Here is a 144,179-nt window from a genome sequence, read left to right as displayed (position 1 = left end):
TGTTACAGTCCTCCCTGATCTACAGTACTGTACAGTCAATGATTTAAATTCTGGTAAAGTTAACAACATAGTTAAACTGGCATGCAATACAAATATAGTGATAGTAAACATGGCAGAAACAGCAGAAAAGCAAGTCTAAAAAGACTTGGATAAAAATCAAGTATTTGGCAGATGCCTTGTAAATACAATTTAACACAAACCCACACAGGAAGGAGGATCACACATTACACATGTCACATGGGTGATTCTGAGCTGCAGGAAGTCATCCATAAAAGAATGTGGGGAAGCAGTACAAACAGTAAAAATGTTATAATGCTTCAGTATAAAATCTAGAAGATTGCATAGAATTTAAATCAAGAAGTGGTTATGTACATGTTAAGAGTAAATATGCATCTGCTGATATACTTGGGATCAGTGCATGTGTTATTAATTGTGTGACATTGGCTCTTCCCACATATCTCATTCTGTATATCATTTGTCTTGTCACATGTCTTTCCTCATCTATATTGTTAAATATATAATTGTACATTCTGGGATATTTGAAGGGCACAATATACATTCTTGAAGAAAGCCAGGGTATCAGCTTCAACAACATAGCTGGGAAGCTGCTGTAGGTCTTTTTCAGCTCTACTGCCTCTTCAAGCTCAGCATTTCCCATTTTCTTTTATAGTTTTGCTTTTGCTACTTGAACATAATTTGCAGCACTTGTCTACATTATACAGTATGTGACCTAATAATAATAATTCCTTACAGTTTTCTGGACACTACATTCAAAGCTCTTTACAGTTAATGGGGACTTCCCTCCACTATCACCAATACGCAGCATCCATCTGGATGATGTGACGGAAGCCATACACTAGTGCACCAGAACGCTCACCACACACCAGCTCTCAGTGTGAAGGAGAGCAGAGTGATCAGGCCAATTCATAGAAGGGGATTATTAGGAGACCATGATTTGTGAAGGCCAATTGGAAATTGGAAAGAGAAGTTTGGCTAGGATGCTGGGGTAACGTCCAACACTGTTCGAGAAATGCCCGCAGAATTTTAATAACCACAGATAGTCAGGACCTCAGTTTTACAGTTTTACATCTGAAGGATGGAGCCTTTTTACAGTGTAGTGTCTCTGTTACTTTACCGGGGCATTAGGACCCACACAGACCGCAGGGTGAGCCCCATTGACACCTCTTCCAACAGCAACCTTAGCTTTCTCAGGAGGTCTCCCAACCAGGTACTGGCAAAGGTCACAACCACTTAGCTTCAGTGGGTTGCCATTTGTGAGTTGCAGGGTGATATAGATCTTCCAGGTGTTTGCCCACTCTCACATTATATTTAAGGCTTTGTTAATTTAATTTGCTACTTCTACAGTGTCTCGTAAACCTTATCCTCCTATCACCTGAAAACCTGATTAGTTTACTAACTATACAATAATCTAGTTGATAGACAGAAATTAGGAAGAACAGTAGTCCAACTACAGATTCCTGTTGTTTCCCATTAATCACAGACCCTAAAGTGGAGAATTCATTCCTTTTCTGTATTATTTTCAATTTTCTCAATCCAAACACACACATTTTTCCCCATTATATCACCTGTAATTTAAGAACCAAACTTTAAGAGGAATTTGTATGTTCAATGTGTTACTGTTGTTTGTTATTTAAAGAAATCTAACAAGTTGCTAAGGAAGACATGCATTCTTTAACTTTACCTGCCCCATTCTTTCAATAACCTTCTATGTAAATAAAATGACCTTTTGGTCTACAATTGCCTCAGTAAGTTTTGTTACCATTCTTATATTCATTCATACATTCTACACACTCTGCTCTGGGAGAACACCAAACTGACTTTAGAGAAAATGCCATTGTACACATCATAGAAAGAAACTGGAGCTGGGAAAAAATAGTTATAAGATTTAAAAATGTTCCTCAAAACAAAAAAATATGGCTAAAATAATCATAACCTTTGAATAAAACTCTTGGAAATGTATCTTCTTCAATAATGTATCTTATTTAGGCAAATCAGATGAAAAAGCTTTAAAAATAGTATATAATTCAGAGTGTACAACTTTACATCTGACTCAGTTTTGGAATAGAACTACTGAAAAAAAGATCCAAATAAGAGCAACTTACAGTATCTAAGCTTATCACTTATCCTAAGTTTCACTTAACACCTAAAATCCAGTACTGATCTTGAAAAATGTTTAAGTAGTGTGTTAATGCCAACCCTAGCTGGGGTGTTAACAGAGCAATTCTGCAATGTGTCTCTGAAGCCCACCAGTCATCAGATTTAAAAATGTTCCTTAAACCAAAAAAATAAGTTAAAAACAATCAAAACCAATGAACAAAGCTCTTGGAAATGTATCTTCATCAATAATGTAGCTTATTTAGGCAATTTTTCAATCAGCTGAAAAATGCTGTAAAAATGGCATTTAAGTGAGAGTGCACTTCAGGTGAGTATAGGTCTGGTTACAAGAACCATGATTAAATATGGACTCCAGGTTTATAAATACATTTATTTGCACATTAAATAACAAAATTAAAACAGTTTGCCAAGTAAAACCATTTTTCCTCCAACTTTTCATCTGACTGTTTTGAAATATACCATCAGGATCGCGCTGAGAGGGTGAATGGATCCTGTGCAGGACTTAGGAGAGAGAGAAAACACCAAGGTCTGTACACGGGAGAGACAACTAGAGGGCAACAATCCAAAATGTAAGTCGAAAACGAGGAGCAGGCTAGAAGATCAAATACCGAGGTTTAAGCGAGAAGAGAATAACGCGCACTTGGGAGCCCTATGAGTATCTGCAATAATGAGCAGGGAAGTGAGGAAAGAGGAGAGCTAAAATAGTGACTGGAGTAAACGGTGATAGGTGTATTATTTGTGGCGTGAGCATTTGTTAAAGGGTGCGCATGTGGGAATGCAAGATAGGACAGAGACGCGAGTGGAATGCGTAACATATACAGTACCTTGTATTAGGCAAACAAAAAAAAGTATCTCCTTTTTGGAGTCTCAGCTAACAACCAATTAATTGACATTTAATTCATGCTGTTCTTAATCGCCTTACTTTATCAGACCCAAATCATCTCCAAGTTTGACATACTGTATGGGACCATTTTGTTCCCAATCTACTCTACATCCTCCTATTCAGTTTCTTTCTCTTGCTGTCCCTGCACACATAAACCCTGGGAGCACCTGGTGTGATAATGCACTCCTGGCCCCAATTGTTTGTCTCCTCAGCAGCCATTCTGGCTCAGTGCTGAATTTGTTTTCCTTGTTGGTATCTTTCAGTAGGTTTATTCTGTGATAAGATTAAAGTCATTAGCCATCATGAAATTGAGTCATAATGAGTGAAGCGCAATGAACAAAAGGAGATGGTGTAGCTGCAGATGACTGTGCAGCTTGTCATCATCTCGAAAAGAGTAGGGGTGTACCCCGGCGTCCTGGCCAAATTTCCCATCGGCCTTTGTCAATCATGGCCTCCTAACAATCCCCCTCTATAAATTGGCCTAATTACTCTGCTCTCCTCCCCACTGATCGCTGATGTGTGGTGAGCCTTCTGGCGCACTATGGCTGCCGTCGCATCATCCAGGTGGATGCTGCACATTGGTGGTGGTGGAGGGGAGTCCCCATTGCCTGTAAAGCGCTTTGAGTGGAGTGTCCAGAAAAGCGCTATATAAATGTAAGCAATTATTATTATTATTATTATTAATCATGCTCCAGGACCTGGGACTGAACACCTCCCTTTGTAATTGGATCCTGTACTTCTTGACGGAACGTCCACTGGTGGTGAGGGTGGGCACCAACATATTCTCTACTCTGACTCTAAACATTGGAGCCCCCCAAGGCTGTGTGCTTAGCCCTGTCCTGTACTCCTCATTTACCCATGATTGTGTTGAAGTGGGACATGTATATATCTTACTTATCCAGCATCATAGTATTACCACTTAAGCACATTGTGAGAGGTTTTGAAGGGGTCTGTTAATTTAGCCTCAAACAAAAGTTAAACTAAGATGCCATAAAGCTGACTTGCTATAGCAGCCCCAGTGGCTTAACGCTACATAATACAAGACAGGAACAACACCCACAAACAGGATAAAGCAGACCAATGTCTGCTGCATATCAAAGGACAGAACCTAGAGCAAGACAGAGTAGGACAAGAAGTTATTACATACCAAAGAACAGGACAAGCACTCAAATTGTGAAACAAACTTTCTTCTGACTGTATATAAGAGCTGGGAAACCTTTGTAGTGTCGCCAGGCATAACTCAAATTCCGTCATTAAGTTTGTGGATGATACAAGAGTAATCCGCCTGATCACAGATGGTGAAGAGACTGAGTACAGGGAAGAGGCTGAAACCTGTGGGAATTAACATCAGAGAGGACAGGGTGGAGTGGTGGCCCTGTGGCTAAGGATCTGTGCCTGTGACTGGAAGGTTGCTGGTTCAAATCACGCAGCTGGCAGAGGAATCCTACTCTGTTGGGCCCCTGAGCAAGGCCCTTAACCCCATCTGCTCCAGGGGCGCTGTACAATGACTGACCCTGCGCTCTGACCCCAAGCTTCTCTCCCTGTCTGTGTCTCATGGAGAGCAAGCTGGGGTATGTGAAAAGACAAATTCCTAATGCAAGAAATTGTATATGGCTTATAAAGCAACATTATCATTACATTATTACCTGGAACACCCATACCAACATTGTGGTCACAATAGCACAGCAGCGCCTATTCTTTCTCCACAGGCTAAAGAGGTTTGGCATGCCATCACATATCCAGGCCAACTTCTACAGGTACACTATTGAGAGCATCCTGACTGGTTGCATCACTGCCTGGTATGGGAACTGCTTGCAAAATACTGCAGATAGTGGTGAAGTCAGCGCAGCTCATTACCAGCTGTGAACTACCAAACATCCAAGATATCTACTCAGCTAGATGTCTTAAGAAGTCCTGTATTGTTGTGCATTTGATAAATAAGCTTTGATTGATTGAGTTAGTAATTCAGGACTAAACTAAATGAGTTATTCCCATACTGAATGATCTAAGAACTATAAAATAGTCTCAAGGTGCAAATTAGAAAACCTCAGCGACAATAAAATCTAGCTGAAACTTTCTGTGTTTGATACACAGACTAAATTGAACCACCAACCAATGCCAATGCCAATGAGAGATAAAAGTACTAACTAAAAAAACTAATTAAAAATACATTTTTTAATCAGTCCTTTGATCAGTCATTTGTTGAAACCTATATAAAATTATTAAGTTGAAAGCATTAAAGTTTTAGTAGAGAGTTCACATTTTTAAATTACACAAAAGTATAATTTCAAATTATTATAAAACTCAACAAATATGTACCTACAGAATGTTATCACTGCTAGGACTTTTAATTGAAACTATGGAAGTGAATTTCAGCTTAGATTCTGTATTTGCAAATATGCAGATTACTTATTATTTATTAAAATGTATTCTTATTTTCTTTAAAATAAACAAAAGAAGGAAACAGTATGATTTCCTCCTATAACTTTAATACCCATGTATTACTTTTCAATTGAATTACTAAATCAATTGAAAAAGCTGCTGGTTCTTACAGATTTAATCTATTGCTAATTCAAAATTATACAGTAACTCCAGGTGCAGTCTGAATGGGTGAATATTGAGGAATAGATAATAAAGTGGTCAAAGGCTTTCCTGTCATGATGTCCTATGATTGCAGACTCCATCTCATAGAGGCATGGAGAGTAAAGTAGGTACACAGATTGCAAGCAGAAAATAAATGGAGAGAAGATGGGGGACAGAAGATAAGGCCTAAAAGACCAATTTAAAAAGCAACAGGTAAGAACTGGCCTTCAACCAGTACCTGATTAGTTTTTTTGTTAAGATAGAGGCAGTCTTTTATTTAATAAAAAACACTTCAAGAAACATGTTTCTTTTTAGTCTTCAGCTATGTTATGAAAGATAATTTTTTCAGGAAATGTTTGGTGTAGTAAAATAATGCTATCATTGTACGGAAAGCTACATAAAAGACAACTCTTGAGATATTCTAGTAAATGTTTTGTACACAGACAAAAATGAAAAACCTTCACTTTCAAAAATGACTGACAGAGTGGAGAGCACTTCAGTTGCAGTCTGTTTTATATAGTTCAAAAGGTTCGGTCTTTGTTACCAATTGTGTTTATTCCTATCAGATAAATTAATGAGTAAAAAGAATATTTAAAACATACATTTAGTGAATTACTGGTTGTAGTAATGCATAGGAGTAAGACTTTTAAACAATCAAATGGGAATATGTTTTGATTGCAAAGTTGCCAAAAACAATCTTTTCAAAGCAGAGAAGTATCTGAAGCTTATTATGCTAAATTACTTTTAAATCTGACATACAGTACACATAACATCTTGACTATGTTTCAACAACTCTTACAAGTACAAATCTTGTTTTGTACTATATGTAAGGAGCCACTTTAGATCATTGAATTAATCTTTGAGCAGTGTCAGAGGATTTTATGACTACCTAACTGATCTATTCTTTGACCTGATATATTAATTGGACTAGTTTAACATTTATCAGAGGTCATTAGCTCTTTGAAATCTGATAGATTCTATCCCTCTGCAATTCTGAACTCATGAGTTACGACACTGTTTTTAAAAAGCTTTTATTTAACCTGAAAGGTCAACTGTAAATAAATTCTCATTTACAATGATAACCAGGAGAGAACAGGGCATTTAATAGAGCAATTTGAGTGAAGTACCTTGCTCAAAGGTACAACAGTAGCTTCACACCCAGGATTAACACCAGGAATGGATACTGCACCTGAAAGGATGGTGTGTCGGCAGGATTTCATTCAAACGGAGCTTTTAATGACCTACTGTACATTAGTTCATAACACGTTACACCATTACAGTACAGCCCGTTACTTTGATTTTCCAGTGGCCAACTATTGTCCATTGAGTTTGATTTCTGTCCTCATGCAAATCATTTCTGATTTAGGTTGAGGTAAAAAGCACTGATATTGATGATAATAATTCCTTACACTTATGTACAGTAGCGCTTTTCTGGACAGTCCACTCAAAGCACAGGTAACGGAAACTCCCCTCTACCACCATCAATGTGCAGCATCCAACTACAGTAGATGCAACAGCAGCTATAGTACACCAGTACACACACCACATACCAGTGCGGAGGAGAACAGGGTGATGCAGCCAATTTACAGATGTGCATTATTAGGAGGCCATGGTAAAGGCCAATGCTAAATTTGGCCAGGATGGCAGGGTAACGCCCCTACTCTTTTCAAGATATGCCCTGGGATTTTTAATAACTACAGAGAGTCAGGACCTGAGTTTTACGTCCCATCTGAAAAACGGTGCCTTTTTATAGTATAGTGTCCCCGTCACCATAATAGGGCATAAGGACCCACACAGACTGCAGGGTGAGCGCCCCCTGCTGTCCCCACTAACACCTTCTCCAGCAGCAACCTCAGTTTTTCCCAGGAGGTCTCCCATCCAGGTATTGACCAGACTGACTGTTTTTGAAAAGCTGCTAAGCATTAAGTTGTTAATGAAGAAGATGCTATAAAAGCACACAATTTATATGCAGTGTCTTACTAATTTAATAGAGTTGTGCACAATAATGTATACTGCATGCTGTAATTGCAAAAGTGTGGATGAAACTCTCAGAACAGGCATTATTTATGTGCTAAATGATGTTGTAAAGCTGACAAGCAGAACGTGAAACTGGCAAGATGAATTGAGAGCAGAAAGGTAATATATTTTTGTACATGACTCAAGAAAACACATGCAAAGCTGACCATATCATTTTAGATTTTTGTGACAATATTAACTACTGTATGTCTTTCTCCTTGAAGATTTGAATTTTTTAGGAAAAACACTGTGGAAGAAACCTAATACATTAAAGATATACATACTGTACAGTACACAGTCTTAAACTAGCACACACAAACACACAAATGCATTATCTAGTAGGTTATACTTTTATGGTTATCCCTTGCAAATGTGGACCAAGCATAAAATAAATAAAAACAGTAAGGAATGAGTTACTCATTGACTTCTGTATTGGGAGTTCATTTTATTAATTTTGCGATTGAGAGAGTTTTTGGCAGTAGCCTAATAATCAGTTTAAACATCACACATCTGTCCTTTGACTTAACTGAAGTTGCCTGCCAGCACAGCAATAGATAATAGATGCATTTCATTCTGCTTACATGTGATCGTATAAATAAAAAAAATGTTAATACTTGAGAACATGGTCATAACCAGAAGATACAGAAGATACCAGAAGATAATACATTTTCTCACAACAGGGTTTATGGATACTGCTTAAAAAATGACCTTATTTTCTGAGTCAGCAAACTATAATGTCATTATTAACTAGGGCATGACTATGAGCACAGAAAAGGAAACAGGCACCAGGCCTTAAGTGGTTCTCTGCTGGTGCCACTGTCCTACTGTTATGACTGGAACTGTGATCTGCCTTGAGGCAAAATGTATGCATGAAATAATCTTTTCATTTCCCTATCACTGTCTAAGCTACCACATTGGACAAAAGTCAGAAAGTACATGTGGAAAGCAGGAAAGATTTCTGATCCAAGATGATGTAAGTTTTCAAATTTCATGCAGCTAATTTTAAAAGAAAACTCTGTGGTGCTTCATACACTGTGGTTATTTATAGAGCTCCAGAGAATTAACGATGCATACAAAAGCCCCATGTTATCATTGTCTGCCAAATTATGCCTTGATTAAAAAATTTATTATTGCTTTATTCTGTTCACATGAACTGTCACAAGATATAACTTATAATTAAACTCTGTGTGCTACAAAGTTGTGTTTGCAAAATGATAAGGGACATACAGTACAGTATTTCTATAAATTTAAATTAATAACAATGTTAAGATGATGGTTAATTATTCTTATTCCAGTAATATAATGTGAATTGATTATGGCTTCATAATGAAAAGCCCCACTACACTTTTTTACATGTTTGCTATGTTTTAGAAAAGTGAGTTTGAGTGTGCTTTAGTGGATTAGGGGGTCTCTAGTTTTTTGGCACAACTATGATTCCCGAGATCTACCAGTTACTGTACCTTGCATTTAAATCAGTGAGCGGCATGCTAATTGTTCAATTGGTGCTAACAGATGGGTGTGTTAGAGGAGTGTGTCTGCAGGCCATCATTTGTCCTTTTGTCCCATGCAGTACAAGGACTGTAGCCACAAAACCAAATAATTCCAAATGAGGTGGTATGAGGAAGTCTACATTCCAGTGTGGAATATGAAGCTGAGGGGTCCTTGGGAGGCTTCTGTAGAAAGCAGCCATTTTGGCTCATCCGGGAATCAAGGGGAATGGCTGAGCCAAAATGGTGATGGGCAGCCCAGCAGTGATTACAGCAGCAGTCAGGGATAATTAGCCCCAGCTACTTTATAAACCTAGTGGTACAGTGCTGGAGTGTCTCTTTGTGGGGGAGGGGGGTGAACACCAGGTCTTTTTTTTCAATACTTTATTATACTGTATACAGTAATAAAATGCATTAACAAAGCCATGGTTTAATATCTCATCCAAAGCACAGTGTCCCTGGTGACAGAATTGGTGTTGTAAGATCTGTTGAAGAGTAAAAGCTGACACTTACTGGTCTACTAACACCACTTACCGCAGTATCCTGGTTTTCCCTTGAGGTCTTCCACTCTAAAACTGTCAAGGCCCAGCCATGCTGAACTTCCTGATACTGGTAAGGGGGTAAAAGGTGGTAGCACTGCGGTCTCCTTATTATTCTTTATTGTCTCACAAGGGAGATTACACATTTCTGAAGTATTTTTTTAGTGTATAGTGAAATAGAGAAAAAGGATTGTTTATTGTTTTGGGTGAAGATAAAAATGTTGTGCATAACTGCTTGAGACTGATACCTGTCAGAAAAGTCATCTGACCTTGTCTTGGGCAGGATGAAGTAAGACTTTCCAGGGTTTGGATGTTTTTAAATCATCAAAAATAAGCTCCAGAAAATGGTAAAGCAAGAAAGCAGCACAAATCTTAATACCAATAAGGAAACAGAATGCTTGGTGTTAACAGTTCAGTTTGGAATAATTTCTGTATTTATGAAACACTCTATCACAATTGATACATCTATTATTAATAAAGAAAGAAGAATAGTAAGCAAAATTATGTTTTTCCACTGTACCTCTTGTTTTATTCATAATGTCCTAGTTAGTTTCCTGATGGGTGTTACCTATGAAATACAGGGATGTTACTATATATCATAGACCCATGGAAATATAGCTTTACACTGCACATCATTGAACTTTGCAGCCTTTTCGACAACAATATGAAGGTGTTTTTCCATGTTTATCTGTAGGTGTTTAGCATCCAGAATCAATAGCTTCTAGCGTTGCAATGAGAATATAGCCTACAATGACACTTGTAAGTGTATTGTAGATTATATTGCATGTACTGTATAAATGTCCTACTCCAATAGAATTTAAAAAAATACATTTTCAGAGAGTAATTGTAATAGTCAGCTCGTCAGAATTTGGTAAGGTTCTGTTTAGTGTGTTTACAAGATATTTGTTTTTTGAAGCAACATAACAGTATTTTGTTTAACAGTTAATGATCAACATTTCATCTGAATGAGATAATAAAGTTAATTAACATGATAATTTCACAGATCTTCACTGGGTTGCATTTACCATACCACTGCAGTTACAGAGCAAACTTTAAACTTAAACATTACCTTGGATTATAATACGGGATTTAATTAAAAAAAATATTGCAAAATATTTTTAAAATGAGGATCTCTCTTTTCAAATTTGAAAGGGGAAACTTGTGAAAACTTATCCGAGCTTTGATCATTCATATTACATTAAACATTGATGAAAAATGCCTTTTAAAGTTTGTCTTTGCTCGACAGTGTCAAATTAATTAGTGGTTTTATTGCAGAATATATCTTTATTCTGTTTTGATCTAACGTCTTTGGTGTTAATTCAAACAAGACTGTTCTGACAGTAATTGAGAATTTAAAGATTACTGTCTGGATAGAATTACATCCTGACTGGCAACTGCACACATAAAAGCTAATATCACCATAATAAAACATATTGCTTATGTACGTGTTATGTAAATCCAGCTTCTTGCAAGGTAACTGACAATCATTATTTCTGTATTGAGATTAAAAATGTCAGATGATTTAAGCAAGCACAGCAGATCTTTGTCCTTTTCAGTTCAATCTGGAAGAAAATAAAAAAATGCATAATTCTGGATCAATTGCTATGATATTGTTTGCTGAATTAAAATTATGCAGTTTGAAGGAAGGAGAAAAATAAATATACAACAATTCATATTTTATAATATGTTTTAAATTCTAAAAAAATCATCCATGGAAAAACTGATCCAGAGAAAGAATGTTTCAGTGAACATTTAAACCCCAAAACATTTAAGCTCTGCTAAATATATAAAATATATATAAATCTTGTTTATGAGGACTTCATGTTTTGTAATGTGTCAAAACAGTCCAGAGTACTAATGTATTAGTTTAATAGCTTATAAACACATTGTATTGTTTTAATTAAGTACAGTTTAGTTTACTGATTAGTAAAATGTAATGACCTTCAATCTGAATGCAGCATACTTCAATCAGTATCATACTGTATAACTGTTTGATAAATTAAACCACATTATTGGTTTAAAATGACACCATTATGTTTTCACTTGGAGTTTCTAAGCATAACATATAAAAAAAAGTTATGATGCCACATTCAATTTGTTCTCAAATATACCTGGCAGCTTGCCACACTAAAAGAGTTTGTAATTGTATCTTTATTATTGTCTCAAAATAAGGACATTCAATAGTAATTTGCATTCGTTTTAATAACTGGATTGCTATACTTCATATATAATGGAAGGAGCATTAGAAATAGTAAACAATCACACTACAAGCTATGATTTTATGAACAGCTGCATGTACCCACCCAGAGGGGCTAGTGTAATTCTGTTTCATTGGAAGAAAATTGCTGGGTGATATAGATTTCCCTAGACATGCTAGCTTGTTCTGCTCCACCACACAAAGTAACTTTATTATTCTAAAATAAGTTTTGGGAAATTCGATTGTAATGTTCTGCTCCCTCGCCCTTGACCCTGCCTGCTTCTGCTTCCTCTGCATCACCCTCATCATCATCCCCTTTCCTCTGCCCTGCACCTACTCAGCCACTAATCACTAGCACGTCCACTGTACTAGGAAAGGACAATAAACCCCCTTTTGGTGGAACTGAATTCCTGTCTCCAGCCTATTCTGTGCTGCTGTCCAGGTACTGACTTGGAGCTGCTCAGTGCCATATACTACTTACTGAAGAAAGTTTTTTTTTAGATCACTGTGCTTTTTACATCTGAGGTATAGTTGTGATTGCTGATTCGTAAGAAAAATACAAACACAAAATTAAAATGCCTCCATCTGTCCTTAAATTAACAGAAATATTTAAAATAAAATTCATTGCGAGAGTACAGCCCCAGCATGGACCAGATTCCTCTGGGCAAAGTGTTGCTGCTCTGTCACCTGACCAGTTGCAGGAAGCCCACTGGTCTGCTGACTGTTTATAAAACAGGAAGAAGATGCTTCCAGGTTCAGTCTGTGGGAGCAGAAGGCAGCTGGCTGACGGGCTGAGGGACTGAGAACAGAACCCCTGCATGGACCACTCACCAGTGGGAGAAGGACTAACCAGTGACTGAAGACATTGAAACTTGTGAATCTTGGAAATTTTGAGATGAGTCTCAAGGAAGATGTGTGTAGAAGTTTAGAAGGTGTGAGCCTGGTCAGTACCTGGATACGAGACTTACTGGGAAAGCTAAGGTTGCTGCTGGAAGACGTGTTAGTGGGGCCAGCAGGGGCTGCTCACCCTGCAGTCTATGTGGGTCATAATGCCCCAGTATAGTGAAAGGGACACTATACTGCAAAAAGGTACTATCCTTTGGATGAGAAATAAACCTGAGGTCCTGACTCCTGAAAAGAGTAGGGGTGTTACCCCGGAGTCCTGGCCAAATTTCCCATTTACCTTTACCAATCTTGGCCTCCTAATAATCCCTATCTGTGAATTGGCTTCATTACTCTGTTCTCCTACTCACTGATAGCTTGTGTGTCGTGAGTGAACTGGAGCACTATGGCTGCCATCACATCATCCAGGTGGGTGCTGCACATTGGTGCTGGTGGAGAGGAGTCCACATTAACAGTAAAGTGCTTTGAGTAGAGTATCCAGAAAAGTGCCATCTACAGTAAGTGTAAGGAATTATTATTATTGCTGTTGTTTTTTCTAGACCAGTAAGTAGTTTAGCGGCTTTTCTGTGTTAGTGACTTAGAGAGGAAGTTAAGTTAGTAGCTCGAAGAATACCATAGATTTTTGTTTTGGATATTACACACACACTGTGACAGAAATTTCACTGGTTATTTTTTAACCTTACAGCTGTGTGTTTGGTGTGTCTGTCGGCCTGGATCCGCCTATTTTAAAGATCCTGTTATGACATGCCGCATGGGTATGTCACATCATATGCAATTCTTTCTCTGTTTTTGTCTTTGTAATTAATTGTAAAAGATGTGGGGGAATAAACATGAAACTTGCCAAAAGATGAAAAAAAACAAGGAATCATAAAAAGCACTTTAAAACAGATGTGTAAGAAATAATTAAGTACATTGACAATAGTATTCATGGCTATAAATAATTGTTCGTTATTGCTTATTAAGGCCTCATCATGTTACATACTGAAGGCGTCTACAAGGTCCCTCTATTTCCTCCTGTCCAGGGCTACTTTGAATACTTCCTTATTATGTTGTGAGAAGAAATAAACGGGAGCCTAACTTTCTATTCTAAAATGCACCTGCTAGTAGGACAGGCAGTATTAAGCTGAGGGATTCTTAACTCAGGGACTCAAAGTTCCCTAAAAGCTACAGAATAACACTTTTTTTTAGCAGGATTCAAATAATTCCAATTGGGTTATTTTCGGATGATCATAAAGTAGGGGCTCTTGCCTGGCTCATGCTAAAAGTTCCAACTCCCCCGATTCATCTCTTTCTTGTGGTCTGACCTTCTTCTTTTTCCTTTCTCTCCTTTTCCCCCCTTCCTTCTCCTGATTTGATCTTACATGGTGTGTTTCTGGACTATTGATTGACACTTAATCATTTACTGAGAGCTTAGTTAACTTTATGATTGCTTTGATCACAGACTCTGGACCCCCTACATCTCAGCAAACATCCCCTCTGCTTTGAAGCTGGAAATGTTTAAACTGCCAGGTGTTACACACTTTATCTAGTCTCAGACACCTCCATTTTCACCTACCTCAGCCTGTAACAATACATACACTCAGGAAAATGTGTACTGTTTTGGATATACCCTTATTATTTCACAAATCTTTGGTAATGTAATTCTAGCAGCATATTTTCATTATCTTTGTATGATACTTTTTGTTCTGTTAACCTCAACATTTACAGTGATTAGCCTTTGAATTGTAGACCAGTTTCAGCAGATTTTAATGCTGACTTTTGAACACTGTTTCCATGACCCAGCAATTGCTTCTCGATTTGCTTCATACAGACAGGGCATTGCTGAGGATTCTTAGAGCAGATAATTAAAACTCTCTAGTCGGGCATCGCACCATTTTTCACTTCTTGTGGCAGAAATAAAGAAAGAAATTAAATTTCCTTAAAAGTGTTTCAAGTCTCCTTGTGGTCACAGGAAAATGAAAATCTTTTGAGCTGTTATTTTTATAAAGTCTGTAAAAATAAACAAAATCTGCTTAAAAGATTGATTTCATATCTAAATAATGTACAGAAACGTCTGAACTGCAACTACATTTAATGAGGTAGACTGAAAAAGAAGGCAGTTGATGGTTTTGCTGATACCTTCACAGTCATAAGTATCAGTAGAAAATTCATTGTGCTCGGCAAAATAACTTTCTTTCTCTTAGAAAACTTACAACAATAATATTTTAAGAGGATAATCCCAGGATAAAAAATAACAGCTAAATCAGACTACTACAGTATATGGCTGAGGTATAGGTAAAGAGGGGACAAATGAAATGGAAATGTGGGAGACAAATTCTAGGGGGAAGTGTGCATGTATAAGTGAGACTAACAAGAGAGTAATCAATCTTTGAATGCTGGTATGGTACAGTATGTGCCCAACCCTTTTTTCTCCCAGTTCTTCTCTTTCATTCATATTCCTGCTGACTCCCTTATTCCTCCAAAAACCCAAAGAAAGCTCCTCATGCAAAATTTTGTTTTAATGAATAAAACCCTCCTTGTTCCTCGCAGCTCACATGCTGACACATTTCACTTGTCTAAAATCTTCAATAACACTTTTGGTCAATAACAGCATTAATGTTTTGAAGAGGAGGACTTTACCCTTTCAGTCATTATAATGTTGTAATTATGGATACAGTTGACCAGTGATATGACCACAGTATGAACCTGGGATCTTAGAACTCAACCTGCCTATGGAAAGCACCTTTACCAGTTGAGCCGATTGGAAAGCCCCACTTTAGTCTAACCTTGATCAAGAGCTTATTGATCTGAGAACCTCATTTAACAATTTCTTGAAAGAAGCCAAGGTATTGGCTTTGATAAAATTGCCTGTTAGCTTGTTCTACATTCCCTTAATCCTTTTTAAAGTAATAATCTTTGTGTTCCCAGTTTTAAATGCATTTCCAATGTGCCCTCTGATTTTTGTTCACTGTTCATTCTGGTATGTGTTTTATTGAATTTATAAATGCCTTTGAGGATTTTGAAAGGTTGTACCAATTCCCCATCGCTGTTCAAGACAGCAAGAAGTTTCAGTTCTTTCAACCTGTCAGTTCCTGTCCTTTAACTCCCAGAATGTATATGGTTGCTCTTCTCAGAACTGATTCCATAATAGCAATGTCTTTTTGTATGCAATTTACCAAATGAGATCTTACTGGTGTATTATACAATTTTAGAATAACATCCATAATTTTTGGAAAGAATACGGTTCATAGAATTATAGGTGCTGGGCTAAGACTTTGTAAATTAATGGGAAGGTCAGTGGAAAATACAGGTGAGAATAAAGTACAATATAAAACACATTTGGAATGAGCACAATTAGAGCTGTCTACTGTTTATCTGAGTTTGATGTTTATTGACTAATCATAAATAAATAGTGATAGAACAATTGGTGATAGGATTATGTTGTCACAATAAAAAAAACACTATTCACATCTTGCATTTATGGCAGTAGTATTTAAATTACTGGTGTGAACAGTAAAGACTCAGCATAATATGGTTTCATAACATTTGACACAATTGTCAATATTTTCTGTGTAATGAGGTTGCAGAGTACAAACTACCAAATCTCTCAGGGACTGCTGTGAAAATGACCAGTCATGCTTTGTACATTTCGGGATTCATATTGAGAATGTGTGCTACTGGTCATGTGTTTGAAAGGCTTTCCTGACAAGAACTGTATGTGACAGCAGCTCAGCAAGACCTCAACATTTGCTTTAGGCACTTCCATAACAGGTTCCTTGGCTGCCAATCAGACTTCAGGGTATCCTGGCAATAACAAGGAGAAACATCTCATCAGTGACACTGTGTCATGTTGCCAGCTCTAGTTTTGCCTTGACAAACTTTGGTGTTTTGGTTCACTGATGAAAGCCAAACCAGCATAACATAAGCAGCAATCTGCATTTAGAACAAAATATTGTATCGTTTTTCATTTTGATCAGTAGGTTTACGTTTTTGGATTTTTTGACAATACATACACTTCTGTCAGAAAAGCACAACAGAGGCTTTGATGAAGGAGCTTGAAAAATGCCCCAAGAAAATCCATACCAAGAAGTGTTTTGAGCAGCACAGTCATGAATAGAAGCCTTCATCTGCAGGCAGCTCCTATACTGATTCAGTGACTCCACATGCTGAATAGATAATCATGTTTAGCTGCAATCATCCAATATGCTTTGGTATTTTAAGCACTGGCAAATGTGTATGTATTTATTGAAAAGGGAATTTTATTTGTGCATTGCTTACATAAGAACACAATCACACAAAGAGTAAAGATTGCATTTTGAATCAGTGAAATTTTAAAATGTGGAACCAAAAATCTTTCTTTCTCTGAAGACTTCTAAAAGGTAAACGTGAGGCAAGGCAAGGCAAATGTATTTCTATAGCACATTTTCAAAAACACACAGGTAATTCAAAGTGATTTTTAAAGTAATTCAAAGTGCAAACCAAAAGAAAAACAGAAAATAAAATAAAAATGAATTAAAAGAATATTATAAAAGAAATAATTAAAAACACAATACAACTAGGCAAAAGCAGAGGAATATAAAACAGTTTTTAACTTAGATTTAAAAATGGCTAAGGTTGGGACACATCTAAGATCCTTCTGGAGCTGGTTTAGTTTCAACTCCAGGCACCACAAGCTGACCAGTCCTTAAAGATCTAAGATACCTACCAGGTTTATATTCCTCAAATATTTCGGAAATATATTTTGGGCCTAAGCCATTGAGTGATTTACTGTATACACAAGGAGCAATACTTTGAAGTCAATTATATAACTATCTGGAAGACAATATAAGGATCTAAGAATTGGAGTAATATGTTCAGTTTTCTTGGTTCTTGTTAGAATTCTAGCAGTGGCATTTTGAATGAGTTGCAACTGTCTAATGCTCTTTTTCAAAAGAGTGTTACAATAGTCCACTCTACTGGAGATAAAAGCATGAATTAATTTCTCCAAGTCTTGCTTAGACATAAAACTCTAATTGTAGCTATATTTTTAAGATGATAAAAGACTGATTTAGTTATTTATATGGCCACTTGAATATGGCCACTGAAACTAAGATCCTCATCCATTAATACACCAAGATTTCTGACTTGGGTCTTAGTCTTTAGAACCCTAGAGTCAAGGTAAGCACTAAGGCTAAGCCTTCCCTCTGTTCCCAAAGAGAGTTATCTCAGACTTGTTTTTGTTCAAATGAAGAAAATTCTGTTACATCCAGTTATTTATTTTCTCTAGCCATTTACAGAGTAAATCTATAGATCTATATAGATCTGAGAGTCATCTGCATAAGTATGATAAGCAACCTTATTATCTTGCAAAATTTGACCTAGTGGAAGCATGTAAAGATTGAATAAGAGAGGCCCAAGAATTGAACCTTGGGGAACACCACACTTCATGGTGGTGCAGTCAGATTTATAATTGACAATAGTGACAAAATAACCCCTACCTTCTTAATACGTCCTGAACCAACTAAGAACCGCTCCAGATAGTCCAACCCAATTTTCCAATCTATGCAGAAGTATTTTATGGTCGACAGTATCAAAAGCTGCGCTAAGATGCAGTAAAACAGGACTGACTGACACAATATGCAAAATGAGATCTTGCTACTGCATTATACTGAATAACTTTACCGTGACACTCATTGATTTAAATTCTTTGGTTTTAACCTTGCTCAGAGGATTCCAGTAGCTGAGAGGGGTTCGGAGGATGGGTCTGAAGGGGGGACCTGACCTCAGCAGATTTCTCCATTGGCCTGGTCCTGAGGACGCCTGGGAATCCAGTTCTGTCCATTTCCAGGCCCTTTCCAGACTATGATGACAGCACAATCCTGGCCTGGTAGACGCCCCCGAAGGCATGTGCCTTGAATCAGCTCGGCTTCTGGTGCTCTCCAGAGGGACTGCTCTGATTCGGAGCATCCTAAGAGGTCGGAAACCCCCTGAAAGTGTTCTGAAATGTACAAAAACATATGGTCTGCCCAACTGATCGAGCAGCATCTCACTCTGCACCAAGACAATAATCAATTTAACCAAAGAGTTCATCAGGATGAAGAAATGAAAACATACTCGTATTGAGAATGCATTTTACTTCTTGAAAAGGAAACTAAAGTAAAAAAACCCACAAATAAGCAACAACTGAAAGTTGCTGCAATTAAGGTTTGGTAAAGCATCTCAAAGCAATACTGTATATCAGGAGTCTGGTGGTGTTCATAGATTTCAGACTTGAAGCAATCATTGCATGTAAGGGGTATATTAACAGATACAAACTTCACACTAGTTTAATTTACCTTAAGTTAATTTGTTCCAATACTTTCTATGAGCTAAAACTGGGGAAATTGAACACAAAAACATCTTTGGTCTAAAATGTTTTAACACATACGTATAAAACTATTGTTAAATATAAGGGTGTGGAAAATAGAAAACTGAGTGAGATAATAAAATAATTAAATAATTTGATGTACTTGATTTCTGTTTTTTTATTCTCTGGCCCAGCTCTGGCAGTGACAAGGCAGTAACAAGGAGGAACAATAATATAATTATATTATAATATTTATTAAATATTTATGGATGAGACAATGACACAAAACTAAATGATGCACAAACCTTTACATACTGTACAGTACATTCTACATTAAATATAAAGGTTTATACAAACCAAGACATCTCAGAAGTCCTGAAATCCTCCATAATGCCTATACAGGCCAAATATTTTTCGTAAATAAACAGAATACACCCCAGTGCTAAAGATCCCTTCAGATAAATCCAGAGGCCCAATAGTGAAAGGGAATCTATCTCCCAATTCTAAAGATGCACCACCATGTTGGCTGTTCCATAGTATCTGATATCCATCTATGTGAACCTCTAATTTCAAATTCTTTAAATTTCAAATTAAATTCTGATATTGAGGTGTAATATGTAATAGAAGTCAGACTCATTGGTCTGTTATTATTTGGTTCAGTGTTATCACTCCTCTTATACTGTAGATGGGTACTATGTTAGGAATTTACTAGTATATACAGTACTACTGTAGTCAATCTACTCATCCATTTTCTAACCTCTTTATCCAGTACAGTCTCGGGAGAGCCAGAGCCTATCCCAGCAAGCAATTTCCAATCCTGGAAAGGACACCAGTTCATCACACACACCAGACAAATTTTCCTATAAGCTAGTTAACCTACCAGAATGTTTTTGGACTGTGGGAGGAATCCTGAGCAAACACAGGGACAAGATACAGAGAGCACCCCAGATTCAGGAGTGAACCCAGGGCCCCTGTGCTGTGATGTACAATGCTATCCATTGTGCCACCATTCCTCCCCTTGTGGGAATATTAATATGTTAATTGTTCAGTAAAGCTGAACTAATAAAAGTTGCTAATAAATAAAAGGTATTTCCTAAAAAATGTTTTGATGTTTAAGATCTAAAGCCGATGAATGCATGGTGTGAGAATTTATAGTAGATCAAGTTTAATAGCATTAGACAGGACACAGGGAAGAATCAAATCACCTCAATTTACAACTTAAAATGTAATCAGGGGCAAACCAGCATGCTCCACAAATTAGTGCTATTTAATTGAAATCCTTGCAGTGTGCAATTACACAGAGACTTTTGATTAGTGTACTATCAGGTTAGCTCAATGAAAAGCAAATTAACGTCATTAGGATAAGAATGACTGAGAAGGGAGGTTAAAGTGCTTTATATTGCATTCACTAGACTTTTACAGGAAAGAATCCTACAATGAAACTGTCACTGCTGTGTACATATTACTGCAGCTGCCCAGTTCAAGGGAACCACTTCATGAGACATGTTTCCATTAAACACAACATATTATAAAAAATCAGTCTTGGGTCATATGGTGATAAGCTATATGGCTTTAAAACAGCATGATGTATATGGAAAATGCAAATATTTGCCTTTTTGTAATTATTTTTCATAGACTGAAATAGAACATTACTATAACTCCTCTCGAGACAGTCTGTAGGTGCTACTGACATGGTGTCTCATACTGATATTAAGAAACTTTATTTGTTTTACGTTGTCATGTATAACAACTGCAACAGTGGTGATGCCCTGTCAATTTATTTTGAAAACCTTACTTTGTTGACTTGTGTGTGGAAAATATGACTGGAGTATTTGGATGTTTTAGAGGAAGTCCACGAGTTTGTGCCTGAAAAATCACATCACATACAGTATCTCAGGAACCATCTAATCATTAAAATCATTAAAAAGAGACTATTGTTTTAAAATAATATGATTTCCCCTGTATTATTTAACACAATGAGTACACCTCAAACTGTTTTACCTGTTTTACTGAATGTCCCGGTCATCACAAATGTGTCACCAATGTATCACCAAATTGGTGTTCCTCAGTTGTGCACTATCAAAAGGCTGAATTATCGGTGCATTAGCTCTGTGGTTATGGATCAGTGGCTGGAAGGTTGCCGGTTCGTATCCTGCAGCCAGCGGAGGAATCGTACTCCGTTGGGCCCCTGAGAAAGGCCCTTAACCCCAACTGCTCCAGGAGTGCTGTATAAATGGATGACCCTGTGCTCTGCCCCCAAGCTTCTCTCCTTGTCTGTGTGTCTCATGAAGAGTTGGGGTATGTGAAAAGACAAATTCCAAATACAAGAAATTGTATATGGCCAATAAAGTGATCTTATCTTATAAATTACATATTCTGCAATGTATGCAACAAATGCCTCTTGCCTAATTTCTAATACATAAGGATTTCTAACAAAAACGATGTACTTAATTAAGACATTCCTATCCACATATATTTTTTTAATGTGGTAAAATTTTTTATCCAAAAACCAGTTCAAGGGGAAATGCAGGGGTTAGTAAAGTAGAGAAAAGAGCACCCAGACCGCATGGGGGGACCCAGGTGGCCTACTGGGTTGGCTGATTCAGCAGCTTCCGAGGCATGAAAACATGAACACCCCTGACTCGTGGAGTGTCGCTTGAGAGGCACTGCCTCACGACTGGGAGCTGGGCCCTCAGGGGTAGAGGAAGGAAGAGGAACACTCCCCTGACTCGCTGAGAGTCGCATGAGAGACACTGTCTCACGACTGGGAACAAATCCCTCAAGAGGGAACAGGAAAAACCCCTGACTGGAGGAATCACTTTAAGAGGTGCTACTCGAGGGGTTGAAAATGAGGAGAAAGCTGCTTGAGAAGGAAGCGAAAGAAGTCCCCTGACTTGCTGAGAGTTACTTTGAGCCGCTGCCTCGCAACTGGGATAAACTATCCTTAATATGGAAACACTATTACACTATCTGCAGCAATGCAATTTTTTGCAACTTACAGTATGTTGACAGGTGACATTTACAATATGCTAGCATTTAAGTGAAGAGAATGCAACATCAAATCAAATTACATCAAATACGCAGTCAGGAGCAACATAAACGCAGAAAATTGCAATTGTTTGGTATACTGTATGATATGCACCTAGACCATGGTAGTTGTACAGTACACGCATTGAAATAGTACAGTGGTGGTATTTTCTGTGCTATTGTTGTGGGTAAGGGGCTGCAGCTTTTTTGGTTAGTGGTGAAAATGTTAGCATTTCAGTATGTGAACTGTAGCTTTTCAATGTTTTGGTATGGAACAACTACAACAGTGGCAGATATGTTGGTGCACTAATTTGGGAAGTTTTATGTTGACATCACACTATTGCTGCAAACGTCAAAGTTTTACTGCTTGCAGAAAAAGTCTGGATCCCACCACACAAAAAATGCTAATATACTGCTTCAATGCATCTACAGTTACAATATATGGTATAGAAATAAACTAGGAAAGATTCCCTTCATAGATGACATGGTAGAACAGTGGTTAGCATGGTTACCTTGCAACACTGAAGCCCTCTGTTCAATTCCTAGGGTGCTATCCATGTTTCTATGTTCTCTCCTTGTTCACATGGATTTCCTCTGGGTGTTCTGGTTTGCACTGTTGTAGTGGAGTTAGAAATTGGAATGGTTAATTGCAAGAATACAGGTGACAACTTTCAGGAATCAATCAAACATAATAATTTATGGTCTCACATGCAGAGTCTACTGTAAATATACAATATTATTGATACAACACCAGAAACATGCATAACAAACCATAAATGTAATAGAATATATTTGAGAAATTATCTGTAATATGAAAGGGCTTTATGAGTTTGAAATTCTTGCTGAGAAGATGGAGCTGGGCTGGGTTGGTCCACGGTCTGACTTGGCAGCTGTGTGCTCTGTGCTGGGAGCGTCTCAGAGCAGTGAGAAGACAGAGTGAGAGAGAGAGAGACTCTGTATTGGATAAAGTAGAAAATTGATAATTCCCTATATGAATTACTAGTGTTCTTGTGTGCAATAAAGCAAATACACAACTGCAAAGTGCAAATCTAAAAGGACATTTCAGGATTTATAGGATCTTGTAACTTTAATCTTAAGCTTTAACCTTAAAGGGTTCCAAACCATTTTTACAAGTTAAAAATGGACTCACTTTATCAACCACTGCAGTGCAGCATCCTCAAGAGTGGCATACAGCAACTGTTTTGCATGAGAAAATCACAATGATTTAGATCAAAATTGTAAAGAAGTGGCACCCCAGGAATTAAGCTATTAGGCACAAAAGTATAAATTTAAGATTGAATTGCTTCCTTAAAATATGAATTCCATATCATCATACTAGATCATATGTTTTGAATATTTAATCCAGTCGGGACAACATTACCTTCTGGTCCACCTGAAGCAACCCTGTTTTTCCTTAAATGTTATTTAAACACTCATCAGACATGAAAACACAAACAGTACAAAGACAGTTATCTTTTCTTTTGACAATTTAATGCATCTTCTTGTAATGTTACATTTTATATACAGTAGTTAGATTTTCTTGGATGGAGACGTATGATGGAGTAAAGCACCAAAATAAAATTTCAACCCATTTTCAATGAATTACAAAAACAACCAAAAACAAACTTATGAAGTAGTCCTATACATTTTAAGCTCTGATAGACTCACCATGAGTGTGACACATTTGAATTATAATGTAGGTGCAACGCAAGAAAGTTTTCTTGTCACATAAGGTTAGTCTTTAAATTTCAGAATTGTTTCAATTCTTGCTATGAAATTTAATTTCTTCTTGTTGGTAGAACTCAATAACGTCTGTCTCTAAACCCAGTTAGCATTATGACTACAAAAACAAATCTCTAACTGAATGTTAGAGATACCCTAGAGTCTGAGTGAAGCATAAAAGCAGATGTCAAAACCAATATGAAACAGTTTATTTTAAAAACAAGACTTATAAATATTTAATATAAATGCAATTCATATTGCATTTTAGATCCCAAAGTAAATTACGTCTCTGAGGGGACCATCTTCATCAACTACTGAAGTACACCACACACCAGGTACTTTCTAAATTAAGGTTGTTTATTCTTATTATTCTTATTATTATTATGCATCACTTTACATTGGCCGCAAAAGAACAAGAAGAGAAGAAACACAACATTTCAGCTTCTGAACCTTCTTCGGGTGTGAGTCACTCACCTTCATTATTAGTATGTGAATTTGAGGTAAACCTGTGGTAGTTCCAGGGGATCTCCAGGGGAATTTAAGTCAGGATTTTAATTAGAAGGATTCACAAAAATGACGAGATTGCTTAGTAAATTATTTCTCAAGGCTCAACTCAACCCAGCAAGAACAAACTCCAAGAAATACTGATTAGCGAAACGTCTGAGCCTTGTCACCGACTCGCTCAACTGGGCAGGGCAATGTTATGTTTTGGCCCAGGCATAGTCAGGGTCTGTAACAACAGATGGAAGACAGAATGGACGACAAGACAATGTGATCACATAAGATAATACTAAGAAGACAGATGACATAGCAGAAGCAATGCAATAAACAGTGTTGATGATCCAGAATGTCATTATGCGGGTGAGTTTAAACGTGTATAAACAACACCTTCACACCTTCACAGCGGTATCTGGCTCAGAGGGAAGAGCAGATATTTTACCTTAGACATCTTACGTTTCCAAATTAATCAAGTCCAGACCTTAGTTTCTAAGCCTCACAGTTACAGTCAGGTTGCCTTTTCCTTTAGCAATGTGAGTTATCCCTCCAAAAAATAAAACTTTGAATATGTTATCATATTAAAAGTCATCACCACATTGATTAGGATTTGACTTACTAAAGCTATGAAATATGTTTATGCATACTAATTAGCTCTTGGTGTTGGCTCATCAGTGTGCCACTGCTAAGTTTATGTATGTATGTAAGGTTTAAGTTGTTCCTTTAGTGGGGGGTAATCTGGCATCCCATCTGCTACTCATGCTCTCTTGTCCACTTAAAGCCATGGAAACCAGGATAAGTTCTGGTCTGATGGGCTGTGTGGCTTAGATATGGAAATTATAGTATCTACATATATTATATACTAATTAAAAACATGCATTAATTGAGTAACTATGGGTTTAAACCTCAAATGAAGCCTGTCTTATAAAATAATATCAGCTCTGTAGAAGAAAATAGAATATACTTACAATTTCTCAGTATTTGTTGATAGACATTGCTTGAGGGAATCTGGGAAACAAAACATTACAGAACTCCAGTGAAGTGACAAATTCCTAAGTGAACATTTTTCATTTTGTCCTGTGTAATTTTTATTTTACAGCATAAGAAATAATGAGGGTCACAATGTCAGATTCTTTCCAAATTAATAATATAAAAATTGTATTTCTACTGTAGGTAAAACGTCTATATATGAAAAGATTCCAGGTAAATCTTTGTAAAAACTTACTGTAAGCAACCACAGAAACTGGCATCCATAAAACGGGAAGAAGAATGTGAAGAAAGAACATGATCATCATCATCACCAGACGTGTGTTGTGTAAAAAGAGCTTCTTTCTACAGACTTGAAACCAAATTTTGCCCAGTTAAATCTGAACACTGAAATAGTACCAGACCCTGAACTCTGAGAGGTCTTGCCGTGTTATTCATTCTGGACTATTCTAATTTACAGTTTTTGTATAATTGTAGGCTAAATAAATCTCTCCTGTTTAATGTTTTGAATAGAATAAGGAAAAGGTTGCCCATTCATTTTAGGACATCTTTTTGGAGAGGGTGATTTATTCCAATATAGAATTATTTTTATTCACTGTGACACAGGTTCCCTGTTTAACCTATTACAGTGTTGTTTCTAGAGTGAAGAGGTAGAATTCTGTCTAGGATTTTTCATGTTTGTAGAAAATATGGTGCTGAAACTCACAGTATTGTACATCTTGCTTTACAATTTAACCTGTGTGTGTTGATGTTTTTATTGTTAATCAATATTTATCTAACTTTGGGACTGGTTATTACTTTACTGTCAAGCTGTGCTGGACAACAAAAGATACATGTGACACTTTGTAAACCCTGACCTTAAGGAGTGGAATTATTAATATTTAGTATTTATACACTTACCAAGTGGATGCTAAGACCTGGTTCTAATTTAATTTATATGTGATTGTGTAACTTTCTTTTTAGTATAACACCCTTAGGGTGTTACAATACATGTACCTGTAACTATTACACCACCACTGTGGTGCCAAAATAGGCAAGTGAAAAAGAAAACATCAATTCTAACAAAGGTGAGAGTGCAGTAATACATCAGTGCAAAAAATATTTATTTTAGTGCACTATACAGTGAAACAAATAACAGAAAAAAAGGACACTTGGCATCACAACCTTCTATGTTGCTGATCAACTTCTCTCTCTCTCTCATCAAAACAAAAGTATATCTCTATCTCCTCCCCCTAGCAGCAAACCACTGAGAGGGGTGTAACTCACAATAAGTCGGAAAAATGGCCATTTTGCAATTTCCTTTCATTTCAAACACGCTATATTTTAAACATATATACAATATTTTACCCAATATGAACTGTAGTTTTAATTTATGTTTACTAGGAATCAATTAGTTTCCCCCAGCTCAGAACATTTTCACCCGTGGCAAATAAAGACACCTACAGTATTTTGAATTGGTTCTTGTTCTCTTGGTCCTTCAAGCATATAAGTATTACTGCATCGGTTATATTGTATGAGTATCTGTAATGATTTTAGAGACCTTAGGAACCTTGATTCTTTAATGTTGTGTTTTATAAAAACCCATGTGTGCACTCACAAGGCAATAGAGCTACAAAGCAAGTACAGTACAACCTCTCATTTGTTTGTGCAGTATCGTTCACACTGCAGAGTATTAACCTACACTGGGGGGTTGGCTTGTTCTTGTTCTGCAGGAAGTGTTTTTTCTGATAACGTTCTCTGAGCATATTTGAAATTAAGAATCAGTCAGGATGTTCCCTTAATCCCACTGGTATTCTCTGAACTATTTGACTCAACATGCATTGTTGGAGTTCATACCCTGCGTGTCTTCCACAATGCCACTGTTTAAACACACAGTGGGAATGAAATGTGGGAATGAATGGGTTATCATTGGGACACCTAAAAATAGAACAACAACAATAACACAAATACCATAGTAAGTAAATCATTTTGAGGCTTTAAAGAACATAGAAGATTGACATTTAGTTTTAGTCAATGTTATTCTTGTGTAATCCTTGTGGGCCTCAAACATTGTATGAAGAGGGACACTAAGTGCTGGCAAAAGGCCCTGGAAGAGTAACTGATATGACATACATTATAAATGTACCAGAAGTATACTTGTACCACAAGAAAATAAAATAATTTAGCCCTTTTGAATGCTGGATGACGATCTCATGCTTTTCATATGTGTTTTGAAATTTAGTAAAGTTTCATCAGTAGTAATTATTTTTCTTAATACCCACTTAATTTCTAGGCATTCATTTTCATCATGCCAGGTCCTTCTGGTGAAAGTCATTATTACTCAGATCCAGTGATAACCAAAATGAAACTTTAACAGTAGCGGGATAAATCCCATTGCCATTCACCTGTCCACCAGTAATAATATGTGACCATTATGATATACACATTACAGTTATTTGATTATGCACTTTTTTATATTGCTACTTGCAGTACAGCATGTTATGGAGACAGATTGTCTGGTGAGGTGCTAATTATTTTCTGTAATATCATTCTTTTTTAGGAGTCTTGGAAATCTGTAATTAGCTGTAAAATCTATATATTCTTTGCTGCAGCTCAGGAGGACAATGTTTAAGACTAGACTCTCCATGTCATTGCTGTTTGCATTTACATTTTAGTGCTATTTTAGGTTAAATTTGTTGTTTAATGTTCTTGAACATCTGAATACTTGGTTGTATTTCTACAGAAATGTAGAAACAATTAACTAATGTTACTGGTTTTAGGAAGGCTGGACATGTTTCTTCTAGAAAGTTTTAGCATTGCATACCCCATTGTATGGAAATGCCCATGCGTATTGCATCTACAGCATGATTTAATGCCAACCATATGTTTTTATATATTTTTCTCTAAGTCTGTGTGTTTCTCTATGTTTTTTAGACATATATACTTAATAGGTACAAGCAATAGGTTTATTTCATGCTGAAAAGAGAAGAAAGAAAACACAAAGTTTTGGCTGTGGAGCCTTCTTTGGGTGTGAGGGCTCCACAGCCGAAACATTGTGTTTTCTTTCTTCTCTTTTCAGCATGAAATAAACCTATTGTTTGTTCCTTTGCAGCCTACGCATGCTGACGGAGCTACCCATCTGAACTACAGTACCTATATACTAAATGTGTGTTTAATGTGTTGGTTTTCATATGATATCCCAGCATGCACACACAGGACCAACAATACTGGCCCATAACTGGCAGCCAGTTTGTGCCCCACATGGATTTTCCCATTAGGGCCATTCTGGTCCCATGTAAATGGTCTAATGAAGGAAAGCATACTGCCCCAAGTCACTGGCTCTATGTCAGAGCGTAGGGAGTTTGGCCCCCATGTACTCTAGTTGCACAACAGTGAAGTCATTTGCCCAATGATTTGAGGCTTAAACTTAAAAACAATGCTTGCTGCCTATAACACAATGCCAGTCCTATGGTTGAAAAAGGCGGTGAATTTTTTATGGTTTGTGTCCATATACTAAGAAACATCTGCATGATTTGCACATATTTTTTATTTACAATAGCTGCAGGCTGCTTTGCTGCCATCTTGCTACTGATTTAATCCAGCCTTCTTCTCTGAATTTCATATACAAATACTTTATTCGATGACATTTATTTCCAACACACATAAAACAGTACTTAGTATACTTTCATCCATCCATTTTCTAAGCACTTTATCCAATAGAGGGTTGTGTGTGAGCTGGAGCCTAGTCCGACAAGCTACAGCCAGAAGGTGGGATACAATGGGATGTCGGTCAATCGCAGGGCAGACAGAAACACAGACGCTCACACTCCAGGGCCAATTTTCCCAGAAACCAATTAAACTACCAGTATGTCTTGTGACTATGGGAGGAAACCAGAGCACCCAGGAAAAACCCATGCAAACGCAGGGAGAATATACTGTACAAACTCACACAGACAGGGCTCAAAGTCCAGAATTGAACCCAGGACCCCAGTGCTGCGAGGGAGCAATGCTATCAAAGCTATCATGTCACCCTACTTTACTTTTAATGAGGAGTTTATAATAAATTCCAAATTATTTGAATTCCAAAAGCATGCAAGTGACATTAGAAAATTAGATTACCTCGGACAAAAAACAAGCCAGGATCCACTTATATAGTGTGGACCTGGTCACAGTGATACTGCACTTTACTGCAACGGCAATTTACAGCAACTTCTCCTGTGTGCTTTTTTGTGGCACAGTGTTTAGCTGTTGTCTAAAAAAACTAATCCCCTTAACCAGATAAATCCACACATGGATATTGAATTTCTCACAATTCTGAAAGATTTCTTCTGAAGGAAAACAAAAACAGCTGGTGTTCATTGTTATGTGCAGTACAGTTAAATGAAATGTATTTTATTGTTGTTTCTTTTTGAAAAGTTAATGTTCTCTGTGGAGTACAAGATATGAAAATACAGAAAAAAGCAAATACAAATGTTCTTTGTACCACTTCGCATTCTGTTTTTAAATAATTGTTTGCATACTGCACATGCATATCAGTTACATAAAATGTGACTAATTTCTCTTCATAACAGCTTTTCTTTTAAGTTACCTTAAAATGTTTTCAGCCTGCTTGCGCATTTCCTCTGTATTTCCCAAAGGTTTGACTGTATTTATACAAGCACAAAAAGAAAGAAAATGCAATGATTATGTTTATATACTTAATGGGAACTAAGCATACTGCATACATTCCACATTCCAATTAAAAAATCCACATTTATTCATTTACAGTATTTACAGAAACCCTGTTTAAGGATTTAAATGTCTTTTTTTTTGCCGTTTAGTTTCCCACAGGGCAGCATAGTGGTGCTTATTGCTACTGCCTTCCAGCTCTGAGGTCCTGGGCCTGTGGTGTGGAATCTGTATGTTCTCTCCAGGTGGGTATCTCTGGACTTTCCTTGTGTTTGTGTGCCCTGCGATGGACTAGTGTCCCATTACAGGTGTAGTGTTGAACTGCAATTTCTGAATTTGGCTCAGTCTTTGGTTTGCCATGATTCTTAGGGTGAATAAATGGCTCTTGGATAATGGATAGATGTGCGGTGATATAACAACTTGCACTCAATTCACAGAAACTTAACAGAAGATAATGCATCATACAATTTTACATCTGAAGATTTTTAATTAAGCAAGTACAGTACATATTAAAAAGTAAAATAATAGAAAAATAATGTAACAATCATTGATACGTATAACTTTGTTTGGTAGTGCTGTACTGTTATTCATTGAAGTGATACAAAATATATCAGTACCAATGATCAAATATTTTACAACGGTATTGTAGTGTATGTATGCACTGTAGTACAGTGATGATTGCTTTGTAACAGTCTCATTTCACATCATTAACAGACATTCTATCTTCTGATAAAGATCAGTAATACTTCAGACAATTTGTACTTTTGTATCTTAATATACTGTATGACTTAAGCAAAATATATTTTGTAAGTAGCTTTAAAACATGGTTTACATTTAAAGGGGACTTATTAAAAAAAGCTTTGCACCAGATTATTTTTCAATATTCGAGCTGAAATTGATCTCTAGCTACTTTTAACCCCCTCAAAAATAATTCAAAGTTGTATAAAACATTTCCCACACCTACCTCTTACTGAATTTCCAGTTCAAAACTTGCACATGTACAAAACGTTTTGATTATCTCCCTGATTATGAACTTCATTTTGTTTCAGTCAATAAAATTATTAAAAAACAGATTCATTTCTGAGTCTTTAGAATTAAAACAGCTTTTATCAATATGTAGCATTCTCTATATCCATGTGAGTGTCCCCACTGCTGTCAGGACTGATTGTGCTGTTACGTTTGACTATATAGGTAGTAACGTCTACTGTACCTATATAAGTGCTCTATATGAAAGTGAAATTTTCATTTTAGACACTAATGCTAAAATGTTTTTTTCATGTATACATAAACTCAAAGAGTATTCATATTCTATTGTTGGTCCATTTTGCTAGGTGCTGAATCTAAAAAAGGATGGTTTGAGTATTTATGTTGCATTGCACAAGATAAATCTAGTTCTATATTTTAAAGCTGGAAATCATCACTTTGGTATAAATGTTAAAGCATAAATGTTAGTAGGATTACAGTGCCAGATGGAAAAAATCCAGCTTTATGTATGAATTGAAGCAGAATAAAAATTGCCTAAATTTATGTACAGTATGTCCTGTACTATAAACCATACATTTTAGTCTGACATACTACTAGTCCAATGTACAATGTTTTCTCTTCCCATATGTTTGGTTGTACAGAGTCAATTTAACATTTCACTCGAAGGTGTCATGTTATTAATAATCCACAAGTTCAAGTTTAGTCATATCCCATGCAACTATCAGTAGCCAATATTTTTAATAAGTGAGTCATAGTTTAAATATGCATTTTATCTTCCAAGCTTGCATAAACATTACCAAAAATATATTAAGAAAATAACAGCTATTTACATTTTTGAGAATCTTGATTCAGAGGACTTTTAAATGGTGCATAGAACATACAGACTGATATTTACATATGTAATGAAGCTGTGGGCTGTAATTGCATTTATTTAAATTCGATTTTCTATTTATTTTGGTGTCATGTTTGAGGAAACTCCATAAAGATTTACAACTATCAATTTTTTAAGGTTTTGTTTTCAAATTATCTTGCCCTACAGGGCAAGGTGGTTACCTCACAGTACTCCTTTATTCATTTGGTCATAACCCACAATGTTACAGTAGGTGCTGTTAATGATTTTTCTTTCTTTTTCAATGTCAAGTGAGCCACTGAAATACATTCAAGAAATTAGTGTCAATCCCTGCTTTGTAAGCAATTTCCCCTAGCTTTGTTTGAGACTTTTTTTCCACAAGGTTTTATATCAGTGTCAAAAAGTACTGTGTCATCCGGTGGTTAAGTTGTGCAAAGACATTGTTATATTGTAGGATGCGGATTTAAAATGAGCTATGTGCTTACAGACTGTCTGGTGTTTAGTTTGGGGCACTAGTCATGCTTATATAACATTGCTTCATGCTTGAAGAGCAGTATTCTGATTTGCCAGCAGTGACGACAAGATTTATTCTCAGCTTCAAACAATATCAGAAACAGAGCAGAAAATGAGGATCGAGTCATTTTCCCACAGGACTATACTTTTCCTCTTGGTCCAGAATAATCTATTGTCACATTCAGAAATTCAGAGCAGGTTTTCACAACCGAGAGCTTTACACATTTTATTAGCATTTATAAGACCTCATTACATACTGAAAATGCAAATGGTCTTCTTTGAATGTAAAAGATTGGAACTGATGAGTACAACATTTTTTCTAATTGTTTGTTTGACTATCAGAAAAAAAAATAGGAACACTCAATGGCTACAGGACTAGAATAAACTTCTGGCAAACTGGTACAAAAATATGAGTAAAGAAATAGAACTGAGAAAAATGTAAGGCTTTTTGAAATGTATGATACACTAAAAATGATTTAGCATTTGCCTTTGTCTGTATTTTTGAAGGCAGCAGCAACAAATTAATTAATCCTTCTAGACTATCCCCTGAACACACAGTAGACTATGTACACAAATGGTTTGAGTTAGACCAATTCAAGTCTAAATACAGCTATCCTTAAAATGTTGCATCCCTTAAGACTTCCACCCAAATGAGGGGTTTTTAACAATCAATTTTTAGCATTAATAACAAATAACACAACTGTATTAAAGGGAATTAAGCAATAAAATGTTTTATATTGTGCCTGTATTGCAGCATTACAGTCCAAAGTTTGGCAAAAACTGGTTATATTCCTATGCTCGATTTCCTAATATCATTGAAGGCAAAAGAGGACTTAAATTAATTTGCACAAAATTATATAATAAACACACCACTTTATTGCTGTTTCCCTAAACAGTGTAAAATAGTCAGTGCTGTACAATTGCAGGGGTTGCAAACTATAGGATATAATCCAAAATTGCAGAGTAATAAACAGTACTTTATGATGAGAGGGCTGCACTCAGAGGAAGCCCAGCAACACTGTTCCTAATTCTGAAAAATGTTATTGTTTTATTGTTGCATTTGCTGTTGTCTTTTTTAATGTTATACACCTCAAAATCATTATTTTACTCCATAGGTTTGTATTCAATGCAGTTTTTGTGCTGGTAGCTTTCTTTTATTGGACATTGGATCTCTTATGCACTTTTTCCCATTTGGTGTGAACATTGTGATCTTATTATGTTTCTTATGCTTGTCCCAGTTATTTGAACTGCATTTTGAAGAAATATTCATCAGGCCAATGATGAATGATAACCTGTTTCAGTTTTTGAAGTTCAGCATCATCTCCTGCTTGGAATATTGCACAAGGTATACAAAGCCTTCCTATTTTTTAAAATATAATTACTTTGAAAAAATTGAATGGAAGAAGAAAATAACACTCTAAAGCCACAGAAATCTGAAAGAAAAACTGTGCAATTAAAAATATTCTGAGAAATAAAAACTTCTAATAAACCAATACCGTATGCATCGCCATAGAATATTTTCTGCTCTGCATATTTGGAAAAAATAAAATAAACATTTATTTTACAATATTAAAATGGATAAACAGGGACTATTAAATTCGATTTTGAAAAAGCTTAGAGCAAATCAAAAACGTCCTTGCGTTGTTTGCTTTATATGACAAACTGGTGCTTAAGTTTGTTAATGACCACAGCTTATGGCCCCATGTGTGCTGATGGAAGTTGTTAGAATATTAGTAAGGATACAAAAAACAGATCCATTGATCCTACTGGCAGGCCTGATGGTTGAAGGGAAAAAGTTAATCTCTTCTGTGAAGCTTGCTGGGGATGATGAGTCCATGTTTTGTTGCCAACTGATGATTTTGCAGTTTACCTAACTGCTCATCCAGGGGTACAGAGGTCGCTTTGATATCCTTTGAGGTTTCCATCTATAGTTTCAGTCTTGTCATCCCATTAAAACCTGCACTTTCAAGTGGAGGAGCTAAAAAAACAATCAATAAAGAACAAAAACAATTTTACAGTGTCCATTCAAACATGCAAAAGATATGAAAGTGTTTCTTCGGATACGTAAGGCACTAATATTATTCCTTATGTAAAAAAAAACTGCACTTGCATTCTGGCAAGATATAACAGCCCTATAATCAGAGCTAGGAATTCCTCTTTGCACTGCAGTCTCAGATTCATTAGCTGGTACAAGGCATAAAGTGATCCTTCAGCATTTCAAATACATTAGTAAATAAGTAAAAAAGCAAGGCCTGGATGACTCAAGCCAAATGAAAAGAGCCAAAAGCATCAGGTTTAGTTAAACTAAGATGTCAATTAATCCTTGTTCAGTCTGTGATAAGCGATTCATTTTTAGTTTTTCATTGCTTAATGTAAATGTAATAGATATCAACTTAATAAGGGAAGTTGCACAAGTCCTTTCATTTGACTACCGCATAGAATGCAGTTAGGTTTTGCCATACAACTGTTGTAATTCAGGTTTGAGTACTCTTTACAGGTGACAAACGAGAGACCAGGCCTTGTCACTTGAGATGCTCAATGACAGCGATCTCTCCACTGGCGCAGTTTGGACTAAGGCCATTTAGGTACAGGCTGCCATTCCTTGTGAGGGGGGGGAAGACATCTCTCTCCTTTTCATCAGTGAAGTTGACAGACAGAGTCCTCTTCCCAGCGGTCAGCTCCTGATTGGGATTGAGCCCAAGCTCTGCAGACAGTTTTCTCTTGATGGATGCGGCACGTTGGAACTTGTCGTAAATTTCCACACTCAGTCGCCTACGAGTCTCTTTAAACTCTGCAGAAACATTAGCTGTCCATTCTGCGGCATGAGCTCGGAATTCCCCTACCTGATGAAGAGGACAGAAGAAACAAAACTTACCAGAGAAACACATTCAACTATCAACCTGCTGTCTACACCTTCAAGACTAATGAATCAAGACTAACCATATCAACAGTGTGAAAGATTTTCTTTTTATCCAGGAATAAAATCAAGTAGAAAAGCAACATTTAAACACTATACTATTTTTGTCATGTTTTGTAATTATACTTTTGAAAAAAAGGACAATTTTGCAGATTCATGTCTTGCAAAGACATTGTGTTAAATTATACATACTGTTCTATTTTCTCACACTGCAAATAACCCTTGAAATAACAGTGTGTGATTTCTTATTTTTGTTCTTTTTTAGCAGCTGTTAATTCTAAAAACAGCATAATGACCTACACATTGTATAAATACTAAAATCTCATTTGTACTGTATAAGACTTGTAAGGCTTTGTTTTAAAGATTTCACTGTTTATTTCCATCCCCATACCTGTTATCTTTTACAATTGTACTATGTTTTTCTCAGACGTACTTACTGATCATATAATGATGTAATGACTCGAAGCACATGCATGTTATTTGGTTTAATCATACCAGAAACAATTAATTCCTGAGAACAAGATATTCCTGAGAATAGCTCCTGACAACTACAATATTCTGGCATATTCATTTCAATCAATTAACACTTAACAGAACAGATCATTTACTTTATTGGTTAAAGTAAAATAGTTCCAAGTGCAAAAGCGAATGGAATTATGGTGACCTACAAATACTGCTGGCTGACCAGGGTTGGACAGTCCTGTACTACAACTAAAGACATGCTACCAGGTTAGTTTTAAAGCACACAGAAATCTTCAGAAAGATCATTTACTGCTCTTTTTCCTGATTTCTTAGGCTCTCAGCCTTCCAATGATATTTATGTCCACTAACTGATGATCACTTCCTACTATATTTAAAAACAGCACCATTTGAAAATGGCATTTAATAAATGGCCTGGCCTTCTTATCCTTTCCTTTTAAGGAAAACATTAATGATATGCTAACCCTAAAAACCATTAACATTCAGAGACATACAGAATGATTAAATGATTCATGCATTTTATAACAATCATACTGACACCAGCTGAATTGCTTCAGTTGGATGAATTTTTTAATATGATTACGTTTTAAACACAAGAATAGTGATATCCATGTATATGGTGCCTTTCATCCCAGAACACTTTCAGTGGAATTATAATGGGCTGGCATGCTTTTGTCTAATAAATCAAGCATCTCTGAGCATTTGTGATCACAAGAGGCTTGCAGACCTGAACATGGATTTATAACATTATTTTCCAGGATCATTCAAACTCTGTTTAGGTTAATGAGAAGATAAGTGACATGGTCATTGCTACAATAGACGAACATCCTTGGCATTGAAATGGTTCAACACCTGATCTTGTGTGAAATTTAATTTGAAATGGACTTTGTATAAAACTGCTTGTAAATGATTTGTAAATCATAGTATCTCAGCTTTGCACATACAGTATAACTTATATTTAAACATAAAATATGTTTATATGTCAATATGTCATGTGCACTGTTTCTTTTGCTGGAGTAGGGTACCTATTATCCCACAATGAGAAAAAAAACAAGTGATGAAGATCTCCAAAATGAGCAGCCACAATACAGTATATAAGCAGATAAACAACAGATAAGCAATAGATAAGCAGAATTATGATGAAAATTATAATGAACTGGTTAACCTAGCTAGCAAGCCTTTGGAAAGTGAAAGGATGCAAATCTACGCAAACAAAGGCAAATCTACGCCACCTTTTACATGGACCATCAAGCACAAAATGTTTTTAAACTGTGTATCATGTTGATGTTTAAAACTATGCTGGACAATGCTCAAAGTTCTTCTAAATCGTGTGTGTTATCGTGTACATTTGTTCTCCTCTTTTCTGACTAAATTCTGAATACTAATTTCAGCTTTTAAAGTTGCTTTTAATGACTAATCTTGCATTCCATTTGTATTCCTTATGTTTTATGAATCAAATGTCCAATCGCACACTCGGTTTTGATAATATGAATCTGTTGGCAGAGTTACACCAAGGTTAAAAAGGAATATTTTTGTTGTATAATGCACTAGAAACATTTAAAATGTCCTGGGAATGTATTAAATTATGAATGAAAGCCTGTACAGTAACAGGTTATGTATGCTGAAAACACTGCTTTTATCTTTCGAAAATAGAACATAGACTTCACCATTAAACTTTCCTGAAATGCAAGTTTTGATGTAGAACATTAATGCTAACAGTCCCGTGTGAAGATTATATTTTGTTTAATGTACCAGAGATTTGTGTATTTAATAGACAGTAGATAACAACCTTTGAGTGTCATTTGGAATCCCCATTGATTGTTCTCATTTTTAAATAAAGTATTTATATTCAGAACACTCCTTTAATATTACTGTATTAGTAACAAAGGTAATATTAAAGTAGTAAACGCTAGGCAGTGCTGATAAAACCAACTGAATTTCAGGGAATTTTTATATGCTATTAGTCTGCTTAATATAAGAAGACAATGAAAGATATGATTAGATTAATGTCAAAAAGAAAAACCATGCTTTTCTTTTAAATGACCAACTATTTCATATGATGATACAACCAAAAGCATTTGTATTACAGACTGGAAAAGTTCACATTATTTTATTTACTGTATAAACCATTCAGTTGAGAAACCTATAGTAGTTTTCTAATTCTTTCTCTGATCAGTCTCAAGAACAATCCAGCACAATTTTCATTATAATTCTAGTATGAGTGAATTCCCTGAAATACCATTAGGAACATACACTAGTGCTGGCTGTTGGCACTTTGCCTGGATAGGAGCAAAGAGCTGAGCCTTCTCCCTAGGCGGATATGACTGCTGAAACAGGTTCATGGAATTGAAGGACTTAATGTAAATACCGTTGATTATCTGTATGCCAAATACAACTATATTGTCCTTGGTGGCACCACATTACTCCTGGTTGTATTCTTTTCACACCTAGGTCCTACAGTAGCTTCTATGACCTCCTCTGATGTCATGCTTCTGGTCCTAGTGCCCCTTTCCCTTAAGTCTTGTCACAGACCTTCACTCGCAGACTTGGAGCAAAGGGACATGAACAGCCACATCCCACACTAATCCGTTGTGGGTAAGAAGCAGTACAAATGCTCTCTTGGTTGTGCTTATTTGAGCTAGAACCACCTAACTCTGCTATTACCTTACTAGAGGCCTGACAAGGCAACAACTGTGTCTGCCTTTATTTGAGAGCCTCCTCCAGCTCCTCGCTGTATCACTATCTCAGAGTTCCCAGCTCACACTAGTAACACGTTAGCAGCTACTGGCTCACCTCACCTTTGGCCAGCCTACCCTTCAAATTTGTGTCAGTTTACAACCATTGTGCCTCAACCCTGTGCTACCAGGCTGCGTCTCACACACTTATTGAACACCATGAATCACACTGGCAGCACCGGCTCAGGTTCCACTAGTCTGCCTCTCCTAGTCAGCCCTGGCCTTTATGTGGGTTCCAACAATCTGCCTTTTACAGTCTTTAAACATACTAGTAGCAACTGCTGATGCCCAGCCAATATTATCTGACTCTCCGTCCACATCGACTTCAAGTCGATCATGGCCATATTCACTATCGGCTGTAGAAGCTGCCAGAGCACCTCAACCAAACAAATCTGTTCTTCGGCTTCCCATCAGCATACAGCCACCAGTGCCTCAATTTGCAGCCGCTGGCACACCCCTCAAGCCATAACACTGCAACACAACACACTCACACAATATAGACAAATCCCCTCTGGGTTCCTAGGTCTCAAGTTGCTCCTCTTCCGGGGAACTTGTCCAGTCTTCTGTCTTCCACACAGCACTCATTCCACAGTTGAAAGATCACACATTTTCTTTTCACTGATTGTCAATACTATGAAAATTGAGTTTTAAAGCTGCCTCAGGAATAGAAGCTAACAAAACTGGTCCAGATTAATTGATGATTTGAAACATCTTATCCAATATATTCCATATATTCGTAAAGGACATTTCAGATCCACAGATTCTTTCTGGTGTTTAGCTCTTATCCCTAAAAAGAGTTGTACTTGATAATTCAGCACTACTGGCACCTCATTCTATTACTTTCCTTCATGTTTTATAGACAGGTTCTCTCCCCTCTAGTTTTTAAAATTTAAACTTGGGGACACTTGTTTTCATTGACTTCTCTCTAACTTACATCTTTACTAATAACTAAAGTGACACTGGTCCTCCAGTTATACAGTATACTGTAGCAAGTTTTAGTCTTTTGTTGTGTTATGTGAGCACTTAATCACATTTTAAATTGCCTAGGATTTTTAGAAAATTTGTGGTAATGTTTGGAAATTCAAAAACACAGGACAAATGCTGAAAACCCCTGATATGTTTTATAATCATTAAAGAATATGTGCCATGGTACCTTTCATAATCAAGTTTAGTGTATTAACTAAAATTAAATGAACAAGATTATTTTAATAGCTTTAGATGTTAGTCACATAGATATAACATCTGGAGGGAGAAGCCACATAGGAAGTGATGTTGTAAGAAACATATATTTCAGGTGTCCAAAACATGTGTTTTCAGTTTTGTATTAGCTCTTATGAGTTAATTGTGCAAAACTATTGTGAAGTATTTCTGTAGCTCCTGTATACATTACATTTTTACACATACACTAGATCAAAAAACGGGAAATCTTGTCACTCTACTACAACATTGTTTTGGAAATAACATAAAAAGCTCACATTATTACAAAGATTATTGTTTGAAGAAGTATCCTCATAAATACATCCTCATAAGTAGAAACAACCATTCTCATATCCATAACATATCCTGATTTAAACATTCTATTGTGTTGTTTTGTTGAAAAATGAACTAAAATGATGATATACAGTACAGTAAGAATCTTAAAACATTACATTTTTTATTGTATGAAGTTTGACATCTCTAAGATGGAGTGCATTATTTAGCTCAAAATCTCAAGTTTGTCAAGAATCTCACAAAATATACGGTTATTTTTCTATTTTTGTTTGTTACTACATCATACAAAGAAGAGTGACATACCTCCTCTTTTGTTTTCTTGGATATAACACGAAGCCAGTCTCCAATCATGCTCAGGACTGCAGCAAAGTAGGCGAGGCCAACCAAGATCCAGAACCACACAACTGGTTTATAGTAGTCCTGGTACTCTATTTCTGAGCCACCTAGACCATGAAAAGGCAAGAGTTTTATCTTAGCTAAACTGAAACTCCATTTCTGGGGCTGTCTGAGGTATACGTTCTTCATCTAAAACAGATTATTACTCATATAGTGTTCATTTTCATCAATGTTACCTCAGAATTGGTAATCTCCTCCTTTCATTTAGTTTTTTTTGTTGTTTTGGTAACTGCTTTATTTTCCAGTTCTCTTCTTATACATGTACAGAACATTTCATGAGCGATAATCCATGTGTCACCAGCACTGACGATGGAAAACCTGAGGTGCCTATTCTTTTATGGTGATGATTTAACAGATGTTTGAGAGGAGTTCAAATTCTGATGTTGCTCTGCATACATCTTTTCTCGCACCCCTCCCTGCTTCCCAACTTCACTGTTGAAGCAGCTCCCTGGCTCATTCCTTTTAAGTGACAGGGTTGTGACAGCACGGATCTCCGGCCAGTGCTATAATTTCCTCAGCCAAGGTCATTATTAAGCTCAATATCCCTTTATTTTCTTCATGGTTATTAGAATTTGTTCAAACTACTGAAACAATACTTTGTTGAACTGATGTTTTCCACATTTTCATAAGTAACTGGTGAGGCAATCATAACTAAAAACTAAATATTTAAAATTTCAATATATACTCCAAATACTGAAATACACATTTATTTTCCAAAACCTTGCACAACATTAATTTTCAATAGTATACACTGTATGCCTCCCTCCACCCCTTAAAAGAAAGATAAAAAAGGCAAGTGGGTAGGATTGTTTCTGGTCTTCCCAGTATCATTTAACAACAATAATTTCATGTTTGATAAAAAATGAAAACTGAACCTTCACACATTTCAAGCAGTATTATTTTCAGCCAAGGGTATAGCAAGATATAAAAAAGAAGTGGATTACCAGCAACATCAGTGTGATAAAAAGTTGTATTGCTAATATAAAATCAACTTAACAGTTTTTTTCTTGCTTGGTCCATGATACATATTCCTACAGCACTTTATTTTTGCTGTGACTTGACAGAATGTACAGTACCTGAATACATTAACATGGATCTGGTATAAACACACGGGTAAGTGGACATTGGGTTTGCAGAAGTTTCCTGAATATCATGTGAAAATGTGAATTTTCCACAAAGATGCCAAGGCCATTTACACAAGGTCTATTCACCTGAGAAAAACTACTGGTCTACTAGTCTGTTTACCTGCTCATGTATTGTTTACCTAGGGAAATCAGAGATATTCCCTCTTTAATTATGTAAGTACACTGTAAGTTAAAAGATTAATTTTTTTGTTCAAATATTTGACAGGTGTCTCAGTTACACAGGTTGATAAATTATGCTTTTGTTTATTCATAAATACCTAGAGACAGCTTAGTGTGACAACCCAATGAAGCTGGAAATGTTATACTGTAGATACAATAACAGCTTGCTTAATGTTTTTAAGAGGAACAATTTATTATATACAGTATCAACCTTATTAGTCTATAATAAAGACAAGAGCCTTGATTATAAAATCAAAAGTTTATTATTCTCTACTTCTGCATTATATATAAAGAGGTTTAGATGGAAAAATATTCTCTTTAATTTAAATTTATTTTTTGTCATACAAATTATTTGTTAAAACTAAGCAACTTTATGGAAATTTAATTTGAACTTAAACCATAATTTGCTTGTTTAGCTCATTTGCTTTGGCTTTTAGAGGATGCACAACTTCTCTTGTTTGACCAAACTTGAGTTTCTTGACATATTTTTCCTAAGGTCTCTAATGTTTCAAGATTGTTTTTTATAGAAACAATGCTGGAGAGTAATTTTAATCAGGCACTCTCTTCTAAATGTAACGTCATCACTGAAATAAAGGAAATATGTACAATAATGACTAATTGACTATGCCTGAGAGGGGAAAAATGAAAAAAAAAAAAACTGTCATGTCCTAAGAAGTTATCACATTCATTTTTAATAACTACATTTCAACCTTGTGAAAATAATTTACATTATAATTTTGCTCATTTTCTCATTTTTTGTAATGTAAAGAACGTACCTATGAAATGTCAATATAATCAACGGAGATACAGTACCTTAGAAAGATGAGCTTGTCAAAAGCAGCACATTCCAACTAATTAGTACTTTTTGAGTAAGAAGCACAACAGAAGGTGACTGGATTCATTCTAAATGATCAATCTAGCATAGATTGTGAATATGTACTTGTACTTCACAATTGAAGTACTTGGTTCAGACTGTAAATTCTTAGACCAGGTGTGACAGTATCAAAAAAGATCTCCAAAATTACTAAGGCACTCTGACATTGCACACAATTGATAAAGCATTGTGTACTGAACCCTTTAGTGTGCTGAAATACTTCCCCACCAGAAACTCTGAAGTTTTTTTACAGTAGCATTTATGAAGAATAATGGACTGTATAAAGGAGACTGGCATATCCTACAGTAACACCTGAATTAATAAATGTTTTCCATGGAGCAGTAGAATTTTGTACACAAATGGGCCCATGGGAAATATATTTCCACAGACAATGACAGTACCCTCCAGAGCATACTGTACTATCTTTTAGGTAGCCCAAAAGATGAATGGTAAATGAATTGAACTGCCAGGGTAGAAAATTGTCAGCAAACCAGCCAGTTTTCTGTCATTCAAAATGGATAATAACATACTGTATAAGAAAGTACTTACAAACAAGAAGAGGACATTTTACCTATAATTCCCATAGCTTTTTCTTGGTTGCTAGTAGCTTGATCCAAGTTTTCAACTGGTACTTTTTTAAAGAATAAGCTTCAATTACTGTAGGTGGTTCCTACAGCCTTGTGCAGATATCAGTCTTTGTGTGAAGAACATTTATCGTACACTTTTTTCTACCTTTAATTGTGCTGAAGTTAGGTCCTTGATTAATTTCTGAGTACAAGGTAATAAACTAGATTCACTGTGATTCACTGTCAATTTTGAATAGTTGTTTTAAGTCCCTTTTTGTATTTAGCCACCTCTTCTCTTTTGTTATGACATTCCCATTTAAATCTGGAGATACTTTAGTTTTGCTTTGAACACTTCCTAGCTTAACAAATCCCTTTTTGTAGTGTGGAAATGAATGTACTAATGCTTAGTAGCAGTATACAAGACAATTAAGACATTTCAAAAGATGTTGACTCACTCACTATGTGGAAACCCAGAAACACCTGTGAAAGTCAGACAAACTGCAGTGAAAGCTGCACAGAAGAGTCCTTATTTAGAAGACAGCATGTGATAAGCTACCCATGTTGTCAAAACTGACAACCTGGAGTCTCTCAAGCAATAGCTGTTGGAGACCCCCAGATAAATTATTTGGTTGCCATAGTATGGGTGCCGTATACTGTATACTTCTGAAAGTTTTTATGTTCTTCTAATTTTCTGTAAAAATCTAATTCTTTATATGCTTTCATGATTTTAACTTTATCAGTTTAGAGTATATTATGGAGATTCTAAGAATAAAGTTCTATTTGAACATGTCATGATTGCAAGCTCAAGCAGCAACAATATGGGGAAAGTTTGCCAAGGGAACAATCATTTTGCAAGGTACTGTAATTGGCAGTCTGTTTTTCATGGGACCACCTTACTTCATAAGCTTTATTTAATACAGCAAGCACATAAAAATTGCATTGCTGAAACTGCTCCTTTAAAGTAGTGTGGACTAAGACACAGCTGAATCAAATTGTTTATTTCTTTTTTTAGCATTTGATTTCCCAAAACAGCAAAACATGCTTTCACTAAAATTATATACTTACCTGCAACAAAATCTCCAAATCCAATTGTCGTTAAGGTGATGACAACAAAATAAATGGACTCTAGAGCACTCCAGCCCTCTATGTGTTTAAATATAATTGCAGGGATGGCTACAAACAGGAGGCAACCGAAGAGGATAAACAACACTGTGGATGTCACTCGTATTTTGGTCTGGCTCACATTCCATTTCTGGAAAACAAAACAAAATTATGTTAGGGCAGGGCTCACAGTACTTTTTGGCTTAGGTGTTATCTAAGTCTATCAAGAGAAAACATTGTGCACACTTCATCCCTATAATCTAATATTGTTTACTATATATATGGTGTATCTATCTGGGCTGCTGGGGGCAACGGTGACATAGCTAGCTCATTGGATATTTAACATGAGTCTAATACCGAAGATACCAAGTATCCAAATATACCCTGATATTTCTTTAGAGAGCAAGGGGTTAATTAGACAGTAATGACAAGCCCCCCATCATTTATTTTATTCTTTAATATTAAGAAAATAATACTGGAAGCACAAATGTTTACATGATATTTACGTAGTTGCATTTCCGGGTTGAACTTGGTTTCAAAGGTTTTGCACTTTGGTAGAAATGACCAATCTATTACAATTCAGAATAATCTAAACAAAGCAGTTTCACAGCTTTCAAACATGTGTCATTGTCATGAAGTACAACAGTAAAGCAATGCACTAGTAAGGCTGTTACAGAGTATGTTAGCTGAAAGCAAAATTATGTCTACAAATTTTCTGGCTTTATTAGTATGCAAACTATAAAGCACCTAGAAAAAGCTCTGTTATGAAATACTGCAGTAAGGCAATGCAGCAGTTTCAAAATGTCTCCACTGAGAATCACAAGAAAGTTATTACTCCATTTACACATGTATATTTGTAGAAAAATATCCCCATTTTGGATCTTGATTAAACGTATATGGAGATATTTTGATTAATTTATCACTATAAAATTATGAATGAAGACTTTGTACCAAGTGGTAAAGTACTCTATAATAGTACAGTGTGAAAAAAAATCAAAACACAGGTGCCCTTCTGTTAACAGATCTTGGCAAAAATGTTAAATGTTATTTTATTTTTGAAAGAATGGTGTCAGTAAACCCATTTGAGGTTTATAAAATAAAGTTGCAGTGTAACTATCACTTTCATTATTATATTAATTAATAATGCAATTGAATTTGGTACAGCACATTACTGAAATCAGTTAGATTACCTCTAAGCAATTTTTATAACTTTTATTGCAAGTGCGTTGCAACATTTTCATATCTCCTTTTACTGAAATTGAAAACATACATGTAGTAGCTTTTCATTTCTCTCCTGGTCAACATTTTGAAAAAGATATCTCTTTTGCACAGTTAGTAAAACAGATTCCACAGGTACAACTACGTTTTAATTCTTTTTGTATACCACTATAGCTACAGTATCATCAGTATAGGAAATGTAATATCCCAGTCAGACACCAGCAAAATAGAGCAGTTTATTTTCTTAGGCGCTCAGTTAAGCATTCTGTAGAAATGTTTCTCACTAAAAGCATTGCAAACAATTTCTGTTCTGTGGGCAAAGCCACATTACAGGTATAAATTATGTATAAATGAAGGATAAAGATGTCATTGTGTTACCGAAAACAAGTAATTCTTGCACATTTTCTGTGTGACTGGCATCCATCTATTCAAACCTAACTCTTGCTGGTCATCATGATTTTCATATTAATGAAGACACAAATAATTCTCACACATTTGCTTTGCTCCTTACACCCACTCCATAACAACCATAACTGCCACATTGCTTTACTACAGTATTTCACGACAATGGAACATGCTTGCAAGTTGTGAACAGTGCTGCTAGTTCTAATATGTTTTTTATTTTCCATAGTATTTTATTTATAAACCCTGCAATAAGAAAGGATTTGTTACAGCCTAAGGTAGGGTTTCTTTTCCATGAAACAGCACAAGCCACAGTACTGGTAATCTGTAGTGATCCTGTAAGCACAATTTTTATTACTCAGTTATCATCATTACAGTCATTCTAGCTCCAATAATGCACAGAATGTTCCACACGACTGCTGTTTCTCTTTTCAGTTGCATCATATCCAAGACATCAATTGCCTGTAAACTTACAGCACGAAAATCAAATGCACAGTTTACACTGGGAGGTTAATGCTTTTTGGCTGCCATAGAATTGGAATACGATTCCTTTATAGCCAAATCTTAATTCAGTTTCTGTATAAAGATCTCTGCTTCCTTTTCAACAACAGCACTAGGACGCAAACATGCTGCAGAGATGCAATAAAGATCTTCCACTCCTACAGTACATGAAGTCCAACATTTGAGCCAGGCTAATACAATCCATTACTCATGGAGTATTGTACACAGTGTTGGGTAAAGTTCCTTTTTAAAAAGTAATTAATTACTGTACTTCTGGGGAACGTTTTAGGAAATTGCTATATATGTAGAAAATGGTATACATCAACCAACCAGAAAAAAACAAAGGAGACTGAAATATATGTGATTTTTACTATTGTAATATGTGAATCAGATTCACGTTGTTCTTGTCTGTGTCTATTTTTTTTCAAGCTAATAAAATGGACACATACAGTTCTCGCCAACATCATCATGTTGCTGGGATATCAGGTAAAAAAGCATGAAGGAATAATTACTTCCCCCCACACAATAGCTCTTATTAGGAAAGAGTCTTTTATATTATAATATTACACTATTAATTTGGCAGAAACTTTTACCTAAAGCAATTGACATTTTTATCCATTTATGCAGCTAAGCATTTTGCAAAAGCAGAGCAAAGTACTGTACCTCACTCAAGGGTACTACAGCAGTGCTCCCCTTAGGATTTTAACCCAATGGAATAATATTAATATCTACTACAATAACTACTCCACACTGCAGTTTTCGAACCAAGGAGTTCATCCAAACAATGTCAGACAACTCGCAGACCAATGTTTAATCACAAAGATAAAAATGATAATGTGGGGGATATGATTTTAATGTCAAATTATTTAAATATTTGATTATGGTGTTCATTAGGTCTTGGTCCAAACTAAAGTTGACTATAATCTTAATTAGGATGATACTGCTCGAAAGCAACTGTTTGATGCAGTCTTTAAGAAAGCTCCTTGTGATCAGAACACTGGTTTGAGAATTGTTTAATATTCTTACAATACATTATAATACTTCAGTATAATATAATTATAGTTATTACATACTATATGAAGGAAATTATCATATTTTAATTTCTATTTTATCCACAAGAAATGCATTTTATTTTTCCAGGTAACCATACTCGATGTCACTTTGCAAGAAAGTAGCTAGGATGGAAGTGCCTCTGTGACATACAGTATTGTAAAACACACACCATTTTCTTACGTTATACCTTTTATTGCATCACATGAGGAAGAAGAAATTTTGACATCTACATGTACAGTATATATGGGTTTTCAATCTCAGCTCCTGCTGGGCCTAGTGTTTTCTGTTTTTTCTTGCACCCAAACTCTTAGATACATAGTTGGCCATAATAATAAGTGTATAACTGTAATACTTCTAAATAGACACAGAGGTACAGTATACCGTATATACACTACAGTATAATTAATTAAGTGTATGTTATGAATAATCAGCTGTAAATGTGTGAATAAGAAAATAATTAGTTTTTGACTATTCAGGTTGGTATAAAAACCCAGTAGACACTTGGCCTTCCAGAGTGAGTCTGAAATCTCTTTTTTAAATGATGTAAGAATGAGTACATGCCATTTAAACATTTTCAGCTGCTTCTACACCCATCTGTAAGTTATTTATCGTTTTTCAAAAAGAAACACAATAAAACAAGATTTCTCAAAATAAAAACTACAAAAAGTACAAAAAGGGATACCTCCACCTCTCAACTCTTCTTGCTACTTGCTACTGGTGTCCCTACTCTACCAAACATGTGCTGCAAAACTAAACTCCTGGCTGTGAGTCTGACACAATTTATATACTGTATCACCAGTATACCATGTGAAATTCCCCGATTACAATTGTACGATCACACATACAAATGGACTACTGAAAACAAGTGTAAACTAGTCATAAAAACCTTTGGGTCCAACTTCAATGGAAGCTTTTCTGCCACTGTGTCTAACACAACTTTCTGTTCCACACTCCATTGCACATTAGTGACAGATCTTGACTTGCAGCTCAGGCCAATAAGTTTGAGCAAAATGTTTAGTAAAGTCTCTTTGCTAAACATTGAATCAGAACAGCATGAATAATATCACATTTTGCTGACTTAAAACAGCAGGTATACTTTGCATTGAATAGGTAAACGATATTTGATCATTATTAAGGACCCTTTGAAGGACTAGGCAGTGTTGACAAATTCCCATTAAGAAATAAATATCTGGTAGGTCTAAAAAAATACATCTGTTGCATTTTGTGTGGTATATTTGTTTAATTAGTCATTCATACTGTATGTGGCAGCTGTAAAAATGTGCTGTAGTACTAGTTGCTAGTTGAGGGAACCTCTGAGTCACAAAATTCTTGGCTTTAATAGGGGAAAGGAAAGTGTAGAAATGCAAAGACTGAAAACATTTTCTGTTTGTCTCAATAGACAATATCTATCAATATACTTGAGGAATACAGAAAAACTAAAAAGTTCTAACTTTGTTCTGTTTCAAAGGTAACTGAGAACAGTGATTTTACAGTTGTGATTTGCTGTCTCAAGAGTCAGGTTTAAAAGCTGTAACATACGGATGTATTTCTCTTTTTCCCACTGAGACTCCTTTGTAAACTACACAGCATATCTAATGAGAAGGTATGCTAGAAAGAAAAAGAAATAAACACAGAAATAAAAAAAAAACATATTTGAATTCCACAGATGACTAACATCTATGAAACAAATTTAATTAGCAAGAAAACATACATTTTGTATATAATTATACCAACAAAAAAAATCACATTGAGAGGGGATAGTAGATGGTGATATGGAACACAGCAGGAAAGCAAATGGGCACACAGGACCAGTTAAATAAAACCCCTTTAGAAAAAGGTTTTGAGTCTAGATCTGAAAGAGCTCAGGGAAGGTGGCTCTCCGATATCCTTGAGGATGACTTGAGATACAGACAGGAGACCAGATTTAGATGAGCGACGGTTGCGAGGCGAGGAGTAGGATGACAGCCACTCAGACAGGTACTGAGGTGCCAAGCCATGCAGAGCCTTATAGGTGAGCATGAGGATTTTAAAGTCCACATGGAATTTGACAGGAAGCCAGTGCAAGGACTCCAGGAAAGGAGTAATGTGGTCACTGTAGACCTGGTCAGGCCTCTACACGCCAAATTCTGGATACTGTAGTTTGTTCAATGGGAATTTCGATACAGTACCTCACCGAGTAGGGCAAGTCAATTTGTGAAAAGACAAAAGTGTCAACCTGCTTTTCAGCAACAGTAAGTGTCAACATAGGATGAAGTCTGGTGATTTTTCTGAAGTGGAAGAATGATGTTTTCACATGTTGCACATGTGGGCCAAACGTCAAAGCTGGATCAAATATCACACCCAAGTTCTTCCATTTTGATTGAAACTGAAGTACAGTACCATCCACAGATAGGGTTACTGCACTGGTTTTACATAGTTGATGTGGCACGCTGAGAAACATTACTTCTTGTCTTGTCACAGTTTAGATAAAGGAAATTGTGAGTCACCCATGTTTTTAGGTTACAGATACAATCAGAGAAAGCAGAGATAGTGACTTAATTGTCAGGTTTAGTATGGACATACAGTAGATTTGAGTATCATCAGCAAATAAATGATCATTTAGACCATGTGATCTTAATAGCTGACCAAGCGGTAACATGAAACAAAGTAGGGCGCCAATATTGAACCCTAAGGAGCACCAGACTTAATGGAAAATTGAATAATAGAAACATTGGAAGACTTAAACCTATTTGACTTACTTGGCTATTTAGGACCAGGGCTGGAAATACCTGGTTTGAATATGTAAGAAGAAAACAACTTTTATAGAATGTGAAACTCCCACTCTTGGCATCCGATTTTCTTCCAACAAAATAAATAAGGCACAACAAAAACTCAGTTTAGCTAATAAAAAAGTAAGTAAATAAGTAAATAAGCAATTGCACATACTGTATACAGAACATGTAACTTTACATGGCTTATGCTGTGTTTCTAAAATGAAGCATATTTGTGCATTTTGCAAATAAGAGCTACAGTAAATAAGAGTATGTTTTTGTATTAAAGTGTTATTTCTGGTACTAAAAGAACCTAGTCCAGTGTTACATTAATATTTTTTAGCTCAATAGTCCAGTATATTAAGAAAAGTTTAGAGAAGTTTTTTTATTATTTTTGTTTGCTCATCAGCTTTATGTTACTGTATTACAGTAAATACTTTTTCTAAAGTTTATGTACTGTATGTGTCTTGCATGCAATTTATTACTTTGTGTAACTAATCAATAGAACAATTTATGAAGAATTCAAGTTTAATTTCTGTGTCCTGTTTTAGGAAATAAAAAACAAGTTAATTAATTAATGGAATTTATAATTTATAAGAAGTTAAACTCAGTATTTAATGACATAGTACAATTAATGTTATTTGTAATAGATTACATTTAGTGTCCCCTTTACTGAACGGATTCCTATAAGGATACACTTTTAGGCAACTTCTTTTCAAGCTGCTGTAAATTCCTGCTTCTGGACATTGACATGTGTCACAACCAGCTCATAACCCACACATTACATCAGAAAGACACCTAAAGTGTTTCAGACATCTTTACTCATCAATTTCTGTGGGAGCTGTGCCACTAATATAATTACTCATGTGACATGTGTGACATTTGTTTGAACAGTCTGGAATTGCACATTTTTCGTCAAAACTGGAGTTTATTGTCCACAACAGATTCCAACTTCAGACCTGACTTGTGCCAACAAAATCAAAGCAAACACATCATTTAAAATGGCAAACTGTTTCATTACTCAATTTTTTCAGATGTTGCCGTAATATACAATAAACAATATCAATTTTAGATCTAGAGAAAACTGCTTTTAAAAACATTCCATTTCAAGCCAGAAATGTGTTTTGAAATAATGCTACTGCATATGTGAATTCCAAAGTAAATATTCACGTTGAAAAAAATAATTTTAGATGGAAAATCATACAATGGATATGTAAAATTAAGGCTCCACCGCCAAAGTGTTGTGTTTTCTTTTTTCTCTTTTCAGCATGGAATAAACCTATTATTCGTTCCTTTGCAGCCTACGCATGCTGATGCAGCTGCCCGGCTGAACTACGTAAAATTAACGTACAGTAGCTTCATGTTAATGGGCATGCTAATGCCATAAAATAAATGTATTCTCAAGGAACTGTCATACAGTATGACACTGCATTTTTATTCCAACCCAGATTGTTTCAGTTTCAGCAGACAGTATGTAAAATACATGTAATGAAAAGCTATAACAGGCCATTTTTTAAAATAATAAGGAGGTCTTTCTGAGATTACTCATATATTCAGGTGGGTAGCTGTGTTAGCATGCGTAGGCTGCAAAGGAACAAGTAATAGGATTATTCCTATAAACACACCCAGCACACTCGAAGAAGGCTCCACAGCCGAAACTTTGTGTTTTCTTTCTTCTCTTTTCAGCATAGAATAAACCTATTACTTGTTCCTTTACAAAAAAGTGATCCTTTCATTAACATGCTTTACTTATTGTCTCCTTTTACATATGACTTTGGTTTTGTTAGACTTTACTGAGGTGCCACAACACTCAATAACATTGGCTCAATGTTTAAAAAAAAAGGCAAGCTAAGACACAAGCACGATTTTCAGAATGCTCAATAAATTACGACAATATTCGATACTCACAACAAACATCTTTTCTACTTTGGCTATTCCTTTTCCAAAAATGGTCCCCAGCTGATCTCCAACTCCAGCCAACAGAAAACCAAAGAGTGGGATTCCCAACAAGGCGTAGATGATGCAGAATATCCTCCCACCCTCAGTATGTGGTGAGATATTTCCAAAGCCTGAGACAAGAAGAATATGATCTGTATTGAGCAGGGTAAATGAACAGTTAAGCACCAAAACTTTACAAGTAAGCTCCCCCTCCCTAGATACTGTATATATTGTACAACTTCATCTTCCGTTTCAATCACCAGCTGAATTCTCTAGTGCACATAAACTCATCTTATAGTCTGACAGAGTCCATTTATGTTTGTTGCTTTGGTTTGAAGCTGTAATGTCCTTGGCATATCAAAGTGCCTTTCACAGTGGCAGATATAAAAGAATGAAACACTCCACTGCAAGAATATAAATTTTTAGAAAAGTGAGGAGGTGCTGTTAGCATTGCTGCCTCACAGTCTTGGGTTTTGGGTTTATGTTTGGACAGAGGCATCTTCTATATGGATTGTGCATTTAGTGCTTGGGTTAGGGTTTGGTTTAGATTCAGTCTCTAGACTGGTGTGTGTACACCCTGCAATGGACTAGTGTCTGTAGTCTCACCTTGTGCTTGATGCTTCCAGGATAGGCTCCAGATTACCAATAATTTTACCTGGAATAAGAGGCTCTCTGGAAACAGATTTCTGAATAAATATAATAGCATGTGATTTGTTGTGTAAATCCCTTCCATGAAGATTTCCCTCAATTACAATACAGATACCTGGTGGAAATGACCAATTTCAATCACAAAGGCTACCAAAGACTCAAAATAAAAAGAAAAAAACCCTTGAAAAATCTTGAAAAATAAAATTATGCGTATTAACAAAGAATCACTTTCAAGTTGACTAATTGTTTTTCAGCCTGCAACGACCACTCTCTTCTAAAAAGAAGAGAATGGTCGTTGCACGCTGAAAAACAATACTCAAATATAACAATACTCAATACTAAAAAGTCATGCTTATTATCAAAGATGGTGATAATCCTAAAGGTGCTGGATTCTGTCATTACATTCACAAAAAGGTTTTGTTCTCAAAGACTCATTACACACAGCACGTTGGACAGGGTACTGTATATAGCTTTTGTACTAAGATTATTGTTTTGAAAAGGAATTCAAAAGTGTCTGTGGCAGAGGAGAAAAATAAGGAGCTCTAGATCATGTAATGATGTAAGGGGCAAGGTAATCATAAGGGCATATTATGGGGCCCAGGAAATGGAACAATGTATACTGTACCCCAATAGCTTTGCCATGATATTTGTAGTTCTACTGTAGGTTAAAGCCTAAAAGCATGAACTACAAATTCTAGGAAGCTATGAAGAAATTGAGTGCCAGCTGACAGTTTAACTGGGTTAATTGTTCACAGCTGTTTTCCACTGTGCCTGGAGTTTGTGTATCAAAGGTCAAACGCAGCTCCAGGTCTATTGTTTGGAGACGATTCATAGTTTGTTGGAGATTTGCTAGAAAAGAAAGACTATTTTAAAGCACTCAGTTGGAGACAATTTGTAATTTATGTGAAACGCAGAAATGAAATTTTTTAGAAAGTATTGTTTTAGTTAAACTGGGATAGGGGACTATTATTCTCAATTCTATTAGAACCTGGACTATGCTTAGTTCATATTTTCCATTTTCTTGCTAGACGCCAGGTGTAAGAGCCTGCCTGCAGTGATCAGTTACCCCACTGGTGTCTCACAGTATAAATGAAAGTGTGTTCCACCTACCTTAGATACAGTATGTACCTCACACAACAATGATTTTTGAAACACATTTTAGTTGCAAACAGAACTACGTTGGGCAAATTATAGCTCCTCCCTCATAGCCTCCCTCATAGAGTCACGAGTTCAGTTGTTGGCTGGCGTGCCTTTGGTGTGGAGTTTGAATACTCCAGCTATCTGAATCCTTCCAATGACATGCAAGTGTCCTGCAATGGATTGTCTCGTTCAAGATTTAGTTCCATCTTGCACCCAAAAATTCCAGCGTAGGCTCTGGGTTACAAAAATAGTTTTTTTTTGTGTCATGTCATGTGCCAAACCGCTTTATATCATACAGTGTTGTGGGAAGCCGGAGCCTATCCGGCAAGCAACGAGCGCAAGGCAGGGTACACCCTGGACGGGGCGCCAGTCCATCGCAGGGGAAATACAAGCCAATCATACATGGGGACAATTTGGGGGCCATGGTAAAGGCCGAGGGGGGAAATTTGGCCCAGACACCAGGATAACTCCCTACTCTTATCAAGAACTGCCCGGGGACCTTTAATGACCACTGAGAGTCAGGTCCTCAGTTTAACATCTTATCCAGAGAACGGCGCCCTCTACAGTATAGCGTCCCCGCCACTATACTGGGGCATTAGGACCTGCACAGATTGCAGGGTGGGCGCCCCCCGCTGGTCCCACTAACACCACTTCCAGCAGCAACCATAGCTTCCCAGGAGGTCTCCCATCCAGGTACCAACCAGGCGCAGCACTGCTTAGCTTCAATGAGTAGCCAGTTGAGAGCTGCAGGGTGATATACTGTAGCTGCTGGCTGTTTTTTTTGTGTGTAATGGATTAATTTTAGTTGAATGTAGTGACTGCTTATCATCATTAGTGAATAAATTGCAACTATCAGAACATTGGATAAAAGATAATAAGAAAAGATAAAGAAAGTATCAAAATAACACCTTATTATACTGAATACATTTATGACCAGACTATCTTTGTGTCAGCAAAGAGCTTGTATTGATGATCTGAAAATAATTTTGCTTGGACTTAGAATAACAGAGGAAACACCTACCATATGTACTGTACCCTGCTATATTGCATGACAACATGCTCAAGGAGAATAATTAAAATGAAGTGAAATTAACTGCATTTCATCAATTAGGTGCAGATGTGCCTCTGTTCAATTAGCCAAATAAAATGCAAAGTCTTATACTGAGAACAGCAATTTATCTCAATGAATTCTAAATGCCCCAAAGCCTAATTAATTTAAAAAGCCCTGAAATGGGCAGAACAAAAATTGATTACTTGCAATACCAAAGAAACAAAACAATCGGAGATATACAGTACAGATAAATCAAGCATTTTTAAGGTGTCTTTGTACAACAATATTTTGGTTACAGAGGCAATTAAAAAGGTTGAGTTTAAATATATATATTTCAATGGGGTATGTGAATTCAGGTGCATTCTAAGTCATCTGTACTGATTTGTATCTTACAGTGCCCTACAATAGCTCCTAGCCATCTGCCACTGGGAGCGAGTACAGATTGTTCACTGCCTTATCCCCGACTCTCACAATCATGAGAAAGAACTAAGCATCACAGACTCTGTTCCTGCTTGTTTTAAAACTGAAGTTTTGATTTTTATTCAGTAAGCTGTTTTTCTTTATTATTCAGGAGGATGAAAATGCATCTTTTCTTCCTGAATATAGCATTCATAATAGTTCATTTTCAGATGGAGGCAAATAAAATACATATGGCCAAATGTTTTCTCTGCCATTCCATTTAAGGAAATAATTCACTGGTTAAATAAATAATGTTAATACATAAACTAAAACAATAATTAATCTGTTCCAATTTCTATCCAATTACTTTAAAGAACACCATTGGGATTGTTTTATAATTCCTAAAAACTGGAATGCTTGCAATGTTATAGTGGAGAGACATTACTACTACAGTACAGGGGTGTAACCCCGGCGTCCTGGCCAAATTTCCCATTGGCCCTTACCAATCATGGCCTCCTAATAATCCCCCTCTATGAATTGGCTACTCTGCTCTCCTCCCCACTGATAGCTGATGTGTGGTGAGGGTTCTGGCGCACTATGGCTGCCGTCGCATCATCCAGGTGGATGCTGCACATTGGTGGTGGTGGAGGGGAGTCCCCATTACCTGTAAAGCGCTTTGAGTGGAGTGTCCAGAAAAGCGCTATATAAGTGTAAGCAATTATTATTATTATTATTATTATTATTATTATTATTATTATTATTATTATTATTACATGACCCAGTTGTTTACCATGTTCCTGTGAGCAACACTTCCAGTCTGACAAAGGTTGGATAAAGAAAACCCAAATAGTTTCAGTCATACTGTACATAAAATATGCAAAAAATATAGGATGATGCATAAATATACATAAATATAGGGTAATGCTGACCAAATACTGTATTGGTACCTTTGTAGCAGCAGTGAATATTAAAACACTGAAGATTTTTAGAAAGCCCTTTTTATGGTCTTGAATTGACACTAACCCTGCTGCAGCATAGCTTTGCTGGTTCAAGCTTTTAGAAATTGTGACAATTAAACTATTATTCCAAACAGATTTGGTAAAGTTTAGTTCACTACTGTAACTTAGTGTTTACTAGTTCGAGAATATGAATGTTGATCAACTGTGTGAGACTGATTTAATGTATGAATTAGACCAAACTTTTCTTTTCATCAAACTTGTATTTTTGATGTGTATTTTAATTGATTTTGGTCAAATCCTCGCAATTCCTATGTGAATGATCAGCTGTTAGTATCAAAGCAGACTATCATGTATAATGGCCCAGAGCCCATCCTGGAAAACACTGGGCACAAGGCAGGATATACCCTGGACTGGATGCCAGTCCATTGCAGGCCATACATGGACACAGACACACACACAGGCAATCACTGGGCCAGTTTTTTTACAGAAGATAAGTAACTTCCAGTATGTCTTTCAACTGTATATTTAACACTGTATAGAAATTTCTGATATTTAGTATTAGCATAATACTGCAATACTGCAATGGACTGGTATACCATCCAGAGTGTATCCTGTATTGGATAAAGCAGTTAGAAAACAGATGGATGGGAGGATGGAATTCTGCAATAATTAAAAAGCAAAGATATACCTAAAAATCCCAATTAGATTTTAACTTTACCAAGCAATCTAAGGTCTAGATGTTTTGTTACACTGTTTAATAAATTGAGTTAGTAAATGCCATTTTGGATGCTGAGTTTGAAAAAAGAGGAAGAAGGCAGAGTAGATCAGTATCTCCAGAATTGCTCTTATTCTTCAGTCAGCTAAAAGCAGAGGATGTTAGTACATGCAGCCAAAATAGATAAAATTTAGAGTGAAAAGCCTTATTTGATATAACTGAAGAAACAGTAATCTGTATTAAAAAAATGCCAAGCAAAAATTACAGCAAAGAAATTATCTATTTGCATGAAAAACACAAAATAAGAGAAGAAAGCAAAACTAAATCTTTGTTATACAACACAGCAAAGAAAAGATTCTAGAAATAATTGACAGAAGAGATTTGAGAATAGTGACTAGGTTCAAGAAAAGAGACTAAAAGAACAACTTTCATATATAAATTTATTTGCACAAATTTCAGGTGGGATTGACATGAAAAGGTTTTAAAGAATCAGAAACATGCAAGTCTCTTGTGGGAGCTATTACTTCTGGGCTTAATTTTACAGATATGCTTAACATTAACATTTAGCTCACTTTGTCAAAACTCAAAAACATTATCTGCAGACATTTTAAGAATGATACCTCGTTGAGCCTGACAGGTTGTTCTTAGTTACCAGGGGGGTTCATTCAGGAGTTACTGAGATCGGATAGAACTGATTTGTTAAGTGATCACACCAAATTTCAGCCAAGTCCTTAATTGGATACCCAAGTCATAAATGATGATGTCTAAACAGAGAAAACTGAATGAAGTGGCCAGATTTAAATGGGAAAGGCAGCAAACTCTCTTACATGCAGAACATACTGGTATATTGTAAGGTCCCATAAGTGAGTGTAGTGCAAACTGACCTGCCAACGCATTAGAAAACACTCAGGAAATTGATTTCTAAAAGACTGAGCCAGGCAACCTTTCACGCAGTAGCACACCCTTATCACATAAATACATACTGTACAAGTGAAGAGAAAAATTCTGTATTCACAACATAATTTTTTCACAAACATTCAGAAAAATTCTGTATTCTAGTGATTCTATATTCTTGTGAAGTACAATACTCGAAGCTAGAAATGACTGAATGACATCAACTGTGAGTTGATCTAGCGAACATTATCAAAGGGCCAGACCTCCCACCTCATTGAAGCAAAGTTGCAAGACCAGTCAAACAAAAAGGGAGGTAAGAGCAGGTGAAAATGGCTCTAGCCATTAACAGCAGAGCTACAGTATCCTTTAAATGCTAACAGAACATGAAAACAATATGGAAAAAAAAAACACCAACCCGATTGAAACAAAAGATCCAGTTTTGCCAGTGGTGCTGGAAAAAAACAGCACTTTCTGCAAAGTGAAGCATTCTAAGGTTCTCACACAAACCACACTGTTCCTGTTTTTGCCTGGAACATTCTCAGGAAATTCACAGAAAAAAATATCTGACAGTACCAATTAACCAGAATCAAGGGAAAAAGTAAAAAAACTAAGAGTGGTTCAAATTGATAGGGAAATGCCATGTCAGCCACATCATAAGAAAATCAAAGGTTCCATGAAATTACTGGGAGTCACCCCAAGTGGGACACTGAACCTCAAGTCTTGCACAATAATGAGAATCTGGACTATTAGAAATTACTGGTGAATAAATACTTCCACTGCACCAAGAAATAGATCTTGAGAAAATGGGGCAGTGATTAGAAAATAACAAATCAGGTAACTATCACATTTGGTGGATTGATGAAGTGAACTGTAAGCTTTGATCTGGAAATGGAAAACAGCTGCATGGGCCTTATCATGTTAAGCTCACAGTTATTTGCACCCATACCTGTATATATAGCTGGGTATTTTCTTGGAGCAATTCCGGTAAAGTACCTTGCTCAAAGACCCACAACCCAAAACCTTGCAGTTATAAATCAAGAATGCCTGCATCACATACTGTATGGTGGAAAAGGGAGAAAGGAAGTAATTGGGTAAAAAAACCTATGGGCATTGCAGTGTTTTTCAATTTAATTAAGGCTTTATTTTCCCCTGGGGGCGATTTGTTTTATGGCTCAGTCCAATACAACAATACAACAAAGACAAATGTTAACAACAAAGAAGACAGTACAGCAGTGTTTCAAGCGGTAAGAAAATCAAGTAAAGAGAGTAAAGTGATTGATTGAGGGAGTGAAATGTTTCCTGAGTCTGCTACCATTACACAGAGGTGTCTCTCAAATGGGAGTACTGGGAATTCACAATGGTTATCTGAGCCACACATCCAATAATGCCCCCAGCTTCATTACAACCGTCTGGTTGTAGAGGAGATTTATGCTGATTTGATTTACCCTACTAATAATTATTTAATTTTAAATTTAAGAAAGCATTTTTAGGCTATATACTGTATGTGTGTCTGTTTTCTGAGACTCACCTATTCAAGACACCTGCTACAATATTGCACACAGGTCTCTTCAAGGTAAACAAGAAGTACTCTTTGTGTTAGGTTAAAACCTAAGATAGCCCCCTGGCCATAGCATTAATAGAGTTAATGGAGTACCCATCTCTTTCACAAACAACACCAGTCATGACACTAACTTGCGTGGCTTGCTAGTACACACTGAGCTGGTTAATGCAGTGTAATCTGATGAAACTAAAATCAATCCTCTTTAAACCAGCCTGTAATAGTGTTTGTGAAATTGGGCCTTTAGTTGGCCCCAGCAATGATTCAGAGACACTATGTGAGCAGGATGGCTACCGCAACCTGGCACAAAGGAAGGAATACTACAAAACTTTACATTGACAGCCCTCACACATATGTTCTCATCTTAGCTGAATTCAATGCCACAGGACTGATAATTTTATTGTCCCAGAAAGATAGGTGGTGGTGCTGATTGACTATCCCACATGAAACTGTACGGAGCTGTATTTGCAGGAGTGTTTACAGAATGCGTGTCCTCAGGTAACAAGCAGCACAATGGAGGCCATCCAAGTGCAATAGAAACAGCATGTGCTAGATGTTCTCCGTCACAGCTAGTTAACTGCTTTATATTCTTTATAAGAAGTGCTAAATTCACAACTTCAGTTGTCATGGTTGTCATGATAACCCAGGAAGTCAAGAAGATGACCCAGTAAGAAGATATTATGGTACAACACCCAGAACTACTGTCCATAAGAGAAAGGAAAATTGAATAGTTTAACAATAATGCACCACTTTTGAGAGAATGGGCGAAACTATCTTTTGAGGAATATACTGTAGACTGTTTTACAAGAAAATAACACCAGAATACATTTTCTGTACCACATTATACTAGGAAATCTAAAAGCAGTGTCATGAATAAATGAGAAATCTGGGGGCAAAATGAACCTTAAATTTATTAAGGGGCTGATTATAAATGCTACACATGAAAAGCATAGAGGGAGATGGAATATTACTTAAAATCTGCAGTTACATAAATAAATAAAAGAGGCCAAACCCACAGTACCTACCACAACACCAGCATCAAATATTGTTGTACTGTCACCAACTACCATTTCAAAATGGATTCTGTGGTGAAGGATGTAAACAGTTGTCTTAATAATTCCTCCTTATATATTGCTATAAGTATATATTGCTTCCATATACAGTATATACTAGAATATGTAAATGATTTGCAACATAATCTCCTAAGATTTTTCCTTGAGTAGGTTTTCCAAGCTGTCTCTCATATTTATTTTATATTTTTGCTACAGTACATGCAAAACTCTTACATTAAATGTCACCTACCAATTTTTAACCCAATCCTAAATTCTCTTTTTGAATGTGCTTTCCCACATTCCCACATCCCCATTTTTCGCTAATCCTTTTATTTGTACTTACACAGACACATTTGACTAGTTTAAAACCAGAATTACAATTAAATGTACAGTAAAGTACTCCTAATAAAGGTTCCTGTGGTGTTCCTAATTTGAGCATTCACCCCATTATCTGTACACTGTTTCTTTTCATTAACTAGTTTTAAGGCCAAATGCACACATTATTTTGAATTCATATCACCTGCTATTTGGAAATTAATATTTTGTGAGGAACTTTAGCAAAAATGTTTAAAATTTAAAATAGACCAGATCATATGCTCTATTTGTATCCATTAATGCTGTCGCTTGTTCGAAGAATAGTAATAAGTTTGTAAAGCGAGACTTACCTTTTCTAAATCTATGATAACTTTCCCCAATAATCTTATTTTACAGATAATCCTTTGGTTTAGTTCAGATTATCCTTTCTTCCGATTTACAAGTAACAGAATATAATTCCTTGGTTCCATTTTGTTGCCTGAATGGGTAGAGTGGACATGACAAGCTCCCTTCATACTGGGAGAAGAGAGTCCATATTGTTTTACAGTAGAAACATGAGGATAATGCAGTTTACATAGTCAAATGAGAGGTAGCACTGGAAGAACAACACTTTGTACTGTGACCTGTTCTGCGTAGTGTTTTCCTACCTGTAAATGACCGTCCCCACAGTGAGAAAAGAAAACAAAACCAGAAAAAAAAACATACAGTACCAAGCACAAATTGGAATGGTCAGTAACTCACAAGAAGAGTTTGTCTATGGGAATAAATCATCACTACAAGACAGAGAACTGTGCAGAGATAACAATCACAATATATTTAACCTTGAACCTCAAGGAAACACTATAGACTTGAGGAAGAAATTGAAGTTAAGGATCAAGAGATTCTGAATGGTTTAAATATAGAACCTAACCAACTTTGGTTACTACTAGTAGTTTAATTTGCTTCTGGGAAAACTGGTGGATGTGTATGTGAGCCTTTCGAAGAAGGCTCCATATCCGAAATTTTGTGTTTCTTTTCTTCCCTTTTTAGCATGGAATAAACCTTTACCTGTTCCTTTGCAGCCTACGCATCCTGACGCAGCGACCTACTTGAACTATGATAGGAATAGTCAGAAAGGGTGATGGCAAGCACAGGGCTCTCAAAATATGCACAAGTAACCCCATTAATGCAATAAAACATTATTTCTCCAAAGATACTCAACAACTTATTCTACCATTTATCTGTTTTTTACTGTGTTTTTATTGGGACACAGAAAGTATAAAATACTGTTGAATGACTTTTAATGTTTGTTTTTTTATTCACTACCCCCAGAAGAAGCATGCTGTCCCCTTACAAAATAAAATAAAAGACTCTGGATTGCTCCCTCCCTGTTTGTTGAAATTTACTGGGTGAAAAATAACATGCACATCTAAAGTCCACGCTCACCCAGGGAGTGGACACAATATTTTAAATGTCACACTGAGAGGTCATCGAAGGGATCAATGTGTTCTTTAGCCTTTTACTTACATTACATAACATTGTCTAAATGGCTCATTATTGTTTCCTACTAGCAACGAGTACTGAAGCTTCTGTTATTCGTCTTCATTTCAGAACCAGATGGTGACTATCACAGGCTAACACCTAACCTTGTTATATACTGTATTCCTGCAAAAAGCAGAAGCACAAAGCAGATTCTAACCATTTGAAAAGCTCCATAACAAATTCTGCAGATAGTAAATATTTGATTTTCCACACTCAAGCTGAATTCTCCTTAGACTTTTTAAGAGAAAATACAATCCATACATCATTTTATTTGTTATCTAGATTTGTATTAAATGTGATTTATTAAAGTAAACATTTTAAATCAATTTGTGGAATTTTGTAGTGCATCCCAATAAATATGTAAGAGTTTTTTTGTACAAAGTACTGTACCATGTAAAAAGTAATTCCTGTGCTAAACTACAGATTAAAAAATCATTACAAAGATCCCTTTAGAAATTCACACAATGATGTGACTCACCTGTATCTTATACAGTATACTTCTAATGCAGGTGGAATGGTCACTTCTAAACACCCATTCATGGTAAAAACAGAGTGGCCAGAGCTGTACTCTGGCTATAAAATGTCCTGCTAAATGGCTTTGATTCAGAGCACCATGAGGGATACACCTTGCATGTTTTTCATTTGTGTTCTCTGGAAATGGCCTTTTTGTCATCAATTAAACCCTAATTTGCCCATACCTGTATCTCCTGCACCATAGAGTACTGTATGTGCCTCTCTTTCACTTGATGCTGTGCCAGACATCCTCCAATCAAATTGAATACAATTGTTCTGAGAAATCTGTGCCAGTGTTTTGGGGCTCATTCTGGGGGGGAGTTGACTGCTCTGACTTTCAGCCAGAGATGTTTCTATTTCCCCAGCCAAGCAATTTAACACCAAAGTATTAGGTACACTATTCCTTAATGACCTCTGCACTACAGGAGGTCATTCTTGCATTCTGGCATAAGACTGTACAACAACTGTACAACATCCACCTTGCGTCTGGGCATAGGCAACATTGACAGTGACCTGTTTCTGGACTGAACAGTAAACTGATACATCTGTTCTTTTTCTTTTTCCCGTTTACAACCATTTTTGTGCAATATATGCCAGGGACCTGTGCAATACATTTATATTTATATTTATATTGTGCAATACAACTTTTTTGTGTACTGTTCTGTTCTGGTTTGTTCTTTGTGTGTTCTGGACTGTGAGTAACTCTTCTTAGTGCACTTCTCACTGTACTGTTTGTATTGTACAGAATGTATTGTGTTATTATTATTGTATAATTTGTTACACTGTTGATGTGTTGTCTGTGTTAAGCTGCTGTTGCACTGCAATTTCCCTCACGGGATCAATAAAGTATCTATCTATATTTGTCTGCTTGATTTGTCTTAATTGTATTATTTTGTAAAAGAGAAAATTACAATTTTTCTGATTTGTTTTGTTTTGAAGAGAAGACCATAATTATGTGCCATTAATATTCTATCCATTACAAAATTTAGCACAGTACCTTTAAATAAAAAGCACTGAACTTGTTTAGATTGCAGTTATAACTGCATATACTGTATGCTTTTGTATGAAACTGGTTCTCTTTTATCTTTTGTCTGTTATGCTATGTTAAAGTACAACAATAACAATGTTCTGACATTAGCTGTTTAAAATCAAATCCAAAAATTATGTACATATAACAGTAACTTAACAAAAATAATGTGATGTTGTTTATTTATACTAGTCATGGTAGAATTCCATATTTTGTTACCGAGCAGAAATTCTATCTTTAAAAAGAAGTTCATAAAGACACTATTCAATACAAAAAACATCATCATGTATCTTGGTGCATTTACACCTTGGCATTTGCACCAGTTGCCTATTTGATACATTACAGAATATGCATTGGTCTTCTTTTTGATGATGAAGACCAATGCAAGTTTTAGTTTTTTAATTTTAGGTCAATTTAAATGTGTGTCTTTTGTAAAGACCCCTAGTTTACTGCAGTGTAGTTCAAGTACTTTTGCAAACCTGGATATGGGAGATTGACCTTATGATCCCACTTCCAGCTACCAAGCAACACAATCAATGCTCCTTGATTGTGGTACTGTAGATTGCTTCTCAACACAGACCCATCTGCCAGTGCTCATATGGTAAATGAAAGCAGAAAGATGTATTTATAAACATTTTACCAAAGTATGCCACCTACGCTGTAAAATAATGTCAAGCCCTGTTTATTGAACACTGTGCAAAACAGAAAGTAACAATACCCCTGTGTCTAATTTTGTAAGCCATGTTTCATTCAATTATACATTTTAATTTGCAAAAATAGAACATACTGTAAACTGTAAGTAAAAGTTCCTGGTAGACAGGTCCAGTGTAAATGACAGGTTCAGTGTTTATCAGAAAAGTAAAAAGTTCAAATTACAAATTAATCTTTAGTGTTAAATAATTGCATAAGCATATGGTCTCACAGGTACTGTATATACTTAAAAAAGAAAAAAAGTAACATGCTGTATCACGGTGTGTGTTATTTATTATAGACTGAATGTGGGAATAGGTATATATTTCTAGTAACCTTCCTTTGAACTTTGGATTGTGATCATAAGCAAACTGCATCAGAGTATTAACATAGTTAGAATTAGAGTAGTTTATTCATTACACATCATTGGCTTAAGAGAATGTCCTTACTTATAACTTCACTATATAAGCTTTGATCAGCATTAACTCTCCATGTAGATGAAACATGCGAAATGATGAATGACTCTGCTGGTGTGTGTATCGGAGGTCTTTGTTCTCTCCTCAGCAGTAACTGAGCTGCACTCATACAGCTGGACCACATGCTGTAAAACTGCTGATTCTGGGTGGTTATGAGAATTAAACAAAAAAAGCTGTGTTGAAAATGTACTTTTCGTAAAGTTGTGTGCAGCTAGGGAGCTTTAACGTTCAGAGAAGTGGAAACATGAGATTAGAATTTGACTTCCACCCAAACATCTGGTTAATAACACCATTTGTTGTAAGCATGAACTAAATTTCAAAATATATGTCTAGCAAAAAACATTTTAAGGTGCCAGAGAAGATATAAAATAGAATTAGGGTAGCCTTCTCTCACAGGTAACAGGAAAACAAGCAGTTAATATTTTTGACAATCAGAAACAACATTGTAACCACTACACACTAGGATCGTCTCTTTTGATTCAAGCACTGTCCAGCTTATTCAACTGCTGTGTTCACAGTCATGTTAGGGTTATTCATGTAAGACAGATAAAGAGATACTGTCTTACCTATGGTGGTTATAACTGTCCCAGCAAAAAAGAAAGAGCTGCTAAGATCCCACAGGCTGGTCTGATTGGGGGGCACTCCTGATGGATTTACTCCTTCTCTTATTGCAGATACTACCTGCTGTTGGTACAAAGAAAGAACATACGACAGAGAGTGAATATTTTTTGAAAGAATGGTGATGTATGGTGGTGTACTGGGTTTCAATCTGGGATCCATATTTGGGACTATGGATGTATTTGGTTTGATAACATTGTTTTTCACTTTGTCTCTTCTAGTTGTAAAACACAAAATATTGTACATCAAACATGCACAATTATAGGTAATGAGAAACAAAGAACATCATCGTTAACTACACAAAACAGCTAAAAAAAGAAAATGATGGAAATTTGGAATATATTACAGACTGAGACTTGGACTTACACTGTACATGAAATCATAACTGACAGTGTCCGTTTTATAAACCATTCATATTTTCTTAAATTATTTTAATATTGTATTGCAAGCCATGGTCTTAAAAACATCAAATAGAACAACAAAGTCATGTCAGGAAAAGGCTTAAATAGTTTGAGTACAGTATGATAGTTGCAGAAGTGTTAAACTGAAAAGTGCGAAACCCCTGGAACAGTTTATATCTGTAGCATTTATAGAGCATAGGCATGTGAATAAATATTTTCTAAATCACTTGCTTAAAAAGAGCACAGCACACTGTCAAGCACTAAGTAATGGAAAAAAAACTCAAATGCAAGTGAGGGTCAAAGCAACAGGCTGCACTTGCACTTTCTGTATCACAGTAGTAGTTCAGCTCATTCTAATGTGCTGCAGCAGAAAATATCTTAATAATGATAGACTGTCTAGCAACGTTTTATATACTGCATTAACATGGAAAAAAGATTCTCAAGCTATCAGGAAGGAAAATGGAACACTGTAGCCTGAAATCACGAACTGATTCATTAGGGTAAAGCATTATATTTGTCAAATGTTATTTTTAATATGTCTGGTCTGACTCTCTTAGTAGGGAGCTGCGTCAGCCTGTAGCTGCAAAAGAACAAGTAGAGGTTAATTCTACACTGTAAAACAGAAAGAAGAAACACAGCATTTCGGCTGTTGAGGACTTAAAAAGAAATAGTCTGTCACTGGATAAAGGTGTAGGATCAAAGTGACCCTAGCTTATGGATAATCCTGGGTCTTGGTGTTTTTCTTGAATAGGAATTCTGAAATCCTTGTAAAAAAATAAAGAGAAATGTCAATGAAATCATTACCAGGAGAGGTAAAATGGGGAACTATTGGCTTAGAGAGATCTTTCATCCTCAGTGCAGTATTAGATTATCCTTAAATGTGGATCACTCCTTTTCCCCTCTCTCCATGATTGACATAATTTCTTTTTAAATCCTCTCTATTCATTTACGGAATTCTAACCTCTCCTCTAGATCTTCCTTCATTTGGAGACTTTTTCCCAACTGTAAGCCCTACTCTAATGCTTGTCCTCCTGAGCTTTATATTCCTTTCACCTTATTTCCCTTACCTTAAAACTGAAAGGGGATCAAAAGTCAAATATTGTGCTTTTTCTTTTTGTATTTTTCAGTGTGGAATTAATCTTCACTTCTGTCATGCTTCTCCCTGGATCAATAGGTTGTTAGTAATCAAATAAGCTTGATAGAATGAAAGGTCAGGTTTCTAAGCTTCTGAAATTTTGGTTTGGACAGACGTCTTGTATATTGTTAATATGAGACAAAACATTGTTTATATGTTTTTTTTATCAAGTAACTGCAGTAAGAGTATCTTGTTTGTATGAAACATTAAATACTGTTAAATACATTGGCGAGTAAAGTGATGAACACAGGGTGTGATGACAATTGCTATAATGATTAGTACAGTAAATATAGGTATTTAGGGAACAAATTGGGGAGTACTGTCAAACTATGCCAGAAAGTCATTTCTGCCGATTGTTGAGTCACTATCCAAGGTCTTACAGTTATAAGATTTGGGTAAATTAGGACCCTTCAAAATATCACCTGTGATGATTTAACTTGTAGTTAAGAGTTCAATCCACATACTTTAAATAAGTCTATACCGCTGTGGAAATCACAACCTTGTGAAGAAACAGTACCTGGAAAGAACACATGTTGACATGTTCCTGTTTGATAAAAAGATAAAATGTATCTTATTTTAACAGAAATATACTAAAAATGCAACAAATGAGTATTGATGTAGCATTAGCATACAGTGTTTAGACCTCTCAGTATGTAATGATTCTAAAGATGTACCAAAAAATAAAGGTAGAACATTCTAGTATTTTTTAAATGTCAACTTAACAAATTATATGCCTTAAAAGCTCCAAATAGTATGATAGGAGTTATGTAATTATTACATTTAATTACTCTGCAGGTATGACAGATTTGTATTCTTTTTAAGGCAAAGCACATTGTTTTAACCAAACAATTTATATTTATGCGTGAATGCCATGAGTATCTTCCATCTCAATGTGACGGAGCCAGCTAAAATGGGAATATCTCTGCTTTTTCTATCAGTTTGTGTTCTAGACACAAGCACAAGCACTCCATTCAGTTTTATCAGACCAAACCAGAACAAAATAAGTCCCAGTGCAATGCATACAGAATGAAAAGAGTGGGGGCTGCAAGGTATCTGAGCCAGATCAGTTTAAAAAATGAACAGATGGATAATCACCCTGAGACCCAGTGAAAAGGGAAGACATTCATATAAACTCCAATGGTACATAGAAAGGATTGATCTTTCAAGGCAGTTGCACACTTGCATACAGTTTTAAGATAAGGTCAGATATCACATGGCCAAACAGTTTACATTTAACTTGCAAAGATGGCTTTTTGAGATACTGCTTTGCAATGTGTTTTATTGCAAATAGCCTGTGTGTCTAAGTACATAGTATATAGCTTACAACAAATCACAGAAAACTAAATGCTTTTCTAAAGTTGACAATCTTCACATTCCAAATCTTCCACATAACTTGACCTGAATCAGTCTCCATAGTAAAGTAGTAGCTTGGCTAGATGTGCATCAAGGATTATGCTTTAATTATTCAGTTTCAGTCAGGCAAGAGTTAGTTGTGTATTGTGTGAAGACCTGTTATCAGACTAATACCCCTATGTGAGTGTTATTTTGTTAAATAAATATATTAAATAACAAAAAACCTCCTAGGTTCTCTAAGTTTCACAGTTTCAGTTCTTGTGTCTTGCGCAACAGGTTAACAAAATAAATCAGAAAATATTAGACATACAGCAGGAGCAGGAGAAAGAGTTGGTTGAGTGGGGAAGGGAGTGAGTAAACTTAATTTACTCTCTTATCTGTTATTACTTTGCTGTAATAAACTTTATTACTGTACAGTATTGCTGTATTTATTATAGAAATTAAATAGATATAAAAAGTAAAGAAAATGCACTCTTCTAAGAATAAAAAACTCTAATACAGGATAAACTACTTCAAGCCACACAACCACACCATATTTTTCCCATAAGATATTAAGTCCTGCATTTGGGAATTTACCATCTGCAGAGATTTCAAGGGACCTGATCCTTACAAATACAGAGGTTTTACTGTACAGTATATACAGTATTACTGTATAACTCCTGACTGTGTCCACGATGTCTAAGACTTTTGTAGATCAGTATATAATGTTAGATTTTCTTTCCTATTCCATTTACTGCACATCTATTTTTAAGTGTATTATGTCAACCTTGTTTTAAAAATTAAAACTTGTATTTTGTTGTATGTGTTATATTTTGTTGCTGAAGTACAGTAACTTGCCCTGGATGATGAGTATAATAACAATAATCTCCACTTTTTTTCCTTTAAGTGTTAAATACGACTATGTGATTAATGTGAATAACACAGTTTCCATTAATTCACTATTACAATCGCTATTACAATCAATTTTTCATTACTATCATTAAGTAATGTGAAAGATTTTATCATATTTTGAATAAAAAAGCAGTCCAGAGATAAGAGCCACAGTAGAACCTTGCAGTGCAATTTAAAATTATTACCCTCACTGAATAAAAGTATATGGGTTAAGAGAAGCACTCAAAAGAAAACTGTCAGGAACATCTGAGATCCACAGAGCCCAAGTTATTACTCTTCTGTCATACAAGTTTCATTACAAAAAGACATTGCATTTTGCAAATTGTAATACGTTTTAGCCGACAATGATAAAAGAAAGATAGATCAATTAAAGGTGTAACGGTAATATTAACCGCTACCTACTGTAGGATGACTACAGTAAGCAATCTTCCTGTCTCCTTATTCTGTAACTTCAAATCCTAAGCAGTGAGACACTTCAACTTTATCTAAAATCCACCTTAATACTGTGAAAGGAACATCATTAGACTTAAAAATGAAAAGGTGGAGTCTTTGCATACAAACATATAAAGGACTTAAATTAGCAAACAGGGAAAGAGAATATAATGCAATGTACTGTATGGTGAGGTTCAGAAAAGGAGGGCCTGTAACTTTTTCACTGAGATACAACTCCTTGTAAAAGTCCCCCCACACTAAAAACATTAGCTTCTAATTTCCAGTTTAATATGTTTAATAATGTTGTTATTGCATTTCTGGTGTTTACATAGTATTAGGAATTAATAGAAAATGAGACTGTGTAATCAACTAATAATGATTAGAAACACCTCAAATATAACTTATATCCAGTGACTAGAAAGCAGAAAGAAATTAGTTATGCTCCTGAGGTTATGCCTGCTACTCAGATTATAATATGTGAATGCAAATTCACTTGTTCTTGCTTTTAACTTCTTAGTTAAACTGTGTCATTATCCACGTTATTGAATGTGCCATGAAATACTGTGCCCAAAGAGCATTTAAAAAGGATGTTTAGACAATCCCTTCAGGCTGTATTTGTGCAACCAACACTATTATCCTTCTAGCCAATTCCTTGGATTGCTCAGTAATTAATGTTAGGTATTCTTGAAATGAGTGCATGACAGCATAACGCACATGGGAGACACCATCTTAATGCAGTCCTAAAAACAGACTTCATGTTTTTTCACTAGCAAGGTAGTTAAAGAACTGCCCAGGGCTGATAAAGAAAGCTGAGGCTTCCCTTGATTTGAACAGGCGTTAAGTGTATTATTATTTTACTGATAACCCATGTAGAAAACACGATATCTCAAAACGAGCAGAATACAGCAGGGCTGCTACTGTATATAGCTTGAATTAGATGCTGTCACTACAGTACATTGCATCATTTTCCTTTTCCTAGCAGCAGCCATTTAGCCAGCAGCCATGTCACCCTGCAACTCACTGAACCCTGCAACTAGCTACCCACTGAAGCTAAGCAGGTGTGAGCCTGGCTGGTACCTGGTTGGAAGACCTTCTGGGAAAGCTTGCTGCTGGAAGAGATGTTAATGGAGCCATTAGGAGGCACTCACCAGACTGTGTGCATCCTAATGCCCCATTATAGTGACATGGACACAATACTGTAAACAGGCACCGTTCTTTGGATGAGATGTGAAACCGAGGTCCTGAAATTAAAATTCCCAGGGTGTTTCCCAGGGAAATTAAAATTCCCAGGGTGTTTCTCGAAAAGAGTAGGGGTGTAACCCCTGCATCCTGGCCAAATTTCCCATTGGCCTTCACCAATCATGGCCTCCTAATAATCCATTGGCTTCATCACTCTGTTCTCCTCCCCACTGATAGCTGGTGTGTGGTGAGCGTTCTGACGCTCACATTGCTGCACATTGGTGGAGGTGGAGGGGATCCATCAATTTCCCTTCGGGATCAATAAAATCTTATCTATCTATCCCCATTACTTGTAAGGGCTTTGAGTGGAATGTCCTGAAAAGCTCTATACTGTATAAGTGTAAGGAATTATTATTACCTATCATGTACAGAAGCTTCCTATAGACCTGCTGCTGTTATCTAACCAGGGAAATGCTTGCATCAACGGATAAATAACCAGCACTGAAATAACAGAAGCATAAGCAATAGACAGCACTGATGCATGTCTGTACATTAATGCTGCACATAACATAGTCCTCCAGTACATTCATTGTGTGCTCTGTCACTTCTATCTAGTTCATTTACGTCAAGACCTTTGCCTAAAGCTCATGTTCAATGAATCTGAATCTCATTCTATGAAACAACCCCATATAAGAAAGAAGGCAGTGTTAGTGTGCCAATTTGCTTTGTATCAGCAAAACATAAAATAGATAGTAAACTAAGACACAATGCATCACAATCTTTTAATATAATTACATACTGTATTTTGTAAAATTAGCCTTAAGGCCACTAACAATAACTACCCAAAATGATAAAGTAATTAATTTTGTGTATCATCTAGAATTGACGGTGCATAATTAGAAACTCCCACCAAGATAAAAAAATAAGAATCTCACTTACGAATCATGCAATCTTTTTCTAACCACTTTATCCCATACAGGGTTGCGGAGGAGCCTGTAATTATCCCAGAATGCAATGAGCACAAGGCTGGATGCAGCCTGGACAGGACACCAGTACATCACAGGGCACACACAGACACAGACACACTCACACTAGGGCCAGTTTTTCCCAGAATACAACTAACCATCCAGTATGTCTTTGGACTGCAGGATGACACCAGAGCACCTGAAGAAACCCATGTAAACATAGGGAGAATGTACAAACTGCATGCACATTGCACCCCAGGAACTGAACCCAGGGCACCAGTGCTGTGAGGCACCCATGCTTACACTACCCCTTCACCACTGCACCCCCCCCCCCACAAGCTGCAAAATCCTCAAATTATTTTGATTATAAATACTAGACTTGAGAAAGTATCTTACAGTATATGTATCTTATGAAGATATAACTTAACACCGGGCTCCTAACTGCTCTGAACATTCCTAGTAACATCTTGAGTACTCTATCAATATCATCTTAACTGCTATGATTATTATATGATTTTACTATTATGATATACTATATAAATGTATGAAATTAAGTAAAAAAATAACTTCATTGGTTGTACAAGCTGTAAAAAACGTTATATATTTAGTATTCGATATTTCTAGATAGTATATAAAGAATTTTGATAAAGTTTTATGAAGCTTGATGAAGTCAAGCTAAAGTGATGTTTTCTCCATTGTGATTCCTTTAGTCTGTCTCACCTACGGTTTGTACAAGATTTCTCTTTTCATGCATGTAAATGGCTTCAGGCACCATTTAGTTTAAACATTGTTTAATTGCCTGGAAGAAGAATTCCTTAAAGCCACATTGTCAGCTTGCTGACAGAGGTAAAAATGTAAGGTGAACCAGACAAGTTCTGGATGTTTAAAACAGATTTTTTTTCGTAATTATAAAAATCGTGCCAAGGAGGAAGTTGTAAAGATCTAATATGAAAATCTTGAAATCTGAAATACAGCACTGAACATTACAAACATTTTTAATTTCACATAATTTACTTAAAAATACCCTGTATTTTTATATAAACAATGGTTGTACTACACTCACTGACCAAAACAGTAGGAAACCCCATCCCATAACATACAGGATATTTGGAAGCAGCAAAAGCTTTGGTACTGTATGACATTACCTTGTCATGTTGTCTACTAGATTATGAAGATTATACATGAACTTTTGTACCAGGATTCGTCTTTCAGGATTGCCTTCAGGTGAGACTATGATTAGCGTACAGATAAATCGAAATTCGTAATCACATTCCACATGTTTTACCAAATTTTAGGTGACATACTGTAGGCTTGAAATCATGTGACTGTAACTCCTAGAGAAGGGGAATTCCGTCTCATGCTCCACGGATCTACTAATGTGGCTGTATTTTCCTAATGCTTTTCGTATTCATGTGAGCAATAAAGTTCTTAATTGTGAGGCACTCTGATGAAATAGCAACAATACCAAAAAGCTTTGGATGCCTTGGCCTGTATGTCATTGACAGAGATGAAAAGTGAATAAGACTTAATACTATATGTCTGATTTATCTGCACTAATTTGGCAATCAAGTCTGATAGATGTTAATATAGTAAAATCTTGCTCTTAATACTTCTTTCAAACTAAACATTTCTGTCATTTTCAAACACCAGCAAAATCTTGGTTTTGGATTAACAGAGAACAACATTAATTTATTTTTTGGTTTTAGAAATATGCTGTATTTCATCCTGAAAAAATGATCATTCATTAAAATGAATCTATTCATCAATGTGTTAACCAGTAAACATATAGCTACAGAACAAGTCAAATAAAAAAAAAAAACGATGTTTTGTCTATAATAAAACTCATCTACAAAACGATTATGAAAATAAGTTTCCTCCAAATCATGGGAGGGTACTTGTTTCTTAATTTCTGCTAATTTTCTATATTCAAAAACTGACAAAAAAATAAAATACATGTACTTTAAGAAGAAAAGTTGTGTGACATTGTTGTTACATAATCACCTTGGTAGCTACAGTGTTTGAGTTACTCCCAAGATAAAAACAGTTTTATCAAAAAAGGGAACATACGTACATACATTACATGACAAAAATGTCAGGAATTGTATGACCAATTACATGTAAAGGAACCCTCACAATGATGGAATCCATCATCTTAATGTCCACTTATAATTTCTATTAAACACATTAGTAGGATCCGTGTTCCTTCTGGAAAGCCACAAGATTAATGGAACAAAGCCAAAATGAGAACCTGTCTAGTCCAATGGCCTCTGCCAAAGATTAAATGGTTCATTACCTTAATGAGTTCCTCCAGCTCTGAGGAGTTGACACAAGAGTGCTTGGACAGAAACTCCAGCTTCTCAGCCAGAATGATGCTTTTTTGGGAACTCTCATGAGGCTGCTCCAGGGCTTTAAATACTGTAGCACCAATAATCAAATACAGCACAACAAGCAGGAAAATGGCAGTGACTGTTTTCCACTTCATGACTGTTGCTACTGTGTCGCACTCATCCCCTGAATTTAAAACGATGGGTTTGGTAGAAAAGGAGAGGCGAGGTTTTGAGTTCTGTGTGGCTGATTTTGGATCCAGAAGATCAGGTGCTGCCACTGGAACAAAAGAGAAAATTACCATTATGTAGGCTGATCTCCTGAATAAACAAAGCAAGGCTGTATCCACATACTGTACCTGTATATCTGCTGTACTGTACATATGCTGTATACTGTATATGACCTGTGTGCAAGTGACAAAATATTGTTCTTCTTTTTCACAGCTACTGTATATTGTCTCTTACTAGAGCTCCATTTACAACACTTGCAACTGCAATCAGGAGGCAGGAGTAAATTGTGCTCTGTAGCAAAAAGAAAATTAGTTTATTTAAAGTGAGAGTTAGTAACTGGTTATCCCAGCAGCCATGAATTATAGAAACAAAGGTTTTCACTCACTTTCTAAATCTTAGATGTGTTTATTAGAATTTTGGGACTATCTGCTTTCAGTAATATACAGAATAGTACAGTAAACACAGTGAAGAGTGATTATGCTGCTTGAACATTTTTTATGATCAACAAAGTAAAAAAAACTTAATGTAAGTACCATACTATGATAAAGAATTTGACAGGTCTGTTGTTTTTAATTTAAATAACTATAGCCAACTAATTTTCTCAATCCAAAAGACCATTAACCACTTCTAAAATCATCTTGACTGTGGACTTCAACAGACAGGAAAAAACATTCATCTGGCAGTACATTCATTACAGCAGAACACTTCTGAAACTAACAACAAAAATAACAATAACTCAGCTTGAGGGAAAAAAAAATCCAATAATGCTTTTAAAACTCTAACACTTCCTTCAAAAATGCTTAAATATTTTTTCAATGTTTTGTAAAATTACACAGCAAAGTTTGATACCATTTTTCTGTGTAATCATTAAGAATAACTGCTGTTAAATAGTTATGGCCGCTATTTATGGCCCTTTTTCTTTTTATGGAAAATGGAAAATGTTCATTTAATGGAAGCTAAAAACCTGCCATAAACCTGCCAGTGATTTTTCTCTTCATTGGTTTATATGGTTATGTATTAATTTATGTGCTTATCACAGGACACAATTTGCTAGTAATCACCTCTTGTAAGAATTGCATCAATCTCTGTGATCACAGACATGGAAAAATCAATGGTGCTCAGGCCTCCCATGTGGCTCATCCAGCAGAGGCACCACCTGCCTGAGTATGGGTGGAGCTCTGGGAGTTAAGTTTGAGCCTGGGCCATGTTGCTGCCTGGCTGTAACCGAGATTGCACAAGTGGTGGTGCACAAGTGTTTGAGCACCGCTGACTGTAAGGTAAGATTAGTCAGCCCTTAGCTCTCCTGGCTCTCAGCAGCACAGCCTTGACTCGATTATCAGGCTCCTGGCTGCGGTGCTGTCAGGGAGGGCTGCCTCTCCTCCAATGCACTGAATCTCCAGCACAGAGCCGTGATGCCTGTGACCCCTGTGTTAAATGACAGGTGGTTCAAAGATGGGCGAGTCAAAGGAGTCTGCCTACACTTCCTTGTTTTCTCCTGTGTGTAGTCATGGGTTTCACAGCAGTCAGCAGAGATGTGAAAAACACACATGTGGCTGCTTCAAATTGGGTGGGTATCACACAAATAATTTGCAAATTTAAGATTAATCATTTAAATTGGTGATGCTATGAGAATTTATTTGATACCCCATCTCTGTGTTAGACTGGCAGAGCAGAAGAAGCACTGCATGTTTTTGCCTGCAGTCGCCTTTTAGTTATCAATGTTTTGAACATGAATCAGTTCAAAAAATGAGTTATTAACTGGCAGGACAGATTTATAAAAAATGACTATAGATCAAAGTAAACACAAACCTTACCAAATCTAAAAAAGATGATACGTATTACAATGTAATATCCTCAATTCAATTCAATCCTCTAGAAAAAAAATGTTTTGCAGCAGACTCCCACACAGCAATATAACATGACAACCATCACTAACTAAGAGGTCAGGACAAACAATATTTCAGGAAATATACAGTAGTTATTTTATCTTCCTCTTCTTTAAAGAACAATCAAGTGTACCTTAGGAACAAGTAAAGGTTTATTCCATGGTGAAAAGAGAAGAAAAGAAACCCAATGCTTAATTAACTGTATTCCAAGGCACACGGTATCTTCTATTTTTTTGTTGGGGGTTAGGGCCAGAAGAACTAGGCAGACTATAAATTAAAGACATGGTTTCCTTTCAGTTTATATGCCTATGACATTTGAACCAAAGTTTAACCAAATTCCTACTGGAACTCTCTGATCTTGTTAGGAGTTGGTGTTTTGTTATGAACAAACTTTACTGTCTAAGCCCTTTTGACTGTGGTACATAATGCTGAGACTACATATCACTACCATTGTAATTGTTACATACTGTACAGTGATCTCGATTTATACAAGCTTAATTTGCTCCTTGAAAATGTCCTGTAAAGTGAAAATGCATATAAAGGAAATTAAATTCCCATTACGGCCTGTGTTTTAATCTCATTTTGATTCCACAAATGTTCCCTTAAACACCCAAACTTCACCTTAATACAGCAGAGAAGCAGAGAAGAGTATGTATGAAAGCAATTATATTCCTGTTTAACTATTGAGTAACATGCTTATAGTCACAACAGTAAACAACAGGTAGGAAAACAATAATACTTCTGCTCATTTACAGTACAATAGTTACATCAATGCAGTTGTTAGCAAATGCATAAACATTAGGTGCTATTCTGAAATATGTGCCCTTTGAAATATGCAAAGTTTTATGTGATAAGTTTATTTTTTATTACAAAAGGTTAAAATGTATCAAAACATAAAAAATGACTAAACTTGACATCTGAGGAGGTGAGCGAAAATATGAAAATCTTGGCAATGCTTTAATAGAGCCCAGTAATGTAAAAGTGAAAATCTGCCTGTTAAAAAAACAGGTAGAAATGACTACATCTAAATTACTATGTAAAATTGAAATTTGTCTGGTACATTGGAAGAGTTTAAGCTATGCTTAAAACTACAGTACAACCCTTGTAGCGTTAGGAATTCAGTTTGTGATTCTGTTTTTGTTAATGTTAACTCTACTTGATTTTAATTACATTTCACACAATTTTGTGAATTATAAACCACATTTGCCTTTCTAGGATAAGCTCATAAACAATTTTTTTCTGATTCTAGTGAATTGGAAATCAAATGTATCACAAAAGAATAAAAAGTACTGCTTAGACAGCATGCTGAATTTCTTATCCATAACCATCGCAAAATTACTGTTTTAATGTCAGCTGGCTCAGGCACACTGTATACAGTATGAGCTTTGAAACTTTGCATGCAAGGAACCCTTTGCAGCAAATCTTGTAATTAAATTGGCTTGTTTGAAGTTTCTCCAGTCTCTGCATTTATTTGATGTTTCTCTTGAAGAGAAGGCTACACTGGATGCACACATACAGTTCCATATCATTGTCTGAGCAGATCAGGAAGCACAAAGAATGAATCTCTTGACCTTTACGACATTCCTCCTGAATTTGTTTTGGTCAATGTGATAAAATTCACCTAAATAGGACTCCTTCTGCTTGAAATGATATATACTGATATTTAGAAACATTAATTGCAGAGGGATGTTAATACTGCCATTACTTCCCTATAACTGAAAAAAATACAAACTTTGTATCAGCCATCATCTTTTTTTTTATTTGCTCCAACACCAAGCTTCATGCTCAGGCCAGCTGGATGCCTAAATGACCCACTTGGGCATAACAAAATCAGAAGGACTTTATTAATATATTGCTTCAGATAACATTTGTTGCCTCCTCCACATTATACACTTCACTGTAGACTATGTCATCTTTCAAGTGGCAGCAATGTGGAACAATGGTGAGGGTTTTGAACCTGAAACTTAAGGTTGTAGGTTCAAATCCTATCTGAGATACTGCTATTGTATCTTTGAGCAAGGTGCTTCACCTGAATTGCTCCATTCAAACAACCAGCTGCATAGGTATTGTACAGTAAATGTAAATTGCTTTGGATAAAAGTGTCAGCTAAACAAATCAATAGTAGATTATATACTGGGGTCACATTTTACCAATATGGTTACCGAGGAACATGAAGCTGTGAGGCAGCCATGGTAACCACAACACCACCATGTTTTCTGTGTATTTGGGCCACTGTGTGTAGAGGAGAGATTTCACAAAGTCTGAGAAAGCAAGCCTTTCTCATTCTCCTGTTGTCCATAATGTTAAACCCCTTTCAAGCAAATCCCCTTTTCCTGTTTCACTAAGGACTGATAAAGGGGGGCATACACTAATAGATATTTTAAAATTGTATCGCGATTCTGAAATGCACGTTTTCTCCGGTGTTCCTGGGGTGGGAGGTGGGTAGGGGAGGGTTGTCTACACTACCTTTGCATAATGAACTGAACTTCAGGGGGAAAAAAAGGGACTGGCTTCCTCTATCTGTATACAAACATACAATACAGTACAAACCCATAACAGCTGTTTGGAACAAGGGCTTGAATGTCACAAATGAAAATGTTTACTAGCACAAAAGTCTTTTTGGTCCCAAAAAATCCTGCTGTAATCATGGAACAATTTACTTAATTTTTCATCACAGAGAGTAGGCCGCTCCTGTCATATGAAACCTGTCACTAGTCCTGGTGTAAACTCTGTCCAGGGAGCACTGTGGTTACCATTTTATCCATTTATGGAATGTCAATCCATAGTAGCTACAGTAGGTTCTGTCACGAGGTCTCATCTTCTTTGTCCTGTTATTCTTAGCATGACCTTTGGATCCTGCTTTTGATATTGATATAATTTATATGGACGTTTACTACTGTTTAAACCCATTGCACAGTTTGAGGGGATTAAAGGGGCTGCAACTGATGCGGTCAAACCCCTGTTGCACTTCTACGTTCTACTGCTGCAGTCTGATCTTTGCTTACAGGTCCTTTGGTTGAACATTTGGAGGGAGGTAATAATCGAGGGTGGGCGGTTGATGCCGCCTGTTGTACTGTTTTATTCTAATTCTGTTGTTTTGGAAAATTTAACACTAATTTTATGATTTAACAAAAACTGAATTAACATCGCTCCCAATTTATTTGAACGTGGAAAACTACAAGATAAAACCTTAAGGCAGCGTTGTTTCATGCAACAAATTAAACGATAGATTTTACTATATATCAAATCAAGTTTGCGTTTCTCATTTGTTATTTTATCTTTCCTATTGGATTGACTAAGATCAATTAGTTCTGCCATACGGTTTCTTTGTCCAAACAATTTATCTGTGCAATTATTAAAGACCCATTTGGGTCCGGAACATGCTACGGATTTCCAAGGCGGGGGGCGAACAATTCAATTTTAATTGAGCTAAAATGTTTTTTATTCAGCCTTTAATTTTACAAGGAAGGAAAACGAAATCACATTTCTCTATTTCTTTAATTCCAAAAAAACATCATTCCAAATAAAGAAAATCACGATTTAGGAAAGCTTCCGATTCTGTTATTCAATACTGCAAATGTATGCTTAATTCAAAAAGTTGAAATTGAAAAACGTACTGTATTTGCAATCAATAAATTCGGTGACTTCAAAGGCTACACTTCCTGACACCGAAGTCACCACATTTACACTTGCATTCCTGTTGTACAAAATAATTTACCATTATTATACAATGATTTAGAAATAAGTACTTATAATCGGCAGCTGTTCTACACCTGCGCAATGAAACGCATTCTCGCAACCCAAACCAATACAGTACAGTATATACAGTACTTGAAGCTAAACCAGACATTCTCACTAGTTTCAGAATACTGACATCAGAGAATTCAAATGAAGAACGTCAGTTTCAACAATGACAATCAAACAAAACCAAAGAAACATTTTTTTCCATTTAAACTCATTTTATTTTTTATATAAGTTACGTTTCTACTGATTTAAAATGCTAGATACCGACATACTGTATGAAACACAAAGATACAGGAAAGCACTTCATAAACACTCGGTCCTACTCCATTTGATTAACAGGTTGCTTAAATAGCTTCTCACTTTTCACCCCGTCTAAAATCACAAAAACATTTTCGAATCCATCAAAATTAAAAATCGATCCTCACACCATAAACGTGACAAGCAAAAAACATTACAAAAATTAAGATATCCAAACACGACACTCAGAACAGCATCACCAATACTGTACCTTCAGCACTGCATCTTCCGTTCACATGCAATTACTGTCGCTTCCGAATATCAAGGCTGGAACATGAAGGATCTTCCTTACTCACACACACACGCACCAAACAGCTGGCAGCTTTCGCTTGCCATGCGACACACAAAAATAATTAAAAAAATGTATAGGAACAACCGATCTATAACATGCATGAATCCTATATGTAAAATAACTCAAAAGTCACTTACTTCTTCTCTTCCAAATTCTTTTTCCTTCCCGTTCTTCATCAGCAGTGAAGTCCAAGATTTTATTTTAGTCACAAGCATAGAGTCTTAGACGAACGCTTCCACATAGCGCAGAATGTGCTCAGCTCCTTCCAGCTTTTAGTTACAGTAGCTACGTCTGTCTCCCGAGTTCTGTTTTAGACACCCATTGAAATATTCCTCAGAACACAGCACCCGAGTCCGAGGCAGAACAAACACAAAAAAAGGTAAAAAAGGAATGTGGAGGGGGGCTAATTGCTTCCAGGAAATTCTTTAATGACATAATATCTGCTGGGCAAGCACCGATACGCATGTTTGGAAGGTCCTACTGATAAGGAGATGCACGCCACACGAATGTTCTCAGCAGTTTCAGCGGTACAACAGGGCAATTGACTACGGTTTTGCTTCTCTGACCCAGACAAGAGTATTATCGTGTGGGGTGTGGGTTATTGATGGTATGACGTTGTAAAGCAGCCCATGTGAGAATTCAGTGACTCCTGAAGACAGGTGCACTCGCATGCATCTCAACACGTGGAACATAACCTTGCATACACCCCTTTTTCTTCTTGCATACAGCATTTTATGGGCAAAATTAGTTACCTCAAACCGATATACTGTACAGCACTATTGGAAAGGATTTCAATAAAAAAAAATTAACCACAAACAGTACAGTATGTGTTGGGGATTTTCTGGGGTTCGGGTGCTGAACACGTGTTACTAACATTTTTAAGACAGTAAAATATTTTAAATGTTACACTTTCTATCCTTGAAAAAGCGTCTGTTACTATTTTTCAAACAGTAACTATAAATTTCATTTATTGACCCTGCGTAAAACGCAAACGCATGTGTGGAAATAGTTTTAGAGGTGGAAAATAACAATGTAATAGAAACCTTTAAGCAAACAATACATTTTTGGATTCTTATTTTAATATTTTACAGTATGGAATAAAGGAGGTGTACCTGGTCATTTTAATTTTATTTAATTGCATGACCAGGAACAATTTCACATGTAATCTGAGATATTAATGAATCTTCCTCAAATATACTGTATACTGTATACTACAGCATGTAATGAAACATACAGTACATGGACATTTTCGAAACCCTTATAAGGGTTAAAGACTGAAGTAAGACTTTGAATCATGAAAATAATATCACACAAGATATAAGGAAGCAATCCAGAAAATCTGAACACTTTCAGAAACTAGGCAAAGGTTTTATTTATGATGTCATGATGTTCTGTGAGAGTAAAAGTTTCTGCGATTAATCTATTCATGGGGTAAAAGCTATTGGTCTATATCTTCTACACAAAAAGGATATTAAAGATTGCAGCATTTTATGCCCTGTGATAAAGTGTCATCCAATTTATATCCCATTGAAAATATTCAGTATATATACTGTACATGCCTTTAAATATCACACATCCCCTTCCAATGAAGTCCCATTTTGTTGAATTACAAATGAAGCGTAGACATTTTTTAGTAAATGTTATAACCATATCTTGAATGCTCCAAGTGGACACTTTTATGGGTGAAAGAAGCTACTGTAAATGTAAACAAACACAGCAAAGAAAAATCAATGACTTCTTGATAGTAAGGTATCACAGAATTTAAAATAGTTTTTGTAACAATGTCATTTACTGTAGATAATTAGAAATTGAAAATCTAATGTAGTGGAGTCCTCACCTTATTTTTACAGATGCTGCAAGACAGTGGCAGATGGTAGTCTACGACTTTATAGATACAACTATTCAAATTTATAAACTAATGAAAATATTTTCTAACTGTAGATTGTCATTGCCTAAATGACCCTGGTACAGTACTGTACTGTATGTGTTGAGACAGCTCTGAGGAGAAAATGAGCAGCGATTCCCAACTTGTTTCTAGGGGGACCACTGTGATGCACTGAGCTCACCAAATATTTTCTGTAATCATTTAAGATGCTATTCTGCTGTCACTTTGAGTTCTTGCCAGTTCTCGGGGTGTTCTGATTTCCCTTTTTTCTTCAGTATAAAAAATGCACACCTAATTGGATTTAAGTCTGAGGATTGAGCAGTCTAAGATTTTCCACTTCATTCTCCCGATGAACCCCTTGTTTGCTTTGCCTATACATTTTGTGTTATTATCGTGCTGCATGGTGAATTGCCACCTAATATATACAGTACAACCAGTATGGAAGACAAAATGTTAATGTAAATGTCCAAATTATTTCTGTAGAAAGCCATCATCAGGGGGCTGTGCCAGACCAGGCTTCACAGATAAGGTTCTCTAAACTTTGATCTTCTATCAGTGTTGCAGACATTTGTCCACAAAACTTTTTTTCATGGGTCTCCTAACTTTTTTTTACTTCCAAGCAAATTCAGAAGCACGCTGGAGGCAATGTCATGACACTTTGGAAGTCAAACTATTAGATACTTGTCAAGTGATGAAATCACTGGGTTGGACTCAAAAGTATACAGTAAATAACCCAGAACTAAAACACATGTTATACTTAACATTCAAATGAATCTTATGATTACAAATACAAATTGCCTAACTGTAGCACAAAAATAAGTTTGGACTTTGAACACGTAAAAAAAAACAAAGGGTAAGGAGTAGAAAATAACAAAATGAGTTAAAATATTCTAAATAAGTCTTTAATTAAATTGTGCAAACTGACTCAGAGTTTCTCATCAAAATATTTTATGGAGTGCTTTCTCAACACCATCTAAAGATGCTTTACAACATGACAGAACAAAAACATTATAAACATATGAATGTGTATTTTAATACTGTAAACAGAACTAAATGGGTATAAAAGTAAGTGTCAAGGCATAATTTAATAGCTCTGACTAACTTGCAAACACTAATGTGGGCTGGGAGATCTTTAGACACTGCCTTAGAGTATGAAAACAGAAAGCACGGTCACCTGTGACTGAACCACCTTGGTCTAAGGCAGGGATTGGTCACAGACGCCATATACATCACAGGAAACCATAATGAGATACAAAATAATAATAATGTGTAAGTTCTCCAGTGCACAAAAATATTTACATGAGAGGTTCAATACCCTGAACTCCACCCTGGCTTTTTCTTGATGGACAGGCACTGCAAGAGTCTTTGTGAACCAGAGGTGAATCAGTGTCTATAACCTGACATAAGATGGCGGAACAGACAGGAGATGACAAACACAAACTAAGAATCACTGTGGATCCACAACAACAGGTAGTTCATAACAACTAATGCAAAAAAATACAACAAGGAAGCAAATACATTTAAAAAGATGCCCTGTTATTCAGATGTACTGTACACTGTACTCTAGGATGAAGAATGAACTGAGGTCCAGCAGGACAAGAATGGTTACAAAAACAGAGGCAGCAGTCATCTGTAAATCATTAGTAATCCTAACAAGAGCTGTTTCCGTATTATGGGTTGATATGAACCCAGACTGAAGTGGTTCATATACTGTATCTTATTTGCAATTAAATGATCTTTTGACTGAATGACAACAGCATGTTGTGGACCAGCTTGCCAAAAATAGTAAGTTAGATTTTGCCTGATAATTACTAAGCAGACTGGAGACTAAATTCTTCTTTTCTAACAGAGTAGTAATTACTGCAAATTTAAAGGCTAAGGAAACGATTTCAGGTCCTAATGACTCATTGATGATTATATATATATGTATGTGACTTTAGGACAGCAAATTGCAAAATTTAAACAGAACAAGACAAAGAGAATAGGATCCAAAGCATATGCGGGGGTTTTTATTTTAGTGATTTTTTTTAACGTTTTTTTCAAATTCTGCTAATAAAGACTGCATCAAACTTTAAAAACATGCATCGGAGTCACCTGAAAGTACATAAATTGTGTGCAGCAGTGGAATCACTACATATCATTAGATTTTCGATGTTTTTATTTTAGAGACAGTAGCTGGGTGAAACGGAAAACTGACTTTTATTCTCTACAGGTATTGGAGAGACATGAGCAGCACTAGCACAAAATGCAGTCTCTAGATTTTGCTTTACTTATTGGATAACAAAACATCCCAGTCCTAAAAAAAGGATTGTGATATCTTTTCAGCACCAGTCATAGGTAAACAGTATTTGATTCTTAGCATTTCTACATATTTCAAGATGTTTTAATGATACTCCAAATATACTAAGATTAGGCCAGAATCAAACAGTGTACCAAAGCTTTTTACTAGAGCATTTTGAGTAAATGCAGGATTATTAAGTGACTAACCTAAAATAGGAAAAAATCTGATGCATTCATGTTTATTTATCGTGGTATCATGATATAAATTAGAACACTGCTGTTTGACTATTGAAGATAGAAATTAGGTAGATTTCAATGTGATCAGTATAGAAATGATATTCAGAGCCATGTTCCTGAAATATACAGGATGACTGAAGGGTACCATGAATTACAAACAAGAGTGGTCCTAATTTAGACCCCTGTGGCACACCAGTACTAACAGCAGTGGTGCTAAATTGCAAAAGAAATGATACAAACTATGTTCTATTACTTTAGAAAAAGCCTCAAACCACCAATGAAGCTTTGCTAATGCTCATCAAAATCTTTGAGGCACTTAAGTTGGATGTTACTGTATGATAAATAATGGCTAATAATAATGGTTACTGTGATGATTTTTCACATAATTCTCAAAAATAAATATAATGATTATATTTTTTCAAAAATCAGTAACAGAGAAGGTTACACCAGTTAACTAGTGGGTTAGAGAAGTTTTTCAGCTGGTATTTTGTTCAATGTGTAGTGGCTTGTTCATCCAGTTCAAATTAATGGCCTTTTTCTTGCAAAAAGTCCAAACAAAGTGGGAAGTCTGACAAATCTTTTCTCCTTGTGCTCTTTCTTTCTCTCCTCACTTGTGCTTTATCTTTTCTACTGTCTTGTGACAAAGATAATAGCTTAGTTTCTAAGGTGTCTCCTTATACTCCCTAAGAAAAAAAGAACTCTCAGAGGAAGAGCAGATAGAATCCTACGCAAAATGTCCTTGTCTCACCAGTCTTACCTGTATGTGGAAGTTTTGGGAAGTACTATAATTATGGATTCAGGCTTCTTGGATGATGTTGGCACCCCCTTGTGGGTTTCGACAAGGTTTCTAGCTTTTCTTTAAAAGCCAAAAGTAGGTATACACTCAAAATCAAAATGCAAGGAGAAAATGAAGTATTGTTAGTTTACATTACATTCATGTTTCAGATCGCAAATATTATTGTGATATTTTGTCTAATGTAGTAATTTAGATTAATTTAGTAACTAGTGATTTAGAAAACAGATTAAAAGTATACAAAAATTGACATTCACATTGAAGATTTTTTTACTGTAGTATACTGTGGTAAACACATTTTTTCAAGTGTAAAAAGAGAAAAGAAATACCTGTGGGAGGATGGTTTTCAGGCTTGCGGAGTTGTTTTTATACACCGCGCAGCACATTGTTGGCATCACTTCTTTTTTTATCTTGGTAATTAGTGCAAATTGAACACAGCAGTTCCAGCAGCTTCGCATTCCTAAAGCATACTGTATGTTCTGTAGGCCTTTCTACCTGGAAATGCTGCCAAATAAAAATCATATTATAGTTCTGAATACAAATATTTTTAATGTGATGTTAAATCAAAGGAGCAGACATACAGTCCTAAAGCTTTAGCTGAGAAAATGCAACATGTTTCCTTTTCCAATCAATCATTGCATTTGATTCATATTTGTATCAATTATTTAAGAGATATCTGTATTTTAAATGAAAAATCACCAACTTATGGCATAAAGTGAAATGGAATGAAGAGGCTTAGCACATCTCTTCACCATTTATGCCTGGAGGATAAAACTCACATTAGTTTGTATTTTAAAATCTGTAGTAATGGCAGTTTTGATATCAGGAGCTGTATGCTAACATATAGAAGGCACATGCTGTGTAAGGCCTACATAAAAATATTATATGGTGCAGTTCCTACAGTATGATTCAGCATTTTGGTGGCCTACCAAAGTTATACAAAGTGAATTTACATTGATGTAGACTCCACATCTACATTGTGTCAAATATCATTGCATTAAGCGATTAGGTGCAACCACACAAAGTATGGTGTGTGTTCACTTGTCTTCACAGTCATTGACACAGCCAAAATGACTACTACAGAAGTACTGATGTTTGAAATCAATTGAATTTACAGTATATGGAAGAAAACATGGGTGTAATGGCAAGCAGTGTCATTCGGTGTCTTTCAAAAAATGATTACTTTTTGGCATGGAAAAATAGACATTCGGTATCTTTTTTGGTATCTTGAGCACGGAAGATTGAAACATCCTCAACAAAAGAAATGACAATAAAGCCAATTTTTAACATGTTTTTCTGGATGTTCTGAGACTAATGTTGCATAAAAAAAACGATGATGAATTATGGAACCATCAAGACATATCATAGAATAGTAATCAAACACTTCTCTGATAATGTATTCAGTGAGACGCTGTCTGTTATAACCCTCCAGATTTACAATTCATACAAATGATATAGGTACAGTACACCACAAGTTTTAATTTGTTTTGATAGAAACTCTAGGTGTCAGGAAAGGATGATGGAATGCTAGTTAATAGGATTTCTGAATGTTTGAAGCTGTTTTTGTTTTTTGAGAGCCATCTTATTAACAACTTGTTGGTTTCAGCGGGAGTCTTTCAATGTATGTTCTTTCTAGAATGTTACATAATTGTTGGATAACAGTTGTTTTGCCAGAGGCTCTCCTGGTACAACAGTTCTGTCATCCTGAAGAAAGGCTGTCAGTATGGCAGTTTACAGGACATTGGTAATATGTCAAATTTACTGTAATCCACCCTTCTCTATATTGTGCAAAACATGAAAGTTTATTAAAATTCTGTTTTCTTTCTTATCTGCTTGATCACTTTCTCAGAGTAGACCTAAGCCATTAGTGAGCTTGCCACTAAAGACATGAGGGCATTTTAGCAGGTTCCTTGGTTTTTAATCTTGAACTGTGATTTTTTAGTTTACTGTATTAATCTGTTTTACCCTATCCAAGTCAGAAAACCAGCCTTTCATGTAAGACACTGATGGTATAATACACTTCTATTGTACTGCTTCATGAATAAATAAAACAGAACTCTGAAGCTCCGTAGTGTATTTCTCAAATTTTAATTTAAAACAGCCTCTGGTGACAAGAGAGAGTACCATTAATGTACCTGCAATAAAATTTGTATTCGTGCTCCCTGAAAAGCCTTATTTAACATAACTATATAAACTAAATGCAGTGTAGAAACACTAAGACTAAAGCACTATGGGTCTTATTAAAATGATGTTATTTTAATTTATACAATACGTATAGATTGTATGTATATACTGTATAGCCGATAGAATGAATTGAAATACAATTAGAGAATATTGCTTACAGTATATGTATAATCTGAATTCCTGAGGTGGTATCTTGGAACAGACCTCCTTTTTTTACATAAGACATTTTCATTTTCACAGATTTTTTACAGTTGTACCATTTAGAAAACTCTATCTTTCTGTCTGTGTTGCAATATTCTTTTCTGTCTCTCTATATGATTCTAATACATTGTTGTACCTTTAGCTTGGTATACTCTTTTTCTGTCATCACATTTTGGAAACTTTTATGTAGTCTTTACTGTACTCCTCTCTTTGTTTGTTTTTTCTTTTCTCTTTAATAATCTGTTTTGGGACATAATTTCATAGATCTGGGAGTATTTATTCTACAGATTGCTACGAGACATTAAAATTACATTTTCTGATGTACAGTATAACCATTCATCTTTTATTGACTCTGAATAGCTCTATTCCCTTGTAATCTCTACTTCATTTTTTCGTAGTCTGTTTTCATAAAATAAGAAACCCTCATTTTAGATTCAAATCTTCCAAATGGTTCTAAAATTTGTAACCAATAAATCTTATCTGTAGTCAAATGACAAGAATTTTTTTATTTTTTTCTCAATATTTTCCATAATCAATTACCTACTCCAGGAGGGACACAAATCTCTATATTATGTTAGCACATCACATCACTTTTGATAACCACTTATCCAATTCAAGGTTATGTTCCCTGGAGCCAATCCCAGGATGCAGTGGGTGCAAAGTAGGATCCACCCTGGACAGGATAATAATAATAATAATTGCTTACACTTACTATATATAGTGCTTTTCTGGACACTCCACTCAAAGCGCTTTACAGGTAATGGGGACTCCCCTCCACCACCACCAATGTGCAGCCCCACCTTGATGATGGGACGACAGCCATAGTGCGCGAGAACGCTCACCACACATCAGCTATCAGTGGGGAGGAAAGCAGAGTGATGAAGGCAATTCATAGATTGGCTGCCATATGATTGGCTGCATAGGATGCCAGCCCATTGCAGGGCACAGACAGGCACAAATACGCACACACTAACACCAGGCTGTGATGAATTTTGTTACAGTAAGAAAATATCAGACAGGAAAGTAAATTAAGTATACTCACATTTTTCCCCTCTACCAAGACACTCCTGCTCTTGTAATGTGCCTAATTGTCTTTCTTATCATTTCTTTTTTTGTCCTTTTGCACAAGACATGTCAGAACCGAGGCTGTGATAACTTAGGGGATCATGGAGTTTTTTTTTGTTATTTTGTTATTTAATGTTCTTTTATTTCGCAGCACAACACTGAGTCACATACAGGACAAGCATTACTCTGAAAACTCTGCACACAACGCACATCTTATCCTTTCCTGAAGGAACCTGAATAACTAAGGAATAACCTAGGATATACTTCTACATAAACAAGGTAACTCTTTGTTTACCAAGCTATACAGTACGTTTACTAACTAGAGTAAGCGAATTTGACCTCCTAATGTGGAATAAATGGTCAATAATAACTTTGCATGAGTAAGTGAAATCAAAAATACTGAACTTGTGAATATTGAGGTTTTATTGTAAGTTATGATGTCAGCATCAGGGAGAATTGCCTCTCTGTTTTATGCAAGATGTAATATAGCTTACTTGTTCTAATTCTTTAGACAAAATAGCACTTCTGTTTCACCATGCCAGATTGTCATTTTCCCTCCACTCTATCCCCCCCGCCAAGTATACTACTACAGTGACCTGCAGATCTCCAGCAGGTGCATTCTGCTGGTGAATAACATCGTGACTGTCACATGTGTGTTTGCCTTTGTTGACAACAGCATCATATCCATGCTGAGACCAGGGGTAATTTTGATGGGTTGATCAGTTTGTAGCTGAGTCCATTGGAAGCTCTGCATGGTTACAGGCCAGCATAGATTTTTGCTTGGTCCAGCACATCTTGCTTAACTCAGCACCAGGCCCCGGTTCAGCTATCCCTGCAAGTCAGTACCATTGTCCCCAGTGTAACAAAGAAGATGCCACCTGTTAAGACAGCATGAGATCAATATAATAGGGAATACCACATCTCTCTAAATGTGGCAATAAAGATGCCTTTGGTGCCCAGCCAGCAACATTGGAGCAATGTATGGGGGTCCTCCTACTTTCCGCTAAAGACTAGGAATGCAAGGCATTAATGACATCCCCACATGCCAGAAGGATATATGACACACTCAGTAATCTAGGACCAATGGGCTAGATGGGCAAAATAACCTCCTCAAATATGTACAGTAACCTTTCTTATGTTTTTTTACGGAATGAGAACTGTCAACAGGCTTTTGATACAAGCATTCATAATTCTCAGAGGCATTCACAAAGTCAGTCCAGTGGATTTCTGCCAAATGAACAGTGAAGCATGAACCAGAGGGCAGAGGTGGAATTAGCATGGAAGTGCATTTATACCAAAGAACAGAACGCTATTCTTTACCCAAAGGGTTGTGGGAGTATGGAACACACTTTACAGGTGTGTCGTTAAAGTTGATATCTTGTTTTCTTATAAGAAACAACTGGATGAGATGAGATTCTAAGACTACTAATTACCAAATGAGCTGGATGGGCCAAATGGCCTGTTCTCATTTGTAACTTTTCTTACGCTCTTAAGGACACTAGCACTGTTACTGATTCAGTCCCAGAGGGCATGCTAATGAGGCTGGGGGCAGCAAAAGGTCTGCACATCAATACAAGGCACAGTTACCCGGAGCAGAATATTGAGTTCTACAGTAGTTGTTTGCTGAAGTGTGACATCTTAAGAAAACATGGACCATTCCTCTTCTAGCCATTGATGCTAGCCATTCAGCTCACTGTGTTTAAAGTTGGCACCTAGAAGGAGTACGACAGCCAGCTTTCTTTGGTCCACCTCCCTGCACACACTTCCCCCCTTCCTCACAGAGCTACTGTTTGGTAAACCCATTGGTTCCCCCTAATCTGTGCCAGAATACCTAGCCAGCACTTGTAATTGTTTCAATATGTTACTGGTGATAGAGGATTTCTAAATGGAATTTGCAACCCTTAATTTAAAGTGTTACTTCTGAATTATAATTCAAAGTAAATGGTTTCTTACAGTTTAATAATCAGCTCCTCATTGCAAACATGAATATGAAGCAAATAGGTCACTTGTACTGCTTCAGCAGCTACTGCTACTTTTAAAATGTGGCTAATACTAATGTCTGTAAGTGCTCTTAAGCTGGATAGGCCTTTTTTCAATGCAAATACAAGTCATGTGGGAAAATGTATTTTAAAGATAATCAACCACTTAGATTACATTGTGATAATTAAACTGGGAGCATCCACATTTTTAAGATGTAATCACATGTAAGGAGATGAGGAATCGTGTGTAATCTTTCTCCTCTACTGATGAATAATTCACACGTACAGCAAAAAACAATTCCGAGGCTAATAATGCTGAACTACTGGGAAGAGGGGCTAAAATGTAACTATAAAGGTGACCTTAAACTGCTGAGGATGGATGGTTTTCAGCAGAATTAGCTTTTCTCTCTGTATGATTAAAAATAGAAATATTTCATATTTATTCCTCTAGAAAAAACAAATGTATTATTCATGCAGTTTTATGCAGTTTTATGCAGTTTTACACACAAAATACTGACAAAATCTGCTGTATGCAAATTATTTGCTTTGTTCATGGCAAGCAACTGAGGAGATGGCAGTATGGAACATTTTTAAAGCAGTCTAGATAAGTTACAAGAGCTATAAAGTATCAACTTTTGATTTGTAGGGATATGTACTTATTAACCTTAATTTGAAGGCATAAATATCAGTGGTGTCCTGCATCCAGTTTTGATGTTGTAGCAAACTCTCTAGCTGAACATCAGTGAGGAAAACAAGTTAAAGCAAAAGAAATATGACAAATTACAATATGAGTTTTAGTGTCTGAAAAAAGCCAATGGACTGATTTTATTATCATGGTAAATAAACAATCCACTGGAACTGCCCACAAAAGAAAGCTTTCACAGTTACATCAGTGCTTATAACCTAAACAAGTTAAATATGGGACCAAACCTTATTTGATTGTCTTAGTCAATTGCTTGGAGTAGGCAGAAGAAAGCAAGTTAAGAAAACAAGCAGTAGCAATCACAAAGGTTCATTTTGTTACAAAAGTAATGAAAATCATTTTTTCTACTTTAACTTTAGAAATGCATGTAATACTAGAGAAACTTTCAAGATGGAAAATTCAAAATTTGTTGAAGGTCTTCAAAAAATAAAGTGCAGTCTAATTTATCCAGAAATATCAGGTCAATTAAATGCCTGCCACAATTGTTAGAAACTACAAAGCTGAATGTGTGCTGTACATTTTATTTGTTGTTAAGTCATACTAGCTTGGATGGTTGAAAGATACTTGCTCAATAAGCATTAACTGAAGCTGAGGCTTAAGGCAGACATATTCTTGTAATTTGAAGTTATTAAATGCTTCCTTGTAGTGATACCAAATAGCTAATAGCTTCTGGTTCTGGTTCTCTTTCTATACTCATCCTTCTTGATCTCAGTGCTGCTTTTGACACTGTTGACCATAACATCTTACTTTCTCGTCTTGAGACTGTGTCTGGAGTTTCTGACACTGCTCTCAAATGGTTCAAATCTTACCTCACTGTCACTGTCACTTTGTCTTTCTTAACGGGTATAGGTCTGAAATTGATGTTGTTAAGTCTGGTGTTCCTCAGGGCTCAATACTGGGCCCCTTCCTCTTCAGCATTTACATGTTCCCACTTGGTCGGCTTTTAAGATCACATGGCCTCAGCTTTCAGTTTTATGCTGACGATACTCAAATATACATCCATACCAAACCTGACACTGATGTGGCTGTCTCTATTCTATCTAATTGCATCTCTGACATAAAAATTTGGATGACTCAAAACTTCCTTCATCTTAACTGCGACAAGACCAAAGTCATGCTTATTGGCACCCCCATTAACTTCGTAAAGCCAGTCCTGTAACCCTATCTGTAGATGGCTCTGTACTTGAGCTTCAATCAAAATTGAAAAACCTTGGGGTTATATTCGATTCTGGCTTAATATTCGACCCACATGTGCAGCATACTGTCAAAACATATTTTTTCACCTTAGAAATATCGTTAGACTACGCCCTATGCTATCATTAACTGTGGCTGAAAAGCTGATCAACACATTTGTATTCTCTTGAATTGACTACTGTAATGCTCTACTCGCTGGGGTATCTAAATCTACTTTGAACAAACTGCAGTATGTCCAAAATTCAGCAGCCAGAATCCTAACCAGGTCTAGTGCAAGTGTTCACATTACTCCTATCCTGGAGTCCTTGCACTGGCTTCCGGTCAAATTCCGTGTAGACTTTAAAATCCTCATGCTCACCTATAAGGCTCTGCATGGCTTGGCACCTCAGTACCTATCTGAACTATTATCACCCTACTCCCCACCTCGCAACCTTCGCTCTTCTAATTCTGCTCTCCTTACTGTCCCCCAAGCCCGTCTACTTTGTATGGGTGACAAGGGCCTTCTCCTGTTATGCCCCCAAGCTGTGGAACTCTCTCCCCAAGGATATCAGAGAGTCCCCTTCTCTAAACTCCTTCAAATCCAGACTCAAATCCCTCTTCTTCAGAAAAGCCTTTACTTAACTGGTTCCATTCTTCACCCCTTTGCTTTTCTTAGTACCACCATCCACGTCTCCTCTGTATATTGTAATTGTGTTTTATCTTGTGTATCCTTTTTATTTATTGTAGTTGTCATCCTGTAAAGCGCTTTGAAAAGCAACCTTTAAAGGTGCTAAATAAAATAAAGTTTGTTATTATTATATTACCTGTGATCTTGCAACATAAAAGACTAGATCATTACTAACTTTTAATTATGGATAATTAAGCATAATAAGAACATAAAGTTACAAATATGAGGAGGCAAATGGAAAACATATTGACTGATAAATGTGGTGTCAGATGAAAAATTGTGAACACATTTTTTGTTTTGTGTAGTGATAGCTAAATAGGCAAACCCAATGCCAAACGATTTTTTAAAGATTTTTTCTACTTATTCTGTATTTTTTCTAAATTGTGTGGTTTCTATATTTTTCAATTTAAAATCCAAACACCAAGTTAAAGTTTTATAGATGGCTTAAGAAAAGCTGCAAACAAAAGAAGGCCATTTAGCCCATCTTGCTCATTTGGTACAGTAGTTAATTACAAATTGAATCTCAAAGTTTGTTCAGCTGCTTCCCAGGGTCAACCAACAGGATGGGAAGCCTGATCCAAATACTCACAGTTTACTTCTGTAAAAAAGTTTTTCCTATTCATTTTTTATACATAAATTGCCTTTTTGTTCCCAATTGTAACCCCATGTCTTTGTTCACATCTTCACTAATGAGCTTAGTATAGTCTCCTGGGTTGATTCCCTGTAGTATTTTATATATTTGAATCCAATCTGCTCTGTATGTCCCTAGATATAGAATTTTATTTCACATCCGGCTCCTTTAACCCATTTGTATATGATAAAACACTGAGATCAGGAATCTTGTTGCACTCTTTTGGACTCTTGATAAGCTTATAATATTGTTTTTTATGATATGATAACCAAACTGAGCCCACTATTCTAAATAAGGTCTTAGTACATATTTTCTCTTTATTTAAATCCTACTTTGCCTTAATGGGGACACACAAGAATTTGTATAAACATGCAGTTTTCTTTTATGTATTCCTGCTAATTCCCTCATGCATAGCTTGCTGCAAATCATAATCACACATGTGATTCATTCCTACTTCCTACATGGATCAATTTGTGCTAGTCAATACTTCATTTATCAAGTGCCTATCCAATCCATAATTTTGTCCGTGTTTTTTCATATCTCTTATGCTGCTTCTGTTTACCATTCCCAATATTTTCAAGAAAGTTTGCAAACAAGTGGGGGCCATTCTTGCCATCCCTTCCACTTGGGTTTTATTAGCTACTTGATTTGAAGATCTTATCCAACTGTCCGTGAAAGGTGTGACGATATCAACTTTGGCTGCATAGTTGTATAACTTGTTCCAGACTCCCAACTTCCCTTTATATCTTCTGTTTTAGATATGCTTTCCTTTATTTTCCATTCATGTATTCCAGTGAATGTAGTCTCCATCTACAGCTGATTGCTGAAGAAGTGTGATAGGTTTACTTAGTCAATGTCTTTGAGGATTTTGACTATTTGGAAAATCAGCACGTTTAAGCAGTTTTCTATGCTAGAAGGCAGCGCAGTGGTTAGCGTTGCTGCTTTGCAGTGCTGGGGCTCTGGGTTCAATTCCAAATGTGGGCTGCTATCTCTGTGGAGTTTGCATGTTCTCCCTTTGTTTATGTGGGTTTGTTCCAGGACCTGCTGATCTAATTTCCTCCCTCAGTCCAAAGACACACTGGTAGGTTAATTGGCTTCTGGAAACAAATTTTCCTGGTGTGTGTGTTTGTATCTGAGCATCTGCCCTGAGATGTGATTGGCGTGCCATCCAGGTTGTACCCTGCCTTACTCTCATTGCTTGGTGGGAAAAGCTTTTGGCTTCCCTGCATCCCAGAATTGGAGGAAGCAGTTAGAAAATGGATGGATGCTATAATAGAAATGAAACTGTTTATTTTCTTCCCTTTCTGATTAATAGGTGTTATATTTGCAATTCCCACTCAAGCTGAGTAGAGTATCGTTCTAATATCTAACATCTCCCATTTAAAGATCCACAATTTTCCCTAATTTTCTGAAGTACTGTACGACTTGTAAAATTCTATCAAACCATCATTATTTTGTATTAGTTTTTTAAATATCATGACCCCATAAAACATCAGTGTCAGTTGTGCCAGAATTATTCAATACTAAAGGTTTAGTGGTGAACATATGTGAAGAATATGTAATATGGGACATGTTACTGACATTCTTTTGTAAAAGCCTGCAAGAAATATTAATTTACTACAATTCATTAATAAATCTACTAATCAACAAAATGTCTGGTGCTGTGGCCATTGTTCCCCAGTGGATCTGTCACATCTAATCCCATTTAATGTACAGTATGGTTATGTGACCTTAGTCAGTAAGAGCATTTGCTTCTGCTGGTGCCTTTAGAATCTGGGCTAAGAAGCAATCATTAACCATTTACCCTTATGAGTTTCAGTTTCTGTATTTACCCATGGAAATATGCAAATTTATTTATGGTAAGTTGGGATGTCTTATTAATATCATGTCATCTCCACATCATGTCTTATTATACATTAAGCGACTTGCAATCATTTCTGATTTAATTGCTCTGTAGTGTACAACAATTGTTAATTGAAGTTGTTGTTTCATTTCTTTTTTAAGTTCTTTAGCTTGCAGGTTATTTTGATATATTTCCTCGTACCAGCAGAATTTGCCATGACAGCTGGATACATCCTGGCCTTGGACTGTCCACCCACTGGACTGTAGAGAGAGGTCTGTACAGTTCTCCTCCTGCTCATGGCATGCACAGCATCTCCTATAAATAGTGCTACTCTGCTATATTTGTGTTTCAGTGAATGTTACCAAGTTAACTCTCCAGTTCACACATTATGGTTTAGAAATGCACACTATAAGGGACTCATTATTTGCCATTGATTTTTGCACACCCTGTATTTATTAAATACTGTACGCAAGCTTCCACAGATTGTAGACTATGCCAAAGTTGGACTTTTGAATTGAATGATAATTATGAATGTTTGAAAACTATATTCCAAATCAGGGTCACGGGGGAGCCGGAGCCTAACCTGGCCAACAATGGCACAAGGCAGGATACACTCTTGATGGAACACCAGCCCATGGCTGAAACTTGCTCACAGCAGGGCCGTTTTTCCCAGAAACCAGTTAACCTACTAGTATATTTTTGGACTGTCGGAAACCAGAGCACCTGGACGAAAACTCACGCAAACATAGGAAGAACATACTTCATGTATTGAACTCATAATTGAACTAGTTGAAAAATATCTGAATCTGTAAAATGATTGGGTCATTTCCAAGAAATCTATTAAGCCAAACTGTTTCAACATGGTTTAAAATTGTTGTTCCCCCATAGCTTTCTAAACAACTCCTAACAATTAATTATGTCCTGATAGGTAGTAATAACACAGTCATATACTCTCATAATAATTGTTTATAGGGCTGCATGGATCCTTTGGATGAGACGTAAAACCGGGGTCCTGACTCTCTGTGGTCATTAAAAATCCCAGGGCGTTTCTCGAAAAGAGTAGGGGTATAACATTTCCCATTGGCCCTTACCAATCATGGCCTCCTAATAATCCCCATCTATGAATTTGCTTCATTACTCTGCTCTCCTCCCCACTGATAGCTGATGTGTGGTGAGCGTTCTGGCGCACTATGGCTGCCGTCGCATCATCCAGGTGGATGCTGCACATTGGTGGTAGTGGAGGGGAGTCCCCATTACCTGTAAAGCGCTTTGAGTGGAGTGTCCAGAAAAGCGCTATATAAGTATAAGCAATTATTATTATTATTTTTATCCATTGGTTACATTCAACCAAGTCACTGAAACTATAAACCCTAGTGAGAGGAGAGCTGAAGCCCCACATCTGGAACAGGTTTCATGCTAATTTCTAGCCCTGTTCTGCTGTTTAAGAACTGAAACAGTTTTAGAACTACAAACAAACGGTTCATTTAAGAATTTGATGAGCCGGACATACAGTGTTCGCTTGGAATGATAATCAGAAAACACTTGAGGACCAGGACTCAAAAAAATGCAAAGAAACTAGTTATTCTGAACTCAATTAGTTCTCTTCAAATGAGCAGCTCCAGAAAGAGTTGGGAGTAATCTGTTAAGCTGCTTGAATTAAACATTGAATGAATTAGTTCATAAGACTGAGGCATGTGCTGGAAAAAAAAGGCCCAAGACTGCATTTGGGATCCCCTCATATAAACAAGATGGGAGGCCACTAGACACATTTTGCTTGGCTTGGCGCCATATAGACTTTTTCACTTTTAAAAATCCATTAGAATATTCTTAATGTTCTACCATCCTTTTTCTGTTTGGATCTCTTTAGATTTTATTATATTAACTTGTGAAACATAACAGCCTGATACAGCTAGTTGTTATTGTTTTACCGTGTGTTTCAGTCCTCTTTGTCTTGTTCTTAACATGAACAGTGTCTTGCGCCTGAAAATGTTGGCAGAATTAATAAAGACATGCTGAAGACATCCCCCTGTCTCAATGGTAGAGCGTATGTAATTCATTCCGATAAAGCATGGGAGAATGGGTATATGGTATATTGTAAAGAATATGAAATAATTTGCCCAGCCATATTGAAGCTGATATCCTGGCTTCGTCTAGATGGATATCTAATTCAGGTTACCTGATGAGATCTTTTGATCAGTTTTACCTAATGAGCTATATAAGGACTGCATGGTGACACAGTGGTTATCATTGCTTCCTCGCAAAGCTGGGGCTGGGACACTGTCTGTCTGGAGTACTGTTTGTATGTTCTTCTTGTGTTCATGTGGGTGTCCTCCAGGTGCTTTGGTATCATTTGAGTATTGTAGATTGCCAGCCAAGGGGGGCAGCTTATATGGAAGAGGCTCTTTGAAGACACATTTTGTTAGTGATATTAACCCCTATTCCTACTCCAGGAATATAATTCAATAGAAAATGGATAGGGCTGACAAGATTGCAAGTATCATCAGATTTAAGACTCACCCCCAATAAAACCAATCACAAAAAAACACAAAGAGACAATAGAGAGAGGGAAGGCAATACAGGAGACAACAATTTCAAATTTCTCCACATTTTCATTTCAGTAGATAGAAACATTGAGAAAAGGTTATTTAAGGATTGAACTAGCAGAATCAACATTTAATAAACACCCTAGAAATCATGGCAACCTTTTGTTCTAAGATTTAATTTAATCTTTACAGATCTAACAACTCCTCAGTGCTGGTGTATGGCTCAACTACAAGGAAAACAAATAAAAAGCCATACTTGTTACTTATTGTGCTGTCTCTGCTGTGCCAGCATACAGTACTGTATGTATTTATTAACTTCTCAATTGTATTATATGTCCCATGCACTCTGACTTTACAATTCTCAAACCACTGTATTAGATCAACCAGAAAATTGGCATCCGTGACAATAATCGAGAAATGAGGTTCCTGTCCTTGTACATTCTTCAGCAATATTTTTAGCTTATTGGACAACATTGTATTCAGTGAAATATCCACAATGCTTGGATGAAAATTAATATATTTACAGTGGTTTTCTGAAGCAGACCACCAAGTGGGCATTTGTGGTATGTATAAGGAAGTTGCTATATAGGTATATTTAAGCTTTTCTGTTTGAATGTAAATGTTCTTTAAAACATATTATCTTACTTGGACAATATATAAAAAAAATTCTTCACAATAGCAAAAACCTTGTCTGTTTTAAGGAATTTGTCACAAAAATTATTCACACGGGCTACTATATGGGACATACAGTGTTTGTCAAATATATTCAATTTCGCAATAGGCCTCAAAGACTGTCATTGTATGCTTTCATCACACAACTGGAATTATCTGAGACAAATATTTCAAATGTGAAAAACTCCAGATGTTTTTAAATGTTTTGTGCCACTAAAGAGTAATTCACAGACTGCAAATAAACCGTATCTGCTAGAATAGGGACTGATCTAAAACATACAAAATATGCCAAATGTACTTTAGTGATCTTTTTAGATTTATTCACTTATCTATTTCGATGTCAGACTTTTTTATCAGTTATTTATTTTTCATACAAATAAGCTGTGGCAAATCATCTTTCTTCCAGTTGACCTGCTGTGGATATTGCCTCATCACTTATGACTTTTTTTATAGGATTGAACTAGCAGCATCAACATTTAATAAAACAACAAATAATAAAACCTCACAATTTTGAAAACTTCACACATCTTGAGATGCCAACATTTTCTAAAGAAATATTAGCGCACATCAATGCCTTTGTGAAATCATAAATTACAGCTTGCCTGTGTTCCAAGTTTTCTTTTTCCAATGCGTTGTTTACAGTGGAATCACAAAAATTCCAAGCCCATCCCTTCATTCTGTATGTTTTTATTATTTTAAATGTTGGTCCACTGTTATCTTTTGTGTGTGCTTAAATGATGAACTACAGCTTTTGCAAAATAAGTTCCATTCATTGGTGTAGGAGACACCAGGTGGATCTTTTTAGATTAATTCACTGATTGAAAGATGTTTTGATGTAGCTTTTATGCTGATTTTGTAATTTTATTCACACTTTTCTTGTTTTCTGTGCCAATGTATGTTTTTTTTCTTTTTAATAAACGCATCATATTTAGTTTTGAATAATATAATTAGTCACAATTACTATGCTGATCACCTAATGATTACTGACATTAGAATGCTTACAGGGACACCTGGAGTATAATATTCCAACTACAGTTTAGGAGCTCCAAGGGCCATGTTGTCAAGGAAAGCTCCAGGCACCACCAAAAGTAATTAGTGCTGGTAACTAAAAGCTGGCTTCCATAGCTGGCATATACAACAGCTAAGAAACAGACACACCTTGTGCAACATGGTCCTAGTTTACAAGATATTTAAGGTGGATATATTGAAATTGCAGTCGGGTCTCAGTATTTGTGAGGGTTCAATGCAGTGATCTTTTGCAAATGGCAAAAATGCTTTAACCAAGTCTGCCTCTATACTGTTGCATAATGTACTACAGTATATAGTGTGTGTGGTTAAAAGACATATACTGTAGTAAGTAACAATTATATGATAATTAAAGTACGAATGCATTGGTTTTAAGTTAATTAAAATATTAATACTGACCAACTAAAACAAACAACAGTAATCACAAACTTGTAGTAGTCAGTTATAATAGACAACATGAATCCCTCCTCTTATTCCAGAGGATGCCTGCACTTTCTTCCTTTGCATCTGTGATTAACATGCCCCCACAGTAACAAAAAGGGTCAGAAAACTGTCAGTGAGCCTGTAAAGTAGTCTCCAGTGTGTCATTCCCCACATTCATTCTCATTACAATACAAAAACAACAATCTTGAGATGCGGATGCTGGGTGATGGGAACTGGGGCAGGCATCGGGAACTGTTCTGTTGTGCAGTTAATTAGAAAGTTGCCCTAAACAGCTTTCAGCTCATTTTCATCCCGCTGTTCAGTTCTTCCATCCAAGACCCCGTCAGCCACTCTAAACTGCAAACAAGTGAATTTGTGAATGTTAAATTTGCAGATGTTGAGACCCTACTATACAGTGCTAATGATAATCTATCAAAAAACACTATTGCTATTTCAACTAAAACCAGAATGCCTGCCTTAAGGTTAGAAATAGATAAGAATACCTGTAGCACAAACCACTTCTTCTTCCCATCCTGCTATTACAAAATGTCTTTTGTTAACCATTGAGTAAGATATATCTGTGTTTTAAAAGATATTTTAATACAGACTTTCAAAAATCTAAGATTTTATCATCATTATGAATTTGCCCAAGCAAATGGTTCAAGAACACTGTCTGTTGATCACACATCTTTAACAGCTGCAGGAAAAGGACATTTCATTTAAGATTTCTTTGGAAAGCATTTAGCAAGGATAGGCCTTTTAGCTACTTTATTTCACACTGATAAAGAGTGGAAGGGGACTAAAACAAAAATGGGAAGAAGCTGGCATCAGCCCTATGTCTCTTGAGGGAGGAGGAGATATAGTGTTGACTTACGTCATGCTCCTAGCTAGCCTGTTAGTGGTATTGATACAGTTGGTGTAAATACATTGTCCTCAGTCCCCAGAGAAAAGCAACATCTCTTAATGTTTTTTTTAAATGAAAGGAAACCAACTGCTTTCAATTGACAATTATTGTAACCAGAAGATTCATTCTACTTCCACAGACTGTATCCTACACCACAGGAATTGATAATGTATGTTCTGCCAAGGTTAGACATGTCTGTGTACACATTTTCTTGCTCTAGTTATACATTTGAGTTTATATTTGGATTTTTTACTGCAGAGCATTCTAGAAATTGTACTGTAAGTAGCATGTCTGAGCAGATTATATGTATGCATGTACTTTTCTAAGATCTTCATATTTTATTCCACTTTACATTCCCCTGTGTCCTAAGTCTTTTTTGTAGTTCAATAAACACCCTAAATTTGCAAGTGAGTTTGTCACTTTGTTTTCAGAGAGGACCCAAAAAGTGAGTAATAAACAGTAATAATGGTGATAGATTGTTTGTGAGTGATACTAACAGACTCAAGGGTGCTCTAGAGTTTGAGACAAATTAGCAAAAGTGAAACAGAAACGTATATTGACTGCTGCAGGGGCCGAGGTGCTGCATTCAATTCTAAAGTAAATGTCAGTGACAGTTAAAGTCTATGGAGATATTGATTACTTTAAATGTTCGTAACATAAGGGAAATAGTTATTGCTTCTTCTATTTCTGTTTTCCTTTTCATTTTTTTAAATTAACTTAAATTTCTTGTTGCTTTTATAATAATTACGTATACATTAATTTTGACAAACATATTAAAGATATCGTTTAAAAATAATGCAGATTAATGCACACAATATATACAGTACTGTTTCTTTCCTTATGGTTTGCCGACCATTAACAAGTTGAAGTTTGAATTTGTTATTGATTTTTCTGGGTCCATCTCAATCTTTTTCCAGCTGGTTGAAAATGCACCTGCAATTTAAAGAAAATGACTGAGACATGTTTTCTTCACAAACTGAGAGAGAATGAAAATTGTGATTTTCCATCTGAAAATAAATACTGTTTAATGTATATATAGATGATTTATGTAACTCTAATTATGCAGCAATTAAGTAATTTGTGGAACTATTTTTTGTTTGATGAAGAGTAATTCAATATGTCTATTTCTATTTTTGAACACTGCTTGCTGAAAATCATTGTCTGGACCTCCCTGTTTCATGGAGGTCTTGTTTGTACTGGCTAATTGTTATAAATTATATTTATAATATTAGGTTAGTGGATTGTGTTGCCTCTAGCAACTATTGTTTGGACAATTGCTAGAGGAGAGGCATGGCAATCTGAAAAAAAAATGGCATTAATGTAAAACTGGACAAATTTAAAGCGTTAGAGACTGGATTGTTCCAGAACTTTCATTAACATACAGTACGTTAAGTACAGTATGTAAGTGTCTGTATTGAGATGACAACTATTTTTCTAAAAATAAGTATCTGGGTTCATACTCATTGTTGAGAGGAACATTGTTGAGAGGAAAATCTGATTGTTCTTTTCACATATTATTAAGAAATCAGTTGAAGATAATATTGCAAGTATAGGATTTTTTCTATATTACTTCTTAACTTTTAGTTAAGTAAATTAAGTAATTAAGTAAATTTTAATGACATTTTTTCATCATAAAACAAAAATCTTGGCAGGGATGTAGAAAACTATTAGAGTGGTCATGGCCGTCAGAGGTGAAATGAGAAACAATGGGCTTGGAGAGATCTTTAATCTTCACAGCCCTGACGTGTTCTCTGAAGTGGTCTCCAAGTGATACAGCGCTGTATCACCTGCAAGTACACATCCAACAACACACTCATTCAAGGCCCCTCGGGACAATTCCGGATCACCCAGATGGCATCTTGTACCTCCAGCAACCTTATTTACTGTATCTCTTGCAGTAAATGCCCAGTTTCTCTCTACATTGGAGAAACAGGAAGGAGACTTGGAGACCGCTTCAGAGAACACATCAGGGCTGTGAAGATTAAAGATCTCTCCAAGTCCATTGTTTCTCATTTCACCTCTGACGGCCATGACTAATCTAATCTCTCCGTCTGTGTTCTCAAAGATGGTTTTCCAAACTCATACATCAGAAAGACTACCGAAACCAAACTTATCCTGCAGCTAGGATCACACCTTCCACCTTCTCTTAACGACAGACTACTATTCTACTAAATTTTCTCTATTCATTGGAAGTTTCATTTCACACCTTTCTACACCTATCCTGATTTCACACCTTTTGATTGGCCTCTCTTTCTGTCCCCTGCTCCCGCCTCTAACCCCTCCTCCCTCCCAGCCTTTGTTCTCCCACTACATTACCTTTGCCTACTGCCTTGTCTCTCTCACACCTGAAGAAGGCTCCACGGCCGAAACGTTGTGTTTTTTCTCTCTTCTTTTTTTCAGCATGGAATAAACATATTACTTGTTCAAGTATAGTACATGCTGTCTAAGCTTGCAATCATGAATCAAAGGGTTTTAACTTGACTTTAGACTGTCTCTTTATGTTCCCTCAGATAGATATTGAATTTCAAGTTACAACTCACATGCTGATGTGACCAAAAAACTGTCAAGATCAAGGAGCTTTTGAAACAAGTGAAGGATACAATGGTACAGACACAGAACAGAAGAAGGTTAATTCCTTTGAGTACAGTGAAGTTTATCATTAAGTAGTTGAATGCGCAACATACTGTATCTAGCCAGATACTGTGTAGATCAGGCCGCCCTTCCAAAATGAGCAGCCAGCAAGAAGAAAACTAGATATAAGACGAAAAACTTTAAGAAGCTGTATTTAAGAGACACTGAAGCTGTCACAACCACCAACCTGCCCAGACCAGCCCCCCAAGAGAGCTAACCAGTGCCAGCAGCGGGGCGATAATTACAAGCGCCGCCGCACGTATTAACTCGGCAACAGACGCCCTACCGTGCCGCAGGCTGCAGTATTTAAGTCATTCCAACCTGCTTCACGCTGCTGGGTATTGAGTCTACTCCCTGAGAGCTCTACCTGGTGATTACTGTACCTCGTATTACTCTGGATTTTGGACTTCCCTTTTGCTTTTTGACTTCGGACCTTGCCTCTCGTCTCGGATTGTTTGCCACCAGTGTACTTCCTGTATTTCGACCTGCCTTACTCCTTTCGACCACGACCTCGCCTCTTGTTTCGGATTGTTTGCTTCTATCGTACTTCTTGGATACTGAACCACCTTTTCCTTTGGACCACGAACTCGCCTTTTGCAGTGGATTATACACCTGCTGTGTCTTCTGCCTACTCCTGCGTCTGCACAGGATCCATATCTCTTCATTAGGATTTCCTAACAGAAGCTTAAAGAGGCTATTTGTGAAAAAGATTTTGTTTGTATTTATAACGACATATCACTTTCAAGAAAATGTGGGGAAGTAAGAAAAAAAGAAAATAATTCCAGGATATGAAGCTAAAAGTGTGGAATTTAAATAAAGGACTTTGTGTAAAAATTATTAAATGAACTGGCAAGAACTCACATATAGAATATTATATATATATACAGTACTGTAATTTTGCTGTGCGTGTTAAAAAATCAGTCCAGAGAACAGCAAGTACAGTAGATACGTTCCTTGGCTTCAAAATATCTCATTCTGACAGGCTAAATAATTATTTGTAGAGATGACATGAAGGGATCTGTTTCAAATATGCACTATTTTAAGGTTTATTGACAAAGACAACCCACTAGATGTCTTCAGAATCAATATTGAAACACAGATGAAAGAACACAAATGACATACCTATATATGGAGGAATGCTTTTGTAATGTTGCCATAGCCAAAATGTAATGTAGTGGCTCTCTGAAGGCACCAGTTCTGTAGGGTTTGGGCATTTACTGAGACAATTATTAATTGTAGCAGTAAATCACAAAGTTGATTCTTTTGATGGCTTTAGAATCCAACCATGTGACATAACTCAAACAACGCACACACACAGGTACTAATACACGAGGATACATTTATTAATACATAGAATATGCATGTAAACCTAACAGATCTTATTGAGAGGGTTATCCGAATACAAAAGGTATATTCAGTCAGTAACAAAGAGTTACATATATCAAGAGGATATACGTTCAGTATATCATTCATTAAGACCATTTCGTAAATGCACTTGGTTATAACTTCTACATCAGATACTCAAAACAAGTACATAACTCTTAGGAATTAAATTGATATCAACTGGTTGGGAAAACAATTGAATTCTCGAGCTGTAATGCAGTGAAGTTGAATACTCATCCAATCTCTGGGGATTAAGATCTCCTGCGGGCACAAAGAAACAGTTGCAGGCTGTTGCTGTCCAATCCGCGCTCTCTGGCTCGGTGCCAGGCTGTGCTGTGCGGCTTGCGACGGTGCGCTGCTGATGCTCACTGACCGGCTAGTTGGTGTTGGCTTTAACTAGCACAGTTTGCGCACAGGAGAAAAGATGACTGTGGATCCCAGCAAGTCAGGAAGAGGACCGGTTTGTTCCTGATGAAGAGCTAGTTCTGAATAGTGATTCAGCTTTCCACAGTTCCGACCTGTACACGAGGCCTGCTGCTGTTGCTAACCTCGGGTGGATCCTCTGGTTACTCTCTGGCAACCTCCGCTCTCGACTCTTAGAACAAAGGAAAGTTCTGGCACTCGGACACACTGGCCGTTCCGTGGTTGTCCGGGCTGAGTCTCAGGATGGTCAGGAGGCGCGCTGCGAGAATGTCCTGCCCTTGGGAGCCTTCTGCTCCTGGGCCGTCCTGCCCTGGAATTCTCCTTTGAATTCCCTTTAGAAAAGTCCACAGAATTCTCCTGAATCCCTTCTGAATCTCTCAGGCTCTCTGTGTTGCCTGTTTTTACCTGGAGGAACTTCAGCTCATTGATTGGCTGAAAGTTCCATGGGCATCAGAGTCCCACGTGGGTTACTCGGCCCTACCAGTCCCTGATTGGTTGATCAAGGTGAGATATGAGTCACTTACTCCTGACACTTAGGAATGCAGTCCAGATGTCCATCTGGCACTCCCTAGACAGATAGGCGCCAATGGATGACCATTGATCATGATAGCCAGGCTTAGCTAAGTGCATCCCTCTTTGGGAGCTGTCCTTATCAAAGGACCTTAAATCAGCCTGCATGAATAGTTTCTCTGTGGCTGCACCACAGAGATGAACAGAGAAATGAGGCCTAATTTGGGAAAGCTCAGAAACACTTAATTCTGCCTTATTAATAAGCCTCGCCGCTACACTTTTAAAACTGAGACCCCAAAATATTGTCTAACACAAAGTGTTGCAGGAGTCCAAAACAATTACTTTCTTCTGTTCCCGTTTCTTGAGCCAACTTATTTGCTTATTTCTGTTCCCGTTTGTTGAGCACTCCCAGGTACTTGTGTGAGTCCACTATCTCCACGCCAGTCCCATGGATGTAGCCAGGAGTAGGTAGGACCCTTTTCCTCCTGAAATTAATCACCAGCTCCTTCGTCTTTGCTACATTCAATTGCAGGTGGTTCTCCCCACACCACTCCAAAACAAGTTAACCAGCCATGTTGTCCAAGCTGATACCCACTTCTTTCAAGAGCTAGATGGAAGAGATGCTCAGAACACTTACAGGTAGTTGCTGCTGACCGGTCCTCTGTACTCTTCCTCCTGCCCACCCTTAATACATTCCACAATTGCAGAGTCGTCTGAGAACTTCTGCAGGTGGCATGACTTTGAGTTGTATTTAAAATCCTAAGTATAGAGGGTGAAGAGGAATGAAGAAATAACTGCCCCCTGAGGAGCTCCTGTGTTACTCACCACCTGTTTAGACACACAGTTCTGAAGTCTCACAGACTGTGATCTGCCTGTCAGATAGTCAGTGATCCATGAGATCATAGAGGCATGACTTGCATCTCCTCCAGCTTCCTCCTTAGAAGTAAGGGCTGGATAGTATTGAAGGCACTGGAGACGTCGAAAAACACCATTCTTACAGTGTTGCCAGCCTTGTCCAGGTTTGAGTAGGCCCTTTGCAGCATGTAGATGATTACATCCTCCACACCAACACTGGGCTGGAAGGCAAACAGTAGGGTGTCCTGTGATTAACTGACCAGGGGTCTCAGATTCTTATCTTATCTTGTGTGTTGCTGCTGGAAGTGAAGCCCTGTCTTTTTTCATGGGGAATTCTGCTAAACTGAAATGACATAATGTGAAGTGTCTTGAAGCACCTGTCACAGACAATTATAGAACAATGCTTTTATTCCTTTTAGAACTGATAAAAATGCAAAATAGTGTAATCAGAGATTCATAATACATTATTAGGGTGCCATCAGTCTGTTGTGAGAGTGAATTTTCTGCATATCAGACAATAAATTAATCATTTCGTTTTCAGTTTTGCAGATTTGGTGTGTATTGTCTTCTTGGGTTTTTAGTCATATCTACATCCAGCAATATCGCCACTTGTATAATTTAAAAGTGTTTGTTTTAGAGACATTTTAAAATATGTCTAATTTTAAGATATTATGTGTGAGGTGGATACTAGCTATACCAACATGTATTTTGACATCTGCAGATTACTATGTATATTAAAATATTTTACTAATAATATTTTATCTTTGCAGTTTTGCTGACATGTGACATTTTTCACCCATTAAAGTGTCCAGATTGTATACTGTACATCATACATCATTGTGTTGTTCAACAAAATGGGATATCTCTGGAAAGGGGTGAACATTTTCACAAGGCACTCTATACTAAAGGTCCACCCTTTTGGTGGGTGGTAGAAAAAGACAGATCCCCGTAGAAAATCTACTGGTTCTAATATACAACATTAACAAAATAGCAAGATAAGAATGGAATTCTATACCAGGGTTTTATACCAGGGCTTTGGACATCAGCTCTACTTAGAGGCCAAAGCTCCATCATTTTAAACTTCTCTTTGACACTTAACAAATGTTTTTGAGCATTAGAGATAAGCAGCAAATATAGATAAATGAACTATAGTACTATAGATAAAAGAACTATAGATAAAAGAAACCAGAATCATTCTTAACTACAGAGGGAAGGTCTGGCATTTTTTAGAAATAAGTTTACTAGGCAAGCTGAACCTGTTTTTTATAACTTTATTCCACCTCCTTTATTTAAGTTATGCATAAAGCCCTAATTAAATAAGTTCTTAAAATGTTATGGCAGTTTGCTAAATTTTGAGAGGTCTAGAGATTATTTAGAGATACATGTGTGTTCGCTTTTATGTAAAATACCCCAATTATGAGCAGAGTTGCAACACAACAATACAGTATATTAAAGATGCTTACAGAGATTTACATGTAACTTCACACCTAGCATTATTTTCGAAACACATAGAATATTTAGGCTATGTATGCATCGGTATATTGAGAGGCATCAGAATCTCAGTACTCAGTATGTTTAAACTCAAAATTCAATACAGGAAGCAGCTCTCAAAAGTTTTCTAAACTTTGAGCTCTCAACTCAAATTCTAAAACAGTGATCTGAGTGTTTTTCACAAGAAGGCCTGCTAAGTGACACGTGTTATGTGACAGTGGTATCTCTCTGACTAAAATGAGGGAGGGTGAGCTAAAATACTTACACTACAAATTTATACTGATGACCACTGATAGGCTAGAGTGACTCCAATGGTGTGTCTAAATACAGTAAAAGATTAGGCTAATGAGTAATGGGAAACATTTTAGAGCCACTTGAAGTTCCAATGGTTGATGACATCTGAGTGAAAGAGTGATGCCAAGGTGTGAGGTTGCAATTTATTAAACAAAAAGGTGAAGAAAAAAACAGGAGCCAAAGTGCTTAATACACACCAAAAAGGTTTCATTACAAAAGGGGAGTAAAATCGGACAATAATCTCCTTGATGCGGGGGTTCACCGGAAATGAAGCTATTCTGGTTATTTCACCCTGAATAATAATGACACAATACAGCAATTCCTTTTAAAAGCACAAATCATGTCTTGTGTTTGAAAATTTGTATTTTCTTTGTGAAAATGCAGCAATAAAAAAATCTAGAGAAAAGGGAGCCATCTTTTTCTCTTCAGTCTTTACAACAAGAAAAAAGTAGTAGGAAAATCCAGAGCACTTACTGTAAATACCCTTGGTTCAAAGCTACCAGCTACAGGGAACAAGAGTAAACAAACCACATGTCCTTATGTGAAGATCATTATAACATACGGACATGCATGAAAGTGTTAACATGAGGTTTGTTCATAATCTAGGAAAGTATCAAGATCTAGACTCTCTGGTATATAAAGGGTTAATCATTACCACTGTAGCTACCTTACCTTCATTGATCCATAACTGTCATGCATTCAAAGTTCTATTTCCCTTTCATTACAGTGAAACAACATGCACTCATCTATGTTCCTAGATTATCTCAGAGGAAGATTATCTCAGAGATGATCTCACTGTCTCACTTTTAGGGAGATCAATTTGGGACCTATATGTAATTTAAAATATATTATGTGAATGTTTCCTATTTTGATTGCAGAAACATAATTTACAGCATCCCAAACAAGCTCATAGCCTAAAACCTGTAACACCTTATTGAAGGGGGTGTGAAAACAGTTTAAATATACCTTTTTTAGCTATACTACTGTACATAAAATTGATGTGTGCTTCCTAGTCTTTTAAAAACATCCTCAGTATCCTAATTCTCAAGTACTATTTCACAGCAACAAAATATTACAGATAGACCAGTTTGGGTTAAGGGCCTTTTTCAGGGGCCCAACAGAATAGGATTCCTTTGCCAGCTGCAGGACTTGAACCACCAACCTTCCAGCAACAAGTGCAGATCCTTAGGCACAGTGCCACCACGCCAGCTAAGAGCTTTAAGAAATAATGAGCTCTAAGGAGGAAAACATTTCTCTTATAATATGGCTTCTGCCAGAAGTCATAAATATTCTGTAAGTCAATCAAAGACACAGGAAGGTAAGGTCAGAGTGTGGCATCTAATTCAAAAAACAGAAATCACTCATATTTCTATAGCAAGCTTAAGCAAAACATTTTCATTAATGCCTCATCCATTTCGACTGTTTTTTGGATTTCTGCAAACACAGATTTGACCACAATTCTGGTTCCTCATAACTGACTGTGTACATAATATCTTTCACAAAGAGTTTAAAACTGTATTATAAAGTTTATGAAAGTCTGACATACAGTATATGTCAAATATATAAACAGTATATACAGTAAGTGGTGGTCATACAGTGTTGGACAAACTAAAGATTTTGACTAAATTAACAATTATCATTTTGTTATGAGCAAAACAATAGTCTGTCCCTTTATTCTGTTCAAGATTTGTACACTGTTTTCTATGGGGCTTCCATACTATGGAAGCCCGTTTCCGCCAGGGAGTAAAAAAAAACGCGCTATGGTATCTCAGAATTCCGACTTAGCAACTCAGAATTCCGACTTTATATCTCACATTTGCGACTTCGAAATAGCCATATTTCATTGTCTGTCCTTTTGTTATTGTAACGGATTCGGGTTCTAGGGCTTGTGCCCTCGCCGCTCCCACCCTTGTTCGTTCACTTTCTTTAACCCCGGCGGCCAGCATCCCTGTTATGCGCAGGGGAGGGCGGTGTACTGCAACCAGATCGTACAACCTGTATTTCGGCCGTTCCGTTACACTATTTTCATGAATCGTACAGGATAATAGGATCTATAAGCCTGAAGACTTGTCCTGTACAGTGCCCTGATAAAAATCAAATTAATTACACTAATTTTTATAGAATCCCATTTCCGCCAGTGAGGCTTCCATAGTACCCGGATGGAATAGTGCACGGTGGGCTTTTTAAAAATAGTTTTTATTTACGTAGACAGAATATGAAATAAGATACAGAAATAGGCACTTCACATCCAGAAGAATTCACAATTATAAAAGCTGAAACATACTTTTTACGTATTTCCATTGTATGTCCTTTTTTACTTAAAAAAGAAGGTCTTCTTTAGCTCAGCTAGCAAGACTCAGGTTCGAGCCAGTGCAGCGAGACACAAACTAGGGTGGGAGCGGCGAGGGCACAATCCCTAGAACCCGAATCCGTTACAATAACAAAAGGACAGACAATGAAATATGGCTATTTCGAAGTCACAAATGTGAGATATATGAAGTCGGAATTCTGAGTTGCTAAGTCGCAATTCTGACATACTAAGTCGGAATTCTGAGTTGCTAAGTCGCAATTCTGAGATACTAAGTCGGAATTCTGACTTACTAAGTCGCAATTCTGAGATACTAAGTCGGAATTCTGAGATACCATAGCGCGTTTTTTTTTTTACTCCCTGGCGGAAACGGGCTTCCATAGTTTTCATCACTGAACATTTTAACAGACTAAATAAATTGTATAACTCCCTTTCCTGCTTTTAATCTTTAAGGTAACAAAACATTTCAGTTAGTATTGCACTGTAGGTGAAGACACACTGGAAAAACATTCCCTTTTGGCTATTGAAATAGCTAATTTTGGAGAAAACAGTTGTTCAATTGATATAAATAAATTTCTTAACCATAACCTCTGCCCACTTCAAACATGTTTTATATTAAGAATTGCTGGAAACTGCATGCACATAAAAAACAGAACATTGCTTTATTTTAATAAGATTTGATGGTATGACTTCTCCACCAAATAGAACGAAAACACTTTGTCAGAGATACCATTTTTTATAGTGGTTCCCTGGCAAAATAATTATCTAAACTCCCTTATTGTAAAGCTTACAGTTTCACAGCTTGTAGAAATAACTGTTCAGTATGACACCTAACAGTGGTGTGACAGATGATCTAGACCAGTGATTTTTAATCTTTGTCCCAGGGGACCACTGTGTCTTTTGGGTTTTGCTTCAGCTAAGTTCTTCATTACAAGCAAATTAATTTCACAATCTATTTTTAGGTTTGTTTGCATTTTCTCAGATCAAGCAACATTTAATGGATAAATCAGTTTAATTGGGGTTTTTAATTGGTATCATCTTCATAATAATCCCTGATATTAAGAAATCTCTTTCAGGTGTGTTAGATGAAATGTAGATTGATAAATATATGGTAGGACGGTGAGGAAGAAATTTATCTTTATACAGCATATTACTGCATTCATGAGCTGCTTGAGGTATTCTTCATCTGGTTTTTTGTTCACCAGGGGCATTAACACATGTTATTTATTTTGCTGTTTCCTAAAACGTATCGGGATGATTAATCATTGACATCATTTACAAAGATATTGATTTAGAAATCCATAGCAGGGTGACATGTGGGAAGAAGAGGTAAATATCAGATGAACAGGTAACTGCTGCCTCACAAGTACTAAGAGACTTGTACTCATAGTGTATAGATCTATAATGTATAGTTAGAAAATGCTGAGAAGAAGTGTAGATTAGCATTCAGCATGTAGCCTTCAGGAAAGCGTTCTTTGATTTTCAAAAATCAGTGAAATGAAGACAATAAAAAATATGACAACATTGTCTATACTCAACTTTTATTTTGCACTATGCCATATTGATGGGGGCATTATTGAACGATTGCATTTTAAGATATAATCAACTCGTATTAATGCATTGCAGTAATGATATTAGTTTTTAAAAGGTGGAGAACAGGCTTAAATTACGCAGCATTCACATTTTAAATAGTTAAAGTGGGTAAGATAAACACCTTAACAGAATCTTTTTGCATTAAGAATGGAGCTTTATTACTATTCAGTGGTTGTAAATCAAATGATGGGTGTCATAAATTGGGAAATTAGACTACTTACAGTAAATAAATGCTAATGGCAAGTACACATAATGTAGTTCAGCAGAGAAATACTGAAGAAACCAGGGAATCAGTGCAGTACCTTGGCTTTGTAGGCTTTGTTGATACAATTAATATCTACATATTTTAACACACACTGTACAGTCTATGCATTATACAGGTATACTGTACAGTGTGTGTTAAAATATGTAGATATTAATTGTATCAACAAAGCCTAGTAGACTTTCACCAGACACCTTCCAATCACGAACACCACTCTAACCAAAATAATATTTGACAGACTATTAAATCATTTTTTTTATTGATTTACACATTCAGATCTATAATTAACAATGCCAAATGTGCATAGAGACTACAAGAAAAGAGAACCTGAATAAATAGAATTGCTGATGAAGTATTATAGTTTTATACTGTATGAATACAGCTGTTTATTTTTCTGCTGCTCTGCATTTTCTGACATGACAGAGCTCTTTGAATAATTCAGGTCTTTAAATTGGGTGTACTCAGTAGTTTTCACATTTTCACTGTGGTGTATGACTTGAATCTTAATATCTGTAGGAGAAGCATGACTTGCATCTACAGCAAATACCATGCTGTGCATGTGACACTGGAATGTGAAGACTGGCACTGTAGGGGTTCACAGTACATTTGGACGGTACTCATCATGTTCTCAGTCATAGGAAAGATACAACCATCAGCTTTTTCCTGCTATTATGATCTATAGAGAAAAATTACATGTAAACATTTTCAGTAATATATTAATATATTTTAAGCTTTGCATTTTTAACATGTTTTTCTTATAGGTAGCTGTGTCAGAATGCGTAAACTGTGAAGGAACAGATCAAAGTTTATTCCATGCTGAAAAGACCCAACTTTTAGCCCTACGGCTCCGTAGCTGAAACAATGGATCTTGGTTTCCTAAAATCCAAAATATTAAAATACCCATGGTGTTCCACAAGGTTAAGTTCTGTAATCTTTACTACTTAGATGATGCCTCTGGGCCAGAATACTCCCTTTCATAGATTTAGGATTGTATTTGTTGCTCTGCTAATAATATTCAAATTTACTTGCAGATCAAATCCGATACTATTGCTGAAGTAGTATGATTTTCAGATATAAATGTAATAGGGTTTTTAAGTTAAACTGTGACAAGACTGAATTACTTTATTGCTATTGTAGTTTTAATTATTACTTTTGACTCTGTACTTACTTTTGAAGCAAATATCAAAAAGGTGTCTTGAATCTACCTACATAATATTGCTTAGTTAAGATCTGATTTTGACGCATGCTTTTATTTGATCGGAATTACTGTATACTACTGCAATGCTTGTTTACCGGAGTATCTTCTAAGATATTAGTCTTCCATATTTACACAAATTGTGATCTAACAATTCCGAATTGCATACATACTGTACATGTAATATAATACTCTGCATCAACAACAGTACACACAGTAGTTTTCATTAAATTACACAGGCTCCAAGTTCAGAAATTAAAATTCTCACAATTAAGGCATTAAGGCATTAAGGAATGATCTAGCTTTATATTTTAAGAACTGAGTATAGATGTTCAGATTTTCACCTAATATTAGCAGATTCAAACCTTCTTACATTGCCAAAGTACAAGCTTTAGACAATAGGCCTTTCAATAGGCCTTTCTTTTGTAGAGCACTAACTATCCTATCATTTTTGAGACTCATATCTTACTCATTACTTAGTTTTTTGCTTGGTTTTATATCAATTTATGCTTTATCTCTATTTTTATTTCTATTTATTTCTATTTTGTGAATTACAAGTTTGCAGCTGTACAGTCCTTTTGAGTTTCAGGATACAGGGTTATCAATAAAACTGCATTATTAGTTTTTCAAAAACAGGGAAAAACAAAACAATGCAATACAACAAAAGCATTCCCTCATAAACAATTGTTAGTACAGTGTCAGTACCGCGCTCTAAATTTCCTTCCAAAGATTCCCCAAACTAGACTGCTGCACTAAATGACCCATGCAATACGGTCTTGACCTTACCTCAGCAGCACTCTTCGAGGCCCTTGTACAGTATATAGCCAAGAACAGTTCATGATCATAACACAAAGCGGAAGAAATAAAATTTAAGGTTTGGCAGAGATAGTCTCCCAGCAGGTCATCCAAGCTTAAAAATTCAGTAAAGTTCAGTCACTTCCTCTACCACATAAACTTAGAATCTCTAGTGTGCAATCTAATCTAAAACCATCCTCTAAAGGGGTGGGAGGAGAGGAAACATAGAACTAAAAACATCCAAGAATGGAAGAAAATGATTTTTATTAGGCTGATGCAAGATTGAAGAGAGTGGGTAAAGTGTGTTCAAGCCTAAATCTAACCTTCTATGGAATAATTAAAATAAAGGTATCTAAAGACCAACAGCACAATCAGAGGTAAGACAGTTTTCTCCTCTCTGAATCATAATGACAGTAATGCAGTGGTTAATATTGTCGAAGCACCAAAGTCTTCAATGATTAGATGGAGATTGTAACACATTGTATAAAAAATAATATACTGTATTACCAGCATAGAATGATTTACAATGCCAAATATTGTTGACAGAAATAAGGGTATATAGAACTCCATGAATCTGTCATCTAAGATGGATTACAGACATATATTGTCACGCCCGACATCCCTCCCTAGAGGGCGCTCCACTGCTCCCATTATTGTTCGTGTGATTAAGCTCTCCAGGTGTACCCTTTTAGCGTTATTATTTAAAGACCAGCTCCGCCAGTCCTCGGGGTTCATCATTAGGGTAAGATGTCGCGAGGCCCGCCTAGCACCAGGAAACCCTATGTCCGTCTCCTGAGGGCACAGGCCTCATCCCCGACACCTCCCGCTTCCTGAGCCCGGGGTCTGGAGAATCTCGCCCCGTCACCCTTGGACCTCCATGTTTTGTTTGTCCGTGTGCTCCCCCTCCCGGGGATTTTAACTTTGTCGCGTCTCAGGATGGATTCCTTGTTGATGGACTCTCGGACTGTGCTTTGACCTGCCCTTGGACCCGTTTGGATTTGGATGCCGTTTTGTCTTCCCCGTACACTGTCTCACGGACTGTCACTATTATTTTGTGCACTATTAAACCCCTGTGTGTTCCCTTTTACCACGCCTCCTGTTTTCTCCAGCTCTTATCGCATCGCATAGGGTCTTCTACAAGATCTGATACGGATTTCAGTTCGTGTTCGTGACATATATAAAATATCAAATAAGTAAGAGGAATAAAGTGAAATAACAAAAATGTGAAAATAGCAAAAATATTTTTTAGGCAGGATAACTAGATGTGGGCTACAATCCCAACATATCAGTCACATGAGTCCTCTCATGCCTTCATTCTATTATTTCTTATGTGATAACAATATGATATCAGTGTATATAAAAAGGTGAAATAAGAATAGTTTTTGAACAGCTATGTGCATGATAAAGATTGAAAACCTTAAAGTACTGGTGACATAGGAAATTTTGTTGCTGCAAAATGTAATTTGAAATAGACATTAAAATAATTCCACGAGCCACATCACTCTGCAATTCACAACTGACACCCACTGAAGCTAAGCAGGTGTGAGCCTGGTCAGTACCTGGAAAGGAGACGTCCTGGGAAAACTAAGGTTGCTGCTGGAAGAGGTGTTAGTGGGGCCAGCGGGGGTGCTCCCCCTGCAGTCCATGTGGGTCCTAATGCCCCAGTATAGTGACGGGCACACTATACTGTAAACAGGTGCCGTCCTTCAGATGAGACATAAAACTGAGGTCCTGACTCTCTGTGGTCATTAAAAATCTGAGGGCATTTCTTGAAAAGAGTAGGGGTGTAACCCCAGCGTCCTGGTGAAATTGTTCATTGGCATTTACCAATCATGGCCTCCTAATAATCCCCATCAATGAATTGGTTTCATTACTCTGCTCTTCTCCTCACTGATAGCTGATGTGTGGTGAGTGTTCTGGCGCACTATGGCTGTCATCGCATCATCCAGGTGGATGCTGTACATTGGTGGTGGAGGGGAGTCCCCATTACCTGTAAAGCGCTTTGAGTGGAGTGTCCAGAAAAGAGCTATTTGAGTGTAAGCAATTATTATCAATAATTATCATTATAAATTGGTACATTTTTGTTAAAGATCAGCATTACAGAATTCAAAATATTTTTTCCTTAGCTTTTATTAAAGACTGGATTAAAAATTAAACTTGATATACTCAAGGTGAACCTCTCTGAAAAGCTACAAGGGAATGAAATGTGCACCATGAATTCTGAAAGAAATTCTCAGCTACCACTCCTGCTCATAGTTCACCTTATTCTCACAGATTTGTTGAAATATGCAAGTCTCTAGTAACCATTAAGATTGGCAGTGAACCACAAGCGGCACTTAATATAGGCAGAATTCAATACCTCAGTCACTTAGGATACCTTTATTTAATGCCGCCCTTAAGCTTATATAGCCTTGTGCACTTATATTTATTATTCAAGGGGTAATAAAACAGCTCTATTCCAACAAACAATGAAGGACATACATCTCACTTCTTATTTAGTATTCGGGGCAGTTACTTATTGTATATTTTGCTGACATAACTCAGTTTTCTAGGAAGTTTTGTTTTAAATTGTATAATTACACTATTTATATTCAAGGAACTTTTGTCAGCAGGAGTGGCACTACCTCGTGCCCAAATAAATTTGAGGATATACAGTACTTCAATGTACCTCTGACAGAAGACAAATAGAGCTGCTTACACTTTGATTTATGTAGCTGTAATGTTCAGGTTCTTAAAAAGAACATGTATTAAAATAATCAAAGGATAAACTAAACAATGATAAGCTTTATGAAACTAATGCTGTGAATTAACCACCTTGTTGTAAGTCATGGGGAAGCAACAGAAGTCAGAAAAACTGAAAACAAGTGTTCATTGACTACAAGGTTCCAGTGCAGAAAAAATATTTGTAAAAGAAGTAGAAAACAAACAACAGAAAGTAGCTCAGACTGTAGCTACAGTATACAAGGAAATCTCAACAGTTTTAACTCAAGGTGTGAGAAGCACACTAAGAAGTTTAGATTGTATTCACTATCACAACTTAACAAAGAAAGACTTTTACATCGTGAGTACCAGATTCAATACTTTAGGCTCTGCCCCAGCTTTCCTTGGTGGATAGGTAAGAATCCATACAAACCAAATGACAATCAGAGTTTGCAACCCAACACAAAATGCTGGAACAGACAGGAGACAAAAAATAATTATGGAACTAGGTAATAGCTTCCACACTGATGCAGTCAGCAATAATTATTAATAATTAATTTTATAATTAATAATAACATTATTTATTATTAAAAAATGTTTAGACATAAGAATGACTTGAGTTATGAATGGGTTTTTGGAACATGACTGGTTCATATATCAAGGACTGAGAGTAATTTGTTTCCCATTACATTTTTGGACATAATAATATAATAAAATCAACATAAAATCAACTGAAGTCAATTTGGCAGGTTGGTCTGTATAAAATTTAAAAAATGTATTGTTTGTAAATCCCATGACACAAGTAATTAATATAAGAGGAAAATGTCATGCCTCATGGGATTTTGAAACAGAACTGTACCATAATAAAATACAAGCTTTAGTTATGTTAAGAGAGAGTTTCAGGCACAAATGGGGTGGTTTATTTAATTGAAATTGGAATGTGAACCCTTATCTATATTATACAGAATTATAAATGAAACAGATTTTTGACCTAGCTCTGGAAGACAACCTTTACTCTTATCTCACCTCCACATTCTCATGGTTTTTATTAACCACTGTAAAGGAAACAGATGTGTCCCCAATTGGAGAATTAACTTTGATGTACTGTAAGCAGGATGCATAATTATTGCACATTTTGAGAACTGCAGTCAGACACTGCACAAACCTAGAATAACTCTGCCTAATGATCAAAAACAAGAACATAAATATCTGCAAAATGTTTTTCAGTTGCTTTCCTGACAATGAGTTGCCTTTTGTTTCACAATAATCATAAGTATTTCTATGTTGTTAGGATCTTTGAAGTAATACTCATTAAATTGATTGCATAGAATTTCAGATTATGCCTTTAAATAAGCTGATGGAGCCTGTTCCATACCCCAAAGACTTTTTGGTGCAAAGAGGTGCTTTCAGTTCTTGGTTTTACAGTAAATGCAATTCCAAAAGTCTTACCAAAGTAACTACAGTATGCACTTACAGTATATGAATGTCCACACAAAAATGAAACAATCAAGCTCTTGCCCCTATTTTGGAAACTTTAAACTGATTGTAACATCAAATATACTACCATAGCACAACTGATTTGGTGAGTTAACATGGGGTATGAAGTGATGGTTTTCTGACGCATTACAATTAGGTTGTGCTGTGCAATCTGCAAGTGGCTGAATGCCATCTGGATAGAAATTGCTCTGTCTGCACTTGTAGAGGAATAGAGTGGAATATTTGAAACACAGGTAATTCTGCATGACCCCGGTTATATTTGATTATAAAATACATTTTGAGTGAGAGAAAATAAAAGGTAAGATGTGATGGAGCCTTTTTCTGACATGTTTTTGTCCTCTTTTCTTTTTTTGCCAGTCTCTTCCTGATGTACAAGGCCAGTGCGATTACATTCCAGACCAAAATACACAGCCATGGTCTCCAAATGGAATGTCCATGCCTGGGGGACTGAGGGAATTTCCCTCTCTACTCCAGAATTCATGCTCACCAGTCCCTGCTTACTCATCTCTGCCGGTGCAAATTTAACTATAAAAGATTCCTTTCAAGTGATACTCCATAGATTTCGCCTTGAAGATCACCTTTGTGCACATTTACAGTTCTAACTGAAACCTGATTTTTGAAGGCAATTAAACTTTTTCGTGCCGCATAACATATGTTATCCAAAGAATGTCATTCATACATTTTCAAAACTTAATTTTTACATGATCGCTGTTTAGTGCTGTTCTCTTACTGTACTTGTATGTTTCACATACAGATAAGAATGAACGATGGGTTCATCACCACTGAAGATGGTGACTTATCCTTTAGTTTTGTCATTGTTTTCTTTTACCATTCTGCAGGGCAGGTTCGTGGACTTTAGTCCTGTAGAAGTAATCCGAATGTAATGGAATTGCCATGAAAAAGCAAGGTACTGTTCATTCCTCTCTCTTCTACCTTCTAATATCTGTGTTGTCTTACAGGCATGACCTGGTGTGAATGAATACTTTCCATTCATTTTTTATTATTTTGAAGTTCTAGATGCTGTAGCTAGTTGATACACAAAGAATTTTACAATACTTAACTCCATATTATGCTCCATATAATCGTTTTAAGCATTAATCTTTTTCTGTCTTAAATATGATTGATGAAATACAGTACATTACAGATTGAAATCAGTTTAAAATGTAATGCTCCAATGTGAATTCAGCCCATAGTTCCTTCATTTTTTGCATACAAATTCTCTCTACTACGAGTAAAATAGGACTCAAGACACAGTTCCCTAAAGGTTCTCTTACCTCTGTTTTCCTCACCCTCTCTTGAAAAGACTTTTCTCTGTAACTATAAATAGTCCTCATATTGTAGTTGCTTACATTGGTTTACTCTGTTACATAACTAATGACCTATCTGCCATTCAGCCTAGCATAAAAGTGTTTGATTTGCAACTGATATGCACATGAATGCACTTCTGCTATGTGAACAGAAAACACTGAATCGCGTGATAGTGCTTTTTTGACAGTCTTCAAAGAGGATTCAAAAATAGAACCTTAAAAATGGACTAATACAACTTTAAGTACCAGACAAACGCTTTTAGATCATAACTACAAAAACAATAAGAAAGCGGGAAACAATATCTCAAATTAACAGTGAGTGTGGATACATTTTTGTGCTGCAATTAACGTTTTGAGAACTTTCAAATGTGAATTAGAAATTAAACCTGTCTCTGTGTGTGCTGAAAGACAATGGGCGTTTGGACAAGACCATGAAATCATATAGTACATACTGTATTAAATGCAGCATACAGTACATGTACCAACTGGATGCACACCTATCAAATGTTTACTGATATTGTTAGTTTATTTATATTCACTACCTGCTCTTGGTAACCATTTGGAGCAAAGGGGACAGGCTAGCAGTTTCACCCAGGACCTAACTTGAATGGGCATTTCTGTTGAAGAGTGACAACCATAGGACATAGTACATACTGTAATACACTAGACATTTCATATTTCTCTCAGTACTAAGGCCTTTGGTGATCCTGAACATACTGTAGCACAGGAGACTTCTTGATGTAATAATCAAACCTATTCTCTCCTGGATTTAATTCTGAGTGCTAAAATGGTAACTCCACAGAAGCGTAAGATCAATATCTTCTTTTCAGTTTGTTGTAATCAATCTTAGCTTATCTCTTTTTAACAATATGCTGTTAGGAACTGGTACTGGAGACTTCAGTAAGATAACTTGTGTGGAATTTCATTGTCTTTAACAATATAAAAAAACGCAACATTCAAGAAATGGTACTGGAATTAAAAATATTAGCTACATAGAATTAAATATAATTGTCCAACATATAATTTTAAAGGCTTGTCTTTTAGTAATGTAAAAGTATAATTTCTATAATGTATATCCCATAGCATAAATGTATCTTTATAACTGGTTTAGCCATGTGAAATATTAGGACATATTAGGTTTAAAACAAAACCAGTCCGTTCTGCCCCTCAAGCGTATGGGTATTAGCTGCTAATTGATCTGTTCATCATTATTTTTTAAAAAATATTTTGCTATAAAACAGTGAACTACACCAGAATCAGCAGAAAGGGTTTAGTATGATATAAACACTGAAGAATATTTTTTGCATTTAAAACACATTTATCAATAGTCCAAAAAAGGATGAATAGTTTAGGCTACCTCAAAAGGCAGTGCAAAGATAATTCTTTGAAAAACAAAGTATTCTTAAAACCACCCCATCACAACTAAAAAAAAATAAAAAAAAACTACAGTAGATTGACTTAATGAGAAAATATACTGTTTAAAACTCTGAATAAAAATGTTTTCCTTCATGAATTCTGAATATCTGAATCTTTTATTATAGTGGCAGCAGATGGCTATGTATATGGTAGTATTTATTTAGAGGTTGTGTTACCATTTGAATTATTTATTTTGTTTATTTGTACATATCCCACCACGAATCTTAAATTTATAGTGTGCAAATCAGAATTAGAATTTTAAAACCAATATTTTTTACATGTATTGAAACATCTTGATCAACACAAGCATATACATTGGGAAAACAGTTCTGGGTTGGTGTTGTTGTAACAGAAGAAATAAGGTTCTTGATCCCGAGATGAAGTAAAACAGATGAGTTTATTGCATGCAAGGAACAATAAAGCCGAAGTCTTGTTTCCCGCAAGAAACAACAAAACCGAAGTATTGTTCAACGTACTGGTACAAACTTTTGGGTTATATAGTGTTTTCTTCTCCGTTTCTGACGTCACTCGGTCTGATGGTAAAGAGGGGGGTTCATGGTATTTGGCCAGTTTACGATGTTCTGGACAAATTGTCAGTTTAAGATTACACCCAGGGGGGTTCCTAGCTTGCATCTGCAATCCTTATCAGTTAACCCCCTTTCCAGCCATAAGCCCCAGCTTGTGACTTAGAAGTCTAAACCCCCTACAGAAAGGATTACATTCAAACCCCCGTCTTCACATCTTTCTTCATTCCCCCCTTATAAAATATGGCATACGTCAGTGTAGCCTATTTTTATACATACAATGTCAGGGCAGATCTTTCCTTTCTTGGCGAACAGGTATGTATTGCCATGACATTGTACGTTCCACGGTTATAGCAAGATGTGATACATGTTTTGTACAAGTGATAGTTACAATTATACAGATAAAACAATCCTAATCCTACAAATACATAAAGTCCTAACCCAGGACCCAAACGCAGACCTCAGCCATGTGGAGATCTATCGTCAGGATCTTGGAACAGCAATATTGACCCAACTCCGATTATAATTTTTTTTGGCTGAATAGATATGCCAACACCCGGAATGTATTGATACCATATTCCCAGTAATGCTCCTCAGGCCTAACAAGCACACTGTTGGTCTAAGGAAGCATCAGACACAGAAACGGTAACAACATCCTTCTTTCTGTTCACTCAGTCTCTGGTGCCGTGGGTCGGTGAAAGTGCGATGCGCGGATCCAGCGATCTCATCCTGTCACTCAGATGGCACAGTCAGTAGTTGGTGGCACTTGATATGGTCCCTCCCAGCAGGATTGCAACGTCTGGCAGGGTATCTCTTCTTCATTTACACCCACTCGCCAGGTATCCGGTCGTGTCTCCCCTCTGCTGGAGGTCCCCAAGCGTCCGGCACCTGTTCATGAGCCCTGTGCACCGCTTCAGTTAACAAACCTACAATACTTTAATAGAGAGTTAGTAAATTCATCAGTGCGTTAGCCAAACTTGGCCTCCAGGGAGTTTCTTTGGCTGCCCGTGATGATCTCAAATGGGCTCAGTCTCACAGTTCTGTTTGCTCCAGCCCGCAAACCGCACAGGACTGCAGGTAGAGCATCTACCCACAGTGTTCCTTCAGTTGATATTTCCTTAGTTGGTCTTTCAGACTGTGGGTGATGGGGGCAATGTGACTTCCAACACTCTTCTACCCCTAGTGAGGCTGGCACACCTTCCCAGTGTAGTATGCCCCTAGATCAGTATCCAAGGGGCAGGACAGTCCGTACCACGGGATCATCTTTGTCATACACTTGGGTATGTACCAGCCCACATCCCATCATCATACAACCCCACATTCTTTACACATTTGTTCTAACCACTATTAAACATCTATTAAAGGCCTCAACCTGAATTCTCCCTTTTCCCCAATAGAGGTTTCACAGGGGTCTCAGACTCCCGCTTTCCCAGTGCCGTTCGTCTGGCATCTGCATCTGCATAGTTGTTACCTTGAGTTACTGGAATTCTTTATTTATTGTGTTATTTACACCTTACTCAAGCTGCTTCTGTCGGCAGCTGTAAAACTACAAATCAGTTCAGAGACAAGCCCAGTATTCTCAACTGGAGTCCCTGCCGTTGTGAGAGAATCCTATTTCTCCATACCCATCCAGAATTGTGGCCTACATGCAACAAATACATACATTATATACATATACAGTAACACTTTAACATCTTTCTTTTTACAATCTCCCATCAGTGCTCTTAACTGGCTTGCTGCGCTGAGGCAGTGGAGGGGCATTTTTCCAATTGTTAGCACCTTGAATTCTGTTGCAACAGCTCAGTCTGTTCTCTGTTCTCCCTCATGCATCAGAGAGGACCCATCAGTAAACAGTATTACATTTCCTTAAATTTTCACAGTCCCCCACTTTTTGGCTACAGCATCTAATGGTATAATAGTGCCTACCTCCATGCTCCTGCATCAGCACAGCTGCCCAGAACCCTTTTTCCACACTTACATACAAAGAATGGTTGATCCCTCTGAGGAAACCCCAGTCTCAGCACCTGTAAGAGAGCTTGTTTCAAATTATTACAGGTGGCTTTTGCTGCTGGAACCAAGGCAATCTTGTCCTTGTACTGCACTCCCCCCTTAAGCAGATCTGTTAAGAGTTGTGCACCCCGTAAAAACATTGCACCCAGGCCCTGTTAAAATGTCACAATGCTAGACACAAAAGGGCCTTATCATAACTGCTTCTATTAGACACTCTAAAGCTGAAGCAACTCAGACTTGTGGGTTTCCTCGTCAGGGGAAGCACTCAGAATACCATCAACATACTGAGTGATCACAGTCAGTTGAAGCCACGTGATACCCTGTTCTGGATAGTCATTCTTTGTAATACATAATATTCCAACCCAATAGATCTGGGATAAAACCACCCATTAAAATCTGGTACTCAGCAAGTAAAACTTGCTGCCCCAATACTCCTGTGGCCTCCTGCCGTCTTCCCATATACATTGCTCTATAGTACACTGTTGAACAGAGGAGTGAAACAAGCATGACAGTAGTGCTCCAGTATCCCCTAACAGAGAAACCAACACTCCATTAACAGTACATTTTTAACCACTGGACTGGGACAGACTTAGGGAGGCTACAAGGGATTTACAGGATCTAATCGTTAGGTAAACAGATCTTCTCACAAGACGTTATTCTCCCTAGTCTCGATTCTAAACCTACAGCGTTTCAGCATGTCTGGTTTCGAGACATTCGAATAAAACCAAATTGTTTCCACTATTGCAACTAATTGTATAAAAATACAAAAACTGTTTAACTACTTTTACGTCCACCTGTACTGTACTTATACGTTTCAGACGCTCTTATATTTTCCAATCTCCTTAAGTTGATTTTCGTCAAGTCTCTTTAGTTACGTCTCTAGCCAGTCCCGCTGGCTAAACACACTCACACCGTCATTTAGTATACCAAAACTCACAGTTACACACATACATGCCGGCACACAAATTCATAAAACACACATACACATCGAGAATATATTTTTCTCTTCGTACTACAATGTGCTGTATTCTTGTTTTACTTCTACATTAATCCTTTTAATTCCTGAAGCGCACTCCAGGTTCGCTGCATTTCTAATTTCGGTTGCGGTGCTTTAACCCACCGGTCAATATCTTCCGGTTTTGCATTTGATCTTATGGGGGAATCAGGGAAGGTAGGTGCGAGTGTGGACCCCCCTCGACGGGGTGCTAGACACTTAGAGTGACGCTGTCATCAACAGCGCCAGCCCCCGCTACATCAGGCCCTCTCCCACTTAGGGTGAGAGTACAGGTCTGCGGGCGCCCTCTGTTTAAGAAGGGAGTCCCTGTTCCGTCTCTATTACACTTGTACCAGGTGTCATCCCACTCAGACCCCCCGTCTCCATATGGTCACTGTGGGAATTGATCCCAATTATTTTCATTTCCTGCCTGTCTGTTCCCCTATGGGAGAGCAGGATATAACACATTAACTAGTGCAGTGCGACCAGGAACTAATTCTTCTTTTAGTTTCTGATTCTCTTGCACTGCCTCTTTTCGCTTTTGTTTATACTCTTTCGTAGCGAGTAAAGTATCTTTTCTTCCGGGTTTTTGTTTTCCCCGTAAACACACTTTTAAGTCACATCCCAATTTCTTTTTTTTTCTCATGTATCTGCCACCACTGGTGCCGGCCGTGCACCAGGGTGGGAGCTACATGCTTGTGCTTTTGCCAATCAATACTCATATGCTTTCTTTACAGGCGTCTTCGCCCCAAATTCCCTCTGACAAACTCAGCTTTTCCCATATTTTTCTCCTTCTTTTCCGTCAACTTACACTTTTCCGATATATAAACGGACCCTTCCACCACTTTCTCAAACCATCAGTTAGCACACATGTTCGGTCTCTTTTACTTTTGTCGTGTGTGAGGTAACAGCTCATACAGTAAGGGGATGCTTTCACTTGAAAAACCTATGCATTCCTGCACTCATTCAGCCAAGGGCGTCTGTTACCTCCAGATCTAAATACCTCTCAGAGACTTTAGAGAGGACTTACACCGCACTGTTCAAAGGTAAGGAACGAGACCTCGAAAACCCCCTTTCTTGATCAGTAATTCACCATCCCCAGAACGCCAGCATCGCTGCTTTTGCCCCGGGGTGGACTTACGCACTGAGCTCAATCAGGGCGATTCTCGGGTCTCAACGTCCTTTAAATTCTGCTACTTAATGCTTTGCTCTTTTATTATGAGGTGTGTTTATGTTAGTGTCGTGCGTGTGTATATGTATTTCACAAACAAGGAAAACACCAAAAACATACATACATATATATCTATCTAACTCTTCTACTCCTGTTTCCTTTAAAACAAAAAACCACGCCACGCCAATCCGTGCACGATCAAGGTGTAGCTAATCTCAGGACCCCGGGCGCAATTAAGGCCCACACCAATCCTGGATTATACATGCATTTAATGTACCACTCAGCTCCAGAACCCCGGGCGCAATTAAGGCCCACACCGATCCTGAGCCACAGAACTCCGGGCGCAATTAAGGCCCACACCAGTCCTGAATTACGTGCATTTAATGCACCACTCAGCTCCAGAACCCCGGGCGCAATTAAGGCCCAAACTGATCCTGAGCCACAGAACTCCGGGCGCAATTAAGGCCCACACCAGTCCTGAACTTCACGGTAAGGGTCCAAAACCCGTTCAAAAACTCCACGCGCAATTAAGGCATACACCAGCTTCGAACGTCTGTACACAATACCGCGGAACCCCTGCCAGACCAAATTCTGGGCTTACAGCAAACAACCCATTACATACACCGGTGTCTTCCCCGGGCCAGAGGAATTCAGAAACTCACGTTTACTCCGTCATCTCGGGCGATTCTCGCAGGGAGCAGAGATTTCCCAATCGGTCAGAGAGAGTCGGGACTTTTTTTTTTAAAAAGAGGAGTCCTTACCTCTTAGTAATGTGAGCGCTGACCGTCTCTCCTGCCGATGGGAAGTTCTGCGCCTTCTGGAGCATCCTGCCGACTACGCCAAATTTGTTGTAACAGAAGAAATAAGGTTCTTGATCCCGAGATGAAGTAAAACAGATGAGTTTATTGCATGCAAGGAACAATAAAGCCGAAGTCTTGTTTCCCGCAAGAAACAACAAAACCGAAGTATTGTTCAACGTACTGGTACAAACTTTTGGGTTATATAGTGTTTTCTTCTCCATTTCTGACGTCACTCGGTCTGATGGTAAAGAGGGGGGTTCATGGTATTTGGCCAGTTTACGATGTTCTGGACAAATGGTCAGTTTAAGATTACACCCAGGGAGGTTCCTAGCTTGCATCTGCAATCCTTATCAGTTAACCCCCTTTCCTGCCATAAACCCCAGCTTGTGACTTAGAAGTCTAAACCCCCTACAGAAAGGATTAAATTCAAACCCCCGTCTTCACATCTTTCTTCAGTGTGTTGAGAAAATGTTATTTTTTGCTGCTGTAGAATGGCATCTTGAAGAAGATTTAAACATAAAGAGAAAGCATATCAAAAACCAAATGAAATACAAGCAATCTTCGGTCAAATACATGCCGGTGTTTTTTTTACCTCTCTCATAATTGATAAAAATAGCTGTGGCCAAGCCACAACAGAATATGGCATCTTCTTTATTTGAATGATGCTGTTGTCTGTACCTGAAAGTTGTTAAGTTGTCATTTGCTTCCTTTGGGTAACTGACAGTTTGATGTAACGGGAGAATCCTGGAAGGTTGCAGAGCTGCCAGATAAGCTCCTATAGACATGTGAGGAAAATACTCAGCCATTGTTGACTCTCTAGAACAGAGGTCAGTAAGCTGTCAGAAGTCACAAGCCAAGAGTTAGCTCATGTGTGTCTTGTTTTTATGTGGATTCTTTTCTTTATGAATTTGCGTATCACTGATACTTTTTTAATGTCAGTAATAGCCCTACTTTCATTTTGTTTAATAAAAATGTCACACTAAAATATAGTAATATCTAAAATGCATTAATATACACATCTTACTATTTAGTGTGATCCCTGCCCCTTGCTTTCCCTTGCTGAACTCTCCAATCTCAGTATCTTAGTTTGACACTTTAAGTGCACTGTCCATCTCCTGAAGCAGTTTGAAGTTGCTTGTGAGTCAAAGAAGATTAAGCAACAGGAAAAGTCTCTATTTTCACTACTGTAGTCATCGCATTTTTAAGCTCATAATTCAAAATCTTGGCACAAAGATTTTTCTTGATAAATAACACAATGAAAATTGACTGTGGGGTGGCAATTGTGATCGCAATGATTTTTACGATCAATAATTATCATTAATTAACTATTCCGTCCATTTCACTTATGCATCTCTACACCAATCTAATAGACACAGGAAATTTCAAAAGACTCAGCCTTGTCTGCCTCATCCTTGAAGTGTTGTTTTTAGTCTGAAATATCATGCAACTCACAACATAGAGCACAAACAGCATGGCCTTTATGTTGAAGAAATCCATATGGATCTCTCCAAAAGTGATGAAATCAAGGAACATCTTTCTTTTATAGAAACTGTGATGTTATATAAAATGCAAACCTTGCTGTTAAAACAACAGTCTAGTCCCACAAAAAATAATACAGTAAATAACCTGCATTATTATAAACTACAAATGAATCGGGTTTTTTTTCTACTCCAAAGAGCTTTCACTGGGTGGCATATTGCTATTATAAGCATAGTTTATCATTTTTTAACATAATAAGAATGGCAAGCATGCCATAGCTTGTCGACCCCTGCTCTTGAAAGAGAGTAGGATGGTTAGAAGGCTTGTAAGAGGAAAGTGTTAGATGCTAATGTGGTTGTATGAATAGTTGAATTGTTTGAATTGCGAGGTTGTGGTGATTAACTCTTGCTGCAAACTTGCTGAAAGACCAATGCATTTAAAGCTTTATCCCACTGTTTTGCCATCGTGTTACTGTCTGCCATTTTCAAAGTCATTTAATAAAAAATCAGGATAGTGAAATACAGTACTGAATGAAAACTTTTCCTGAAATAAAACTTCACAGTAAGCCTAGGACTCATCAGCTCCAAAGAAAATCTTCTTACGCAAACCCACTCACAACTTCCTTTCACTCCTAAGTGACATATATTTAAACAATGAATTTTGAAATTAAACTGTATCCCAAAATTGTATATGGGATTCTATATTTTTAGAAAATCCAAATCGCAAAATAGCTGTTTAGTTTCTCCTGTCTCTTGCCTCAACAACCCACACTAATTTGAAAGAGCCAAAGATTCTGTACATTTTTTGGATATTATATCGTAAGATACAATATGTAAAGTATAGTGGCTTATGTCAGCTGGAGAATAAACAAGTCTTACTGATGGTTCATGTTGAATTAGAGAATTATATCATTATTGCACAACCCCAATCCACAGTACTTCATGACATGGACTGTAATCTAAATACTTTTGGACAGATTTTAAATGCACAAATACCTTGGGGGTTTTGATTTAGTAAACATACTTTAAGTTAAAAGTATATCAAATATACTGTACCTACTGTAGGGTAATGTAAATGGGATGCATTTACTGTAATTCTACAAAGAAACACACAGGCAACTACACATTATTTGAGATAACACCTTAGAGAAAATGCTATAGGAATAATATTGATTCAGATTAAGGGAATGCTCAAGTCTTTTAAAAAAAACTGGTAACTTATTTACAGTAGCAGTGGACTTTTATCATTCTGCGTGGGTGCGCGAGATTTAACACATCCCAGGCATTGACGTCTTTCATCAGCAAGAGATAAATCGTTAGTAATTGACTTCATAAGAGACAGAGAAAACAAAGTATTCTAGGTTCCTGAGAAAGGGCACTTTAATGTTTATGGAACTGCAACGAAAAATAATTGAAGTTACTTTTAACAGTTACTAATGTTTCATTCATAGGTTTGTTTTTCCCTCTTGTATCTTACTGGCAAGATCAGATTGCTTAGGTTATGAAGGAACAGGCAAAGGTTTTTCCCATCCTGAAAGGAAAAGACAAAAGATACAACATTTTGGCTGTGGAGCCTTCTCCAGGTGTCATGGATATTCTGTCTCAGAATTGTCACAAATAAGATATCGACAGTGCGCAATTGTTTAAATATTTTCTAGAATCTAGATCTTACACAAATCAATATATTACCACATTGTTTCAAATGTCTACAAAACCTTAGAAAAATTAAGTTATGATGAAGCCATGTGCTCACTAGCAAGTAGCAAGCCAGTTCTCAAAAACATCACATGACATATTTTCTGAAGTCCTACATCTATGTCAACATGACTTCCAAGGACATTACCTAGTTGCTATTGCTGAACTTAGGCCTTGCAGCTGTTCCTTGTTTTCATCTATACACAATATTGACATTTTATAACTAACTCAAAAACCTTTTCCATCTTAAACTGTCTGTATACAACACATCCTTCTGTGCAATCATCACTTTATTTCAGCTCTCGGGAAAATCTTGATTTCAGAAAATGCTTATCCTTAGCTGACTGGACACAATAACGTACATTTTTTTTGCATGGAAAAAAAAAGAGGCTAAATATAGGCACTTTATATAAGATACTCACAGCAAGTGTGCCCCTCACCTTGTTTCCTGTCACTGTGCAGACAGAATAATTGTCATGTCACAAGATTTGTTGTGCCCAGCCAGAATCTTTGAGAAATGACCTTTACATTATGTTTTTTTAAAACTAATGAGACATTGATTCATTGTTTCCAACGTTCTGGTCATAAAGTAGCTTCCGATGCCTCTCATTTCTAAGTACTGTAGTTGTTTTCAAATAACCTTTGACACCAAAGATAAACAAAGATTCTTGACTTGTGGAAGACAACGTCAGATCATTTCACTTGTAGGCACTTTTACTGTATATGCAAATAAAAAGCATAAACTGTTGCAGTACTCTATAAAAATACATGCTTTCTTGTCTCTAGGTAGTAATCCTGTTTTTGGTAATTCCTTAATAAATGAGAACATGTTTCCATTTCCATGAACACACATCCAGTTGTGGCCCCATACTTTTATTTTGTAATATAAACTATGCAAGAACACAACATTTTACCAAACAAGCCAAGTTTATACGTTGTGTTTGTAACCAAGATGATTACAAGGAACATGATAAAATAACAAGAAATGTTTACATCAGAATAAACTTTTTTCTTATGTGTTGTCTAAATAAAAATGTTGAACCAGGAGTTGTATTGACCATATGTATTATTAGTAGAACATTTAACAGGATTTTTTATTTTTTTTAAATGTTTTTTTTTTCCCTAAAGATAATAAAAACAAACTTTCAGTGTTACAGAGTAGGAGATAGAATTATAGATTACATCTGTTATGAGAACAGTACAGTCATTACCACTTGAAACGTTCTCCTTTTATTTCAAGGAGTCCATGAGTCTGGGTCAAAACTATATTTTTTGAGATGCCAGCAGCCATATCATCCTGCAACACAAAACTAGAAGCCCACTAAATCTCAGCAGTTTGAGCCAGGTCAGTACCTGGGTGGGAGACCTCCTGGGAAAAACTAAGGCTGCTGCTGGAAGTGGTGTTAGTTGGGCCAGTAGGGGGCACTCACCCTGTGGTCTGTGTGGGTCCTAATGCCCCCAGTATAGAAATGGGGACACTATACTATAAAAAGGCACCGTCCTTCAGATGAGAAGTAAAACTGAGGTCCTAACTTTGTCAGGGTTTTTCTTGAAAAGAGTAGGGGTGTATTTCCCATTGGCTCTTAACAATCATGGCCTCCTAATAATCCAATCTATGAATTGGCTTTATTACTCTGTTCTCCTCCCCACTAATAGCTGATGTGTGGTGAACGTTCTGGCGCACTATGGCTGCCGTCGCATCATCCAGGTGGATGCTGCACATTGGTGGTGGAGGGGAGTCTCCATTATCTGTAAAGCACTTTGAGTGGAGTGTCCAGAAAAGACTATATCAATACACTATATAAGTGTAAGCAATTATTATATTATTTTCAGAGGGCCACGGGACAGGTTCAATGCCGTTAATTGAACTGATTTCCTGAAGACTATAGTGCCGTTCTTCTTCCTCTTGAATTAAAAAAATAAAAAGAAACCTAAATGAGAACATTTGATTGAAAGAATATTGATTGTCTTTGCCCTTGGGAGCATGTTAGGAAGTTGGGGGCAGTAAGCCACCTGCCACCTAACAAACTAGAGAGGATCATGGACATGTAATCAGAAGATGTAGTTTTCCTTTTTTGGGTTATCCTCTGCCTATTTTCATGAGCATTGTCAGAGGGCTAATGTATTGGATGTTTTTGATAATCTTTTATGAAGAACTTAGACTAAGTTTAATGATTAAAAAGCACATGCTCTTTCTTGCTTAAGGGCAATCCAGAAAAAGCCCAGCTCCGTTGACCCACAACCCACAACCTTTGATGTCACAGCAGATATTTGATTTTGGCATAACTGTCACAATCACAGACTGAGATCTGTGTCAGATCTTGTAGTAGACCCTATGTGATGCAGTAAGAGCTGGAGAAAACAGGAGGCGTGGTAAAAGGGAACACACAGAGGTTTAATAGTGCACAAAATAATAGTGACAATCCATGAGACAGTGAACAGGGAAGACAAAGAATGGCATCCAAATCCAAACGGGTCCAAAGGCAGTTCAGGGCACAGTCCGAGAGTCCATCAACAAGGAATCCATCCTGGGACGCAACAAGGTTAACATCCCCGGGAGGGGGGAGCACACGGACAAACAAAACATGGAGGTCCAAGGGTGACGGGGCGAGATCCACCAGACCCCGGGCTCAGGAAGCGGGAGGTGTCGGGGATGAGGCTTATGCCCTCAGGAGACGGACATAGGGTTTCCTGGTGCTAGGCGGGCCTCGCGACATCTTACCCTAATGACGAGCCCCAAGGACTGGAGGAGCTAGTCTTTAAATAATAAACCTAAAAAGGTACACCTGGGAAGCTTAATCACAGAAACAATAACGGGAGTAGTGGAACGCCCTCTAGGGAGGGATGTCGGGCGTGACAATAACAAATAACTTTAAATAGAAAATGGGGAATTGCACTTCAGCAGAAGTAAGATATTTTATTACCTGGTACCTAGTTCTTAAAAGTCCCAGTTTTTGAGGAAAGGTTTCCTGTTCAGATTGAAGTTTCAGCAGTGGTGCAGTACTAGCTAAAGCAAAGAAGGAGAAGAGAGACTGGTCTTGTACTTGAGCCAGAAACGCTTACCTAGAGAAACAAGGTACTCAACTATTGAAAAGGAGTGCCTTGCTATTAAGTTGGCATAGGATAGCCTACAGTACGGTACTATCTGCTAGGGTGAGAGTTTGATCTTGAGACAGACCATCGAGGTTTAACATGGATTCAGACAGTGAAAGACCAAAGTTCTCAAATAACAAGATGGTATCTTGCTTGCAACCATTTAAGTTCAAGATTCAACAGAGTTGATAAACAAAATGTGACCTTTGCCGATTGTCGAGCATCGCCAATCTTGGAGAGTAGGGTGGTAATGTGACTGGAGACTCCGTCTACAAGGGAGGTATCCACACATACAAATAAGCAAACAATTCACTGTTTTAACAAAGGTGATAAATCTGGTTTCAAACACAAACTTTAACTATTCTGGAATCCCGGGGATAGCTTTCTTGCTTTGTGGGTGCACACACAAAGTAAAGTAAGGTCATTCATGTATGGTCAAAACTAAAAATATACTCAAACCAAACACCTGTTTCTTTTGTTTTATAAGTGAAATGACTTTAATGTGTTTTTTAAAAAAATATCTTGTTTTATTTTCACACCAGCAAAATGGTTTCTATCGCAACCCATAGGACCCAAATCATGCATGCATGTTTCGATATGTCAGAAGATACCATTATGAGGGGGGAGTATTTTCTTTAAAATATTTATGTACATAGAAGGATTAGTAGCATTTTTTTTTGCTAATAATATATTGATGAATAAATTGTGTATTTATTGGAAAAAGGTGTATATCAGAATTCTGTTCATTATGTTATATACTGTAATTGCTTTTTCCTTTGTGGTGGAATCTTCTGGGGGAGGATCTTTACCCAGAAAAGAAGCTCCTCAAAATAGGAGAAAGAAGATAAAAGAGAGGGAGATATGAGGAAGCTTGTAGTAGTGTAGAGTAGGCGCTACCAACTGCAATCTATTTTTTAAAGCAATTAATGTATGTAGTCTTGTAGCTATAGTATTGTGTTTTTTAATCATGGTTAGTTTGTATTTTTCACAGTTTTTTGGGGTGTGGAAGTTTGGACCACAGTTCCTCACTATAAACACCTATGCAATTGTGGCTGTGCCATCATTATTGCTTAATTCCATCTGCACATCTGCACTAAACTATTGAAAGACGAGACTGTGAAATTATTATTATTATTATTATTATTTTTGTTGTTGTTGTTTTGTTTCTTATATGTTTCCAGTCTGCAGTTCTTCTTCTTTCATTCCTTCTTCCCGCAGAGCCAAAAGTCTCTATACACTATTCCCTGTGCAACATTTATTTTGGCTCACATTTCATGAGGAATAAAATTGCCCAATAAGAAAGTGCAATAACTAATGTTTATCAAGGAGTTTGAGAGGAGAAGCTTAGGCCTTACCTGCTTGGCTGAGTGTCAACCTCCTGGCCATATGACAAAGAAGTTAGGACCCCCATAAAGAGAGATGGGTTAGCCAAGGGGTAGCTGGTGGAGATGGGGTCGAGGAGGAATGAAGCAAGAGAAAAAACTTTTGCTGTGGTATTTATATTTTTTTCTCAGGAAGTAACACCATGTCATGAAGAATTAGAAGTTAGAGTGGAAAAGGCATGGGAAACATGGTTACTAAAATTCTGCCCAAAACAGTTTTTCCCCTTGCTGGAATCTTTTTCCTTGTTCCTAGCTCTGATTACCCAGCTATAAAGTGAGGTGTCTATTTGCATTCAAAACTGTGATTATATGCAGAACACAAAAAAAGCTGCTTCTCCATTTCAGGGATACAGTTGCATGTTGTAGGATTATTTCACATAGTAAAGATGTACTATACTGAACAAGAGAAATTACAGAATAATCAACCGTAGACAGACACAATGCAACATTCCATTTTTTATTTCAATTTCAGGACGCTGCATCAAAAGTGTGTTACCAGCTCTTTACAGGTGTGGGTCTACATATTTAGTTTCTTTCTAAGTTCTTAGGTGTACGACCTGCCATGATTCCAGGACACTCTTTAATGGACTCTTTAAAGTGACACTGTGCTACAAGTGAGTGTTACATTGTCCAAACCCTCCCCTTTTCCCCAAAGTAAGGCCTGTGGACAGTACTAGCTGAGCCCTGTACATTAACACTAAAACACTTTTTAGTCATGTTTCAGTCATGTTTCATTCTACTAACTGAATGTATATCTGGTATTAAAATATTAAAAATTACAGCATAAGCAACAGTTATGGATGTTTTTGCAGTGTTGCATTTTTTTCTTCTTCTGTAAGTACATATTAGTTTAATGGTTCATGAGAGTTGATTAAGATGAAAAATGTAAGGTGGACGTTTTCCTAGAAGTCACAATAGCAGTTGTGCTATTGTGCTGTATAATGTACTGTACATAAGGCAGGTCTGTAAGCGCCTACATGAAAAGGCCTGTTGCCACAAGGTAGTGACTGACTCTGAATTGAATTTTTATCTTTTCTTTGCTTGGTTCTAGCTGAGAGAAACATTAAGTACATCCACACATAAATGACTGAGAAGTAGCCATTCTATTCTTAGTCAAATTGCCTGTCTGCAAACATATCAGAGGACACGGCATGTCCTTTTGAATAGCCTATTAGGTCTTCAATTAGTTACCAAAGCAACTGTTACCTGGGTTACAATTTTTATGAACCAATTATTATATCCAGATTCTGTTTATAGCATTTTGACTGACTGCTGTCACTAGTACGTATCATTCAAAAAAGGCAGCTTTTCCATGTAAGTTTATTACTGTGTAGAAATATGCAGGTGAATTCTCCTAAGAAAAGTATGAGTAGACATTGAATTTGATTTCTGTATGATTAATAAGCAAAGTCCTTACCTTAGATAACCTCTTATCTGTTAGTGTCAGGACTGTATTGTTTATCTGGTGGCCTGCATTTTATGAGAAATGTATTCTTGAAAAGTCACAAGTTATAGTGTACTCCTATACAAGCTGCATCATAGATATATAAACCACTGCTAAATAGCAAATGGTTCCATATTTATTGGGCACCTTTTTGTATACTGGAAAGCCAGTCTTGTACAACTGAACCTCAGTTACAGTACCTGTCAGGGAGAGTTCTTTCTGGACTCTATGCAGATGACACAATCCGGGGTAAAGTGAGAAAACACGGGGGGAAAAAAGCATGCAGGATACGGGGATGAGAACAGGGGGGGTGTGTCAATGGAGTGCTGGTGGTCGGGGGGCGTGTGGCCGAGGCAAACGATCCAGGGAGGAGTCAAATGGGAAATCCAAAACGGCGCAAAAAGTCCAAGGCCAGGCGATCCATCCTAGAATGACGATTATAATCCAGAACCGGGTCGGGCCCGGCAGGGGGAATGGGAACGTGAACAAGAACAGAAGCTAAAACCATAACGCATCCAGGTGCATCCAGGTCCCCGGCTCACATGATACGGGAACTAATGCAGAGCCTGGATTAGCGTCTGCGTCTGGCTTTTAAGGGGGAACTGAAAAGGGGCTGGAACAGGGAACAGCAGCGGGAGATGAAACTAACAAGGAGCGGCTGGAGCGCCCTTAAGAGGAGGGGTTGCGATCGTGAGAGTACCTGCACTACAATGGTAAAAGCCTACACCATCTGTGATCTTCACTGTAGTAGTGTGCCCCTGGTTTGCACCACATAAATGGCAGATGTTAGGTTCACCATCTGACGCCATTGAACTTACAATAAAAAGCTATGAAATATACACCACTGTGAAAAAGTATAACATTTTTGTAGTGAAATATAAGTTGTTGAAGCTTACAGCACACATATTATGGGATGTGTTTATTTTTCTGTCTATTTTGCACACAAGTGTACACATTTCTTACCTTTAATATAGTTTATGAGGATGCTTGTATTGTGTTTAGTTTTGTATTGTATTTACTGTTTTCAATCACTTGTAGTTTAGTTTCAGGATCCACACACAGACCTTGTGTTGCAGCAGAAAATATCTCCTCAGGTTCTGCTCCTGCTTAAGAGAAAACTGATGTTAGTGTCAGTCCTCCTAGATGATACATAAAATCTTCCTCAAACAGCATTTTTGATGCCACTGCAGTCTTTTTAAGAATTATTGAACTAGTCAGAATCCTGCTTCCTGAGGTGATGAAAAGCAGAATTTATACAGTAGAATTCATGAGATTCAGAATTTTCTTACTAATATCAAACATTTTGAAAGATAAATCGGACCGTCTGGGACATGTTCTACATTCTCCAGAGGCACATCATAAATCCAAATGTATAACCTGGGGTACATGCATTTGGAAGTATGCCAATGAAGGAATTTGTCATTCTGAATGTAAAATGCATGTTCTATTTCCTCCTGTGCCTCAGTTAGAGAATTATCTGGAGACCCCATCCCATCAAAGCACACACAGATTCTGAAATGGAACACTTCTGCCTCAACCTAAGTTCTTGATGACTTTCTTACAGTATAACTCTGCTACATCATGCCTGGGATCATGCCTAGATCATGATTGGCCATCAATATCCAGTTCCCATCACAATTAGGTGATCTCCAAAGAAGGAATGGAAGATGCCTGTGTGTGACATCTTTTAGTGTGGAGAAACCATTGCCCACCAGTGTCCACACACGTATCTTGACAGAATGTGACCTTGATCCAATGACATGGAGACTAAAACGATTGGAGGTTTGGTCCACTGCAACAGCCATTAAGATATTTCAGAAGGTTCATCATATTCATCCTATTCTGTCTTTGAGGAATTGACCCCTGGTGTCCCTTTTTACTCCCACACTGTTTTTTACAGTAGTTTTGCAACTGTAGTACCTGTATATCTGTCATTTGTAATAGTCCATTGTACTGCAGCGTTCTTAGTCCAAGTATACTTTATTTTACCATATGAATGTTATTCATTGTAAATAAAACATTTACTCAGCCACAACAGGTTAGACAATCTTTATTTAGAAAAATAAAACTGGGGGATTGAGGAAGGAAAGATTATGTGTTCCTCCATTTCAGAATATTCATTCTAAATTCTTATGAAGGATGAAAGTATAGTTCATGGACAAAACAATGATTTGTTTAGGTAGAAGGGAAATAATATGAAAGTGGCCAGCTCTATTAATTATGTATTGCACACTGTAGCAAAATCAAAATCTTTAGGAAAGGAAATGCCCATTCTGAGGCAAAAACGACTAGGAAAGGTACAGGGATACACAAAACAAACTGAAAAAAGGAACAATCCTCTTTCCTTAATTGCTGATGATTACACACAATTGCAATCAGTCTTAGAAGAGTTTCAAAATGCAAATCATACTGAAATTATTCACCAAGGGTGAGTTGCTTTCAGCTGGCTAAATCCCCTCAGACCAAACATAATCCAGAGAATAAAGAAATGAGGCTTGATAAAACTAAAGCTGTCATGAATTAACTTATGTATTTGCTAAACCCAGAGTTAGTGTTGCCTTGGCTCCATTATCATTGAGTTACAGTATGCTGTGGTTTCCTCCCATAGTCCAAAAAAATCCTGGTAGCTTAATTGGCTTCTGGGAAAATTGGCCTAGGTGTCAGTGTGTGCTGTGTGATGGACTGCTATCCCATCTAGGATTTATCCTGCCTTGTGCCCCTTACTTGCCAGGATAGGCTCCAGCTTCTCTGCAACCCAGAATTAGATGAAGTGGTTAAAAAATGAATGTATGGATTAATGGGACAAGCACTTTTCTTTGCAGTGAGTTTAAAGCATACAATTTTAGGACTTTTTATATTTGATTGAAATATACTTTATCATTGATACAATTGTATTATTCATTGAAATTTGTATTTCTATACAGTATACAATATTTACTGTATATATAGTAACATTTATTTATTTTATAATATTATTTAAAATACAGAAATCTTGCATTTTTCACACCCACTCATTTAAGCCAAGACACAACCTTATAAGTACAAAACTTAGAGGTTATTCTAGGCTGAAGCAGAGGTACTGTATATTTAATTGGAAGATTTTAAAATATTTCTGAACTACAAAAGAACAGCCTTCAGGCAATAATGAAGTTCAATTTCAGAACTATTTGCGCTATGAGAAGTTCAGTAAAAACATATGCGAGCTTTGACAATATTGATAAAAAATTCAAACCTTTGTCTAATTGGACAAAGCAATAAATTGTTTATATCTTAATTCAGGTTTGTGTAAACATTTGTCACTGGCCTATGCCTCAGTTAATTGAATACACAGCAAAAATGCATAGAAACATACTGCTCAGTTTATGTTTAATCTGTATGTTATTACCATGAGTATTATATTCTATAAGTTTGCAACAAGTCAAAATTGCATGTATTTATTACGTATTACATTTGCATCACATTAAATTAATTGCAATGTTATGCTCTTGTGACTGCATATGCCCTTGTTTTTACAGAATAGGAGCACTTGCTATTCAGAGTTTTTGAGTCAAATTGAAATGAAGAGGAAATGCATTATGTATTTTTTTTATTGAGGTTAAAAGTCCTTTCACGTCATTAAGATCAATGAGATTGTGTATCCTAATGGGAAAATGGTATGGAAAGAGAAATTACCTTTTCTATAGGTTCCTTTGTGTGGACAATTATTTAATTATCCAATAAGATGTATCACCTACAGGGCATATTAAATAAGCATTGATCAGTATTTCTTCTTTACTGAACTGAAGTTTACTGGGTACATTTAAAAAGTAAATAAAATTTGGAGGCAATGCAGAACCTTTAGAACTGTCAGTAATCAAATAAGGTAATATAAATAAATATGGTAATGATCATGCTCAAGAACAGGTCTAAGTCCTGTAGATTCTTTGATGATGTTGCAGGCCAAACTCGTACCAGAAGCCTTCAACCGGTTTCTTACTGAGTGAATAACATGTCTCAGAACTACTGTGATGATCTGAGTGTCGTGGATTGTTGTGAGTAGTCTTTATGCTATAGCACTCTTCGTCTTTTGAAGGAATCTTGGCATTCCATGACCTTCTTCCAAACTGTGAAGTCCTAAATGTAAAAGAAACCTGGTATTCTCAAGCCCTTGGAATAAATGTAATGCCTGTCTACGCATAAGATTTTAATCACACACAGAAACTCGCTTATTAGTATTCAAGACAACTGTTCTTATACACATTGACTGAGAACATCATTTCTTAGTTTAAACTCACTTACTTTGGATATGAAAATAAGCAATATTAGTATATGCAAAAATTTACAAGTAAATTTACTTACTGTAGGTATTTTTTAAAGAAAGGATAAAATTTCAAACTGATATGTTCCTACCAATATTGTTTTTCACAAAAATACATTTAGGAATATACTGTAAATGTCTCTCAGATTGTTTTAAGGTGAGATGATTAAATGAAAGTGAAGTATTAAATAAAACATCACAAAAGTTCTATTAGTGTTCAGCACCTAAAGCACACACGAATATATCCTTGAGAATACCCTTACAAAGTCATGTTGCTTAGTAACAGGTGAACATTTTTTTATGTAACTGAGCTTTCTCTTTAGAGGTCTTTCTATATAGCAGGACAATCCCCACATTTTTTCATGAAAATATATTGTTAGACACAGCAGCGGGAATGAGAGCTGAAAATATTTCCCTACAAAGGCAGGAAGATCACTGCAGAAACAAAATGCAGAGACAATACGCATTAAGCATAAAATTAATTAATGCAATGTTCTTTTTTGAATACTGAATAAAAATATCTGTTTTCACAGTTCAGCCACCTTAGTATACCAAGTGGCTAGTTTAGGCCTTCAGAACCAGTTACTGCAATCTAGTGCTTGTTGCTACTGTATTTCTCTACATTTACTTGATAAATACGTACACAGCTCTGCAGCTAGTGCATTAACTAAGACTGAATAGCACATCAAATCTATCAATTTCAGCTGCTCCCTTCAGGCTGCCAGTGAAAGAAGTTACACACCTCCACTTCTTCAATTCTCAAATTGTTCTTAAACACAGGTGTAACGTTTGTGGTTCCCCTCAACACACCTTGAAATAATCCACTATAAATATTTCAGGGTCTCCCCTTGTCATGATAGGTATTGTGTAAAATATGATTTAATTTTGCAAAACAAACACTGTTTTGGGGATATTCAGAAAAAAGGTACCCTTCCTTTGTACAAGAAGCTTAAAAAATGTTTAATTAAATTTAGATATTAAACATTATTAAATTCAGATGTTTCTTCAGGTTATTTCTCTAGAATGGTTCTATTTTAACATTGATGTATTTTTTTTCGCAAATTCCAGCCTATTCTTCAGGAACATCTTGCAAACTTTCAACTCGGTACCTCATTCAAGATCATATGATAGCCCATTACCGCAAGCTCCTCTCTGCCAAAGGTAATGTTATTGTTCTATCTTACAAAAAATAAAAATGAAATGCCTAACTGGAGTTTGCATCACTGAAAACAAAAACTATGTATATTAATTATCTGAAGCCATTAAGGGGCACAACAATGAGGGAGAAGTTAAAGACGTTAATGTGAAGAAATGCATTATAGGAAGTTGTATAGGTTAATTCCATGCTTTGAAGAACAGTAACTTAATTAGCTCTTTAGCATGTAAGTGACCTCGACATCTTGTAACAAAGTCCCATGCTCACAAAGTCTGTTTTGTTTGGACAGAAATACTATTTATAATTCAAATTACATGTATATTTGTCTTGGTGTTCCAGTATTAGTAATAAGTGAACTTCACAGTAGCATAGAAAAGTTAACAAATTTTTCTTTCTTTAAAAATATCTCACTTGAAACCTTTGCACAAAGCCAGTTTGTTAAATACTGATTTATCCAAAATAAAGACTGCACGGTTAGGCTATTTATAGGTATGGTACAGAACATATTATTGTGATTTCAAATACCTTGTAAACTCATAATGGTACTGTGATTAGCTTAACAAGATGAGCAAATGTTTTGTTTTGCTAGGAACAGGAGATTCAATGTTTTTGCATCAAATGTTCTTCATATGGAAACATACGTGATTGAAACCCTTTTAGTACAAATTATGCGTCATTTCAATTAAGGCTACTTTTTTTACTTGAACAACGGATGTTTTTTACTTCAGCTTTCATACTTAATTAAATTACCAAAGATCATACTTTGACCTATTTTCGGTACAAATAGAGTCAACTGCTAAATTTGAACCTTTGTTCCTTTTCATTGTGTTTCAGCAATGGTTGACACCTCTATACCACAAACTCTTCTTTCCAGTGTGAAATGTAAGTGTACATTAGATTTCAGCCTAGCAGGCTATATGATCACGTCTGAGAAATCCGAGACATTGGTTTTGTTTACATGACTTGACAAAAGATTAACACCTGCAGAGCCATTGTCTTACCTGCTGAAGCCACTAAGACCCCTTTTAATATTCCACAAAAGAATGACAAGATTAAAATTATGGTGAAATACGTTTTTCACTAAATACAATTTCATTTAAAGTATATCAGGGGCAAGTCCAATTTAGAAAAACCTTATGACTCTTTGTTAACCAGGATATGTTTTAAAATTGCCTTTAACTTTAGAAACATGAATATGTAAATTCAGCATTACACATTTCTGATATGAAAATAGATCCTTAATGCCCATACACAGTCAAAACATAATACTGATCATAATTCATTCATAATTCATAATTCATTGTTCCTGCCAGCAATCTGGCTGTATAAACAGCCAAAACTGATTTTTTCAACAGTGTCATTTCAGGTTAGGAGTTATAGTGAACAGTTTCATGTAAGCTCATGGTATTAAGGCTGTTAGTTGACTGTGCACATGCATTAAAGAACCATTTTTATCTTGGCAAATGTAAACTTGCATTCATGCAGTTTCCTGTAAGGTAATAAGCAAAAAGTTTGGAAATGAAACAATTACTGTTGAAAA

General features: G+C 36.6%; 1 protein-coding gene across 2 annotated transcripts; it reads right to left on the bottom strand.

The window, feature by feature from the left end:
- Positions 1-28,874: 28,874 nt before the first annotated feature.
- Positions 28,875-81,276, bottom strand: kcnk2a (potassium channel, subfamily K, member 2a). 2 transcript variants are annotated; one of them, XM_088626235.1, is made up of 7 exons: positions 80,843-81,276; positions 74,225-74,535; positions 65,524-65,641; positions 51,970-52,130; positions 44,102-44,288; positions 40,200-40,339; positions 28,875-35,116 (listed from the first exon to the last, which is right to left on the bottom strand). In XM_088626235.1, coding segments are annotated over exons 1-7 (1,239 nt in total). In that variant the 5' UTR covers positions 80,844-81,276; the 3' UTR covers positions 28,875-34,795. The 2 variants fall into 2 exon arrangements, with proteins under 2 accessions (XP_088482361.1, XP_088482362.1); XM_088626236.1 differs by lacking the exon at positions 80,843-81,276 and adding an exon at positions 80,625-80,705.
- Positions 81,277-144,179: the final 62,903 nt, after the last annotated feature.

Source organism: Lepisosteus platostomus, chromosome 3, assembly GCF_059453375.1.
Source record: "Lepisosteus platostomus isolate fLepPlt1 chromosome 3, fLepPlt1.hap1, whole genome shotgun sequence".
Taxonomy (NCBI): domain Eukaryota; kingdom Metazoa; phylum Chordata; class Actinopteri; order Semionotiformes; family Lepisosteidae; genus Lepisosteus; species Lepisosteus platostomus.
The sequence above is the reverse complement of the archived record's forward strand: the minus strand, read 5'-3'. Positions and strand labels throughout refer to the sequence as shown.

Bases quoted from the DNA above. Each gene is read 5' to 3' on its own strand.
- kcnk2a (XM_088626235.1), bottom strand. The intron at 65,642-74,224 runs GTAATGAACCAT...TTGTACCAACAG, and splicing joins AGCTGGAGGAACTCATTAAG to CAGGTAGTATCTGCAATAAG. The intron at 35,117-40,199 runs GTATGTCACTCT...CCTCTTCATCAG, and splicing joins CCAAGAAAACAAAAGAGGAG to GTAGGGGAATTCCGAGCTCA.